Source organism: Chamaea fasciata, unplaced genomic scaffold (genome assembly GCF_029207755.1).
Source record: "Chamaea fasciata isolate MVZ Bird 193981 ecotype frontalis unplaced genomic scaffold, bChaFas1.0.hap1 SCAF_3, whole genome shotgun sequence".
Taxonomy (NCBI): domain Eukaryota; kingdom Metazoa; phylum Chordata; class Aves; order Passeriformes; family Sylviidae; genus Chamaea; species Chamaea fasciata.
Window position 1 is genome coordinate 58,989,750 of NW_027094088.1, and position 127,489 is coordinate 59,117,238.

The 127,489-nt window shown below is 40.6% G+C and overlaps 2 protein-coding genes and 1 long non-coding RNA gene across 3 annotated transcripts; 1 reads left to right on the top strand and 2 right to left on the bottom strand.

The window, feature by feature from the left end:
- Window positions 1-37,976: 37,976 nt before the first annotated feature.
- On the bottom strand, window positions 37,977-41,354 carry LOC136286977 (uncharacterized). Its single transcript, XR_010720042.1, has 2 exons — window positions 41,306-41,354; window positions 37,977-40,519 (listed from the first exon to the last, which is right to left on the bottom strand). It is a non-coding gene; the product is annotated as an uncharacterized lncRNA (long non-coding RNA).
- A 16-nt stretch (window positions 41,355-41,370) lies between these two features.
- Window positions 41,371-44,263, top strand: CCN2 (cellular communication network factor 2). Its single transcript, XM_066179165.1, has 5 exons — window positions 41,371-41,453; window positions 41,560-41,782; window positions 41,911-42,162; window positions 42,379-42,590; window positions 42,915-44,263. Exons 1-5 carry the CDS (start codon window positions 41,394-41,396, stop codon window positions 43,209-43,211), a joined length of 1,044 nt encoding a protein of 347 aa, XP_066035262.1. The 5' UTR covers window positions 41,371-41,393; the 3' UTR covers window positions 43,212-44,263.
- Window positions 44,264-57,606: 13,343 nt separating this feature from the next.
- Window positions 57,607-110,951, bottom strand: ENPP1 (ectonucleotide pyrophosphatase/phosphodiesterase 1). The gene is made up of 25 exons (XM_066179166.1): window positions 110,763-110,951; window positions 94,693-94,765; window positions 93,122-93,238; window positions 90,113-90,238; window positions 89,881-89,941; window positions 84,868-84,965; window positions 81,409-81,488; window positions 79,980-80,099; window positions 78,762-78,871; window positions 77,514-77,579; window positions 77,136-77,208; window positions 75,349-75,457; window positions 74,062-74,193; window positions 72,418-72,449; window positions 71,037-71,164; window positions 69,947-70,016; window positions 67,909-67,996; window positions 66,909-67,084; window positions 66,365-66,416; window positions 63,805-63,959; window positions 62,384-62,519; window positions 61,511-61,591; window positions 60,927-61,059; window positions 60,115-60,271; window positions 57,607-59,274 (listed from the first exon to the last, which is right to left on the bottom strand). The coding sequence occupies exons 1-25, from the start codon at window positions 110,946-110,948 to the stop codon at window positions 59,107-59,109; spliced, it is 2,727 nt and encodes a 908-aa protein (XP_066035263.1). The 5' UTR covers window positions 110,949-110,951; the 3' UTR covers window positions 57,607-59,106.
- Between the last annotated feature and the right edge of the window lie 16,538 nt (window positions 110,952-127,489).

Below are 127,489 nucleotides of genomic sequence, written 5' to 3' on the forward strand. Positions count from 1 at the left end.
GCGGTCAAATTTCCTGTTCCATTTATATTCCCTACAGTCATACCAAGCGGTGGCAGTGGGGAAGCGAGGAAAGCGAGAAAGCTCGACAGGATATTCTTGTTTCTGTAATTCCAAAATGGAAGACCACTCTGTCTGTACTCAGAATAAACCTGCTGGACAGTTTCAGAGGAATAGGAGGACTCCAGCAGTCTCCCTCCCTGGCAGTAGGGCAGATAGAGGCACAAGGAAAGCGGAGGTTGCCGGGGCTGGGCTATGGCACTAGATCCCCTCTGCTACCAGGAATTTTTTATGGTCTAGCTGGGCAAACACTACAGGCAACATTCTCAACATGTTTACCTGCATAAAGGCCTTGTGCTGCAAAAACAAGAGATGTGTTGTATTCTTCCTGTAAATGAGCCTGTTGAGTGTGGAGGAATTAAGTTCTAAACTTAATTCTCCCCTCCCTCCCCGCTCCACGGTCTCCATTTTGTAAACTGATTTTTTAAAAAAACACCAAGATTTTCATTCCGTTATTAATTCAATTCACTTTCTCAGATCTGATAGTACTTCTAAAAAAAAATATGGCCCATCTGGATTTTTATATTGTAATGTGGCCTATATAGGAGAACAATCTCTTGGGAAAAGGGATCCACTACAAGATATGTCTCTACATGACTGTCAGAGGTGAGCCAGAAAGAAACTCATGGCTCATGTGGACTGAAAAACTCAGACTGGAGCAAGGGGACTATGGTCTTGAACTGCCATAGAAGAGAAACTTTGTACAATGAGATTGGGGTAAAATCCTATAGGATGTTTGTTGGGCCAGGAGAAAACTTCCCTTGCCCTGAGAAAATCCATGTGGTAATGGTGCGTCACACTTCCCATGTAACCCTCCCTGAGTGGGCTGGCTTTGTATACACCATACCAAGACACCCGGCAGTCAAATAAGCTCTTGAAACTGAGCCAAAGGCAAGGGCAGTGTTGCAGACCTTCAGCTGACGGCCATATAGCTGCACCCAGTTAGCCAGGTGTGCACACAGACAGACAGATGGCTGCCTCTGAAACATTTACATGCACCCAGGAGATGACAGTGGAACACCAACTCTTATATATCACGTGATAAAGTATATTCAAGGTCCAAACCCCTGCGGAACCCCACTAAAGCCAGAAGAATGACCAAGCAATCCGTGTGGCCCCTATTTGCACAAAGAGGAAGCGCTCATTGCTACAAAAAAGAAAAAAAAAATTCAGCATGGCCAGCAGGTCAAGAGAGGTGACTCTGCCCCTCTGCTCCATTCTGGTGAGACTCCAATTGGAATACTGCATCCAGCGCTGAAGCCTTCAGTGCAGGAAAGACATTGAGCCAAACCCAGGGGGAGACCATAAAGATGATCAGAGGGCTGGAGTACCTCTCCTTATGAAGAGAGTTGAGGCTGTTCAACCTGGAGAAGAGAAGGCTCTGGGGAGACCTTGTTGCAGCCTTCCAGTACCTAAAGGGGGTCTACAAGAAATGTAGACAGACTTTTTAGTGGGTCTGTAGTGATAGGACAATAGATAATGATTTTAAATTAAGAGAGAGTGGAATCAGAGTAGATATAGGGAAGAAATTCTCTTATGATGTGGGTGGTAAAACATTGAAATCCACAGATTTCCCAGCAAGGTGGTGGTTGCCCCATCCCTGGAAACATTCAAGGTCAGGCTGGATGGGGCTCTGAGCAACATCGTCTAGCTGAAATTGTCTCTGCTTATGGCAGAGGGTTTGGAACCAGACGACCTTTAAAGGTCCCTTCCAACCCAAACTATTTGACAATTCTATAAAAACAAGCAGAACATTTCAGCCGGCATTAGCAAGGGCCACACACCAGGCAAGCACACAGAGGGACAGCTGTGATCAGAAGAACCTGGCCTGTTGGCCATGCTCTGCCCTTCCTGGCTCCCAGCAGGGCAGCTGGAGACCAAGCAGAGAGAACATGCAGAACAGGAGACCCAAGCCTGACCTGGAAACCCGAGTGGCCTTTTCTCTTACTCCTGAAACCTGTGTGTTTGACTTTTCTCTCTCATAAGAAGAAATGTTATACTGACAGGAAAAATATTTACAGATGTCACTTTTCAAGACACCTCTTTCTTTCCCCTCTCGAGCTCCAGTCCAGTGATCCTCAATCTTTGCTAGTAAAGCAGTTACATTTTCTTTTCCCTTTGCCCTCATGTTGCAGCACTGTCAGAAGGTGAAGAATGTGGTAGAGGCCCTGTGAGGCTGACCAGCCATTCCTGAAGATCAGGGTTCCTGTCTCAGCTCCTCCTCTTGCTCTCCAACTTTCCTTTTTCCCCTCATGAGGTTTTACAGCTGCAATTGAGCTGTGGGTGCTCTCAGCATTCAACAACTCAGTATCCTCACCCATCTCTGCTGTGGCACAAGCTTCATGCCTGCTGACCAGCCAGTGCTGTCACTTTGGGCTTGTGCTGGTGCCATTGGGGGAGCAACTTTGTGCTTCTTTCTGTTAATGACACTGCTGATCACACCGTCACCACACCATCACACCTACACTGCATTGTAGGAATGGGGTCTTTACAGATTTATATCTTGTTCTTCTGTTCTGAACACACCTTTGTTGACATTTCCACACCCAGTGCAACATCAAGAGAATGAGGAACCTTCTGGTTTGTTGCAATGAGCAGTGCCTATGGGCTTCACAACCTTAGGAGTGTGGTGGAGGTTTAAATACCTCACTGTTAAAGATTTCCTCTGGAAAGGAAACAAAAAATCTTGCAGAGTAGAACTCACTCCTGCTACACTCCAAATTTTATGAAAGATTACCAGCTTCTTGTCTCTATGTGTGTAAAAATACAACCAAACAAAAAGCAAGGTAAGTCCACGAGGAAAAAATAAGCATTAAAAAGGACAAAAAAATGTGCACACTTTTGGTGCCCAAAAGAGTGAATGTTCTTTTCAGGAGCACTAAATCCAAAAATAATGACAAAAAATGAGATCTGTCCTTGGTTTCTTGATCAAAACAACCTTCTGTCATTAAACAAATAGTATTACTTTCCAGGTGTTTGTCAAGCAATAGACAATGGTAATTATGGGACATTTCTATAATCCATAAGTAAGAAAAATTCAAAAGATATTTGATACATGAAGCAATTGTAAAGCAATGCATCTGTGAAATCCGTTATGGCAAACATCTTACAAGGAATGTTAAAATGCTGGGAACATGCAGAGGAAGTTCAGCAAGGTTCTAAGCTTTATAAACTTAGAATATTTGCTGTGCAGACTTATGGTGCATTGCAAAAAGCCAAAAAATATTTCTTCACGATATTTTTTTCCTTGCTTTTCCTCATCATCTAAGTACACCAAAATGTTCCAAGAAGCAGGATATTTGCTCTGCTCAGTTCAAAGTAGCAGAATATACATGCAAATTGAAGAGATTAAGTAAATCAAGTAATAAACAATTCTGAACTCAATGTGCACTTCACAAAAATATGCTGTTTTACAGTACTGTGTTCAAAAACTGTTGCTTGAGTCAGTTTCTGAAGTTCTTACTGTATTGAGGTAACATAAGTTCTGGCATCCCCTTCAAGAAAAATGAAAAAAAAGGAAGGAAAATGACCAGGAGGGCTGGAAGATCTGTAAACATCCACCATCTGTTGGCTGGTAACAAGCAGACTTTAAGATTTAGAGGCAATTAAATTAGAATTCTGTTTCCTTTTAAAGTATGGATGGTTCAGACTTGGAGTCCCTTCCTTCCTCTACCCCAAAGGAACCCTAACCTCCCTCCCTCGACTGACTCTGTTATGGCAGTGCAGGCCAATGGCTGCCACCGCTTCTTTCCTGTCGTGGACGAACAATAACCATTTACATCAATGAAACATAAATCTGGGAGCATAATGGCATCACATATCAATTAAAACAAGCCAGACACTAAACAATCCTGAAGACTGATAGGGGAATAAAGACAGTATCAAAGGCTACACTTCTCACCTCAATGAGAGCTCTTCCACTGTTTCCCACCTGTGCTATTTCCTTTTCTTCCCACAAAAGCTCTCCTCCTTCTCAAAGACTTTGGTGTGGCTTGGTCATCAAGTTTTGTCACTTCAGGTTATGGAGGGTGGCTTTCCCCAGGTCCACCCTGACCTCAGTCCCAGTGCAGCCAGCCAGCAGGTGGGCCTGGAATGAAGCACAGCCCCAGCCTTGACCCAAGAACATCTACATTATCACTGGGTACCCCTCCCAGTGACATACAGAGTATGTCCAGGGTGAAATCAAATAAACTGGTAATTTCAGGGGAAGCAAGTAGCAGTGGTTTTGGTTCACTGTGCTGAATGTGTTAAAGGCCAAGAGCTGCAAGGAAAAGGACAACGCAAATTAAGGGATATTTTTTTCTGTAACATGGGGGAATCAAAGAAAAGCTAAAATTAGTGTTCTAATACTAGCTTCACAGGTCCCAATTCTGCCATTACTGAATAAATGTGCTGAAATGTAAGGAGGAAAATTATTTACTTCTGTCAGGGAGCTCTGAAATGCTCTGAATAAGATGGAGTAGTGGAACGTTCCCTGGAATTATCTAGTGCACATGTATCAGGCTGTTTCAATTCATACCTGAAATCATACCTACTGTGAGCATACCAAGAGAGGAGACCTCATCTCTCCTTCTCCGGATTTTGCCTGTGGGTTGGACAGTGCTGATAATTCTCTTCCTCTGCTTACAGTAAATATGCTCAAGTTCACCCACCAATGTAACTTCTGTTGTAAAACACTGGTCACATTTTGAAGGTACCAGTACACATGGCCCACAGTGACCCTTTTGTGTTGCTGTACCAAAGTCACTACCAAATAGTCCTCGTTTCAAAGCAACCGCAGCTAATTATGTTGCTGTGTTGATTATTGTCATAAGTTATTGTACTACCTAGTCATGGTTAAAAACACTTTCATCTGGAAGATCTGGACTAACAAATATTTTGGATGGTAAGTTCCATGAGAATATGCTCCTAATTTTATTTATCTGGTGGCTTACTTCAATCACTGCCTTTATAGTGAAGTCACTGCTGGGATGGAGGACAGCAAATATTTAACAGTAGTCGATAATGCTATGCAAAAGTGTAGGGAGCAAACTAAGCAGGAGCACCATATCCAATTGAAGTGGCAGAGGAATGCAGTACACAGAATGTAATTACTTGTGTGAGAATTTGCCTAGGAAACAGAAGCAAATGCCTCCGCTCCTTTGAAAAATGTATTTTTTAGCATATAATGATCTAAGTCTCTTTACTAGGTGAACATGACATTGTTAGAGTGCTGGGGAAAAAAAAGTGAAAAAGTACAAGAGACAATGGTGTTTGAATGTTCATTAATTTTAATCTGATATAAGAAAAAGAATGCCATAACTGCTCAAGAAAAGCAGAATGGAAATCAAGGGTAAGTATGGCTAGTTTTAAGCTTCACACATCTAGAAGCCAGGGCCAGAGGGAGAAAGAGTCAGGGGTATTTCAAACTCAGGAAATGCTAAACTTCATATAAATGCCTTTTATTCCCCCCCTTTGGATTTATGACCTGGAGCTACACTTACATTTGGAAACTTTTGAAAATGGTTTGGCAATTTGTTATGGTTTTGATGACAGTTCTGAAATCTTTTAAAAAATGGCCTGGGATCTTTTGAATGTTTTTGAATTTTGCAAGGAAGATCTGAAGGCTATACTCATTATTAGTAAAAGCAGAAGTCTACATCCAGAAAGTGATCCAAAGGTGGGATGCAGGAATGTGTTTGGACAAACATTACCCAGCCTGGTGATGCTGAGCGTCTTCCGGGCAATGTGCAGGAGATGGCTACAGGGAATCCACTCTGTGCACTGCTGAGAATGACTCTGAGCAGAGAGCTCTGCAGCAGCAAACAGGGAAACCCTGAGGACAGGCACAGATTTTTAACTCCACCCTCAAGGCACTATATATTGTACTCAGAGTTATCAGACGGTGCCTGCCCTTCTTTAAATCAAAGTCTCAGTCTGTAGGGAAACTGCCTAAATTACTACACGAAGCTGAGGTGTCCAGCCATGCTTTGGAAAAATTACCTCAGGACAGTCAACAGTGACCTAGTTGACATCTGTGATTCCATGGGAAGTGGCTGACTGCTCCTCACTCTGGTCCTTCAAAACTGGGAGAAATCCTACTTCTTTGGAAAGCTCCCAAACCAGCCAGTAACAGCCATGGGCCCTCCTGCCTGCTCAGACATCCTGTGCAACAGGACTGAAGATGTTCTCAGACAAAGTGAGTGCAAAGTGGCAACTTACACACTATGCACAAAGGAAGAAAAGGGGTAGCTATTCACATTACTCTTAATCCCCTGGGCCCTGCCCTGCAACCAGCACAGGTGGAAAATCTGATTAGTTGAAGCATAGCACCATGCAGAGGAAGCAATTTCCCTTTCATCCAAAAGCTAACTTGGGTGAACAGGGTCTACATATGTGCTGTGTAGTCAAAGAGAGAGGTGATAGGGATACTTATCACTGCTTCAGTCACTACTCTAGTCATCAGTTTGTTACGATGTCTCATTTTCCACGGGCGATAAAAATGAGATATTTTGGTATCTCTGCAGGTTGAAGACAAACATAACACATTGAAACAGCTGCAGCAGGAAAGAACAAAAGATACTGGGGAGAAAAACCTCAAATATAAAATTCAATTTAGTAGCATGTCATGTTTTAGGCCAGCATCCCTTCCCCATGTTCCACAAAACCAGTCATAATAGAGACATTTACAAGCATGGAGTATAGATTTGGAAGAAGTCAAGACTCCTTTTATTCCAGGAAATTGAGAGAAACTTTCCATGCAAACATACACACCCGTGCAATCACAAAATCTCCTCGAGTGTAACTTTAAGAGACGTAGCAGCTTTGCTAGTCAGATCAGCCAGAACCACTTCAGTTTGATTGAAGAGAGGAAAAACAACAACAGTAAAACCACTGGATTCAACAATTTGGGCCAAGTCCTAAAAATAGAACTGCTTTCTTATTGGAAAGGAATAAAAAAATAGAAAAAAAATCCTAAACAAAACAAAAAAACACTCTCCAGAAGATCTGAAATGTTCTCAAAATTGTCTGAATTTGGTGCCAAGCACACAGGGGTAGCTTAATACTTAAAAGGCTGCCTGTGCCAACTCTGAATCCCTCCAGTAACTAGAGACTGTATATCCAAGACTGGGAAGTGACTATGGAAAAAAAACCCCTGTTTTCTAATGGGCAAGCTGTCCATCTTTTTTAACCCTTGCTTAAACACTTGCCTTGAGGCCTCATGATGCAGTGTTTCCTCAGCAGGCTGCTCCAGCTTCCAGTGCTTGCAGCCTGCATGACACTGCAGTGGGACCAGTCTTGCTCACCCACACTCCAGCAGCACCTGGGGTGAAACAGCAGCTTAGTTTCTTTTGAAGACAGAGTTCAGTCCTGCTGGAGACAATGGCTGCTCCAGCCTTCCCCACTCCCCAGACCAGGTGCTTTTGGTATTGTGTGTCTGCAAGAAGGGTTCAGCCCCAGGTTTCCACCAGGCTGTTACTGCACAGGCTCACCCCCTCCATGACCACTAGGCAAAGAAGAACTCTACAGCTGCCTCTCAGCAGGGAACAGGGCATCATTGGCAGAGAATGGATCTGTTTTGCACAAAAAATCACTACTGTGAATGAGTTGCCTGAAATTATCACCTTGGAGCAAGTCCTTGCTGTGCTGTACAAACTCAGAAGTATCTGTGTGGTACTGGAAAGGCACAGGAGAATGTGCTGTTCCTTTCATGCAAAATAAATGAAGAGGAAAGGCAGTTTTCTGTTTGCCGGCCTGCACATTTCAGAATGGGCAAAACACAAAAAATAATGTTAAGAAAATAAGTATCAAAGCTGCTTACATTTATCCCCTGTGAGACTCCCTATTATCTTACTAAGAACCAGGCAAAAATACAGCTCCTCATGATTTTGCTTTCATGCTTTGCCCAATCTCAAAATGTACGGTACTAAGACGATGTATCCCCTTCAGGGACAGAATAAAGGAATAAACACTTTCTGCTGATTATACTGGCAAGGAATACAGGTCTTTTTTATTCACAAAGAAAGGCAGGATTCTCGATTTTCACAAATCAGCTGAGAGGTTCATGCTAAAATACCTGAAATGTCATTATTGACATCTGCAAAAGAATTGTCAAGGGTTATCAAGACTTTCTGTCCAGACCAATGGCCTATCAGGTGTTTGTGCAGAACACCTGAAGATGCTGCTTGGAAAGACTCCACCACCTCCCTCTGAAATGCTCCTCAGACCCTGCATTCTGTGGGGAATTTCACTGGTATTCCAAGGCAATCTCTGTATTACTGATTTTTACTTTTGCCTTTGGTATAAAAAGTTATTTTTAAAAAGTGTGTTAAAGATTTTTAGTAGTAGAATTTAGCTAATCTTCATCAGTTTAATTGTTGCTAAACAGGTTCCACCGTAGCTCCATCAGGTTTCACATAAACTCCAGATCCCATCCTTGCTTCAGTTTCCTGAAAACTTTAGCTAAAGTGGCAAGATAAGCTAGTTTCTTTATTTCCACATGGCTGAATTTGGCATAAGGATGAAGAGAGGCCTGGACATTTAAGGAAGAAAGGTCACTTTTCATGCAAAAAGGGTTTTTAAGAACCCAGGATCACAGCTGAATTTTCATATGCCAACTTCAAGAAATACAATATGAGAGAAACAGAAGTGCTATTTTGGGTCACATAAGTATCATATTCTGAATAATCCTTTTATTAGCAGGCTGCCCTTTCCTACCTTATCTTTCTTGCCAGCAGTTACAGACCTCAGGCTCATACATTTCCATCACTGCTATGAGCAGGGCATTTATCAACTTCCTGTCGCTCAAAAAATATAACTAAATCTGAAATTGAACTTAGTAAGAAGCACATCACAAAGCACAGAGCAGCAGCTCTCAAAGTTGTTTAAAATGTGTTTTCAAGGAGAAGGTCAATATTTTTTATATGATATTTATCTTCTTTCTAAATGTCTGACCCAAATAAGTAATCAAAGAGAATGAAAGCCTAAAGTAACCAGTTTAAATTTCATCATGTGATTCTGGCCTGGTGTGTAAGAAAACACTCTTTGAACTTAACAAGAAAAGTGTGCATAGGAAATATTATTCTAAGCATTTAATGGAGTTGCACAACTCTTGTGTGTTTGCTAAAGATAGCAAAAATAGTCAAGTAACATTTTTTTTCAATAAAAAATGTTCATTTATTTTTAAAAAAATAAGATGCTTATGCTTTTCACAGACACTTAGTATTAAAGTGCATCTAACAAACATTTATCAAGGCTCTTTGGGTAACATGTTTAAGAAAAATACTCATAGAGAATAGTTTCCTTTTAACATGCTAAAATAAGAATTGAATTTTTTGTGTGCAAGCATTTGCTTTCCAAACAGTTATCATGGTACTTTCACTTCATAGTACAGTGTGGTTAAATTGTTTATCCGAGAGTCTGAATCATTAGTGTATTTTCTCCCACCCTGGTTTTTTGCCTTTTTTTTTTTTAAGTTTAACATTAAGTATAAGTTTTAAATTTTTCATATGATTTGGACAATTACAGAAGCCCCTAGGAATCAAAGCTCTGCCTGTAGTACGCATGGCTCCAATGCTGAGGCCAACCGTGTGAGTCCAGGAGCATTTTTAATTACAGCACCACCCTATGCATTTATGATTACTTAAGTGTACTTGACCCCACCAGTTGTCTAATCCTTCCTTTTAACTTCTCCACGGTCTATTAAACATCCCCATTTACAAGACTCTCTGCTGGAATCAAACCCTTGGTGGTTGCAATGTCTGCCTTTCCTGCTTACAGCGTTCTGACAGCCCTTAACATATTCCAGTCCAGATTTGACCTCTCAAGGGACGTGTCTAAATTGAGTCGATCTCATTGACAAAGATCAAACCACTACTTAAAATGTCTCGTGGCTGGATTTCCTTCCCAGCAGACCCACAACTCCAAGCTGAAGTAAACATGAAAGGCTGCACGCAGCTGCGAGCAGCATTAGGTAGGAGAACAGCGCAAGCCTCACATGATCTGAGCAGCAAGTGTTCCTGTGGCAGCAGTATAGGGAGAAGGGAGGGAAAATGGGCAACAGGCTCCTGACCCTTGAGTAAATCCATGCCTAGAAAGCGTGGCAGGGATACTCATCCATGCACAACAGGGATACTCACTCACTGCACACTACATGTGCACAATGATGATAGAGTCAGCACTGGATAAATGACTTCTCTGAGTAGAAATGAAAGATTTTATGCTATTTCCCTTCTTTGTGGTGGTGCTTGATTCATTTGTACTTATGGCTCAGAACTTTTCACAAATGCCATCTGGAAAACCAGCTTTCCTACAAGTCCAGGCAATCCAGCAGTACAGGTGTAGGTATAGGTACATAGAGAATAGGCATTTTGCATGAAAAAAGAAATGCTGCTCTCAAGTACATAGAGTGATTTATGAATGCTGCCCTTAAGGTGATTACCAGCTGATATCAAGCTAGAATAGAAAATACAATTCCTATTGTTTCCCACTGAGAAATCACAATGTTTTTGCAGGAAGATGAAGAAGCTAAGCAAAGAGCTATAGCATCTTCAGTTTTATCTGTGATTTCATTATTTACTTTCAACCAAGCATTTCATTTTCCTTTTAAGTTATATCCTTTTTTGGACAAGTATTCTAGCAAGGAGTAAGAAGAAAGCTCTTGATTTCAATTTCTTGAAAAGGCTATTTTGCAATTAATATACTGGGAACCAGTGAGGGAAACATCCAGGAAAACAAAACCAGAGTGCTTGATAAGATCTCACTGTGATTGTGAGAGGTTGGGTCAATTAATAAAAACGATTTGTCTTATTGTTCTGGTAATGGAATGGACAAATCAGTTAAATTGGAGGTCTCAGAAAGCAACCCGCACAGATTACTTCAGATTTTTGCACTTATTAAGCTAAAATGAAACAAAGAAATTATTAACATACCAACCATCCTGGGGTAAATAGGTGAATAATTGTTCTGTAGTATATCTTAGCAGTGAGAAAACCACTATTGTATTTCAAAACTATGTATGTAGGGAACAGCAACAGACATAATCTACTTAGACATTTGACACTGTCATGAACAATGTCCTTGCCTCTCAACTGGAGAGACAAGAATTTGACATAGGAACCACTCGGTGTATAAGAAATTATCTGCATAGTTCCTCTTTGAGAGTTGTGGTCAATGGTTCAATGTCCCAGTGGAAACCAGTGAGAAGTGGCCTTCCTCAGGGTCAACATAGGGACCAGCACTGTGTGACATTTTGTCAGTGACACGGGCAGCAGGATCAAGGCACCCTCAGCAAGTTTGCCAACAACACCAAGCTGTGTGGTGCAGTCAACAGGCTGGAGGGAAGGGATACCCTCCAGAGGGGCCTGGGCAAGCTTTAGAGGTGGACTGTACAAAGGCCAGGTGTGTGGTCCTGCAGGAGGGTCATGACAATCCCAAGCATAAATATAGACAGGACAGAGAATTGTTTGAGGGTAGCCCTGCAGAGAAGGACTTGGGGGTGCTGGTAGATGAAGAGTTGGGCACAGGCTATCAATGTGCACTCACAGCCCAGAAGGCCATCTGCATCCTGGGCAGTAATAAAAGCAGCATGCCCAGCAGGGCAAGGGAGGTGAATCTGCCCCTCTACTGTGCCCTTGTGAGATTCCAGCTGGAGTGCTGCATCCAGCTCTGGGGCCCCCAACATAAGAAGGATGTGGACTTCTTGGAGTGAGTCCAGAGGAGGGCCATAAAGATGATCAGAAGGCTGGAGCAAATCTCCTGTGAAGACAGGCTGAGAGATTTGAAGCTGTTTACCCTGAAGGAAAGAAAGATCCAGAGAGATTTTTACAGCAGCCTTCCAGTACAAAGGAGTCCTCCAAGAGAACTTGAGAGAGAGGTTTTAGAAGGGGCATGTAGTGACAGGACAAGGCTAATGGCTTTAAACTGGAAGAAGACAGGTTTAGTTTAGATATGAGGAAGAAACCCTTTACTGTGAGGGTGGTGAGGCACTGTAAATGGTTGCCCAGAGAAGCTGTGATTGCCCTATTCCTAAAAGTGCTCAAGGCCAGGTTGGATAAGCAAGCTGGTCTAGTGCAAGGTGACCTTGCCCACGGCATAAGGGTTGGAATGAAATGACCTTTTGGACCCTTCCAACCCAAACGATCCTACAGTTCTGTGATACGTAGGTATATATAGTAACCACTGGTATTTTTTACTCTCGAAGAAATATTTCCTAGTTTACATATTACCAAACAGACTGAAGAGTTTTAATTATATCCTCCCAATTTTGTTCTTGTTCTCCTCCCTGCCAGGATGAAAAAAATTGTGGCACTTCAATTCCACTCTGCAGTTAAGCATTCTCAGTACACACTGCATATGTATTGTCTTGAGGTAGCAAAACCAATTTGTTGATTTAGTTGCTAATTCAGGTGGAGAGGAGTAGAGCTTCCGGGCTTCTTTGTAATTCTCAGTCTTATCAGTCCCTTATCTATTTCTGGTTTTCTTCCAAATATACTGCGGAGTTTGGAATTTTAGAGAAGATAAGAAATTATTCTAGGATTCGCTTTCCCATTTATAAGGTATTAAAATTAAGGTATCTGGCTAGAAATTATTACTTGGAGAATATCTCCTTGACAAATCCTGTGTTGCATCTGGTGCAATATCCTCAGTCACTGTGCCGAAGGAAAGTGAGAGTATTCCTGAGGATTCCACATTTCGACAATGTCTTTCTAATCTGCTTTAGGATGGCACAGGGTTTAATGAGTTACCACTTCCCATTCCCACATGATTAAAGCTGATGGTATCTCTCTATAACAACACACATAAAGCCCCTGGAATTGCATATTATAAAACATTTGAGGCAAGATGTTGATAACTGTAGTATGGGAATATTATGCTCTAAAAATAAAATACAGAGTAGGATTAAGGGTATCTAAGACACTTATTAGCTCAGAATCTAGGCAGACATGAATGCACATGCACACATATATTTGAACCAAGTATGACTAAGTCTTTGACTAATTTAAGAATTTGATGTGTATCTCATAATTCCAAGAACACAGCAAGCCTTTTGCTGCTTGGATGTTTTAAGTGGTGAATCTTGTATGCCAGGTAAGCATCTGCTTTCATTATGGTTATTCTGGTTCCTAAGAAACAAAGCACTCTGGCTTTTAAAGTTTCCTCTAGTTCCTTTTCAATTCTATTAATAAAAATTGTGGAATTGATTTCATTTGAATAAAAATATCGCATACATTTTTCTGCCACTTATTCCTGGGATCATTATTTTTGCTTTTGTAAAAAGCAAAATATTTCTCAATCACAGTACTAACAGAAACTGTCAACATAACCAGCCAATCTCTGACCTGACTTTCTGCTGTCATAAACAGGACCACAATAATGAATAAATCCACTACTGAGCTGATCTTCAGTTATTTCAATAATTCTTTACTGAGCTCCTGAGAAATAAATAATAATTAACACACTTCACAAGACATGCTTTAATTGCTTTGACAGTTAGACACACTGAGGGTGAAGTCTTCTGACTTGAACTTAGACATCTTATCTGAGCCTCCTTCTCTCATCTGTAGACTGAAGAGTCTTCATGAATCCATGAAGCAAGGCCTTCATTGGTTCAATTTTTTTAAAATTCTTCCCATAGATCCCACCTCTTATAATAAAGTGTTCATGGAAAGCTCTATTCAAAACCTTTCTGTTCTTCTAAATAAATGAGCATTAAGGTAGCTGATTTTCTCTTCAAGAGAATTTTTTTTCTTCAAGATTTTTCCTCCATATCAGAACAACTGAACTATTCTCTTTTTCATGTCACAGACCCCAAGAAGCCCTTTTTCTTCCAAACCCCCTTCTCCTTGTCCCTAAATCCCTTCCTTCTTCTGATACAATATTCTCCTTGAGCCTCCTGCTCATCACTGAGACTGGCAGGCAAATGTTGCATTCTGCTCACCTCTGTGGTGTCTACAGCTCTAGCACAAGTCCTACTCATCTCCAGTAGTGTCTTCCCACCCAAAATGCCCCATGTAACTCTTTGGCCAGAAAAAATCCCTGGTATATTACCAGGCATTTCACCTTCAGAGCTCTGTTCCAGCACAACAGGCATAGAGGAATCACCAGTCCTGCCTGAGGGATGAACCTCCAATAGTCACATTTTTACTGGAACTTTCTTGCATTTTGCAAGTATTCTTTTAAACTTTCCCCTATTTTCATGTCTGTCTAGGTTTCAAGTTTAGGATTACACTGAAATCAAATAGATCAAATTAATGAAGAATTTGCTACCATGTGTCTCACAGTCATTCTCAAAAAACAAAATAAAAAAACCTCTCAAACATTTGTCAGCATGTTCTCTGCAGACATAAGAAAGTAATTTGGATTAGGTGATTCACTGTTTGTTCCTTTCCAGATGTAGTTTCCACTATGAAAAAAATAAAGTTCTTTGTTTTAAATGCCCTGAAAAACAACAGTAGATGTTTTCACAGACTAAATTCTCTACTCCTTAAGAAATACTGATAAAGGAATCAAATTACTGAGACTCTCCTCAACTTCTTGTATCACGTGCACAAAACTTTAATAAGTTCAAAGCTCACCATTTAAATACAGAACATTATTTACACTGAGGCACATGCAAAAGGAGCTCAGCTGATGAAGTTTGCAGTTTAAAAGAAGAACCCTGCTTTAATGGAGACTGCCTCTGTCTTTCCTAATTATTGCTAAGCAATTAATCATTGCAGCTTGTAAGGTAAAAGCAGAACATTAAGTCAAAACATGAACATATTACATTTACAAATCTCAGGTACCACCCTGACTTTCTCATTTCCAGTTTCACAGGACCATGATGCTTTTTGGTAATCCTGATATATCTATACCTGATCTATAGAACTGACCCTGACTGGACGGCTTCTCACAGAAGACTTTGGCAGGAAGAATGCAACACTAAAATATCCAGAAAGGTTTCTCATTTCACGTGGGGTTGTTACATGAAACTTTCTTCTGGGACGGGATACAGATCTAAAGCAGTCTGGTTCTTAATATCCAGGGTAATCATCAAGAACAGTTCAAACCATGGTATTTAAATTAAGTAAACAGCAAATTTGAGTCATGCTGTTGCTCCCTTCTAACATGTTGTATGCTGTGGCTGAACCATCCAACATCTGGACTGTGAATATAATTCTTCCAAAGCTGTACTCTGTGGTTGCCAAATTGTTGAGCCCACGTGTGGCTTCACAGCTTGATATCCAGGGAGCCCAACTATGATTCAAATTCTGAAAAATCACCAGGTCTATGGTTGAAATATGATTCAGCAGTTTGGAGGCGAGCCTTCTTAAGTTAAAAAAAAAAACCAAAAAAACAGCAGCAAAAAAAAAAAAGCCACAGCTGACTATATATGGCATACAGCTCCTAGCAAAGAAGCAAACTCCTTGAACACCTTCACTTCACAATAGAGCTGGATAACTTCACTGGATGGTACAAAATATGGCTTATCACAAGCATCAGGCTAAATTCTGCTCCCCTAACAACTGTGTAAACTCCAATGAACTCCACGAATTTCAGCAATACACAGCCTGTTTAAATATGAACAGACAGAAGTTGCTCGACATGCTTCTTTCTGGTGTTCTTAGAGATAAGCTGGAAGTCACTAACCAGGTAGAAAGCAACATCCCTACAGAAGAAAGCCTCTGGTGGTATTCCAGGAATATAGCTACAGAGATAGACTCATTCACTACCACACAGATATGCTTCATTTGTAAATTAATTAAGACTTGTGAATTGACCAGAAATAAAACCCAGGTTCCGCACACATGCAAAATGCACTGGGAACGTCAGTCTTACACTAATTGCTCTGTGTCGTGCAGGATCATTTACACCCACATAAAAGATGACCATATCTTGCCAAAATGAGGTGTCTACTGGCCTGGTGCATGGAACAGCTCAGCTGCTGATTCACACTGCAAAGTCTATTTCTCAGACTTGCCTTCTAGCAGATATAAATAGATAAAACACTACTTTTTTTCTTCATTTATTGATTGTTTGGGTGGACCAGCACTGCACCAAGGCATGACAGTCCTCAACCCTCATCTTTGTGCTGCTCAGCCCTGCCTGGCCAGACAGATGAGACATCGTCCTTCCATGTGTACTGCCCTCATTTCTTCTGGTGATGATGCTTTCTCCTCCTTTGCCAAGCACAGTGGCTTAACTAATATCCTCTACTCCCTGCAAAATACATGCTCAGTCATTCGGGAAATTGAAAAAGAAGGTGAAATAAATGCTGCTCCATTTGAAGTTGAATGATTTGTTCAACACTAGAAAACGTTGCTTTAAGAAAGCTCCCTTATAGTGTAGTAAATGAGACAAATGGAGTCCCATTTTTCTCATTCCCTTCTCTTTAATAGTAATTGAATGAAGTGGAGATTGTGAGGTAAAACCATGCACATCTGGGTCAATTAGCATGGAAAGTCAATTCTTTAAAACCTGATGGATGCCTCTGGGAATCGCGCACTTCTCAGCACGAATCTCAGCACAGAGCTGCACTCTCAGCAACCCAACTCAATTAAGCCATTACGTGGTTCTTTAAATCTGGGGATCTGGGGGAATTGCTTAATTGTCTGCTTGTCATAGTTCCTCCTCAGGGAGCATGTAAACGTCTTCTGTTTCTCCTATAGATGTGTGGTGAACGTAAGAACAATCCATTTTAGCTGACTTATTCAAAGCTTATTTCTCCCGTGGGAAAATTAATCTTCCACCTCAAACACAGAACAAAGCTCTCCAGCAGAAACAAACCATGCCATCAATGTGGAATAGGTTTTCAATGACTACAGTCAAGTTTATATTTCCTTTTCCTTACAAGACTCAACTATTTCTCCCTGCTTTCACTTGTTCCTAACTTTCACAACCAAACTCCTCAGGCCTGTAATAGGGTTTCACCGTTCTCTGCAGATATGGGCAGTTCTGACACACCCAATGCACCATAAGTCACCCACTGACTTTAGAGTAAACAGAGTCCAAGCAAGTTATATAAACGTTTATGAAGTGCTTAACTCCATGGACAGGGCTGAGCACCTCCAGAGGATAACTCATCCCACGTCCAGAGAGGTTGGAAGGATGGCACATCAGGGAATGCTCATCTGTCCTGATTGAGAGCTGTTCTGGATTCACTGAACTAAGGGATCTACTAAAGAGACCTTGAACAGCCAGCAGGCTGTTTCAAGGCAGACATTCCTCTTTCAGACAACAAACTTCGTGAGCTTAATCCCACCTACACCTCCCCACTGCTGTGACTGTGACAACCACTCAGGAAAGACAGACTACTGTCCCTGTTTCACCACACCACATCAGTGAGTTCCTCTTCATGCGCACACAAGCAGCTGCTTTCACTCTTCTTTTGCTCCATGTTTCAGACTGCTGAACACCCAGAATCTCTAGCTGGTCTCAGCAGGAGACAGTTGCTGGGTACTCAGGATTATGGAAACAAGTCATCCCATTTAGCCCCTAAATATGGATTTAGAAGGCTAACTTTAGCTTCAGATTTTTTTAAACTTGGCATGGTATTAAAATCCATCCGTGGGGTGAGTTAATTTTTTACCATCAAAGAGCAGTAAAACGACTTCTCCAAGGTCATACAGCAGGATGACTAGGATTAGAATGCCACAAATTCTATGTGCTATAACCAGAAAATTATTCTGTTTCCTAAATGTAACATAATTGGGACACAGTCTGATAAATGGAGACTGAGCAAGCCACACTAAATCTACTGATGTGTTCTGCAACGTCTGGATGCATCCCCAACCCTAGCTATGAAAGGAAATGTAATTATGGTAATGAGAAAGCACAGTCCACCCATCATTTGGGTTACCACACACATACGTAACCGACTCCAAATATAGAATTGCAGTAACGTCTCCTACACTCTTATCTCCCATTGGATCCCTTTTCCTTAAGTTATACGCTTGCCATCTTTTCCTCTGACAGGAGAAACAATCTATTTTGGTGCATGCAGAGCAGCTAAAGGGCTATCATGTCCATCAGGTCATGGGAAATAGCTGCTGGACGTTCACCAGAGAGCTGATACTGGGGGCAGACACCTTCCCTTGCCCACATAGATGCAACCAGTTTGTTTGCTCAGGCACAGTTCTGGGGATGAAGGAGGGAAGCTAAGTCTGAGGAAGAATGTTCAAGGAGGAGAGGAAGATCAAGAAGCCAGAAAGTTTTATAAAGCCCCCTTGTGTGTTGGAATAAATGCCAATATAAAAAATGAGGTATATGTCTCTTAGTGCAGTCTTAAGCCATGAATGCAAGGCAGTGTAGAGATTCAGAAGCCTTATTTAAACACCCTAGTTTGGCTCCGGAGAAGCAGAACAGCGTAGCACACAGCCCAGGCTAACTTACACAGCTCTGCCGTGGCAGTTTAGACCAGTCAGTGCCTTGGGTGTATAAAGGTCTCTGTACAGCGGTGTCCTCAGCATGCATCACTCAGCATGGTTTACATCATCTGGAGGACATGTCTTCATGGTGGTGTAATGTGTGTGTATGTAACTTAAAAATTTCAGCTGTGGCTCCAGAGTACGTGCAAGGGATCCTGACGACAAACATTCTGTCTCTCCTGCCTGTCTGCAATCCAAAGGCACAATGCCAGACACTTTTCCTCCTGCGGTGGACCGGCATGCAATTATTTTTGTGCACCTCAACTTGTCTTTGTTACGAAAAAAGAAGGAAATATTTTAGTAACTTTCATCTCCTAAACCAGAGTGTGGCAGATAGATGGACTTCTAGTTTCACCAAGTTTCTGCAGGCAAAGGAGAAATGGGTGATTGACAGGTGCTTATAAAGCTATTCAGAGGTATCGAAAGCTGAAAAAGAGTTCTGAGTCTAACCTGAAAATGATAGTACTTTAGGCTATTATGCCTAGATGTTTGCCATGAGTTACAGAAGTATAAGCAAATATAGGAAAGGAAGCAGTATTAGAGAAATGGATTGTGACCTGCACATCCCCACATGAGGCTTCTTGGAAGTGCCTTGGGCTTGTGCTGAGCAACAGCATGTCACAGCAAAGGAATCCCAGATACGGCAGTGTCAGCCAGTCCCAGTGTGCTGGTTACAGTTCCTTCAGCATTCAGTGTTTTTGGACAGACTCACACATCAGGGTTACACATTGAAGGACTCTGTCCACTTTCCACTCACAATGTAAGCAATACCACAGCTCTGTTCTCAGTGAAAATAACAGTAACCGTATTGCATATGGACCAATTGTCAGGGTGTTGTAAATTCAAGAGACTTTAATTTCTGTTTTAGAAAACAAAGGAAGAGAAAAATCAGCAGACACCCTCAGCCTTTCTTATCACCTGGAATTTACAAAGATGATGCCTGATGGAAGGAATGGATGAAAGAAGAAAAACAGAGAAGGGCTAGAGCAATCCTAGTAAATTGAATCCAACCAAGTCAACAGCAACTTGAAGGCTTTCTGGATGCTCCACAACCCACATGCAAGAGTTCCTCTAGTCCACTTCCTGATACTAATATATCTGCATCCCAAAGTTAAGACACAGGCCAGTAGCCGCTGAATTGCTTCCTCACTTAAGGTAGCGTAGCCTCTACAACTGAATACACGCCATACACATGTTGAGGATGGGATTAAATACTAAATGGCAACTGCAGAGTAGCCAGGGCCTGGCTGCCCTGCATGTCCTTTGCTGGAGTCTGCTATCCTGGTTCAGAGATTATTTGAGATGCTGCTACCATGTTTATGTTGGCTTCACTTTGATGCAAGGGACTACATGAAATGTCTCATGCAGACACACACACATGCACACCCCAAAGATAGATCTTCTGCCACAGCTGTCAGCAGCATCTTTGAAAAATTGTAAATTATCTTTAAAAAAAAAATCCATGCTGAAGAACTTATTTTGCTAATCTCTCTTCAGAAACAGCTCTAGCACCCTCCAACACTCAGGCTAGCAGAAAACCTGGTATGTTCATCTTGGTATTTCAAGCATATACACACACATGTACATACATACACAGACTTATGCAGACCCAAAACCCTCTCCCCAGGAACATGGCCTTCCCTTTTCAGGTACATACCAGTAGGAATGCATACACTGAAGAAACAGAGGCAGAAAAAACCTGTTTTTCACACAGCCGTTTTATTCTGCTTGCAGGAGTTCCTTTTCCAGCCACAGGCAAGAGTTGAATCCAGAGAAGTCAAAGGCAGTTGAGGCGGGATGTTAATGAGACCACACCTTCCAGACACACTCCAATCATAAGTGAAGGGCATGGATGTAAATAAAACATCACCTTTGCTGGACTAGCCTTCTTTTCTTACATAAAACAGTTTCCATGTAAATAAGGCCACTCTTTCGGTTGGGCTCCGTCTTTCCATTTGTGATGAGAGGTATGTAGGCAAGGCCAAGCCCTTTCACAAACTCTTAAGTAAAATTTTGAGAGGATTGTAAGTTTTACCCTTCTCTGGCTCTGAGAAGGCTAGTTCCTTCTTTGGAAAGCACTTTATTGCTCTGCGTGGGATCTGATGAGGCAGCACATTTCTTTCCTCAGTCTTCCTGTCAGGCACTGAAAATTGCTTTATGAAAAACTGCTCACAGAACATGGATACACATTTTAACATGCAACTTTTACCTTGCATTGACAAGTCGTTACTGACATTAGAGGGGTGCCTACCTTTCATCGAGGCAGAATTAAAAAATACAACAATGGAAATTTAGATCCTTCTGCATTTTCTCCATTTTCTCTTATATCCTTTTTTCCACATGCACATCCAAATCTGATTTCAAGATTTCCAACCCAGATCAAATGCAAAAGGCTTGTCCCAAAAGGTAAAGAACTAAACTGCAGCCAGGCTTCAGTATAACTTTTTCCAGATGTCAGAGCTCACTATAATCATCATCGATTTTGGTTTGGGTCAACAAGCAACATAAGTATCTGTAAAACCTTACTATCACTGAGAGTCTGTAACTACTTGGAAACACTTCTGATGTCTAGGTTAGGAAGACAAACAACCTGAAGGCATTCTGAGAGAAAAAACACGGTTCTCATCTACACTCCTCACACAAAGAAAGTCCTGGAAGAATAAAAAATGCAGACTCAGTTTCCTAGAACAAGATTCATGAGACAGAGTGAAAGTGCCTATAGTGGCACACACTTTATCCAAAAAGGTGATTTTTAATAAAACTGGGAAAGGGTGTGCTGCATTCCCACAGAAATGGTGTGTTCACAGATGTTATCCAAGTTTAGGAAAACAAAACTGTCCACATTTTTGATGTTTGCACCAAAGGAAAAAATGCTGCTTTGAGCATTTGATGGAAGACAACTAGAGGAAATGAATATTATCATTGCTCCCACCAGTGATACAAGAGGCCAGGAACTGTCAACATTTTCCTTATAAATCTATCTTTCAGGAGAGTCTAAATAGGCTTTAAATTACTATAGTTGCGACAAAAATTTGGATTGTGAGATCCCTGGAAACAAATCTGCCTCTGGCAGCTTACAAAATTCTAGTCTAGAGACCGTGAGAGAGGAAGAGGCATAATTTTTAGTGGTTAAAGGTATCTATCTTGTTTGTGCTGCTAATCAGTGATCAGAAACCAAACAGGATGTTTGGAATCAGTGTTGATGAACACCCAGAAGTCTGCATGCACATTTAGCCGTCTCCTCCAGCATTTTTGTCTTAAACATACGGCTGCCACATAACACAGGCCGTCCTGTGATATATCTGGAGCTCACATTTCCAGAGACATCCTGGACAAAACTCAGCAAGAACCACAGAAGGAAAAGAAAAATTCACAAACAGTCTTGATTTTAAGAAAAGAATTATTTCATGCCCAGGCTTAAAACTAAGCTATATCTAAAACACAACTATTATAATAGTTTAATGAACCAGTTCATTAGGCTTAATGGGTAGCACTCAAACCAAATCATACATGCTGTTTTCTTTTTCTGAGCCAGTCCCCCAAAAGCTCCTACCTACCCCAGAGCTGTACACTTTAATAGGAGACAGAAGGGAAGTAAAATGAGAAATGGAGTCATAAGGCAGGTCCGATTTGGCAGATTTTTCATTTAATGGATTGAGTATACCAGTTTTCATCCATTTCTCCTGCCTCATTGCAGTGTTCAGTGACCCTGGCCTGCTCACACACTTGTAGCACATCCCAGCTATTTACTTCTACAGCTTCATACCACACTTCAACTTACACAGCTGTAAAAATGAAAAAAGTCAATGGTGAAGTTCATTAATGTTCCACTTTACCAGGCGAATTAGGTGTTGGGCAGAAAAGCAAAGGGTCCTGGTGCAAAACCCACCACATTCTATTCTTTCAGTAAGTCATCCATATGTTTTTCTGCTCTACAGTTTGTTGAACTTCCCCCTCATTTTACTTTCTTGGTACTTCTGCTCCAGTTTATGGCATGTACCTCTTCATCCTCAGTCTTCCTTTCAACTGCAACACCCTTAAATAAACCACCATATCTGCACTCTGGGAAAATACCCATCACAGGCTATTGGTTCTCCCCTGTTTTACCAGATTTTACAAGGTCTTTTGCACAAACCTGCTCTTTATCTGTGCAGCACAATTGGCAAAATCTGGACCCAAGAATGGCCTCTTCATACAGAAGCTGTGTTCTACAGTGCATTCCTGCAACACTGCACAAAACTGGTATCCCTTGCAAATTAGTCTACTATTAAAAATGTCATACCCCATCAATTATGTCTCAAACCCAATAGTTCAACAAATTATATAAATCTCTTATATTTTAATTAGCTCATTAGCTAGACCTTTTAGGAAGATGGTCTCTTAAACTCCTAGGCTTACCACAGAATTATTTTGTGAACCAAATCTATATAACAGTATCTGAGAGAAACTTTGAAACAAAATATTACAAGAGAGAAACTGCAATCGGTGAGAGACCAATAAACACACTGTAAATTCTGAGGGTTTTCACAAGAAACACTGAGTCGTGAATGACTATTCCAGAAATGGAAAAATAGAGAGTCTCTTGACATCTGAATAGGGTGAGCAGGCAGTGGTCCAACAAACAAATCAGAAGTGGAAAGAGAAAAAACTGCCTTTTTGGATCCAAATAGTTTCAAAAATGAAAACAGGGATTAAAAAACAAGAATTAAAACATGGGAAGCTGAAGTCTATTCCCATATTTTATTTCACCACTTGAAAGAAGGCTAAACACAGGCTCTGTCCTGATGAGAACCAACATCCTCTGTTTTTCTTCCAATTTTAGATAAGAATCACTGTCAAAAATGGAGTTTAAAACAGGATGGGATTTATATCAGTGCACAGATGGAGAGGTCATGCTACTTCTTCATTCTTTAAATACAGGGGTGACTTTCCTAATCTGTGTGCTGTAGAGGTGGCAGACCAGGTAGATAAGGCTCTCCCCTCAGCTCTTCCCCATGCCAGTCTGCAAAGCAGGTATTCCACAAGGGCAGCTGCTGAATGCTACTGCCCTTGGCTGTGAAAGGCAGGAAAACCCATGAAGGAATAACCAGCACCAGCCCTCTGCCCTGCAGGCATTGGCAAAGCAGTCCATACTTGAGCCCTCTGAAAACATCTCTGGCACATCATCCTTCTGGGACATTCTTGAGGGCTTAGGGCAGAAACCCAACTGCTATTAGTTTGGAGAGCTGTTCAGTGTTTGAACACCTAGATTAAGCTCCAGAAACACAAAATGGTCCTGAAGCAGCTGTGAGGGGACACAAGGTCCTTATGTGTGAGTGCCACCAGAGAAAAGTTTGGTACCCTCAGGTCTCCAAAGAAGATCTCACTGGACTTTATCCCTGCAACTGTGCCTCAGAAACTCCCCCTGCACTTCCAGCAGAGAAAAAGCATGACAAACAGCTACCATTTCTTTACAGGTAGCAAAGCTTCCACCCACAATCCCAACCATACTGCACACTGAAGCACAGGGCTCATGAAAGCACAGAAAATGCAGAATGATGGCTGAAGGTCTCCAAGGCCATCATCAGTGATTGATCTCTACCTGCTGCACTCACTGGCCTGTACCCAGCACTGACCTTCTGAACTACCTAACCCAAGGCTCCATACTGCAGACACTCACAATTGCATGTGGTATAGGAACAACTACAGTGACAGAAAACGGTAAAACTGCATTACCAATTTTGCTTTTACATAACAGGCTTTCATGACTCTAAACAAATCATAGGATATGTTTAAATGTTCCCTGATGTGGGCCAGAAAACATTTTTTCTGCTCTTCGAAGAAGAATGGTTTTCCAAACATGACTTCAGCCCTACTTACAATGATAGACATTTCAAAAAATGTCACTTAAAGTGAAAATTTTAAGAGTGTCTTTGAGGACAATCAAGACCAGTAGGTCATTGACACAAAAAGGATTTGAAATAAACTTCTCCAATATTTGTCCCTTTCCAAATCAAACCAAATTATTGACATGTTTCAGAACAAAAGAATTCCAAGTTTTTTCTCAGCTTCATTTTGCTGAAAATCAACGCAAGCAATACACAGGGTCTATTTCATCAGGATTTCTCTTTCTAATGAAAAAAAACTTCAATCAAAGCTCACAAGTTGTCCTAGAAATTTAGAAAAAAATACTAGAAATGTTCCTGGTGTCTTTGTCTCTCAGCTGAGAAAATGATAGGCTCTATAAACTGCATAAGACAGAAGAACAGATAGGCAAACAGATGCTCACAACTTTGAAGACATATCAAAAAATATTCCTGGAATTCTGAAGGGGATTTTCATAACTTGTCTGTAGTTCTGACTAGTTCTCCAATTGGAAAACAAATATATAACTGCCTTATATACTCTTTAAAAAAAATCTTATCATAATTTTAAAGTGTGTTGATCGCAGTTTATTTTTAGATCTGAAAAACCACAGAAACATCTCCAAAAATATTCTAAAGAAGCAATGACCTTTCCAGCTTGGAAAGCAGAGTTGTTTTGAAGACATCCTCCAAGCTATGGTACAGGCTTAACAAATCTGTAAGACCCTCCAATGGCCTTCCCAAAAGTCTTCCACATTCACCTATACATTGTTTTATAAAAACTTCTCACCTAGGCTAGCAAAGGTAGTCTTAACTATCAGCTCATATCCAGAAGCAGTCATCTCCTGAGGAGAACATTGCTCTGAAGGCAGAAAAGGATGCTTGTGGGAATGTGGGCTGCAGTGGTGAGGACTGACAGCAGCTTCATGTCTGTGCTAGAGAAGGCACAGTTCACTGAAGACACAAGCAAAATGAGGAAAGGTGGTGAAAAACAGTGCTGGGACTCAGTCGGGGAAAATGACGGTCAGGAAAAGGAGAAAGCTTCCAAAATGAAGAGGAATTTGATGCACAAATGATGCAAAAGTAAGTGAATATTTTGCAAGGTACAAAGGACAGAGGCAGGCAAGGAACAGCCTCGTGCTCTGACATGTTACAGCTGGCCAGGCAGAGTGTCACCACTCATTGCCCCATGGTCAATCTGCTGAAGCTGTCTACAGCTGAGTACTGTATGATGGCTAACAATGATGGCTAAAATCCACTACACTTATTTACAAATTCAAAACTTCCTTCCAAGCAAGAGCAGTCATTAGGCAAGAGAATCACCCTGGGTCTATTTTCATCAGAAGTATCCCAGCACAAAAATTCTGGGCACTCTACTGTCTTAATCTTGTAATTTTTTTTTTCTCTCCAGTTAACCTGTTATTCCCATCTTAGTTCTCCCCAAAACTTAAATGCATTTGTTCATTTAGTCTAGGATTATCAAATATGTTTTAAGTCCTGGAACTATGTTACTGCTTAGCTTTCTTGGTAAATATCTGTAGAAGAGAACATCTTGTTACCTTGGTGCTTGTTGTTTGTTTTTGGGTTTGGGGTGTTTTTGTTTGTTTGTTTGTTTTTATGATTAAATAATGAGAATGCACTGTTCTGTGTCGACCTGAAGCAAACACAGGAAAAATGAAGGAATTTTGATTAAAAACATAATTTTGGCAAGATTTGCTATGGTGGCCTTCAAGAAATAAAAATTAGACACCTCATCTTTTCAACTAATTTGACTCAAACAACAGCATGTGTGTTTTTCTTGCCCCATTTATATAATAAAATGTCAAAAGTGCATAAAGAATCAGCTCTGGGCACAATGTAAAACCAAACCTCTGCAGGAACAAACCTGTGACCTCTAGCAACAGAAACACATGTATACCTTTTTCAAGGAGAAGAATGATTCGATTACACTACAGTAACGGCTGTCCATTTATCCTAAACTACAATGAAAGTTAAAACAGAAGGGATGACACATCAAATAAAAGTATTGGACTCTGGACTCAAAAAGGATCGCTGTAATTTCCCTCAGACTTACTTACACTCTTTTTCTTTTCTTTCCTGAAAAGAATAAAGTGATGAAAATGGAAAACACATAGAACCTGGAATTACAAACCACATAATGCTGGTTTTGCTCTTGGTTTTGTCTTTGAACACTGTCCTGGGTTGAAGTATATTCTATCACCATCTTCATGAACTGTTGAAACCAGGTGAGGCAGTGCTCCCTGCCTCCTCCACTCTGGCTTATCTTCTGTTAATGGGCCCATCAGCACCTTTGCTACACAGCTCACAGATAACCCCCTCCTGGACTACCTCCTGTTAATGGGCCCATCAGGCCTTATCACATGACTCACCATCCCACTGTGAGATGCTCTGCCCAGAGGGAGGAACCAAGCATTCCAGCCTGGATATAAGCTGAGACTCTGAACACCAGAGGGGCGCTTACCCACTGGATTCCCAGAGGACCCGAGCTACCAGACCTTTCTACAGGATCACTGTTTCAAGAAGACCACCTCATCTGGACTGCTTCCAGCGCTCCACTCAGGTTGTATTCTGACCCTGTCGGTGGTCTTTTTGTATTATTGCATCTATTATATTTTACTTGCGTTCCTTTTTTTCCTATTAAATTGTATCTCTGACTTAGAGCCTCTCATTTGTTTTGCTTTCAAACCACTACATTTTTTTGGCGCCCAATGTGCGGCACGAGGCACTGAGAAAAGTCAAAATTACAATTTTGTATTGAAGAAGACACCTGTTCACTATGATGCTCAACATGCTTACATGTGTCTTATATCTATCTCTCTATATTTTTCCACAACTGGGGCACTATCTGCCAGTCTTAATGCTCCTGCATAGACCAGGATATAGTACTAAAATTGCTTTATTGGTCTATTATGTCCATTGTTTGATAAACTCCGAGGCAATGAACATCATTCAGAATATACACCCAGTTTTGTTTTCTTGTTCTGGTCTAGGATGCTACATCTGGGGCCTCAACAATCTCACCCAGCCCCTGTGGGGAGGGGTGAAGAATGATTTTTTCCAGCTTTTCAGGCATGACACAGCAGTTTTTGAAAATATGGAGTACCCTCTGGATGCCCAGAACAGCATGATATTGTTGTTAGTCCTGCTTTGTCTTCTCTGCAAGGCCCGCACCATGCTTAGAATCAAAACACTACCTAGTCTGATACAGCATGTTCTGAAGGAAGAGGAAGAGGGAAAAAGAAGCAGAGCAACAAGCATCAGTGTCTACACAGAGTGTCACAGAAGCAAAAAGAACCAAAGGCAAGGCAACAGTGTCCTCATCCACACAGATCGTCACAGAGGAGAAAGAAGCCAAAAGTGAGGCAACGGTGTCCACATCTATGCAGACTGTCACAGAGGAGAAAGGGACCAAAGGTGCCATCAGCATCTCCACACAAACCATCACCGAACTGGAACAGCCTAAACCAGTAGCAGTTGCCCCCGTTTAGAAGAAGAGATCAAGGACCAAATCAGTCCACATAGTGACTGATGAGGGTGCAGCAAGACCTTCACACCCAGCAGAAGAGACAGAGCCAGAAATCATCACTCGCTCTCTGTCTCTGGGTGAGCTGCGTGACCTGCGAAGGGAATTCACCCACCAGACCAACGAGTCCATCCTGACCTGGCTGCTCCGCATCTGGGACGCTGCAGCCAATGACACCATTCTGGATGGAAGTGAAGCCAGGCAACTGGGATCGCTGTCCTGGGATGTGGTCATTGACCAGGGGATTGGGAAAACCCAAGAACCTCTCAGCCTCTGGCAGCGACTGCTAACAAGCATGAAGAATAGATACCTTTGTAAAGAAGACCTCCAAGTACACCAAGGAAAATGAAACACAATAGAACAAGGTATCCGATGCCTGAGGGAATTGGCTGTGTTGGAGATCATTTTTTCAGAAGATAAGAAATTTCCTAAAAACCCAGATGGTGTCCAGTGCACATCACGGATGTGGTTGAGATTTGCACGGCTTGGACCCGAGATGTACTCACGTTACCTGGCAACACTGCAATGGAGGGAAGGTGAGGACAGGGTAGGTGTCTTGGCTAATAAACTAAGAATTTATGAGGACACTGTCACTGCCCCAGTTCGTACCCATGTCTCGTCTGTGGAAACAAGACTGGCTGAGCAAGTCCAAAGCTTGATTGAAGAAGGCCATCAGAAACTGAAAAAAGAACTTAAAGAAGAAATTTACCATATCCCACCAGAGCCGATGAGAGTCTCGGCCATTAGGAGCAGGCGCTCCCCAGCCAGGGAGAGCGGATACACACCACGAGGCAACCTCTGGTCTTTTCTTCGGGAGCATGGAGAAGACATGAGGAAGTGGGATGGAAAACCCACCTCCTCCTTAGCAGCCTGGGTACGTGAACTGAAAAGAGAAACACCTACCACAAAGAGCCCATCTAGAATCAATGTTGCTCCAGTCTCTCATGCACAGAACTCCAGACGGTACAGGAATGATGATATGACTGATCTTCTTGAAAAAACCTCAAAAACATATTTACAAGAAGAGAGCAATGTATGCCATGACCAGGAATAGGGGGGCCCTGCCTCTAGCCAAGTAGAGAAAAAAGACAATCGGATCTACTGGACTGTGTGGATCCGATGGCCTGGAACATCTGACCCACAAAGATATACGACTCTGGTTGATACCAGTGCTCAGTGTACTCTGATGCCATCAAGGTATGTGGGAGTGGAACCCATTTCCATTTCTGGGGTGACAGGAGGATCCCAGGAGCTGACTGTACTGGAAGCTGAAGTAAGTCTAACTGGGAAAGAATGGCAGAAACACCCCATTGTGACTGGTCCAGAGGCCCCATGCATTTTGAGCATAGACTATCTCAGAAATGGGTATTTCAAAGACCCAAAAGGATACCGCTGGGTTTTTGGCATAGCTGCTCTAGAGACAAAAGGCATCAGACAACTGAGTACCTTGCCTGGACTCTCAGACGACCCCTCTGCTGTGGGACTACTGAAAGTTGAAGAACAACAGGTGCCGATCGCCCGAGCAACAGTGCACCATCAGCAATATCGCACCAACAGAGACTCTGTAGTCCCCATCCATAAGATGATTCGTGAGCTAGAGAGCCAAGGGGTGGTCAGCAAGGCTCGTTCACCCTTTAATAGCCCTATATGGCCCGTGTGTAAGTCCAGTGGAGAATGGAGACTGACAGTAGATTACCATGGCCTGAATGAAGTCACACCACCACTGAGCACTGCCGTACCAGACATCTTGGAGCTTCAGTATGAGCTGGAATCCAAGGCAGCAAAATGGTATGCGACCATTGATATTGCAAATGCCTTTTTCTCCATTCCTCTGGCAGCAGAATGCAGGCCTCAGTTTGCCTTCACCTGGAAAGGCGTGCAGTACACCTGGAACCAACTGCCCCAGGGGTGGAAGCACAGTCCCACCATTTGCCATGGACTGATCCAGGCTGCACTGGAAAAGAGTGAGGCTCCAGAACACCTGCAATACACTGATGACATTATCGTGTGGAAAAACACAGCAACAGAAGTCTTTGAGAAAGGAGAGAAGATTGTTCAGATTCTCCTGAAGGCTGGCTTCGCCATCAAGAGGAGCAAAGTCAAGGGACCTGCTCGAGAGATCCAGTTTCTGGGAGTGAAGTGGCAAGATGGACGGCGTCAGATTCCCACCGAAGTCATCAATAAGATCACTGCAAAGTCTCCACCGACCAACAAGAAAGAAACACAAGCTTTCCTAAGTGCCATAGGCTTCTGGAGGATGCACATTCCCGAATATAGCCAAATCGTGAGCCCTCTCTACCTGGTTACCCGCAAGAAGAACGATTTCCACTGGGGCCCAGAACAGCAGCAAGCTTTCACCCAGATCAAACAGGAAACCGCTCATGTGGTAGCCCTTGGCCCAGTCAGGACGAGATCAGAAGTAAAGAATGTGCTTTACTCTGCAGCCAGAAGCCATGGTCTTTCATGGAGCCTTTGGCAGAAGGTGCCGAGTGAGACTCAGAGACGACCACTGGGATTCTGGAGCCAAAGCTACAGAAGATCCGAAGCCAACTACACTCCCACAGAGAAAGAAATCTTAGCCACCTATAAAGGAGTCCAAGCCGCCTCAGAGGTGATTAGTACTGAAGCATAGCTGCTTCTGGCACCTCGACTACCGGTGCTGGGGTAGATGTTCAAGGGAAAGGTTCCTACCACACATCACACCACCGACACCACGTCGAGCAAATGGATTGCCCTGATCATGCAGTGCACCCGTATTAGAAACCTGAATCGCCCTGGGATTCTGGAAATTATAACAAACTGGCCTGAAGGTGAGACCTTTAGACTATCCTCTGAAGAAAAGGAGGAACAAGTGACACGAGCCGAAGAAGCCCCACCATAGAACGAGCTACCAGAGAGTGAGAAACGATATGCCCTTTTCACCGACGGTTCCTGCCGAATTGTAAGTACTAACCGGAAATGGAAAGCTGCTGTATAGAGCCCCACATGACGAGTTGCACAAGCTACCGAAGGAGAAAGTGGATCAAGGCAGGTCGCAGAGCTTAAAGCTGTCCAGCTGGCTTTAGATATTGCTGAACGAGAGAAGTGGCCGAAGCTCTATCTCTACACTGACTCGTGAATGGTAGCTAATGCTCTGTGAAGATGGCTGGACCACTGGAGAAAGGCCAACTAGCAGCGCAGAGAGAAACCCATCTGAGCTGCTGAGATTTGGCAGGACATCACCACCCGAGTAGAAAGACTGACCGTGAAGGTTCGACACGTGGATGCGCACGTACCCAAGAGTCGGGCTAATGAAGAACATCACAACAACGAGCAGGTGGATCGAGCTGCCAAGGTGAAAGTATCACAGGTTGATCTAGACTGGCAGCACAAAAGAGAATTATTCCTAGCTCGTTGAGCTCATGATGCCTCTGGTCATCAAGAGAAAGATGCAACATATCGATGGGCTCGTAACCGAAGGGTGGACATTACTATAGACAGCATCTCCCAAACTATCCATGACTGCGAGACCTGTGCTGCAATCAAACAGGCCAAGCGAGTGAAGCCTCTGTGGTATGGTGGACGATGGTCAAAGTATAGGTATGGGGAAGTCTGGCAAATTGACTACATCACCCTTCCCCAAACCCGCCAAGGCAAGCGCTACGTGCTCACCATAGTGGAAGCAACCACTGGATAGCTGGAGACCTACCCTGTGCCTCATGCTACTGCCCAAAACACCATCTTGGGCCTGAAAAAGCAAGTCCTGTGGAGACATGGCACCCCTGAAAGAATTGAGTCAGACAATGGGACTCATTTCAAGTATGGCCTCATAAGCACTTGGGCCAGAGAACACGGAATCGAATGGATATACCATATCCCATATCATGCACCAGCTGCCGAGAAGGTGGAACGCTGCAATAAACTGCTTAAAACTACCTTTAAGGCACTTTGCGGAAGGACCTTCAAAAATTGGGAACTGAACTTAGCAAAGGCCACCTGGATAGTCAATACCCGAAGGTCCATCAATCAAGCTGGTCCTGTCCAGTCTGAATCCTTGCACACAGTGGATGGAGATAAGGTCCCTGTGGTACACATGAGAAGTATGTTAGGGAAGACTGTTTGGATCAATCCCACCTCGGGCAAGGGCAAACCCATCCGTGGCGTTGTCTTTGCTCAAAGACCTGGTTACACTTAGTGAGTGATGCAAAAAGATGGAGAAACCCACTGTGTACCATAAGGAGACCTTATTTTAAGTGAGAACTGTGTATAAGTTTTCATTATATATATATGTGTGTGTGTGTGTAGTTTAAGAAAAGTATTGATTTGGGATGATGTAGATAGTAATAAAATAAGAGGTGGATAATGTCCTGGGTTGAAGTATATTCTATCACCATCTTCATGAACTGTTGAAACCAGATGAGGCAGTGCTCCCTGCCTCCTCCACTCTGGCTTATCTTCTGTTAATGGGCCCATCAGCACCTTTGCTGCACAGCTCACAGATAACCCCCTCCTGGACTACCTCCTGTTAATGGGCCCATCAGGCCTTATCACATGACTCACCATCCCATTGTGAGATGCTCTGCCCAGAGGGAGGAACCAAGCATTCCAGCCTGGATATAAGCTGAGACTCTGAACACCAGAGGGGTGCTTACCCACTAGATTCCCAGAGGACCCGAGCTACCAGACCTCTCTACAGGATCAGTGCTTCAAGAAGACCACCTCATCTGGACTGCTTCCATGACTCCGCTCAGGTTGTATTCTGACCCTGTCGGTGGTCTTTTTGTATTATTGCATCTATTTTATTTTACTTTCTTTCCTTTTTTTTCCTGTTAAATTGTATCTCTGACTTAGAGCCTCTCATTTGTTTTGCTTTCAAACCACTACAAACACATAATTCATTTGATTCTTCAAATATTACAGAACACACATCATGTCCAGAATTAATATCTTGACACTGTCCTTTGTAAGAGCACTCTAATAGGGTCTAGGTATTCTGACACTCTGACACTGACTCAGGTCAGTGTTCTCCAGGGTTTTATTATTGCAAGAGTCCAGGTGAGTGCAGTAAACTGTGGTACAAGCTTCACTATGCTTCTGACTTTAACCTCTTCTATAATTCATGCAAAAATGGAACTAAGGAAAAAATTAAAAGTTGCTCTATATGTGTTTAATTTTATTGTTTTCTGTTTGTATTTTTAGTTAACTTCCTGAATTTGCAAAAACCACCCTAATTAAAAACACGAAACTTGAGGTTTAGGCACAAGTTTGGAAAATGTATATGTATTTTTTTAATCTCAGATGTTTACTGTTGAGCAAAACCAGCCTTGCATTCCTTGAGAATTTCATTACACTTAACAAAGTTCCACTCAAACTTAGGCATATTACCTCCCAAAAGCATAAACAAATTCCTTATGTCTTATTTGGAAATTGGACCAATAATTCTCTCTTTTTTGTGTCTGTTAAGAAGAAGGTTGTGGAGCAAGCACTGCATTTATCAATGTGCTAAACATAAAGGATGTGGACTTTGCCCAGGCTCCTTTAGATGATAGTTCAAAAGTCCAGGAATCTCAGATATTCAAAATGCACAAAAAAAATGTTAACCAAAGAATGGTTTTCCTTCCCAACCTATTTGCACCATTAAAACCAAAAGCAAAGACTTACCTGCCATATCCTCCTCTGCATTCAAAAACAATACATTTAGCAAGTGTTACTGTTATTTCTCATGATAGGTTACAGAAGCATCAATGTTTTCCTCCTTTAATTCTTCCTTTATTCTCACTTACTCTACCTCGTTGCAAATCTGTGCACTCAGATCTTGAGGACTTAGAAAATGTGTCTGATTCGCTCCTTTCAGTTGTCCTCCTGATCATTAACAAGTTCCTGAAAATTATTTCATTCATTCCCAAAAATTTTTTACTAGATTGTTCAGTGATAAAACTCCCTAACACAGACCCAAGAAGCAAGGAACTTGTGTCTCCACAGTGCACCTCAATGCAGCTTGTTCCTGAGCACAGCAGGGCAAGAGAAAGCAGGGACTGGCTATCAAAGGCGTGGAGAAGAGGAGCACCCAGACTTCGCTGCAGACACCTCTCTCTTCTTCTGGCAAATGAGTTTTCCCATGGTTGAACTGACCTGAGCATGGTTTGTTGCTGTGAAGGCAGTGGGAAGGAAGCTCCCAAGCCCACCTCATCCTTGGCTGGTTCACCTACACCACTCTTGGACCAGTATCTCCACTTCCTCCATTCCACCCCACTCTATTGCAACTCTTCCCACACAAACACATACGTGCACATTTCTCTTCAGCCCTGTTTTGCCTTTCCCACTCAGGGCCTTGGCAGGTTTCCTCTGGGGACATGCTCAAATACGGCACATGAGTGGGAAGCTAACAGGACGGGTAAGTCCCTTTCCACCCTCTTGTTATACTGCACTACTTCAAAATCCGAGCCCACTCCTGCAACTCCTGCTCTCACAACCCCATCTCTGCCCACATGCCTCCTCTGCAGAACTGTACCAAACCCAGTGGCAGGGCAGGATGGCGGCTGACAGCCACACTGCTGTTTCAGACTGTGCCTTGCAAGAGAAGTTGTGGTCACACAGGGGATGAGAGAGTAGCCCTGCAGCCAGGGCCAAGGCATGAGGAATGCATCCTGCCTGCATAGGACCCACAGAGTCCAGTTACTCATCGTGAAGCAGACAGGGTGGATTTCACCAACACTAACAGTCCCACAAAAACAACCCTTTTCTATCAAGTTAGCAAAACTTTTCCTCACTGTGTCCTCTGCTTTGCCTCTGCCTAGCATTTTTTCTTCATTAGCCAATAGCCCTAATGTGGGAAAAACCTTTTGTCAGACAGGCAGGGATTTTGCAAGTACTTTACAACTCCCACATGTCATCTTCCCTCCTGAGGCAGGAAAATGATTCAGTCACATTCTCCTTACATCTGGACAGAAAAGCTGGTAGGAATGAATTAAAAAAACCAGAGTGGTTTTGCAAAGCAGTGAATCATTCAGCTTGTTCCAGCTGTAGAAACCCTCCAGCTCCTTTCTCCAACCAACCTTTTCATTCCTAGAACATTCACTCCTCTTTTGCCCCTGCTTTTCTCCCCGTGAGAGCCTGGCCAGGGTACACACAAACACAGCACTTGCCTCGGTGGCTTTTTGGGCAGCACAGTCCTTTCCAAACTTCTACTCCCCCCTGTGGCAGCTTGATGACAAAAAAGAAATAGAAACCTCACTTCCCAAGTCATGCACTGCACCGTCACTCTTTGCAAGTCATTTATAAAGAGAAATAAAGGTATGTGAAGGCCTAGGTGAGGTATCACTGAATTTAAGAAGGTAAAATGAGAAAACTGTTCCCAGGGAATTTGAAAATCAACCCTCTGTATCTTGAGAGTGACAGAAGGTGAAAGGTTAGTTCATACATGTTTTTAAAACTCACCTGAAATTTTTATTACAAAGTTTGTAACTCACAGAGAAACACTGTTAGGACAGATTTAAGATTTTCAAATACCTTGCTCAGCTTAGGCAATACAAAAAGGCAGTTGATGAACTGTCTTTTCATCCCATGTCATAACTGAATCTTAAATAATCATACAGATCTACCATGTTATTAAGGTTAGACTTTTCCACAAGATACATCACAGATAACTTCCTCACTAGAAATGCACCACAAATAACTTCTTAGGCTCAATCTTCACAAAAACCCCATTGTCCAAAATGGTCAAAACAAACACCATACAGCAAAAACCTAACCTCGATTTCTATTTAAAACCCTTTAATAAAAGGGTTATAAATGGAGTAATATGCTCAGAAACACTTGCTGTTAGTGAGACTCCTCCCACTTTTACAACATGATGCTTATTACTTAAAAGCCACCCATCAATAAGACATCTGTAGCAACACAGTTGTAAACTCTAGACCTGGGACCATTGATGTTTAGAACAACTAGGTCTCCTCAATTAGTTCCTGCAGGAAATCAAAATATTTTAAACATGTCCCCACTTCCTTAACAGTGCACATTTCTTGGAGCATCTGCTTTTCTCGTCTCCATGTGAAAAATGGTCTGACAGAGAATTTCCCACCAACACCAGAGGGATCAGCATTCTAAGATGTTTTTCAGACCTGGCCCAGTAGTTGCTAAATTTCACACACATCTGTGGGTCAATAAGGAAGCCACCTTGGCTGCTGTATGTTACATCCTAGTTTCCCTGTTTGCGTCACTTGTACAGATATATTTACACAGGTCACATACCACACGTCACTTGTTGAAAAAACAGACAGCCAAGCTGGCAGCTGAACCATGGGGAACGTAGTCCAAATTCTATGATTTTTTCCTTAAAAATCATAGAATCTCTAAAATCCGGTGCCAATGTGCTGAGGACATTATGGTCCTTTGCAGGTCAGCCGATGCAGTGTGCTTATGAACTCCTCCAGAGGCATTACAGACCTATACAATAAGCCAACTCCTCCACTTCCTCTGGAAGGACTGTGTAAACAGAAAAGCCCACTACACCAAGGTCAGTGAACTAAGGTTGCGTCAAAAACAAAGGAGACATTTCTCTGCTTTCTTATCCCTCAAAGAAACCACTCTGTCACCCACACATGTAAAAAGTATTGCCCCTCTCCCATCAGACAACACAGAAAATGTATCCCACAGGATCCTCCCCAGGCCTCTACTCCACAGCAGCTACAATATAAATTAAGAGATCCCATAGTTTACTGCAAAGCAAACTGTATTTGTTAAGGGAAGTCCCTAATTTGGTCAAATCTTAATTAAGCATTGATGTCTCAGCTTGGGAGAAAAAAAACCACAAACCCTCAAAACTTACACTGACAGCTCCTGAAAGAAGCAGGTTAAAAAACTGAAAACAAGATCATGTGCATTGTAGACTAAGCAGATCTGATTCTTTCCTGCCCACATAATCCACGACAGAGTGGGAGGAAGTGTTCGTCCAGCTGTTTTCCACGTGGTTCCTCTAAGAATCTCAAAAGGATTTCTGGTGTATGTTCTGAGTCAATCCCTGGCCACATTTCCTCTCCAGCCAGCAACACTAACATTTTATGAATTGTTAACCATTTATGGGACAATTGTCAAAGGAGTGGTTAGTGACTCACTGCAGCCCTTCACTCGTTGACTTACTACAGCAAGAGGTGGCAAACCTCAGTCAAATCTGAGAAATAAACAGCTGAAAGCCTCTCCTTCCTTACTCACCTTTGCAAGCCATGGAAGGGTTCTACACTTCCCCAGAAAAACCCAGGACACAGCCAGACTCCTCAGAGAAGTAGTGAATGCTGCACCTACGGTACTTCTAAGACCAGATCTGTGGCAATTTTTTCAGAATAAAGTAAGACAAACTGAATCTGAGGCTCAATAGGTAAAGGACATTTGGCTTCACAGTACTCATAACCTCACTTTTGAACAAATAGTTTTACATGTGCTTTGAATACCCGTTTAGATGATTCTACTTCCAGTAATCACTTTGCTTGTTTAAGACCACACACATTCACAAAAACTCCAGTTACTTTTTAAGACTAAAGCCAAGTGCTTAAAGCAGAATTCTCAGGGACTCTAGAAGTAACTAAATATTTGCATGTTAACACATAAAGAATGACATTAGGGAAAACAAAGAAACTCAGGTCTGCTAATGGGAATTGCATCTGATGATTTTGCTTTGGCCCAATGGACTTGGACTTTTCAAGTCCCAGTATTTTGATGGCCAACAGTCCATTTAGTGAACTACCCAACTGATGCTAGCAGAGAATCTGAACCAGTATCTTGAGGAATTTGGACTAGGTCCACCATTTCAGCAGCAAACATTTCCATAGGCTCCATGCCATCCTTCTTGCCCCTCCCTGTCTTCTTATTTTGGTTCACTTTGGAGAAGAGCTAGTGGCTCTCATTAGTAAGATCAGCTGACATGAGTTCCCATTGCTCCAAGGTGAAAGGCTCTGTACCACTCAAACGAAGCAGCACAAACTGCACAACGTGGATAAGTTGCTTGACAGGCTTTTTCTTTGCCTTTGTTGATTCATGAGGTCACACATCTCCCCAGAAAAGGATGAGTAAAAGTTCAGCAAGTGGTCTACTTCAGATACTTTTCTATGCCTGCAGATATGTAGAATAAGCTACCAGATGACTTCTAAGAAAGAGAAATACCAGGCAACCACATTCATGATGGAATAAATATTTTTATTCTGTGTCTATTTCTGAGCTAGCAGAGTAAGTCTTTCTTGGAATCTGCATTTTAAGCAAAAGCCTACTAACGTAACTTTAACCAGACCTCTCAGAATTTTGAGATGTACTTATTACAATTTTAAAGAAATATCCTGGTGAGCATTTTGGGAAAGGAACTAATTGGCACACTAAACCTGAGGCAAGCCAGAAACATCTGAAGCCAGCTACAAGCCTATCGTGATGATAAACAGCTCAGGGTCCAGATGTCCATATATGGCAAGACTTCCTATAAGACTGACAGTACTGTATGTGCATTGCGTATGGTTGTTGGATCAGATTCACATTCCTCGGGTATGTTTCTCTGGGAGCTTTTGATTTCCGCTTTGAGGGCTGGCTCAGACCTCCAATTGCTCTTATAAAAAAATATCTGTGACTGAAAGTTGAAAATGTGCAAGATTCTTTCTTTAAGTACACAAACACTACAAGTCTAGCCACTTTCCTGTAGTCTTGCCAGGTTTTCACTATGTCTGATACCTGATCAAGTGACTTTTTGGGGGGAAACAGGAAAAAAAAAAAAGAAGGAAAAACACAAGAGAGGAATGTAGCAATCCACACCTGTACATTTTACAAGACTTCACCAAATGAAGCTGATGTAGACACACACATACTGTATATAGCAGTGTAAACAACTCTTCAAGGCTGGTGTAGTGAATTCCTAGTTTCAGCAGAAAAAATACACTATCTTTAAAGCATGTGCTGTATAAACACCTGCATGGAAGTCAAAATTAGTGCATTTTAACCATTTTATGCATCAATGCCAAGATGTACTTGCCCAACCTGTGACATACTCAAGAGGCACCTGGATGTGGCATCCAGGAATATGGGTTAGGGCTGATAATGGTGGGGTCACATCACCAGCTGGACTAAAGTATCCTGAAGGTCTCTTCCAGCCATGAGGATTCTGTAATTGTCATCAGAAAGGATAAGCTGAAGACTGATTGGAGTCTGCAATAACTGCCTTTGCTTCCAAGCTCCCTCCTGTGCATACACACACACGCAACAGTGAGGTACCCATTGTGACACATCTAACAACACAGAAACCAAGACGACCAAAAGGCATTCTTGTGTGTGATTCTTACCTACCTGCATGTGCTGATACAACTTGTAATTTAGTGGGCTAATGCCTGATCCACTGTGGTGCAAGACCAGAATTAGTTCTGAATACAAATAACTATTCAAGCCATTTTTCTCAGGGCAGCAAGTATATGGGGCTTGGTGTACTTGGCCTGCAGTGGGAGGGCTTAGGACAGATTTATCCTTTAATTTTGGATTTCCTGGCTTTCTGGTAGTTTGTTACTTTTAAACATACTTTTTCTGTCAGTGAGATTCTTAGGTTTTGTTTAATAAAATTGTATCTCTAAAAAAACCTCTGACATGGAAAGTTATAAAACATGTCTAGAGCCTCTCTCTCTCTCTCTCTCTCTCTCTCTCTCTGATGTTCTCCTACCATATTTAGGCATTTAAAAAAGGCATTCTGTTTACCTGGTTACATTTGCATTTTGGTATGCATGTCATACATAGTTTGGTACACATACTATTTACCCAGCACTGAGGCCACTGGAGTCCTTCAAGTAAATAGAGATTTCAGAAGACCTCATGGTTTTGGGAACATATATTATTTACCATAACTGTTCCTCTGGGATTCATTTTTTCTTTCAAAGCCAATCTCATTTCTTTTAATGGAGAATTTCAAGTAGAAGAAATGACATCCAAATGACTTTACCAGACACAGCACAATGCTGGCAAAATATAAGTAGCAGTTTCACAGCACAAAGATCTTACTGGGGCATTACATAGAAGACCTTCTTTTCCCCTCACGAATCCTGTTTTATTGCTGCATCATAGCGTGGAAGTATGCCTAGACATGGAGGGACAGAAAGAAGTGGGGAGCAAGGGTGAATGGCAGCAGGGGAAAGCCTGAATACAAAAGATGAGATCTCTTAAGGTAACTAGCAGATTTTACATTGCTTAATGTGATACAATAAGCCGGTCTCTCCTACTAAGCACTAACGTACTTCCACAGGTCAAAAGCCAAAACGCTGGCATTCCTTGCGTTAAAGCAGAGGTCAAACAACATGACATCACTGAATATTCAAATCATACACAGGCAGCAGGGGAAGAGCCATCCTCCCAGTTAAAAAAAGAAAAAAAAATCAAACCAAAACAATAGTCATAGCAGTTATCTGCAATGACTTAATACAAGCCACAATGCTTAGGTCCTGGGTTCAGTCAAATACAAACCACAGTGTTAAGGTTTTGGCTGAGTGTGGTGGCATGCCATTCTCTTCTTGTTGTAATCCTGGGGCAGACCATCAGCGAGGTTGGAAGCAGGGATGTGCGAGGAACGTGTTGCTCAGAAATGACAGCTGGACACAGGCAGTGGGAAAATAATAGCCACTTCTTCCATGCTTCAGACTCCACTTGCTGTGCCAAGTATTTCAGAGTAAATAGGCACTCTCTCTATTCATAGAGAGCATCTATTAGGGAGGGAACACATTACAAATATTCAGTATGATTCAGGGGTACACAGAGTCAATTTATACCCGGTAGTGTAATTATACCTTTTTTCGGTGGTACCAAAGCGCCGGGACCGTTCGCCGCCGGACACCAGGTACCCCGCGCCACCCCCGATCCACCCGCCCCGCGTCCCCTGTGCCCGGGGGAGGGACGAGGGACGAGCGGGGAGCACAGGGGAAAGGAAACAGCGGATTCCCCCGAACGCCCCTGGCAACCGCCCCGCCGCCCCCCTCGCCCCTTCCCGCCGGACCCGCCACCCGCCTCGAAATAACGCGCTGCCGGGGGCGGGGGCGGCCGGGAGCGCTGGCAGCGACGGGGACTCACATTTAAAATACCTCAGGACGAAAAATAAAAAACAGAGATGGGGGGACGAGAGTGTGCGCTGGGGGGGCGCAGGCGGAGGAATGCGGGAGTCAGGGGTCAGGGCCGCTCCGGGGCGGCGGCGGCGGCGCGGGGCGGGGCGGGCGGCGCGGCGCGGCGCGCAGGAATGCGCGGAATGTCGCTGTTTGTCCGCGGCCCCATTCAGCCCATTGGCGAGGCCGCGCCGCCGCCGCCTATAAAGGGGCGTTCGTCCCGGTACTCGGCAGTCACACAGCCACTCTCCCGCCGACCTCGGACGGAGCGGAGCGGAGGAGAGCGGAGCCGCGCAGCACCCAGCAGCCACCCTCCGGCACAGCGCCCGCCGCTCGCCGCAGCCCCGTCCGCGCCGCCGAGGAGATCCGCCCTGCGGGAAGCTCCCGGCTCACCTCGGCTTCCCTCGCCGCCCGGCAGCCTGACGCCGCTGCCTGCCCGACGCCGCCGCCTCGCCACCCACAAGCCGCTGACCGCTGCAGGATGGTCCCCAGCACCTTCGCCCCGATCGCCGTAGCCCTGCTGCTCGCTCTCCTCAGCCCGGTAAGTGCTGCCGCCCGCGGCTGCGCCTGCCCTGTCCGGGCGGTCCCGGCGGGGGCTCTGACGCCTCCTCTCTCTTCCCTCTCTCTGTCCCCCCCGGCACTTCCAGGAGGCTCAGAGCCAGGAGTGCAGCGGGCAGTGCCAGTGTGGAGCGGGGCCGGGCCCCATCTGCCCCGCCGGCGTCTCCCTGGTGCTCGACGGCTGCGGCTGCTGCCGCGTGTGCGCCAAGCAGCTGGGCGAGCTCTGCACCGAGCGCGACCCCTGCGACCACCACAAGGGGCTCTTCTGCGATTTCGGCTCCCCCGCCAACCGCAGAATCGGCGTCTGCACCGGTGAGTGGGGGCCGGGGCTGCCGACCGCCGCGGGGATGGGAACAGGGTCCCGCCGGGCAGGGAGCAAGGGAAGGGAAGGGGGGACCTCGGAGACTCCCGATTCACGCTCTGCCTCCTGCCCCTCGCAGCTCGGGACGGCGCCCCGTGCGTGTTCAGCGGCATGGTGTACCGGAGCGGAGAGTCCTTCCAGAGCAGCTGCAAGTACCAGTGCACCTGCCTGGACGGCGCGGTGGGCTGCGTGCCCCTCTGCAGCATGGACGTCCGGCTGCCCAGCCCCGACTGCCCCTACCCGCGCCGGGTGAAGCTCCCTGGAAAGTGCTGCGAGGAGTGGGTCTGCGATGAGGCCAAAGAGCAGACTGCCGTGGGACCTGCACTTGCCGGTGAGTGGGGGGCTCTCTGCAGATGACAGCCAGGGGAAGGGGGCAGCCTGCACGGAGGCTGAGGGCAGTGGACACAGGGCAGAGGCTGGAGGGCTGCAGTTAGTGGAACCACCCCACGGATTTAGTGTAGCTGCCTGAATTTCTCAGGAAAAGGAAGGAGCATTTAGAGGGCTGAGGTCAGGCAGTGGTCTCATTTTGGTTTTCTGTCTTCTGCAGCTTACAGACTGGAAGACACTTATGGTCCAGACCCAACAATGATGCGTGCCAACTGCCTGGTGCAGACCACGGAGTGGAGTGCTTGCTCCAAGACCTGTGGCATGGGTATCTCTACCAGGGTCACCAATGATAATGCCTTCTGCAGACTGGAGAAACAGAGTAGACTCTGCATGGTCAGACCTTGTGAAGCAGACCTGGAGGAGAACATCAAGGTAAATACAATTATCTTGGTTTATGCTGCACTAGGTTGCTTCCATCCTCTAGCAGAAGGACAGTGATCAAAAGTGCAGTGCTGACAGGTAGTCAGTTTCAAGCGGTTTTCTTTGAAATTTGAGTTTTACCCTAGTGGTGATCACTATTTACAGTTAAATGTCCTTAGTTTTCTCTCATGCTGTGTTATGGGACTGTATAATACAATCTTGCCTAATGATAATACAGTAAGGATTGTCATGTCTGCTCGCCACTAACTTGCAAGCTTAGTGTGCTTTGTGAAAGCCTACCTTCTGAACATCTTGTATTCACTTCTATCCTAACAGAAAGGCAAAAAGTGCATTCGCACCCCCAAAATCTCCAAGCCCATCAAGTTTGAGCTGTCTGGCTGCACCAGCGTGAAGACCTACAGAGCTAAGTTCTGTGGTGTTTGCACTGATGGGCGCTGCTGCACACCCCACAGAACAGCCACCCTCCCTGTGGAGTTCAAGTGCCCAGATGGAGAGATCATGAAAAGGAAAATGATGTTCATCAAGACCTGCGCGTGCCACTACAACTGCCCTGGAGACAATGACATCTTCGAGTCTCTGTACTACAGAAAGATGTATGGAGACATGGCATAAAGCCAGAAGGAGACGCTAAGTACATTCTCAACTTGAACTGATTTGCATCTCATTTTGTAAACATGATTCAATAGCACAAGGTATTTAAATCAGTTTTTTTTGGTTTTGGTTTTTTTTTTTTATTTCAACAAACTGCTCCATGTGACTTAAGACAATTTTTCTACTGACCCCAAATGGTGGTTTGAAGAAGAACGTAAAACGGACAGTGGGACCACAGCAAGACACAGCTTCAGAACATATTGTTCCTGAGGTGGTGTGATGGGGTTAAGGGAAACAGGCAGGGAAAGCAGAGATTCAAGCAAATGTTCCCTTCATGTGGTACAGTGTGCTTCATCTAGTAGTGCAATTGAGAAGAGACCATTAGCATGTTTGCTGACGCTGGCTTAGAGACAGCAACAGCTGGAATGCAAACAACCCAGCAAAGTGCTAAGCAGAAGGTGTTCTGTTAGTCAGGACAGTAATGTTTCAGCTCTGACACTCTGATTCAGATGGCTTGGCCAGCAAGAATCAGAATCATGTCAATTAGACTGGACAGCTTGTGGCAGTTAATTTACTTGTAACAAGCTACTTTTTATGAATATTGTAAATACTGTGTGTATATATATTTGTACAGTTATCTAAATTAATTTAAAGTTTTGTGCTTTTGTTTAATGCTTTGAAAGTTCAATGATAGCCTTTTTTGGAACAAGATAGGTAAGATTTAAATTGCTTTTAATGCTTGTTTGACAATGCATTCAAAGCATGAAATAGATACTCTAGTGGAAATTGTTCAGATAGAGCCGAATGGTGAGTTGAGGTCAAGATGAAGTTGAGGTGCCGGTAATGTTACAAAGCATTTGTCTGGTAAAATATGTTTACTTACTACTTTTGTAAGACAAGTGGCTTTATGAGAAATGGCTGTTCTGTAGCTCATCAGTCTTTCCACTTGAGCATTTGTTTCTTTCTTTGACTATGGCTCTTTTTGGACAGTTTATTTGTTGAGAAGTGTGACCAAAAGTTACATGTTTGCACCTTTTTAGTTGAAAATAAAGTATTTATATTTTTTATATAAATGACTTGGTATTTCATTTTTACCTTTAGTCTCCACTATTCCTTCTCATGTTTTGAAAGGGGTTGCCTTTGCACTAAACGAAAATCAAGTAATGTGTGGTGAGTTCTTTCTCCAGAAGCAGGTACACTTAGGAATAAGCTAATGAAATTCTGTTACTAGTGAACCAACTCTAGTTTGTTACTCTTCTGAATTTAGAATGTGGGAAGGGCCAGGCTTGCTTTGCCAAGCCCATTAGAAAGTGCAGCAGGTCTCCTCATGTATCCCAAGTAGTTTGAAGGGAGCCAGCTGGTCACCATGGTCTTCAACTGCTGCTGTAATACACCACACAACATGCTTAATTACATTGAGGTGTTCTACTGGTTAAGATTAAGGCAAGGAAAATACTTTTAATTACTAAAAGCATTGAAGTGGTTCTTGACTCTAGGCTCAAATCCAGAAGTCCAAAATTAGGTACAATTCTGAGAGAAGAGCTAATGAGTTGTATCATAAAAATCACAGAACACTACAGGTTGGAAGGGGCCTCTAGAAAACTTCGATTTAACCTTCATGCAGTGTAGGGCTAATTTAGATGGAGCTTTACTTGACTTAACACCTAAGTGTGGTGTGGTAGAACACTGAACTCTGGTGGCAATTACACAGATTATCTTCCTGTGTGCTGACTAGGCCAAATCATTATATGTGACATTTTATGTGTCAAGTGTCCATGGGTTCAAACTCTGGCAGGGCCATGGATGAGAAGTAGTGTAAGAGCTACACATTTTGATAATGGTCCAAACATTCTTCTTAGATAAACAAAAACTACTGTGAGGACAGTTGTGAGTCACTTGCCTCATCCCCCCCAAAGCTAAAAGAAAAGCTTCAGTCCTGTGCTGCGTCCTACATTAATAACAGACTTTTTTGTCCCTTTATTAAGACAAGGAGATTCTTTGAATTCAAATTAACCTTTGCACTAGAAGTATTAGTTCTTGTTTTCAGAAAAAAACATGCTCTCCAACAAGAATCCTTTTCAGGCAAACAAGTTCAATCTGGAATTTCCTGGTGCTGAAAGAGTGTTAGCTTACAAAAATGTCCATCCTTCTTGAGCACCTTCCAATCCCATTGATTTCAGCTAGCATTAGCAGCAAATCAGTGTAACACCAGCTTTGACTAATGATGAACAACAGAGCCCTAAACTAATGGGAAGTCAATGGGAGTCTTGCCAATGGCTTCACCAGTCTTTGCTCAAGGCCATAGAAGCATTTTCCCTTCCTCTGAAAAATAAAAGGGAATTCTCCAGGCATGAGGAAGTGGCTTTCTATGTCCCATATTAAATACTTTTGGGTAGCCTCTGGCTCTTATGCTCCCTGAGACTCTCCAGCATTTTTCTCTATTTTTTTTTCAGGTTATGAATGTTGTGCAGCCATTCAGTTCACCCTGGAAACGCTTCAAACACTCATACAACAGCAAGGACTGGTTGCCTGACCACGACTGTGGCTCCACCCCCAAATAACAAGAAAACTGTCATTTCTAGTTCCAGAAAGGACAGGATGTATGTGGACTTCATTCATAAAAATTGCTGTAGAAGCTCTCAGGATCAGCAGAACAGAAAGAAGCACAATGTACCTGGCAGGTTGGGATTAATTCCAGTGAGACTTGGGGTGCTTATGGCACTGCTTAAGCCTGTTAATGAACAGCTCTGCCCTGCAGTTTTTTACCAGTTAGTATCAGATATTATAATGAATGACATTTCTTAATACCATAATTCTCATGAGCCTCATGACCATGGGCCCATGAGATTCACTCATGTTCTGCTCCCAGCTCTTTGCAGTGTGGGCTGTATCTCCAACGCCTAAGCCACACAATGCTGTGGCCTCCCCTGGCACTGTTGTCCAGCTGTGCCTGGCAAACAAGGCTAGAGGGTCAGAGAGCAACAGCAGGGCTCTGGTTGAGGAAGGGCTGCCTGAAGGTCACCCACAAAGGGGTTCCCCAAAGCAGCCCAGGACCACTGCCTATCCTTTCTCAGATGATGTGATGATGAAACTGCCTTGCCTGCCATCTGAAACATTTTTGCACTGTTTCACAGGGCAGCAGAGCACAGAAGAGGCCTGTCAGAATATTTTGATAGTGGTTTGCGATTGCCACTGTGAATTAAAATAAGGAAGTATGCTACATATGGAAATCTATTAAGCAAGTTGTTACTGTCCTCTGCGCATATCAGGGATCATAAAACTCAGGTGTGTATTATAATGAACTGCACTCTTTTTTCCAGGAATATGTGTAGTCTTCTGACAGAAATACATTTTACAGCATTTCACAGGTTTTAGACCTCTGCAGGTTTTATCTCTGAAGGTAAAAAAATTTAAACATTTTGTTGTAAGCTCTCCTAGAGGTATAGGTAGGCATCATACTGTTTGTAAGGCTTTTTTTCTAAGGTATCCCAGGAAAAAGGAGCTCTTGTGTGGAATTTATGGCATCTTAAATGATTGCTACAATGTGGACCTTTCAACCGTAAAGAAGTTTCCTGATTTCATTCTTTGTGCCTAAGATGCATAGATGGAAGAATAAAAACTTGAGTTCAAAAGTCCAAAGTCACTTACATGGGAGAGAACACTGGTTCACGTTCCTTTCAAAATACCTTGTTTTCTAAGTCTGCTTTTGGTTGTTTGCATCCTCAGAAAATCCTGTTGTGCAGGTTAGCTATTGTACTTTTAAAATATTTTATTCATATGTGAAAGTATATTCATTCTAATTACTAGCTCTTTTAAATAGATCCCCAGCTATATTAATAATACACTCAGTAAAGAATTACTCTAAAGTCAATGCTAATTAAATAAAAAGTATTCAATTAAATATTAAACAGAAATTCAAGGTGGCTGGAGACCAGAGTATCAAATACTTTGAAATAGTTCTAAGCCATCGTATTTCAGATTTTTGTACCATAACACTTTTGCAAGGATTTGCAGCTTAGTTTTCTAACACAATACAGATGTGAACAACAGACACGGATTATAGCCCTTTCATATGAAATAGGCTCTACTGTCCAGATGGAAATTTGTCAGATTCCTCAGAGCTAAGACACATCCAAAAGACACTAGTTTTAAAAGTCTTCAAAAATGAGACACTTTTGATGATCTGCAACCACACAGGAACAAATAAGTCTTTGAACAGTATCCAGTTGTTTGTCTCACAAAGAAGGGGACTCAGCTGAGAAAACCGACTTTTGGACACCACTAGAAATAGCATATTCTTTACTAGATCATTTGTATTTTTTTTCATGCAGTATAGCTTTTTCAAACCTTGCACTTGAAGAAAGCTCTTATTTCATTATACTGAAAAGGATATTAAATGTAAGAAGGAACAATAATATTCTTACCTGAATACATAATAGTTCGACCATTCTGACTTTGTATCCTACCACCAAAAACCCAAGTTCTTTAAAAACAGTTCTTAAATGTGGCTTTAACTGATGTTATACTATGCCTACATATGGAAGTAGTTAGCAAGGAGAAGTTGGGATGAAATACCACTGTAAGGCTTTGCCCAAAACCCAAGAAGAATCTGAGAGAGGAAGTAGTTCAGTTAACTTATTTTTCCTCTCATTTTCCACTTTTTTTCCTCCCTGCAGTTCCTTTGATTCATGTCCATAAATGGACATACCAAAAGCCACTACATTCTCACAGTGTTTTTCAGCCTGCCTGGAACCAGGAAATACCAGGAATTTCTTCAAGGAACCTGTTCCCAAACTGTACTAAAGCCTTCAACACATTTAGCATTTGAACAGAGTTGAGAAGCATGACTAAGGTCCCATCTCCACTGCAGGTTTCAGCATTGCCGCTGCATCAGAGAATAACTGCTTGCACTCCTTAGTACTAGCCCTGGCTTTTTCAGCTCTTCTCTGTGCTAGTCCAAGCCCACATCCCCAGAGTAGCAAATTTGGACCCATTCTGAAATGTCCTACCCTGAAACCTCTGGCTGCATATTGTGGCAGCATTCCTCAACTCCTGTCTGTTATTGGGGCAGGGCCAATTGCAAGATTTTATAGATTTGCCTAATGGTAAGTAAATTCAACCCTGACAGTAGTATAATGGTGTATATGTTGTGAGGAACAAAGCATTTTACAGCCTCCTGAGCAGGACCAAAAGGTTGCTAACACGGTACTGCAGTGCTAATACAATCCAGTGGTGCCTCCATTCATTACTCAGCCCCATTAACTGAGCCACTGAAAAAAATGAGCAATCCAAATAAATGTTTGTTGGTTTAAATTAGACCTATTAAAAGCAGGTATTTAGCAGCTTTCAGCAGCTACGAAATATGTTTTCCTGCTTCTGAGCTGAATGCTAAGAACCAGCTTTTCAGCTGATTTTCAGGACTCTGGTCAGCCTAGCTAACCAACATACCTGCAGCCAGACTGGTTTAGACCACCTGTGATCCAAAATCGTAGAGGCTGTACAATTTTAGGGGAACTGCATGGGACTGTGTACCTTGGAGGGCTCTTGGGAGGACATGGGCTGGCTTCTGTGGTATTTGGTGGGCAATAAGCACTTCCAGGAGCCCAAACTGCACCAGAGAGTATTCTGTAAACAGCTGAAATTACAACCTAGTACAACCTACTAGGGAAGTGATAAGCCAGTTTATCTGGTGAATGAAAGAGAAGGACAGGGGTTCAAAACAGATCTGAAATATTATTCAAACTTTAGACAATGTAATGTGTGGGAAGGTATTAAATATAATCTTAATACACTGTGATATAGTGTTAAGTATGCTTTTTTAATTAACAGAGCAATGGAAATAAGTAAGAAGTCATATTTGGCCTTTTCCATTTATACATGCTCTTCTAATTCTAAGCTTGTCATGGAGTTAAAAAGTCCAAGATCAGTAAACTGATCAAGATTCTGAAATCTAATATGTTAGGAGTTAACGAAGAATGCCAGTTCACCTTATCTTGGGAACTGCCGTAAGTGTTTCTCAGTGGGTTTCCCCATCAGCCTCTTAGCTGTAGTTGCCCATCTGGGGGAATCTGCTCAACTGTGTGACTCAAAGGATTTTCATATGATGGCATAGAAATGAAATATTACTTTCCTTCCATTGATTCTTGCAGCCACATCTCCATAACCAATGAGTAGTCACTTTGGAAAAAACTGCATAGATAAGAGTATGCCCCAGGCAGTGATCTTGAATGGATCCCAGCATGGCTAATGCCTGTGAGAAGTCACCTGGGATAGTATTTCAAGGGAAAGCAACATTTGTTTTTTCTTGCTGTGCTAAAGGTACAGCATTGCTGCTTATCCTTATGATCCACAGGAGTACTAAAGAGCACTCTAGAAGTGCCATTTTCTTTTACAGTCTATTGGTTACAGACACCAGGAACTGCTGTTGGAGAAGAAATGGCAATGCTATCCCACTTCACAAGAGGGTGCCTTAGAGCTAGTGAACATGGAAAACATCTCGGGTAAGGATATTCTGTGAGGTTTAACCTTACACACACACAAGCACCTACACACACAGACATCCCCACTGTAGCTCTCTGTATTATCTAGCTATTCTCATGAAGATGCAGTTATAATATAAATGTGTCACCTTATACAATATCCTAGATGTGAGTATGCTTATGTTACCGTTTGGATAACTGTATACAATGGGGATTTTTAGTTCTGGCTTTTCTGACTTCTGCAGGAATATAATGAGCATGGCAAATCCTAGAAGTACAGCCACCCTTAAGTGTGCAAGGATTATCTGGGTAAAAACTGAGGTTTTGTATGAAGAAATAATGAACTTTTTACGTGTAGAAATAAAGCAAGACTATTCTGTCCTTAAGAGTATTTTCATTTCATACAGTTGAAAGGCAAATTAGAGACTATTTATGTAATGTTTTCTTTGGCTTCTGCCTGGCATTCTCCACAGGCCTTATCATAAAACAATTTAGAAACAATATGTATATTTGTTAACAACCACACGCAGACAAATACAATGGCCCTCTCAACAAAAATCAGAGACAAACAAGCAACTGGCTGATAAAATCTTTGTGCTGTACGGTTACTGACGATTGTGAGAGGCAGCAGCATCTACTTCCAAATAGCTTACAGTCATGCCTAAAACCTCTGCAAGATTATTTATTAGACTTCATTAAACCAGTCTTCAAATATTTTTTTGCTCTGTACATCCACACCAGGACAAGTTGTGGGCTAGTAGGATTGCACAAAAACATCCTGTCCTTTAGATAGAAAATAAAGAAACACTGGCACCTGTATTTTATCTGTCCCTTTTCCAAAACAAGGAGGAGGCAAAAGTTGGTCTGTCATTTTATTTCATGAGTTCATTTAGATAAAAGTGTCTTCATTGATGAGGCAACTTTGAAGCGTATAATTTCTGGTAGATGATGCTCTTTTATAGATAGTGTAGGAAGTACAGCAATATATTCCGTTAAGATAGCACTTAACACCCCATGTGAACCGGTGGGGTATCAACTCCTGAAACACCAAATTACTACAAAGACCCTGTGAGGTCCCAGCTGGCACAGGGCTCTCTGCCAGACTTCACGGCGGACCGCAGGAACGAGACCGAGCTCTTTCTCTGCATCACACTGACACCGTGTGGCAGCTCCGCAGACGCCTTTTGCTCCGGCTAAAAACTTCGCCTCCGCACCGATGGAGCTAAAACAAGCTCGAGCTCTTTTTGGTGGATGGTATTTGATTACTCACTTGAAGCAATTCGTGCTGTTTTGTTACGAGGAATGATTATGTGACATCATGTAAGCCTCGACTTGTTTGAAATATAGTAAATCTTTCTTATTTTCTCAAAGTGAATTAAAGTAGCAGCTACACAATTCTGCCTGAGCACCATGCTTTGCTTAGATATCATTGCATCATTGTTATCTATATTGAAGATATAAAAAATGAAACCCCCAAAGTGAGGGACACCTACCCAGGAGGAGAAAATCACTATAATACATCACAATACATCACAATAGTTTTTACCAGTCAAGTACCTGGAAAAATACACAGAAAGAGTGATTTATTTATTAAAGACAGTATTAAAGGAGAGTATGTTTTAATTGTCTTGCTTTTAATCTTGCATGCTTCTTAAAAACTAATCAACACTCCAAGGTTCAACTTTTAGGATGAGCAGAACTTTCTTCTCCTCCTTAGGCAGATACAGATTCACTTTGTGTAGGCTTTGGGGATCTGTCAGAGATTCATAAAATTATCTTATGTAATTACATCTCCTTTTTTTCCAGATGACTAAATATATTACAATAAGCTTTTGGGTCAAATTGTTGAAAGGGACAAATTCCCTCCTGACTTCTTCAACATGCATAGACAATGCGTCGCATCCATTTTGTGTAGGTTTGGTCTGCTAAATAGGTCTTTGATGCACTGGATCTAACCAAAATTTACTGTAAAAACTTGGGGTTTTGTTGTTGTTGTTGTTGTTTGGGTTTTGTGTTTGGTTGGGTTGGGGTTTTTTGGGTTGTTTTTGTTTGTTTGTTTGTTTGGGTTTTTTGGTTTTTGGTTTTTTTGGGGGTTTTTGTTTTTGTTTTTGTTGGGGTTTTTTTTGGTTTGGTTTTTTTTTTTTTTTTTTTTGAGAGAGAAAGCTGTAGACAACCTGGTTTATAATATGTGATCTCCAAGACGACATCCATTTCTGCAAGACATCACAAGAACAATTGAGATTAAGTAATTAAATGGTGTATACAGAGTCACAATGCACTTCTGCTCTGTTGAAGCCAGCAGTGGGAGATGGCAACGTGCATTTTAAGTGATTTTAGCTACCTCTACAAGAAAGTTCCACTGGCATGTTTCATAAACAGGATATGCAGTAATTCATGTGAAAGTAAAAACTTCCTCAGCGATGGGAAATGATAGCATAACCTTCTTCTGCAGTATTTTGATTCTTCGCACCTCAGTAATTCAGACTTCCCAGTGCTCTCATCTCTAAAAATTCTGTAAGATATGTTAGCTAATTACAAGAATGTAAAGAGCCTCATAAGAAGCCTAGGAAAGCCCATTCTTTTCAGGTGGTCTGCCTGGATTTCTACTGTCTTGGGGCCATGTTTCCTTACAAAATTACACTGAGTGTAACAGATCATTTCCCAGTTATTCCAGATCAGACCAGAAGAGGGCCAGATATCACCAGCAAATGTATCTGTGTTCACTATTCATTCAAGGTATAATGTATCTATACGTCCATAAACAATTCATATTGAACACTAGAACCAAGTGTACATCATTTCCTTCTCCATGTAAAGAGACTAAATACAGCTTTAGACCTAGTTACAGAACCATGACAAAGAGCATAATTAATTTTTTATAGTAGACTGTGCCATCTTCTGCAGCCAGCAGAAGACTTAGAAGCCAAGTTACAAGACTTAAAAATTAATTCATAGCCCTCAAGCAGTGTGCTTTTTGCCACAGAGAAATTCGAGGCTCTGGCACAGATGCAGGATGGCAAAGGTAAGGCCTGCAGCCGAGACATTTGAAGAGACACAAAGAAATTCTCTGTCAAGCTTCAGAATGAGGCTGGTGCTAAAGCGCAGCTTTGCCAGAATGCTACAAATGCAGAGACTCATAACAACTAGGCGGGAAGTTAACAAATGTGACACACATCTACAAGAAGGGCTGGAAGGAGATCTGGGGAGCTACATGCCTATCAGCCTGACCTTGGTTCCAGGGAAGGACATAGAGCAGATCATCTTGAATACAATCACATGACATGAAAAGGACAACCAAGGGATCGTCCCAGCCAGCATGGGCTTAAAAAAGGCATATCGTGCTTGACCAACCTCCTTTTATGAAAGGCTGTGAACATTGTTTACCTAGACTTTAGTAAAGCCTTTGACACCATTTCCCACATCATTCTCCCAGAAAAACTGGCTGTTCATGGCTTGGGTGGGTGCATAATTTGCTGGGTAAAAAGTATGTGGATGGCTGAGTCCAGAGAGTGGTGGAGGCTGGTCATGAACGGTTCCCCAAGACCCTGTACTGGGACCATCCTGTTTAACATCTTCACTGGGAACTTGCATGAGGGGATCATGAGCACTGTAGCAATGTGGAAATGATGATGTTTGCTGCTACCTTCCCCCAATAAGCATCTCTTCTGGGGAAGCCGCTTGGGCAGGCTCACAGGCAAGGCACTCAAGTCCACACACCGCACACACCACGGATAGCTCAGTGAAGAGAGGCAGGAAGGGTCTCCTGTGTAAGTTCCAGCACAGTTTATTTTGCAGACACAGGCTGAAGGGTTCAGGGACAGAAAGACCCAGGTCAAATGAGTGCCCAGGGTTAAGTATGGGGGTCAGGAACCGATGGTCTGTGGGCAAGGGGCAGTACAAGGGCAGGGCAAAGGGCAATAACCTATAGGGGACATGGGGGCAGACCACCAGGGATACCACAACCAATGAGGAAACAGGGAAAGGAGAAACGTCAAGAACTAGGGACATACATGAACAATAGAGGTGGGCAAAGCCCACAGACCAATGGGGAAAGCAAAACTGAGGTAGATTGACATAGTGTTGCAGACCACGATGGTGGAAAATCTTTTCTTTCAGCCTAGGTGGGGAAACTCTCTGGTAAATTCTTCCAGGGCAAAGCCCTGGAGGTTACCCTGAGAGGTTCAAAGGTTTCCACAAAGTGCACCCTCAGTCGGTTCACAGATGACACCAAGTTAGGTGGGAATATCCATCCTGTAGGACAGGAAGCTCTGCAGAGGGATCTGAACAGGCTGGATTGATGGGCCAAGCCAATTACAACAGAGTGAAGTGCTGAGTCTGGCACCTAGGTCACAACAACCTCATGTAATCCTTCAGGTTTAGGGCAAGGTGCCTGGGAAGATGCCTGATGGAAAGGACCTGGGGGTGCTGGTGACAGCAGCTGACCATGAGCCAGCTGTGCCCAGGTGGCCAAGAAGGCCAAGGCATCCTGTCCTGGATCAGCAATAGTGTGGCCAGAAGGACCAGGGTGGGGATCACCTCCCTGTGCTCAGAACTGGTGATGCCATGACTTGAATCCTGTATTCAGTTCTGGGCCATTCACTATGAGAAAGACATTAAGATGCAAGAGTGAGTGTAGAGAGGGGTGAGTGAGAAAGCTGGTGCAGGTTCTGGAACACAAGTCCTGTGAGGAGTGCCTGAGGGAGCTGGGGTTGGTTAACCTGGAGAGAAGGAGACTCAGAAGTGACCTCATTGCTCTCTACAACTTCCTGAAAGGTGGGTGTAGACAGGTGGAGGTCAGCCTTTTCCCCCAGGTAACAAGCTAAAGGATAAGAGGAAAACAGCATTAAGTTGCACCAGGGGAATTTTACTTTGGGTGTTAGAAAATTATTCACACCAGTGATTTGTGAACCATCAGAATAAGCTGCCCACGGAAGTGGTTACTGTCCTTGGAAGAATTTAGGAGATGTGTGAATGTGGCACTTAATGACATGGCTTCATGATGGAACTTGGAAGTGCTGGGTTAATGTCTGGAGTCAATGATCTTAGAGACCTTATCCAACCAGAATGATTCTGATTCTATGACTGTCAGCCATGCCAATGTTCCTTATGGACAAGACCAAAAGGCAATTCTGCTGTCTTCTGATCAGAAGATCAGTCTGGAATTTTGAGGTGACACAAAACTTTTGCATTTCACTGTATTTGTTTTATTTCAGTAAATTAAAAATAGAGATAACTAAACATGCAATAAATGGCAACATAAATTTGACACATGTTGTGGCTGAGGAGGAATACAATAATTTGCAATGGTATCCTCTAAAATCTGTTTGTAGGCTTCCATAATTATTCCTAGTTTGTCCATGGTCTCCATAGCAGCCTTTCCTGAGGCTCAAGCCTGGTGTGGTGACTCACAGTGGTTCAGCAAAGGACTCAAGTCCTTTCCAGCGAGTCTGAGTCACAGGATGCCAAACCTGGACTGGTTTCCTGTAATATGGAGGTTTCTGAGCTATGGTAGATACTCATGGTACACGAGCCACCTCAGCATGATGGCCCAACACCTCCCAGACATTGCCACAAGGTATGCAAGAGTAAGCAGGAGATGTTGCTGCTGCTGGCATACAAACACAAATATTTGGAAACATGCTTTAGTGAGTTCCTGGACTCTTATTGACTCTGCCCCTGAACTCCTCAGAAGAGCAAAAACAGTTTACCACAGCTCAGCAGTAAAAGAGCTGAATATAGAGCTCACCATGAGCCCTGGGCTGGTTTCCCAAGCTCATTAGAGGCGCTGCTGTGGGCACAGAGTGTTACAGCAGCTGCCCTCTGACCCTGCAACACTAGAAGTTCCTCATGGTGCTCTTATTCCTGAGCGTCCACTCTGGAGTGGTACATTGGGCAACTCGTTCTGGCACAGGTACCTCCTCAGCAACAAGCTTGAGCTTTGCAGCAGACTTTGATAGAACGGGGGTCAGAAATGAGATCTTTGCCTCTTAGATTAGCGTCCTAACCACAGAGTCACAGATTGAGGCTTCCTTTTATATTCCTTTCTGACTTCTGGTCCCCACTGAATCTCATTTTTCTGCAAAAGTGGATGCCCTCCCATGCAGCAAATGGGCAGCTCCTCCCAGCTTGCTGAGTATGGTTTATAACCTTGTATTTAAAGGGATAATTTTGTACTTTGAATCGGCTCAGGCTAAGGAAAGGCAGGAGCCCAGGCCACCCACTTGCTGGATGACACAGGGAAGTCTCTGGCAGGTGCTTTTAGCAGACAGCTGTTGTACACTGGGCTGGACACAATGGTTTAGTGTATTCAAGATGTGTTCAGAAGAGATTGATAACAGTCCTGTCTGAAATACAGACAGATATTGCTTTATTTTCTTCAAACATGGTAGATCCTGAGGTAAATAAGAGCAAGAAACCCCAACATATTAGTCAAGCAAATTACCTCTCAGTTACTGACAGTAGCAACCAGTGATATAAATCTGTACCACCTGAAGATCTCTGAAGCCACAACTCTACTTGCCTTGTGACACATTTCACTTCTAGGCACATCCAGACCAATGAGCTGAAGTCTGCTCTTCCTCTGCCTTTTTCGCTTGAAAGGCCACACTACACAGCAAAGAAGCAGTTATATTGAGTAATACTGACACCCATGTCACACATCGCCTTTCAGCTTTACCTACTGAAAATGCTTAGTGGAACGCTGTCATGGTTTAGGAATGGTATCCCCCAATTTAGTGTTCCCACTGAAACACTCCAAACCAAATGCCACTCTTCATTCCCTCATTTTCTCCCCTCATCCCTGCAGCAGGATGGAGAGGAGAATTAGAGGCACAAAAGGCAAAGATCGAAGGTTAGGATAAGAACAATTTACTGGAAACAACGAGATAAGAAAACAAAGAATAACAACAACACTCTTAGTAAGATTGCACAAGATGGGCAAGTGACTGGCATGTGAGTGCTCCCCACCACCAGCCAGCAGGAAGGAGCCCAGCCTCCCTCCTGCCCCCTGTGTGTGGTGTGAGGTGCTATGCAATAACCTCATGGTCCTGGCCATACCTCTCCTGGCTATTGCAAAAATTAAACCTGCCCTGGATGGAACGAGGACAAGCTCTGATACCACACACCACCTGAAACAGAAAACATTTTACATCCAGATGGACAAAGCTGTCGAGTTTTTCTGAAGGGAGTTTGATGGCAACTGTTGGATGCTCCTTGGGTCACATCAGGCTTCAAAAAGAGAACCTAGTATCTGTCATCCTGGGCTATCATCAGCCACTGGACACCAGGACCAGCACCAGCATTTATTCATACGCTCTGACACCACCATTACAAATGTCTTTAAAAATCAAAGAAGAAATTAAATCAGAAGAAATATTTACACTAACATTAAATAACTCCTTTCACTGTCAATTTGACTTGTCAATTTCTGGCAAAGACACATCCCAAACCTCACTTAGCTCCTGCCCTGTCTTGATGACCATAATAGCTTTCACAACTGCTCTCCATTCCAAAATCAAAGGTCAAACCAGAAGTCACAAGCTTGAATACGCTCTGGTTCCATTTTTATCCAGGAGCTAGGCTGGCCCTGCACCTCTTAATGGAAACTGGCATCACCTTAAGATGTCAACATATCTATTTGTATTCAGGAGACAGTACCAGTTGTAAAAAACAACAAACAAACAAACAAACAAACAAAAAACCCAACAAAAAAAACCCCACGAACAAAGAACCCCCCCTCTTAATACCTTTACCATCTTTCTTCCTACCTTCCTCTCCTAATAATAAATGTAACTAATGTTACAGTTGGAGAAATTATCTTCAATTCATGGAGCAAAGACTGAAGCAACTCCCATCCCTCCTCCAAAAAAAGTGAAATTGTGCTCTATAACTGCACCAGTTGGTAGTATTTGGTACAGAAAGGGTCACAAACAGCATAGTACTTCTGATGGGTTTATTGGTCACAGGCAACATTACAAAGCAGTTACACTGAATAATGCTGTCACAGTCCTATCATAATGTGAGATTGCTACAACACATTTAGATTTCACACAGTGAAACTACTTGAGAAAAAAAAATCATGCTCGTAACATAAGATCAAGAAAATACATTTGGTTAAAAGAAAAAATGGTCCCAGAACTTCAGCCCACTCAAACTGAAGTTAATGGAAAAGCTTCCTCTGACTACAGCAGGCTCTGAACCCAGCCTTCAACATGCCCTGGCCAACCTATAAGGTCAAATGCCTCTCTGCCCAGTTACAGGTTCCTCATTCTTCTGACATACTTGTGCGCGATATATTTTCTCCTTTTTAAATGAGAAGACCATAAATGTGAAATTGGCTATGCCAAATTTTATACATAACAGAGCCAATTTTGGGTCATCAGCTTTAGAGAGTGGAAGAATTACAAGGGTGATAATATGTGTACTGGAAAAGGAGGGAGTTCCTAAACTCCTGAGTGCCTGTAGCAGCTGTTTTTGTAGCCTGAAAGCTTCCAAGAAAGGTCATTACACACTTCAGAATTTGCATCTCTGACAGCACCTGCATTTAAAAATGGGATTTCAAAACCACAGCTGCCAAAAACATGTACCAAACAGAGAAACACATCTTTATTTCAATAAAGCAAAATCTTTTCATCAAATCTAAGTTTAGCTTGAAGTAAGATAATTATTTCTGGGAGCTCAGACATATTCCTGACATGCTTTCTTCTCATTTACAGGTGACTTGATGCATCCTACACCCACCTGTTCGGAGGTTGCATGAACAACATACGAACTGTGCATCTAATTCTCCATCGGTGTTGGAGCCATCAGAGGGCAGCAACATGCCAAGGATTCCCAGACCACAGAACAACTGTAGCTGGGCGTCTCTTCCACGTGGGGGAAGGTTTAGTTACCAGTCCTACTGACCCCAGTATAGCTTCTTGCACCATAACACTGAAGGTTTTGACACCCGAAGCTTAAGAGTGCAATTCACACTTCAAGGAAAACTGGAGTAAGAAGAGTGCTGTTGTTTAGATTTCAATGGTCACCAAGAATGTAGCTCATTCCCAGAACTCTATTTGCTAATTGTTTGCATTTTTAAAGTAGAATACTGATCATCAACCATGCTTTATAAAATACTCCCTCTCCAGTGCACATCAAAGATAACATCTGTGTTCGTGTCTCAAACTATGATGACCAAATGATGTTAGCATAATAATGGACATGGTTCTACCACATCCAAGTGGGAATGACAGGCGCTGCCATCCTGTGTCACAAGCATAGTCCATCAGGAGTCCCTGAGATACAAATATGGCACTCACTCTCCTCTCTACTGGCATTTTGGTCAAGAGTTCTCAATAAAAGTTTCAGCTTATTTTTTATAAAAAAGGTTTCGTTAATTAAAAAAAGTCTATTTACAAATCAGTTGTGACATGAATAACAACATTCCATAGGAAAAATCAGACTGTCTCAAAAGTTGGTAAATATGTTTTTAACTGTAAAATGTCAGATACTGGCTGTTTTCTGTCTTGATAAAAGCTGAGTCCAGTAAGTAATTCTATATCTCTGATCCGAGCTGTATGAAACTTCATTCTCTCTTCAACCCACATGGACTCAGACTTGCCATCCTATTGGGACAGAGGAATAAAAAAAGGGGGTTATAAAACTATTTTTTTTCTCTTGAGATGCATTTAATCTACTAAAAAAGACATTTTGATGTTTTATAAAGACAAATCAATAACTGTTGGCAAGCATCTAACAAACGAAGTGTGCAAGATTATACACAGTTAGAAGCTTGTCTGAATTTAGTTCTTGCTAAATTTCTTACCTCCTCAAGTATACAAAACCTGTATCTGCACCAGTTGGTGATAATGGGGAATGTCAAGTTAGGTCCAGCATCTATCATCAGTATGACAAAAATATTTCTGGGAACTGTGTCTGACTCCAATTCCCTGCTGCAGGATTGGTCTACACACTTTCCACACTTTTTTTCTGGTGTATATGGAGCGTAGTTACATGTGTTCTCACCACAATGCCAAGGTACTTGAACCAGAAGGAACCAGTGCTCTTCAGGAACATCTGTGTCTTCTCCTTCTGGGAATGCATTTGGCCTTAGCACTGACCCTTTGTTGTGGGTGACCCCTCTTGGAAGCTTTTCATCCTTCTCAGCTGTTGACTGAATAAGTTGCATTACAGAAGTCTATGTATGTATCACACTGATGGTCTCTGCATACTCTGACTCCACTCCGCTAGCTCTAAGTTTTGCTCTTTGAACAAACCTTTTTTCCCGATTGATCATATTCACAGACTTGGACATAATTCTGTTTGCAAAAATACTGTCTTCTCTTTCAAGATGAGCATGTAGACTGGACCATTTTTACAGGCTTTAACCAGTTAATCACTGATATCCAATAAAACAAGCTCAAGCCTGACTTCAGATATTTATGGGGGCCAAACAGACTACTTACTGCACAGCTTTCACTGTTGTCTTCTCTGTGAGGTACAATGTAAGACAAGACATCTAGAGACCCTTCACACTCCAGAGGAGTTTCAGAAGTATTTTTGCAGCTAGTCAGCACAATGAAGAAGTGAGTTGGAACTGGAACTTCTGAATTACTAGGGTATCTGAAATACAAAAGATCTTTCTGTAAATTCACCAAATCGCACTTGCACAAAGATCAAATGACAACATTCAGCTATATACAATTTTATCAATTCACCTATACTGTCCAAAGAAAGCTTAGTTCTGGAAGGAAAATTCCAGATTACTATTTTTGAAAATCAAGTTTGCCTTGTAGGCTGATTTAAGTAACAAGTTTGATGAGGTGTAACAAGTTGATTTGCCAAAAAAATGTGTAAAACTCCAGAGGAGATGAAGAGTTCAGCCCGAGTCCAAGAACCTCTCTGCCTGCTAGCTTGAACCAATTTTGCTTATTAGTGTAACTCACAACTAGTGGTAGAATATTGCCAGCTCAGGATGTATCAACCATGTCACCAGGGATAAGTCCTTGCCTTGTCCTCTCCTAGAGGCAATGGCAAAGTCCTAAGTTTTCAGGCAGGTAGACACCATTTCACATGCAACAGCTTCTCTTATACTCCACCTTCAGGTTTAGGATGACACATTTTGAAGGTGTATTTTTCTCGTTGTGCTTGTTGCTTCTTTATGAACTTACTTTTCTGCTTAGGACCTTTTGCGTGTCTTTCCGAAGGAGGACAGTAATTACTAACAGACCAGTATTGGAGGAAAGAAGCAAAAGATTAGAATGTGAAAGGTTCTCACCTTCTCAACTTTTCTGGGGTATCATAAAGCCCATCAGAGTCATAATCAAACACAGGACCACTGACTACATTGACACCATTCCTGGCGGCAGCATATTCAGGTAGCAGGTGTTGATGGAAGTAGTTCCATAACACTGAAACATAGTAATGGAATCAGGAAACAGCCTTCACAATAGAAGCTGCTAATACAACTCTGCAATCATTCAGTGGAGTATAGACAGATATGACAAGCTAGGAAAATAACAAATTCTACAGGTGTTTACTGTTGCTAAAGGTTGCATCCAACTGGGCAGCAAAATTCACTGCTCCATGTCCTGACATATCTAATCTATATAGTATTTTAAATTACAAGTAAGAATTAAACAGTATTCCTTTACAAGAACAGGACATCTCTTTGTTTTTCCAGTAGAAGTACCACAGTTATCCTCCTTCTTCACCAGGAATATGCTTATTTTCTGTCAGCCAGCCATCTCATGTTCCCTCTCTCCCAGGAACCAGGAGTTATTTGCATGGTTTGGAAGCAAGTACAATACCAGCAGTCTTCTATTCAGCTATGGACATAAAATAGGCATAGAAATAAAATACCTTTAAATGCAGGATACATTGGCACAATGTTGCTGGTAAGCAAGGCATCATAGTGAAGTTTCTTTGCATCTATCATAAAATCTGAAACAAAAAAAGGGCAACTAATTACATGGATTTGTTACTTTAAACTTGCATTTTCATGCTTTTAGTGATCAGTGTAATAACATTGAAATGGAGCTGACCTAACTTCATTTTCCAAAACCAATGTGGGTGTAAGTGCTGACTTCAGTACCTGCTGGATTCCATCTAAAATACATAATCTTAGTAGCAGCAGCAATTACACTTGTCAGATACACAGTTGGCAAATTTCATGAGATTTAAAAACATCAGAACAGGCTTCTGAATTGTGAGGAAAGAAATAAAATTCACGACTGTCAGGCCAACTTTCCCTGACTGCAGAATCTAGGCCTAAAGACAGGATTCTGTTGAAACTTTGCAAACTACATTTGATGTGGATGTTTAAATAACCTGCTATTCAGTGCAGTAGAGTCAATAAAAATCCTTCTATATCAGGTCAGCAACAGTTCACAAACAATTCACCCATGCAAAACAAAGTGAAATTTGCAATCTACCAGCTTGCTGGACTTTATTCAATGTCCACATGTCCCTCCCAGTTTCTTCTGTGAGATGCCACTTTAGAAACATGGTAAGCATCAAAACTTCTGGGAAGTACTAAGTGACCTTGGACAACCCACCAACTGCTGAAGCATCTAAAATGTTTTTCTTTCCCATATGCTGAAGTGAGCTGCAACAATTCAGCAACTGCTGCTTTGTATTCTGATTAGGTATCAAGAACATCTACAAAAGACTACACCTGCTACATTACAAATCATGTAAATCAGATGTGCTATACAATAAAGATAAAGTACTTACTTGGAGGAGCAAGAAATCCATAAGTTAGGCGAGGATGATTGTTGTAAAACAGACAGGTCTGGTTATGATTCTGCGAAATACGAGCATCTTTATGTAAACAGCTGGAGGCAGCTCCTGTAGAAGAAATCCATTTGTCCTATTGAACAAGAAGAAAGTATCATTGTGAAAGCTGACTTAAAATAATTCTCTCTATATGTGGGACTGCAGAACTCTAAATATTTAGCTGCAGCTGCCTTTAAGAGTGTGAAGGGCTTAAACTAAGATGCAAGACTTGTTCCTCTTGTATCAGTGGAAAACAAGCCCTCCCATCCACTTCATATACCTTGGAAATAAAGTGAACAGAACTGCAGCATTTTAGTCAATTATAACATCTTCTAAAAGAGAATCTAGAGTTGCCACTGAAGATAACCTGATTTACTGACAGATAGACAGACTCACATAATTGACAGATGTGTGGGCCACCTGTTACAGTAACTGGTTGCTTCATGCCACACCCTCAAAATATTTAGGATCAAGTAGATCTTGCTAGAGTTTAGCTAAATTAAATCATAACAGTCATTATTTAAAACCTATGATTTCCAGATAATCAAACTAAAAAGTATTCTCTACTATCCTAATTCCTTTTAAGCATGATCTAGCTTCCAAATTTTCTGTGATGGGAAAGGCCAACTTCAAAAAATTTTCCTTCATCAGATCAGTGCTCTACACTGAACAGGTGTATCTTAAGCATAGGGTTCAGGACTGCAAAGACTTGCTTTATTTTCACTTACCTTTTTCTTCCCCAATCACAATTATATTCTGAGAGAAGGATCATATCCGGGCATGAATAGCTCAAGATAGTCCTGAGATTATTTTTCCAAAAGGATCCTCTCACATTACAAACTGCTTTAAGACTATGAAACCCACATTGACGCCAGTTTTCAAGGACAGCACTGACAGACTGCTGTAGCAGATCTATGCTACCAGTGTAGTCTCCTAGGGGTTCTGTACAAATGGCAATGGACTCCTCACTTCCTGGTGGATCTGCTCTAGAGGCAAAATTGCTTCACTCTGAGAAATGGAAGAATCAAAGCCAATCCTTATTAGCATAGCAACCTCACACAAATTTCCACTTACGTGTATCTTATGTATATCTTACGTGATTCGACTTAGTTTCCTGGGAGATAATATCACAGACCCATTTCAGCTGGAAAAAGGCCTCTAAGAAAATTGAGTCCAGTCTTTGACTGATCATCACCTTGTCAAATAGACTACGGCACTAAGTGCCAAATCCAGTGCTTTCCTGAACATCTCCGCGGATGGTGACTCCACCACCAAGGTGACTCTCAAATCACGAGCAGATACAGGAATCCCTCAGGAATAACTGACACTCTAGATTTTTACCTTTCAAGGTTGCTTCTAATCTTTGTTCTCATACTTACATCTTTGCCCACAGTGTACGCGCTCCAGAGAGACATCCTGTAGTCCCTGCTGTACCCGCTGACATAGTGGTCATGGTAGAGGAGGCAGTAATTATGTTTTTTCTGCAGAACCCTGGGCCGTCCGTAGGGTAAATTAAGTTCTTCTGTCTTCTCAACTGCAACAGAAATAGTATTTTTTGCTTTTCAATTAATACTGGTTGTTAAGCACTCTCCTCTTTTGTATATCAAAGACTATCTTAATTTTCAATTGCCAAGCAAACAGAAGCCACAGAAATGAGACAAAAAATTTTCATTATTATATCAAAGGCATAGTTTCTATACTAAGGAAATAAATTAAGTGATGAAGCCAGTATAAAAAAATCATTTAAACTTATATTGCACAAATTAAGCTTATACTTGAATCAAAACCTTTTGCTGTTAAAAACAGGAGATCAATTAAAGTTGCAAAGTTAAAGTCTTTGTTGCCTTTGTGTTTCAATTTAAAAATGTGGGATCTGCTTTTATCTAACATTTAGATGGGAGAGAAACCAATTCTGGTGATTCGAAATTACTATTTCTGTAGAAACCACATAGCTGTATGCAAATTTGCATTTAAAAGACCAGGAAATACAGAGATCTAAATAAACAATACAGTGAAGTACTGGATTGGATTTTCAACTGTGCAAGGACTCACTACTTTGCCTCTGAAAATTCAAGTACAATCATTACAAGACTAAAATTATAAAGAAGGCATCAAAGTATAGCTTCCATTAAATAGGTCCCTACCATACACAAATTATTATACAACTTTAAAGCAAATTTATTACATGGGGAAAGAAATTGAGCAATGAATGTGCAGTGGTTTTTCCACAGTAATTCCACAGCACAAAAAAAAAAAAAAAAAAAAAAAAAAAAAAAAAAAAAAAAGTGAAGATTATGACAGTTACTTCTCCATCCATGAGGGAAAACAAATTTTTTTTTAATAAAAGTAAAAATGCAGTTATAATTTTTTGTCTTTACAGATTGTCAAGTTATGACAATCAATGAGAGAACATGCAAACTGAAGTAATTAATGAACTCTATATAAGGATAGAGTTAAGGATCTTCTAGCTGGTTACTAGAATTCTTTCATCTGTGAAATGCTTTTTACATCTAATTAGTTCTTAATCAATACAACTCATAATGAAATTATTGCTGTTAAGACAGTGCTATACCAGGTCTCACTGGTAATTCAAGACAAAACCCTACTGCTTCAAAAATGCAGGTTTAGAGCTTTAAGTTCCTATTTCTACAAAAGAGAACTGAAATATGTTATTGTGCCTGGCCTTTTCAAGTTTCTTCAAAGCCCAGTTAAGGAAAGCCCTCAGAGATCCTTAGAGTCTGTTTTAGCAAAACCTCTCACACACTTTGGGGAAAACACATCAAATCACTCTAACTGGATTTGATTTTGTTGCTCTCATGAGCATTACAATACTGAAAGACTTACTTTAAAAAGGTTCTTGGACACGCTTTAAAATGATGACCTGTCATTAGTGGAAAAGATTCAAGAAAGCTCTATCCACTCTTTGTTTTGGGACAAACGACACAAATCAACAGAAGCCTTGAATTAGCTCTGGATAAGCAGTAAATACTGGACCCTGCCAGTAACTGGCATTTATGCCCAGTTCTTAATAATAGTGAGCTATAGAAGGGTGTTGCCAAATATCGTTTATTTGCATAAAATCCCCAAGGTTTCATGAACACACACGTGCACACAAGGCAAGGTCTTTATCAGCCTATTTCTGACAGCCTAATCTTCTTGATATCATCTATTAAGGCATTAGCACCAGGGACTAGGTTCCATTTTGACCTACAGTTTTCATTATTTAATTGCTGTTTTACCTGTTTCATGCTCAAAACAATTTATTTCGTTTTATGACTTATGAGCACATCTACAGCCTTCCAAACTGCAGTTTAAACATGGCATGTGTATGTCCAATGAATGGAAATAAAGTATAAGTAAAAGAAGTAACATCTCAAGACCACATAACAAACATGGAAAACATTCCTTATGCCTCATTAAAAGTATGCTGCCATTATGGATATCATTATTTGCACTGATTTGTTATCAAGTTCCCTATACACTCTTGCTTCCCATTCTGGAATGCTCATTACTTCAGTACTAGGAAAGTCAAAAAGAGCAGATAACACATATGCCATAAAGACACACGCAGAAGGATAAACATTTACCTGAGAACAAAGGGTTCAGGAAGACTGTATTCAAAAACATGAGAATCATAGAATGGTATGGGCTCTAAGAGACCAAAAAGACCATCTAGTTTCAACCACCTTGTCAAGAGCAGGGACATTTTCCACAAGACCAGGTTGTTCAAAGCCCCATCCAACCTGGCCTTTAACACTTCCAGAGGTGAGGCATCCACAAGTTCTCCAGGCAGGAAAACAGTTCCAGCAAGTATTTCAAAGAATTTTCACATCATTTACTTGATGTTTAAGAAGATTAAAATCATAAAATATTTGATCACCAATAATTCTGTTGCTGTTATTAGCTTTTTAATTTTATATTATTATCTGAAATTCTTACCTTCTGCTTCAGTAAGATTTAAACGCTGATGAAAATCCCTTACTGGCAAACCCTATAATTATAAAGGAAAAGCAGTGAGATTCTACAGAGCACATTATGAGTTGGTACCACGCTTACATGTAACTTCTGTCTTGCAAATTATGCATACACACAATTCACTGATATGTACTGGAGAGGAGCTACAGCGAATTTGCAGAAACAAATTGTTTTTGCCACAAGAACAGCTACAGTGTTGAAAGCCAGAGCCCAAATACAATATTCACAGGACAGAAATTTCAACATAATTAAGTGAAACAAGCAAGAACTGAATGCTTTCCCCATCAAGCTTCTGTGGCATTTTTCCAGGCTCTTCAGAGATTTATGTGACTTAACATACGCAATCTGCAAAAAAATAATACACAAATACAGACTAGCACGCACTAACCTCAAGAAAGAGTTTGAAACCAATAGTAAGGGACTGTAGAACAATCTGGAAAATGCAAAGTTTCACTCTGAATACAACACAGACTTCTGCCCCCACAACTTTAACCATTTCAGTGCTTACCCCTGTCCTGCAGGAGCAGCCAAGGCTCACAGAAAAGGCTCTTTCTCCCACCACAGAGCATTCAGAAGGATGACTTGTTTCTTTGGGATGGTGGGGGGTGTAAACAGGGTGTTTTAATAGATGGTTTAGGCGTCCATGAGTTCCATTGTTTTGGGCTGGTTTCAAGCCAAGCAAATCTATGAAAGAATTCAAGTGATATTAACAAGAGGAGAAAGATTGTAATACACAGCTGATTATATAGTGCTTGCAAGTATGGATGAGTCAGAGCTTCACTGCTTGCTGCTTGTAACACCCAAAAAGAAAAGCAATGTAACCTCTTTAAAAGGGACCACACATGTTCCTAGCTAGGGTTCAGTATGGTACTAATCTTCTTGTAAGGTTGGGCAAGTCGCTTGAATACAGCCACCAATCTCAAGCATTTGCTCTTAAGTATTTTCTGGATCAAACTCTTTGGCAATACTTTTCTTCTCACAGAAGCAGTATAGGTTCTAACAAGAGAGGGAAGCAGGCAGGAAATAATGGAAAACAGGTGAGGACCTCGCGGGGAATAAATGAACAGAAAGTGGTAGGTCTAGTGACAAACTTTTGGAGAAACCATGGAACACAGAATGGAGACACAGGAATAAGGAGTCACAGTAACACTGTGTTTGAAAGAGAGGGGAGAGGAGGCTATCCTTCATGATGGTAGAGAGATTGTGAAGTAGCCGTTTTTAGTAGTGGCGAGCCAAAGCACCATCTCTGGAAAACCAGAGCAATACACAGTGTGACCAGTGGAAAAAAGATATATACAAGGTAGCCTGACCAGTAGATCCTAAACTGCTATTAGTCATTTAGAGATGGCCCTTTCTCAGAAAAACAAACAGCTGAATTGTGAAAATCAGTAGCAACTCTTTAGGACGAGTTTCTGAGGACACTTAACAATCTGTTATTAGAAGATTTACAATGCCCAAAAGATATTATATTTTATTGAACAAAACTGACCCCCATCCATTGTACTTACCACACATTAAATTATACACTTCAATGTTTTCAAATGGATCAACTTGAGTACCAAACTTGAATCCTGGTCCAAAACCAATAAAGATAGCCTAGAATTTACAGAGAAAAGTATAGTGGAATTCTGTTTAAGACAAGTTGAAATGAAAATTATCTTCATACTCAGAGGGCATTTTCTTCCAAGAACTCAATCTTTACTTTACCAACACAGTATGTATCAAGTCAAAAGCATGTGGTTTTCTCTTAAAAAGAATAGATGCATAAGAATAATTTTTTAAAAGCAGCAGAAGAGTATTAGGAAACCCATTTCTGTCTCATTGTTGCCTTTAGCCATTTATGACGTGCCTCGCTCTTCTCTGCTCTTGAAGAAATTAAAAGGTATTCTCTTAAATGCTTTAAAAGATTTAATGGAAATGTTGATCCAAAGTAACCATCACATATCACATCCTGTAAACAATTTGGAAGCTTTTAACTTGGGGCTATAAAAACATCTGTTGGTAGCAATTCTTAAAGTGGTTTAAGCAGTGGCAGGATTGTAGGCTTCCATGCCTGGTTTGCAGCTGTTCTTTCTTCTTGCACCATTTCCTGAGCTGTACTGGACCTGATCCAGGAATGCTGCCAGCTCAAAAACCTTTCCTTTTTTTTTTTTTTTTTTTTTCCTGATGGCTCTTTTCCTTCTGGTTCAATTCCCCTACCTACTTGACACTGCAGCCACACCAATCTTACACCAGCATACTGCAGGATTTGCTGCATCAACAAAGAGGCAAGAGCAACATATGCTTAAACTCAAATGCTGCCAAAAACATTGTTTTGAAACCTATCCTCAGTTATTCAGCTGATTTTTAATGAAGAGAAACAGATGGCACACATCTGTGGTATCAGGATACTGAATGAGAGATGGATGTTTTACACTGCATAGCATGTCCCTGGGTAAGATCTCCAAGCTCTTTGTGGACAATGCAATGCAGTTGTCTCAGATTTTGTAGCTGTGTGGCAAAGACAGGCTAAAACTCAACACTGAACTCCTTTTTTTGAGATTAAAGCATAACACAAGGCATTATTTTGCAACTGTTGATACTAGAATCTGCAGGCTAATAATGCACTCAACCAGCCTAATTTGAACCAGATGAGACAGGGACACACTATCTCCTTTCTGTTGTTTTCGGTAATTATAGAGTATGAAATGTTGTTATGCTGCTATAATGTTAGCCACAAAAAGGATAAATTATACCTGTTTTAACACTTGTTAGGGGTGCCATGAATTGACAATCCCAAGTGTGACAAAAAAGTTTAAATAGAGTCAATTTACTGAAAAAAAATTACACAGTCAAACTCCAGCAGAGAGATGGAATACATTTGGCATCATGTGGCTTGCTGATTGCAACCCATTACTAGAAACACTATTAACAGGTTTTCCATCATCAAATCAGGGAAGATGTATAAGCCTGGAAGGGTAAATTGATGCAAGATTAAGACTGTTTTTAAAAAACAGTTTGATGCCAACACTATATAATTTTACAACACACAGAAATAAAAGACTTTTAAGAGAGAAAATTATTGAAAACAAGTTTCATGAGAAGACCTACAAAGTCCACATAACGCACAGATTTCTCTTTATAAATGTGTTTACACATATTCACTGTAATAGTTCCAAGTACCTCACAATGGTTTGTGGATTTTAATCCTGAAAACAGCTTTTTGAATTCAAGAATATTTGCTTTCATTTTACTGATAGCAGAAACTAAGGCAGAGGATAGTTTAAGTGACTTCCCCAAATTAGACAAAACTAAGGATCTGATTTCATGTTTCCCTATCATCTCTTCCCATTTCTCATTAAAGAGAAGGAGTTCAAGACTCTCCTTATTTGTGTGGGCTATCCAGTACATCACAATATCAGACCTATAAATGTTTGATTTCTTTAACTGCAGATGGAATAACACCACAGATCTTAAAAAAAAAAAAAAAAAAACAAACCGTCCTCAACACCCAGCAAACACAGCATTTGAAAATAAAGGAGGCAAAAATAAGAGCTAACATATTACCTGCATACTGGGGAAGCGATTGTCTGAGCCATGAAATCCACCTTTGCAGCTTTTAATCTCAGATGGTTTTCTATTAAAAATACACAGTTTATTTAACTCACATTTTTCAAATCATATTGACATAAAGTAGATTCAGTGGCGATTTCTTTAATTCTCTGTTTAAAGATACTTAGAGGATTGTCGATAGGGAATGAGAAGTCTTTAGTTCTCGAGAAAATAATGCCTTTAAAATCAGAATGGTAATTTTCTCTGCAAATGTTATCCCTTTGGAATTTTCATGTGTCCATCAGAGCAATTTAAAGTCAAAGCACATGAAAAAAAATTTCATTTCAGGATAACTGATTTGTAGTTCACTGTCACTTGGGTAACAACTTTACAGTACCTTATGTAAGTATATTCTCAATATTTATTAATAAAAATGCTAATCTAATTTAGGCCGTTTAGACAGGAATCTTACAGTCTAGTAAACATCCAACCTGTGCTAGGTCCATAACACACAGTTCTATTAACCCAAACCTGATTTGCACAACTTGCAAATGTCTACAGTGTTACACAACAGGATTTACTGAAGAAGTGCACTGAAAAACTCTTCCATGATGAAAGCCCTGAACTACCACAGAGGTGCTCAAAATTAATACCATTACAACAGATACCACCGTTCTGGGACTTGCAAATTCTTTCATCAAAACACATGAGGTAATTAACTACCATGGACTCACCAAGTTTAATGATTTACAAGACTGATTTAACCTAGAAATTATTTACATGCTCTGCTTTCACGAACTCACTTTGGAAATTCCTACAGCATGGCAAGATGTACTCAAGTATCTGAGAGTGAGGACCTGAGTTTCTAACCTGCCACTACCACCATACCCAGCAGGAAGAATATCAACAGCTGCCAGTTTAGAATTAAGCCTCCCCAGGCGAGCAAAACCTGCAGAAAAAAAGCATGCATTGTTCCTTTGGAATGTCCCTTTGCTATGACAAACAAGAATATCACACTCAGCAGCTATCACTGAACTCTAAGCACTTGGAAGAGAAAACAAGAAATTATTTGTTGTACAGTCGGGTACTGAGAACTGTAACTTACCGAGCAAGCTGCCATTGGGAGTCTAAATAAAAGTGCAGTGGTTCGATCCGGTCATTATAGGAATAATGGAAACGCTTGGGTAGCAGCTGCTTCATGTAAGCTTTGAAAGGCTGGTTTGGTTTGATGCACTGAAATGTTTAAAATAAAATATAAGGAAATTTTTGTGAAATGCGTATTTTGTGTCATGCACAGTTCTTACAAAGCACATCAATTAGAAATGGTCTGCAATAACTTCCACTAAGAACAACGTAACTCCACCAGGTTTGGAATCATAAGATCTGAGACATATGAATGAATACTTAAATCACAAGTACTGACTGATTTTGGATTCAATAGTTATCAAAATATATTTAATATTGGACATTATGGACAAAACTTGGGGGATTTTTTCTTCCAGCCTACAATTGTACAGAACCAAATGATACTGCAGAGAATTAATAAAGAGTTACACTAAAACATGAACATCGTGATACTTTCATAAATGATAGGAGACTCCCCAGTGCAAAAAGTCTACAGCTCCGTAATAGAGAAGGTAACAGACATTTAGGGGTTTTAGACTGATCACTCAGGGAAAAATAAACTTTTTTTATACAAAGGCCCACTAATGATTTTAAAAAGGAAAAAACAAAAACAAAAAAAACCCAAAATCTCTACTGTAATATTGGAATTTTTGAATACTGAAGTCATCTATACAAACAGCATTGTTCTCACCAACAGCAGCGTCTGCACAAATAAGAGGCAAACAGATTACAGTGCAGGGATGAGAACAGAAGCCACGGACAGAACAAAAAAGCAAATTCATTAAATTGCAACTGACCCCCCCCCCAAAAAAAAAAATCAATAATCTCTCTCAAAGCTGTTTATCAAAAAGGTGTGAGCAAGAAGATTCTATGTGTGTCCTGGCAATAGAGGTGAGCTTTACACTGACATGGCCCTCAGTTAGTACGGTCCAGATACACAAGTTCGCCAGTTGGAAGAGCAACACAGTGCAGTGAAATGAATACAAACCCTTAGTTCATGCACAACCTGATAGCTGTATGTCACCTTATTCAATTTTCACCTTTCCCTGTGTAGAACTACTTTTGTTGTTGCTGTTCACACAGGGGAAGGTGACACAAAGGTCACACACAGAATAAATTAGGTTGGAAAAGACTTCTGAGACCATCAAGTATGACTGTGACTGAACATCACCTTGTCAACTAGAAAAAATTCTTCCAAACATCCAACCTAAACCTCCCCATGTGCAGTGTAAGATTATGTCCCCTCACCCTGTCACTGACCCAAAGCACAGATAGTACCTAAGTTGCCCACCAAACAGCTGATGCTATGAAATACCTGTAAATGTCAGCAGAAATTAAGATAGAGATAAGACAACACATACCGTGAGGTTTCTGACAATGCCTTCATAATTAACTGGAAGAATCATATGCAAGTATTAGTCACCTAAGTTAAAAAAGATCAGATGTAAAACGAAAGCATTCCCATTACATAATACAAATGATAAGTTTCAATAAATTTCTGGGCATAAGAAATTATTTTTCCAGACTGAAAACCACATTGAGCAAGATAATCCCTAAATTGTCAAGCTATTGCTTTCATAAAATTTTAGCTCAGCCTCTCTTCCCCTTTATTTATTTACAGCTTTAAATTTAAACTAGATTAGTTAAACTTTAGTTAATTTTATTAGTTAAAAATTAACAATACTTACATGTTAAAGTGTATTAGCCACAGTTAGAAAAATGATCCAAGAAGTTTTCAGAAAAGAAGCAACTAATGCTGTGTTAATCAAGGTAAATTTTTCTTTGCTATTAAGCTTGTAAACAAAAAGACACAAATGCAACTACCAGGACGGCAGTTATGTCTATCAAATATCCTTAGAAAGAAAGCCAAGCACCTGCTGGCTAAGTTTCAGATGCCTATGCTCAAGCCAAAGGGGCTACTACATCATGTAGTTTGACATTTTGTGTAACACAGGCCCACTACATTTCACAGTTATGCTGTCCTGACTATGATATCCAATACTTGACTCAAGCACCTAAAGGATTACCCTGGCAAGAGGACCATTCATAATTCCTGCACAGATACATGTACTGCTACAAAGATTGCTATGCTACTTCGTTAGAACAAGGCACACATCCAAAGGAGGAGATGCGCTTCTTCTCCCTGAACTTCTCCAGGGAGAACCTGAAACTGCATTTGACTCCCATGTTCTCCAAGTAAACATTTAAAACAGTTTAGAATAGCATCAAGCAGTGAAGTAAACAGGACTTAAATTCACTGGGGTTGAGGTCTACAAGTTTCAAAGGGCACAGAGAACAATAATCTTGACAGGAAAAAAACCAACCCACCCAAAAATACTATGAAACATGAAAAAAGCTCCTGCATTCAACATTAAAAAGTTCCAAAAATTGCAGGGATTAAATGTTTGCCTGAAATAAGACTGCTTACCAAATCAGAGTTTAAAATTTGTAAGTATTCATTATTTTTTACTCAGTTTTATTATTTATGTTTACTTGCAGTTTACTTAATTACTGTCAGGCCATTAGGCCAATTTTTTATAACTAGGAAACATAATATTCAAAATAATATATAAATGATATTAACAATTTAACATTTCTCTAAGGCAGAAATATTGCAAATTTATACAAAACTTAATAAATTAGGAAATGAGGTGAGACATGAAGGGAGGATTATTGGGCTGTCTTGTGCATGTGTGATCTTATTCAAAGAAATGCCATTCACAAGGCAAGAGGCATTTGCAGTCGGTAACTCTGAGGCAGCCCATAAAATGTTTTTGTGTATCTGAATGTGGGATTCAAACATACTTTCAGACTTGAAAAGTCAAATGGTCTTTAAAAACACATGTGGAAACACTACTCAGTATTTCCTCTTCATCATTGCCCAGGTTGTCCCTAGTTGGCATTCACTCAAGTTTACTAATGGAATATCTGGATCCTACGTTTGTATTTATAAAGCACAAAAAACACATAACCAAATAACAAAAGTTAGTTTAGCAACTACATACAAGAGAAATACTCATCTGGAACATTATTAGGTCTTAGGCGAGCTGCAGGACCGGGAACAACTATGAAATCTTGAACATTATCCAGATAGCTGTTCAGATATGCTGTTTTTCTGCAGGTCCCTACTTCCATCCCTATAAAAGGAAACACATTTTCTTTTAAAATGGGAATATCAGTATAGAGTCACCTTTCTAAGGAGACATGTAACTTTAGTCGTACAAGTCAGAAATGTAATTTTTCTGGTCTTTTTATAAGCAATCCCAAGGTATATGACCCAAGAATACCACAAAACTCATGTAAAGAAGATAAAAAACCAAGCACAGATAAACACTATCAGCCATTTCCTCAGCCAAGAAAGACTCTCAAATTTAGTAAATAGACAAACTTTCTTCTCTAAAGGAAAAAGAACTCTTATGAGCCTAAGAACAGTAGTAACGGTCAGACCAAACATTGATTTAGCCCAGTATCTGACTTAATAATGTTCAGTACCTATCTAAAGAAACACCCAATAAGCACAGAATTATTGACTGGTCTTTCTCCCAGTGCTCTTTATCAGTTTTCAGAAGTCAAAGGGTTTACTGCTTATAAGTTGCTTATTGCATTTGAACTCTTACTTTAAATAATTCCTGGCAGGTTTACCCTCCATTAATGCCATATTTTTTTTAAGCCTGTACAGATATTTGGCTTGCATCATTCCCAGTGGCAATGAGTTTTGCAAATCAATTTTGTGCTGCATGAAAGTGTGCTTATTTGTTAAAAAAAGAAGTAGAAAAAAAATAGTAAAATACATAACTTATAGAAATAATTCCAGATATATAGAAAAGCTAGAAAAATAAATCAAAGTTTCATATTCAGAGCCTTCTAATAACATTTAAGGGAACTGATACTGGAAAGGAAGATAATGACTTGTATTTTCAGTTCCTCAGCAGTTCGTAATCTGTTGCTGTGCAGCATAGTTAAAAGACAGAAGAAAATGAAATCTATTTTTTTACAGTTCACATTTTTTATTCTATTTCTTTTATCATCTGGTAATGGTCACAAAAGGAACTAGAAATAAAATATAAAAATTACTTAATTTCTCTCTATGTTCTTCACTTCTTTACCCCCTCATAAAATAGTCTCACTCTCACACTGATTATCTTTCATATCATCTTAATAATATAAAATATATTTAATAGGTATCATTTGCTTCATTAACCTTCCCAGAAACATACAGGTATAAATTCCGAATAATATTTTATAAAGACAGTTCTTCAAAGTTCTGACATATGTTATAAAATCAAATTTACCATGATCTGATACAAAAATAATGTTCAGGCATTTATGCAAGTTCATTTGCTTTAGACCATCCATCAGCATCCCTACTATTTTGTCCACTCTCTGTAATGCCATAATGACCTGCAGGACAAAAATAGGAATGTAAAGTGTTAAAAATACTGTTAAATATGTCTAAGTTAAAATGAGAGCCTGCAGACTGCATATCACCTGCACTGTTCAGAGTAACCTCCACCTACAGAAGACTGGCTGTATCTACACTATACAACCCTTAGCCCAATTTTTTTTCTGTCCCATACTGCACCATGACACGTTTATGTGTTATTTTGTTGTAGATGCTTGAAAAGGAGAAAAAAACCCCAAAACAAAAGCATCAAACAAAAAAACAGCTCACAGATTATATAACCAGTGAGGGTGCTTTTAAAGTATGAAATTGAGGATGCTTGCTGCATTGTGCTTGGGCACAACCAAGGGAATGACTAAGGAATGCAGATACTGATGTGTTGGATAGAACAGAGGAAGCCAAGCCTGCAATACACTTCCTCAAAATGCCTGCTGGGAATTGGAGCAAACTGCCCTTTGAAACTGTGCTCTAAGACTAATACTCAGTCAAACTGCTTTAAAGAAACTGGAAAAGCCAAACAATGAACTACCTGCACTGCTTGTGATCAGGGGTCTGGTCCCAAGCTCATTTGCAGAGGTACAGCAGTGGAGCTACTTTTGAATACTTGCTAGGTTTAAAAAAAAAAAAAAAGTATTTTCCAATGAAGTAATTCTGCCACCTCACTGAACTACTAGCACAAGCTGTCTTGCTTTGTATCAGCAAGGAAGAGATGCTCCTGCAGAGACTATATACAAATACTCAGGGTCTTTCTCTCCAAAGCATTCCTGACAGACAGAACTTTAGATCCACTTATTATGCAAAGAGAAAGATAGATAGCCATGGTCCTTATACTGAAGTTCCAGTTATGCCTGCTACTTCCTTACACAAATAGCAACTACTCACAGCTCAAGAGGAATTGGCAAGAGCTTTTTTTACTCTTGTCATCACTGAAGCTAAATACCTACTTATGATGCCTAACCTCCCTGACTGTTCAAGATGGGAGAATTTTACAAAGGTCCTGAATTTCCAATAACTTTTTCCTTTGCATTTTTCCCTTTGGTTTTTTAAAATGTAAAGCTATTCAGTACTTTTTAAGACAGTAGGAGTCCCAAAGGCCTCTTACTAAAGTAAGAAATCACAGACTGATATAATAAATCACAGACTGTGGTGGGGCCAATATCCCTTTTATCTGTCTCTTTCTGCGAAGGCATAAATTTTAACTGCAGGGAGATAAAGCCAAAATCCATCTAAACTTACACAGAGACTGGGGTGAAATGAATGACAATTGTAACATGAATACTTAACCACCCAAACTTGGACATTGTTATGCAAACCCCTGTTCTTGCTAAATTGAAATTATACAAATTTTCTGTCTCCATTACCCTTCCCCTGCCAAAAATCAACATGAACCATTATCAGGAGCAGATAAAAGAACATACAAGACATACCCAAACATGCATTGGTAATTTGAAAGTTATTGAAATAAAGAAAATAAAAATTAGTCTTACTAAATAGGCTCTCTATTATAAGCTTTATAACAGTGTTAATCATGGATGCACTGTCTATTCAATTTTTTTCCTAAAAAACAAACTTCACACAATCTCAGTTATCTAATATGAATTTTGGAAGCTGTAGAGTCAGAGCAAAGTTTCAAATTTAAAAAAAAGAAAAAAATTAAGAAACTACAAAACTACTTACTCCACTGCTTACTGGTCCAAACTTATGGCCCGAGGAATCTGGTTCTTCTAAATACAGAGTGTAAAAGTGTGGTCTATATCAAACAGTACCAAAAATGTAATATTTTACATACATGTTGAGACAGTTTGAAGAGATTATATTTCAACAATGGAGATCAAATATTGGAAACAACACTGTCATTCAGAAGAAAAATACATTAAATGGAGAGACGCAACTTAATTTAAAAAGTTTTCAGTCATAGAAACAGGTTTGCACTACATAATATTTTAACCTTGTTAGCATAAAGCATAAGATGTTGTTTAAAACAGGAATAGTGTTTACAAGGTAATTCATTGCAATACCATTTAAACAGGAACTCACTCAAAAGCGTACACCTACCTTTCATCTTCCGGTAGCTGCAACCAGCGAAGGACAGTCACCACTCTTTCTTCAAACGGGATTGAGCTGCATCAAAATAACACAGTATCAACCAAACATGTATTTCCATGAGCTGAATCTCTTAGCCATACATTACAAAAAAATCACTGTACTTTAGCAGAAAAAAAAAATTATTACAGGCTTTTTAGCAGGATACAAATTTGTCTATGCTAATTGCCTGTGACTCTACAGGAGTTTATAGCCTGATCTAAATCTGCCTTGAAAATTGTTCCCAATATGATTAGAATAATGCTCCCAGTAGTGCTTTTGCTTATTATATAAAGCAAATAATTTGCCTTAAGGTGCAAAGTCATATATAGGCTTTTATTGCTATATTATGTTTTGAAAAAGTCATGGTTTAGGAGTGGGGTTGGGTATTTAAAATTTAAATAGGTTGAATAAGAGTTTCTCATACTATGTTACAAATCAGATGTTTGCATCAATTATTGAAGTAGACCAACAATAAGCACGTTGACCTTTAACAACATGAGGCACCCACAAAAGTAAGTATTCAGTGTTTAACACAAGTTCAAGTAACAGTGCATCATCATTTCCTAGGAAAGAAAATATAGGTAGCAAATCAAGAATCAAAAGTTGCAGCCTGTATGAAGGATGTAAGAAGAGAAAATGATCCTAAGATAGAAATGAGAAGCCTGATTTTTTGGGCAAGTTTTGAGATTATTAAATAAATGGTGATAAACATTATCATTAAGCAGAAAATGTTTAATTGCAGTAAGAGCAATCACTGACTAAAATATGAGTGCCTTAATATTTTCAAAATCTGCAATGAAAATAATTTTTAATTGGAACAGCTTACCACAGTCAACAATAAAACTTTAGTTTTCATGGATAGTATCACATCAAAGCCTGATCCATTCATTACATGAGAAGTTTGGGTTGAAATATTCTATACCAGCCACAAAAGGTTTTTATAAATAGAAAGAGCAAAGCACAAGAACTTCAAAGCTGGTTATGCTTAAAGCTGATTTTTACACATCTTACCATTAAAACATTTCTTGAGGAATGAAAAGAAAATTTAAAAAAGGCTCTACACTATACTGAAACAAAGTTAATTGCATCCTAGCCTTTTTTTCCCATTGTACAAAATCATTTAGAAAAGCAGGGGAAAAAAATTACGCTTTGTCTGGCATCTGTCCCACTGTAATCGTTAAAGTTAAATGCTCCTCAGAGACACAGGTGTTTACATACCTATTGTACACTTCATACAGGTTTGGAAAGGTTCCATTCACTGCTACGTCAGACCCAGGCCAGAAGAACGTCGCTGCTTTCAGCCCTTGGTACCTGGCTGTGAGCCAAATCTGCCAGAGAGCATTTGCCATTGTTAGTGCCCATCACTGAATCAGCTGAGACTGCCAGGCCCACGGCCACCCTCACCAACCCTGAACCCTTCAGCAAGACCAGAAACTAATAGTTTCATGGAGCACTCCAGTCAATCTTGTCTGTCATTACTATCTGCAGCCCAGTTACATCTTGTAAACTGATTCCTTGTGGCAAACCCTCCCACCCCTGCTGCTGCAATGCCACAGAGAGACAGAACAGAGGTAGGAACCATTAGTAGAAATGCAATGGTAGAACCATGGCTGAACACCAGGAAGGGGAAATATCTCAAAAACGGTGACACAAGAAGAGGTGGGAATATTCCAAGAACCTATGTCCCACACACTTGTGACATTTGGAAACAGCATTTGGTCAATTCTTTTGATTTTACTGCTGCTCTCATGGTTTACAGATTTATTACGCCTTCTCTATGTTTCCTGCCTAACTCATACATCACTATTCTCAGTGGCCTGCAAGTTCTACACCTGTGTGTTCCTTCCTCAGGGGAAAAAAACCAACCAAACAAACATAAAAAACTAAATCCTCAGTCTTCCCCACATCCTAAACAGTTACATCTGGTCCTTTGCTATTCTTCAGGCTAGTGCTTACTAAAACTTTTCCATGCCACTTCACTTTCACGGCAAACTCATCAGCTTTGCCATAGGTGTATGACTGAGCTGAGACAATTTCTTAAAAAACACATCTTTAGACTTACAAGTAATTTAAGCAGAGCATAAACCTTTATTAGTGCTTCTTATTACTCAAACTTACTGGTCTGTTGATTTCCTCACAGAAGTTAACTGCAAACCCACTCATGTTAAAAACAGAGCAAAATCTGGTAGCTATATTACATATTTTAAGCCAGCATTCTCCTTAGGGAACATTCCATTTAGGTTCAACAAAACCTGTTACATTTTGTTTCATTTGTTATTTTGCAACTCTAGAATGGCAATTCCTAGTGGCGCTGAGTAACATTTCTTGGCTGACTTAGAATTACCCTCTGTACTCTTTCAACATCACTATGCATCCAAGTGATATTAAGTAACACAACAGGATGATGTACATTCTCAGAAGGGTATTAATACTTACAGGCTGGCCTTGGTACCACTGCGGATTAAACTTCTCCTCACTTTTAAGGGTGAAGGATGCATTTCTTTTGGGGTCATACATCTTGTTATCAATTATACCATGAGATTCAGGATACAGCCCCTGTAATTGAGAGTATGCCTTGTTGCAATGCTCTAAAGAAAAAGAATCTTCCAGCTACTTAAATGTGCCCTTTAGATAAATATATCCATTGAATAGTCACTCTACTGGTGACTTCTACTCCACCAGTATCTCAAGACCCAAATTCAGCATTATCACCTCTCATTGCTTCTAAGCCCTACCTGCCAACCCTTACTTGCTTCTCAGCGAGATTTAAAAAAAATTAGGCACTGTCCTCTGGGATCAAACTGAAAGACACTGTTTGCGTTCACACATTTGTTGTATCTTTAGTACCAAAGATAAAGCAATTACCTATGCTGGACCTCCATTACACGATCAAAAGCTCTAGTTCTAGAAAACAATTATATGAGCAGTCAAAGAAGTGCAGGCATCAGGTCTTGGGTAGTTTTAGCAGACTGTGTGCTCTGTCTTTAAGCAAACTAGTTCCTTTTTACATTTACAAGGGATAAAACAGCACCACCACTAGGACCTTGCTACTTTTTCACAAGAATGAGGAGTGGAGATAAAGCCCTGTACTATACACCTCACATGGGTGCTGGGCCTGATTAATGCCTCTTATTTGCATATTGAGTCATGGAGATTTGTGAGAATTACACAATTAAACATTTCATTCCTGAACTTGTCCTCCCACCAAGGGTCTTGACAAACTGGAAGATAAGAAAGTACAGATCCTAGTATTTGATTGAATTTTAGTTGTGGCACGATGAAACTAAAAAGGTTGTCCTGGATTCCAGCCCTGCATTTGTGTTGGAATACCTCTATTTTTCTTTTTCCTCCTATATGCAAGAGGTGGCAAATTTACAAGATCAGCTTTGTGACATTTCTGTGCAGGCTTGGGTACAGCACATCACAGAGAGCCAATATCAGCATGATGCTCAAATCTTTTCTCTCATTTCATACCATTCTTTTCATCATGCCAGGCTACCTTAATGACATGGAATAAGGTTGGCAATTTAAAGTAGTCAAGCTGCTCCCACTCCAAGAGAGGGAACTACAATTTAATGGAAATATTTACACAAATAAGGAGTTGTAAAGTGATGTGAACTTTTTGCTATATGGGATTTTTCACAGCTACTCTTGCAAGGACTGAGTTTACTTACATTAGATCTGGCCACTTAGCTGTAGTGTCACATAATAGCTGTTAGCCTAAATTACATAAATATAATACATACTTTTTCCTATTCTGATGGGAAATCAAATTATTTTAATAATGCACCAAAACACACTATTCCCTTAGGAAAAAAACTTGATAATGAACTGTAGTGGAAACATAATATACAAGAATTCTTACTGTGACAATGGAGTAATGGTTGGGAAAGGTTTTTGAAGGATACACTGGTCTCATACTTGAAGTGTATGTTCCACATTTCTCTAGAGGAAGTAACAAAGAAAGTCAGCAAAATTACTGAACTAAAAATCTTGCAAGTTTCTGTCATGAAGATGTATAGTTATTAAAAAAAAAAAGCAGGCCAGAATATATTTCCAGAAAGTTTTCACTCTTCAAAATTGTGGACTTAATACTTAAGTTTTCTTCCCATATTCATTTACAAGCTGACTAAATGCCTATTAACACAAATTTCATATATGCCTAAGGGCTGACTGCAATGGTCACATTGCTCATGGTCACATGAGCAAAACCTACAGAAAAGAATGCATAGATAAGACAGAAAAATGAAAGAAATCACACCCTCTAAGTAGCTCTGGTATGCAATAAAACTGCTTACTTTGCAGTTTTCCTTTCTTGTTTGTGGGGCTTTCAAAACACAAAAATAAGCTCTTATTCTAGGATGAATGTCAAAGTTTATGTCAATATACAAATCACATGGCTTTAGGGAGATTAGCGTACTGTATTTGCTAGTATGAAGAGGCATTAGCAAGGCCAAAACAACTGGGCAAACCTTATTAAAGGGGTCTAAATTTCCACCAGCAAATGTGTGGGTCCCAATTTTCATAAAGAAAAAAAATGCCCTCATGACAACTTAAAAAATACTAAAACTGCTTTCAACAGATGCTAAAGAATGAAAACTAATGACCTGATAGGAAGAACCTCACTGGGTCATCTTCACTATGACTCTGAGTAATTATATATAATATAAATAGAATAGAAATTAAAGACTTCATAACATAGGAATGTTTTGCATCAAGGTACCTTGAACTGATTGGATTGGGGCTTCAATTAGATTTCAGTTGAAATAATCAATTTGAGCTAATCAAGATAAAAGAAGTCAGGCCAGAAAAATAAATCCTCTCAAGTCACACAGGCATCCCCTCCCACACTTGTGTTCTATACTAACAAATAATCACTTGTATCTTTTTTTATTACTGCAAAACACCTAGCACATTTCAACTACTTCCAAACCTGTTGTTGAGACTGTTTTCCAAAATCTTGGGTTTTTTGTGTGGGTAGGTGGGGAGGTTTCGTTTTGTTTTGCTTTGCTTTTAAAGTAATGGAAAAACACACTTTAAAAGTTTTGCCAAAAATCTGGTGGGGGGTTTGCTAGGACTTTCCATAAGAGTTATCTTTATTCTTTTTGGCTCATTGCCTTACCTAAAGATGATTTAAGACAAAAGGATAATTTATCTAAAACTTAAAATATCACAGCATAATTGTATATGAAAATGTCTTCTCTGAACACCACGTGAGCATAGCAAGATTATGCCTGGGTTCACTAAAATCCCTCAGCTCCATGCTGAATAGTTCATCCTTCAAATAGGAGGGAGAGAAAATATATGAAAAAAAACATGGTAGAAGTGAAATTATGATAGTCTTACAGGCATCTACTCTGAGACATTCCTCCAAGGAGACACCAGAATATCACTGTAAGCATGGCTGAATTAACAGGACCAAATAATGGCAATATTTTATCTATTGGAATTCTGCACTTGTCGTCAAATGCTTTAAAGATGAAAACCCAGGCACTTAGCATGGTCCTAATTTAACACATAACCAGGCAGTCCAAAGAGTCACTGAATGTGAGCAACTGTTCACTGCTTTGTAAAAGCTGTCATTCTTAAACTGTCTCTTTTTGAAAATTTAATAGTCTTATAAATGGATGGCTATGAACTCTGAAATGATTTAATACAACTTTTTCGCAACAGTCAAGCAATTTATCCACTATTGTTACCTGTTTGCACAGAGGAATAGATTTCATTACCCTTTTCTGAACAGTAAAATCCTGCAGGAGTATTTACTCAGTCATATAGAAGTTTACTTTTTACAATATGACTGCTTCCACCATTTTTAGACACATTGAACATAAAGCACATAGAGATTTGAAGCCACAGGCGCTCAGAGTGTTATGGGATATACACCTCTGTGACACTAACGTTCATTAATGAGAATATTTTTCTCTTACTAAGGAAAATTTACTTTATCTGAGCATTTCACCAATTTTTCACTCTGAAGGAAAAAAAGAAGAAAGCTGAAGATCCTGCAGCACATTGTATAGCAAAAGCCATCTGGCATATTACCAAAAAATAATCCAGAGTACTCCAGAACTGTAAACATAATGCAGAATTAATACATGCCCCCAGACTGGGGCAAGTATTTTGTTGGATATAAAACACGTATTATTAGGCATTTTGGTATTAGAATCTTTTAAAAATATACATTTTGACCATCAAAAACCTCATACCTGTGGAGAAGTGAAATTACTTTGATGAAGATAGAAAGATATTTGTATTTCTTAGTGGTCCGAATTCATCATGGGTTCAATGCAAAGAGAAGTACAAGTTAATTAAAGAAGTCAATGGGAGAAGCCCCACTATAGTCTATCCAGACCAAAAATGAAGAAACTTTACATGTGTAAGTGGATATCGCAGACTGGAAGCCCTACAGATGCTTTGTGACACTTCTGTCTTGTATCTCAGGCCAGCGTCTCCTGGAAATCTCCTCCAGTTTAAATTTTTTATAACTGCATCTAATGAAAAGTTTGCAAATGTCTCATTTTATTCTAGCATGGAACAAAACTAAAAAGAACCCAAAACCTCAAATACATCTGCGAATTGTTATCTTCTGGAACACTTCAAGTTGTAACAACCACTGTGTAAAAAAGAAAGTATTTTTACTGACTTATTTTTAGTCAAACTGAAACCAGGCACCCCAGGTAGTAATTTATGAACGTCAAGAAGATTGGCATATTTTTCAGACAAGAAATACCATTACTTCTCTACAGACCACAGCCAAAACAGAAACAGGAAAAGTAACTAAAATTATTTAGACACTACCAAATCAAGTAAGACACTAAAAAAGTTGGGGAATATTTCTTCCAGAAATGTTTGTTAAATTAAGGTTTTCTTGGACTCATTACATTTCCACCAACCCTTCTATAACATCTCTTCTTAGTCTCTTCCTTCTCTGTCTTCTTTTTCCAAATATAATCAAATGCTTTCTATCTTGCTTTTCATTTTCCAAAGCCATGCCACCTAAATATGAGATGACATAGAGTAAAAGGGATCTACTTCTATTTTGAAGAAATAAAATAATGTCACAGCAAAAAAAAAAATCCACCTCCTAAATATAGCAGGGGCTATAACTCACAAGATTTCACTGAAAATCAAAAGGGCCCCTTCCTCAAGCCCTCTCTTTCTTGCCCTTCCACTCTCCAACACCTCAAGTTCTTTGTGCATGGGTGTTCTTTAGTTCCATATTTATGGCAGAAGAGTGAGGATTTTGAAGAGTGGGCAAAGCTGCATCTGTGGTTTTTTCACTAAGACGTCATAATATTTCTTAGACAAAGAAACTACTCACGTAATTTGCTAATAACAGGTAGAAGTCCACCCCAAGTCTGCAAATATTCTGCTCTGAAGCCATCCAATGAAAATAGTAACACTGGAGACTTGGTAAATCTGAACAAACAGAAATTGAATATTAAAAGACAGACTCTGAGAAACAGTTTCCTAGCACTAATTTCAAGAAAGTTTCCCCCAGACAGTGGGAATGTCCATCATGGGGCTATAAGTCAGGCCAAGGAAGTCCTCCTCAGCAGGAAGTTTTGCTGGCACAGTGGTGAGCAAACAAGCTGCCCAAAGAGGCTGAGGTTTGCAGTAGGGCATGCACAGAAAAGCCACGACAAGGTCTGATTTCAAACACACCTATACGATGCAGAACAAGCTAAGATGCTCAGGTGATCCACCTGGTGGGTTTGGTACTCCTTATCTTGAAATCAGTCCCATTGAAGCAACACTCAGCCCCTCCAACCCCATTCTCCCACCCCAAGCTAAGAGCAGGGAAAGAAATAAGGCAATGCAAAGTCAAACTTTCCTTTATTCACTTTGCTCCTGAACAACCTGTAACCTAGATGAAAAAAAGGATATTTTTATATGTATATATATGGTGCACAGAGCTGTAAGCAAGTCTAGTGTACAAGGTATGTGTTTTAGTTGCATAAAACACATACTTTTCCTTTCATCTTACAAAGATTATCCAACCAAAAAGAACTTGCTACAGAAGTACTACCAATCTCCAAACTCAAAAATGTGGCCCTACAACTGGAAACACTGTAACAGCATTCCTGCCTGGAACTTCACAGATAAATTCAGAAATTGATTTCACCGGAATCAAAACAAATAAAATCTCCCTTTCCAGTCTCCACAGGATCTATGTTTTCCAGTCTTGACTTGTTCCCAGATTCAGCCCTGTTCAAACAATTTCTCTCCAACTGTAAGTACTTACAGCATTGCATCACAGACAGGAATAGTAACTTATGTAACATCAGTAACTTCTTCTTTGAAGAAAACATACACTGTGTTTGACCTATAGACATGAGGGCACTTGAGACTGAGAAAAAATAACTGCTGTGCAGCAATAACTACTGAAAATATGGAATTTCATAAAACAATTTAATATTTATAATATTATAATATTAAAATATTGTTTTATTGCAAGCTCATTTTCCCTTTTTATATGTACATTTTTTTAAACTTTGTTGTCCCTTAATTTCCAAAAACAAAACAGTGAGGATAGAAGACATTATTTATAAAGTGTTGACAATTTCTTTAGTGATGTACCCCACAAAAAAATGGGAAGAGTCATTTACAAAGGAAACATTTACAAGCTGTGTGTCAGTCAAACAAATGTGACTATATTAAACTAAGGAATAGTCAGGCAACCAAAACATGCCAATCCTAATAAATTTTAATCAACAATTTGGACAACAGTTCAGCCAAAAGTATTTCACTAGTGAGAATTATTATATAGCCTACCCTATACCCCAGATAGAATAAAAACTTTTAGATGCATTTCTAAGATGTATGTTTGTAGCCTGCTTTTTAAATTTATATGGCACAGGTGGGAACAAGAAATGAATGATTTTCAGGTCAAAATTAAAGCCATATAGCAGAACAGAGTAAGGAAACTTTATGCACTGCCTTTGCCCATATTACAAGGGTTTTTTTTGCAGCACAGATTCTGACATCTACAGGTTTTGCAAATACCTTGTCCATGCCCCTACTCAATAAATTGATTCGCTTCAATGCAGAGGTCTAAAAATCTTCACTGCAAAGTTCTGTGTGATAAAACATGAACTTTGAGGCTGTTCAATATTACTTACCAACAAATCTAACTTCAAAAAAAAAAAAAAGAAAAAAAGAACCAAACCAAAACCAGAAAACCCCACCAAACTTAAAACAACCACTCAGAAAGGGACTTTACGCAACCGTTTCTGGTTTGGCATTTACAAGTAAACCAACTGTTAAGTACATGTTTTGGTTGTCTGCAAATCTAGCTACTGACCCCTTCACACATGTAAAATTAAACTTGGCAAAATAGGCCATTGCCACAACGAGGGCAATTGCCCATTTCACTTCTTGTATACTCTACGCATGCCAGAACTCATATATTTAGTAATCTGCCCTGGTGCTCAGGGAAGCAAAGCATGACAGACCATAATAAAATGCACTCTCTTTGGAAAAGCTCCAGTAAAATGCCCAGACAAACTGACTCAAGCTCCATTCTGAGGTATATCAGCCACTTCTACACATTTTTCCAGTCAGTAGTCAAGACTGCACTTGCTACTTCATGAAGGGGCTGTCATAAGCAAGCAAGCCTGGGAGGCTCAAGTTTTGGTCCTGTTGGTGATTCACGCTGGCTGTGTCCAAACAGTGAGACAAGCGTGCTTCACAGCTCTTGTATAAATAGGTATGCCACAGTCACATCCTGACTCCAAACTGAAGGAAATGCAGTAGCAATTATCCCATCCTATAAACTGGCTTCTATGGAGACATTATGCAGGCAACACAGGCGTGCTGTGGTCTAGGAGGTTCACCAGTCTAGATGATCAAGAGGCCAGAACCATGGAACACACTGCCAAGTTGACCTCCCTCACTGCAGGCAGGCTAGACCATAATTTGAAGAGAATGAAAACAAAAGAGGAAGGAAAAGAAAGTTCCCTTCAACAGCTTAATGTAATACACAGAAAGCTTCCTATCCCACACACACTCATATACTACTGCCTACACACAGCCATAAAGCACAGGAAGAAAAGCTTTCTTTTCCACTAAACGTACAGAAAGCCTGAACAGAAGGCATAAGAGCAATCTCCAGATATAAAGAGAGATCAGCAAAGAGGAAAGTCATCAGATGCTCTTACAGCTCAATGAAAATAGAACAAATAGTAATAGGCCTGAAGTACAGAAAAAGACGAGGACAAAAAGACAGCAAAAAGTCATCAGTAAAGCCATCTACATAAGTACTGGGATAAACTGCTTGAGTAGGTTTGAATTGCCTGAGTATTATTTCACTCCTAGAATAGTGGGAAGGACTAGATTACTCCTGAGATTTTACAGCCTATTAACTTTATACGCCTATTAAACAACATAGAACCCAGTTTTGGAAAGACTTACTCGTGTGCTTAATTTTAAGCTGTTGATCAGTCTCACTGAAATCAGTGGCACTTCTCAGATTAAGCACCTCATTGAACGTTGTGTTGTGTTTCGTCTACTCTGCACCACAGGAACAGCTAAAACCCAGCTAAAACTAAAATAGAATAAAACCAGCAAACTGGACCCACAACATATGCTGTATTAATATGCACGGAATCAGAACTGATATCCTGAAGCCTCAAAATGAGTGCTGCAACTAAATTCACCTGCACTCCTGCCTACCACACAGCATAGGAAGAAGTGTATTGTTTACACAGTTGTTACTTTTGGGAGAGGCTTGTGTGTTAATAGTCCAAGATGAGCCTTCAGTCAACACTGTTTGATTCAACTTTGACCACACATCATTCTTTCCTGGGCTGGGTTTTATTGCAACATTTTGGGGTTTACCAGGATTAAAACAATTTTAGAGGAGTAACTACGTATCCCTTTCATGAGCTGAACAGAAGAAAAACAAACAAAAAACCCTACAAACAAGTTAACCAACAGGAGTTGCCCTATGACATTTGCATCAGTAACTTTGACTGTGGATCTGCACAAGACTCTTGTTTGTTTACCAAACTCTTGGGGGCAACACTTCCTAATCTTGCATTAGAGAAATCAGCACCCTAGACTCAGTTCCTAGCATGAAATCCCAAATGGCTCCTGAACTCAGAAAAAAAGTTAAGGACAAAAACCTCAAGAACCACCTGGCTACCACCTTCCTACATAGGGGACTACTGGGGACTTGGACTACAAGCCGGACAGAGGCTACAGTTTCTGTCCTGATGAAGGTTCTGACATGTCAGCATCTGTCAGTGCTCTGAATCAGAATGAAGGGTACTCAACTGGTAGAAAATATTTCAAAAGGAAATGGATTTTGTTTGAAAGTATTGTAACTCCAGTGAATAAATATAGCATGATTTAAATACATCAAGTCAAAAAGTAACAACATAAGAACAAAATAAAATGGTTTTACTTTACTAGAAATATCCCTTCACACTATAATTTCAAAATCCAAATAAAATAGGCCTGTATTTTTTGATACTCGTCAGACAAGAATATAGTTATCCTAAAACATGTCCTATAACATGTCTAGCAAGTATTAACTACTGGAACATAAATCATGAATTTAAGTCACTTGTATTGATAGCTTAGACATACAATCATAGTTTACAGTCAACTTTAACTATAAATTTAGTTAGAAGATCCCACAGCAAAAACAGTTAAAGTAATACAAGCTTTTTTTTTCCTGGCTGGGAGCTTTACTGTACTATTCAAGCCTGAGTGCTGATGCCATAAACCACATGAGTCATTCCTCACACAGTGTATACATAACTTGCAGGAGCAGGCCCAATGTGGAGCTGAGCCAGAGAACACAAGGATCCCATGGCACTTTACACCTTTTAAAGAAAGTACTTCAGACAGCTTGGTTGTCCCACTGCTGGTGAAGCTGGAACAGAGATCTGCCCACAATTTGCAGTCCTGAGGCTAGAAAATGCAAGCTATTGGAAAGATCTTTTAAAGAGTCAGGGGAGGGAGACAGTCTTAGGAGTCTAAGATTGCTGGATGGGTCCCAAAACATTTGGAATGGTGGGTATTGTAGCACACATAGGTCAATAATATGGCTGGCAACCAGGCAGAGCTTCCCAGGGCACGCACATCTATGAGACACAACAGGGTTGAGGAACAGGCGTATCTTGCAAGTCAAGCAAGTGCTGAGATAGAACAACCTGATCTGTTAGTAAGCACCACCAAATGCTGACTGAACAGGTGTTCATCTCTGGCAGCTGCTTTCACTGTGTGTGTAAAAGGCAAGCAGGTCCCAGGAAGACACAGCAGGGAAAACAATCTCAAAAATGAAACACAAGCAAAGAGCAGAGCTATGCAAACATGATTTCCTCACCCTTTCGGACACTGAGGTTCAGTAATGTCCTCACATTCTTCTTCAACCCAGCTTGCCTCTCCTTAAAACAAATGAGTGCAATTTATTTTTTAAGACAGTACATTCTTACTGATAGGTGCAAGTTTTTTTCTTCATTTTACTGAATGCTTTTAAAGTCATATTATGTTCTTACTCCTCTTATACAAATATGGGTACATATGAAAGATGGAAGTAATTTGTTGATGATATTTACCTTTACAAACAGCTTGATAATTGACACAGCAATCTTTGTTTTCCACACAATCATCTGAACAGGAGCAACGATATTCTGGTCGCCTCTTTTCTCCACACCTGAATTTATTGCAGGTCCATATGTGGGCTAAAAAACAGGTGAGAGAGAAGGACAGCACAATGATTAATACTGCTGTAAGTCCAGTAGTAATAAAGCAAGTGATAGGTTCAGTCTCAAATCTCTACTAGCTGAGAAATAGTCCTCAGGTGTAATAGAGATAATGAGTTATCTCATACACACATAGTATCACAAACTTTGGCACTTCAGGAAATAGAAACACCCATGACTAAATATCCAAGAGCCCAGTCATCTGAATACAATCATGCAGCATATGGGTATAAATATCACAGATCAGAAAGAATCCATTTTACAGATCTCCTGAAATACGTTAATTTTTGTCAGTTTAATCTGATAAACTCATACTATAAAAAGTTCCCCAAAAACTCCCCCAGAAAAAAAAAACTGAGTCTGAATTTGGAGTGCCTAGAAAACACTGAGCAGCATTAATTTATTCTGACTTGCATTTGAGGTCACAGTGGATTTTACCAGTCATCGTCAGGCACTCCAGCCTCTTTCAGCACCTCTTAGGCATAGGCATCACTGCCACTATTTAAGACATAAGCTCACAGGAAGACCTACTGACTTCAGCTCCACTGCTGATCTTGTTAGACAGCAATGCTGATTTGCCTGAATGGCATATTCCAGTACATTGTATCATTTGAAGACCTGGATGTCCTGGTTGAATATAAGCCTGCAGTGCCCTAGCAGACAGGAGGGCCACCCATGTCCTGAGGAGAATCAGGCACAGCATCACAGCCAGGCAAGGGAGGGGATTTTCCTGCTCTGCTTTGAGCTGGGACAGCCTCACCTCGAGTGCTGGGGGCAGTTTTGGGTGCCATAATACAAGAAAGGCATTAAAATATTAAAGAGTGCCCAAAGGAAGGCCATGAGGATGGTGAAGGGTCTGGAGGGGAAACTTTATGAGGAGCAGCTGAGGTCACTTGGTCTGTTCAGCGAGGAGATGGAGGAAAAGTCCCATAAAAATCTTCAATATTCTCATGAGGGGAAACAGAGGGGCAGGCACCAATCTCTTCACTCTCCTGGCCAGTGACAGGGCTCAAGGAAAAAGCGTGAAGCTGAGCCAGGTGAGCTTTAGGTTAAGTATCAGGAAAACATTTTTCCCCCAGAAGACAGCTGGGCACTGGAAAAGGCTCCTCAGGGAAGTGGTGACAGCACCAAGCCTGACAGAGTTCAAAAAGCATTTGGACAACGCTCTCTGGCACATGGTGTGACTCCTGGCATGTCTTGTGCAGGGCCAGGAGTTAGACTTCATGATCCTGATGGGTCACTTCCAACTCAACATATTCTGTGATTCTATGATTTGTTATCAGTCATAAAACACAAATAGATCATTTACATTCAGTGAGGATAAACACCAGTGAATTTACCAGCTGAGTGAATACTTAAGTGAAGATCTTAACAGAGACATGGAAGCCAAATCTAAATGTTTGAGGAAAGGACACTCGATTTTCATACATGATTAGCAATTAGAAATCCCTAAAAGCATTGTCAGGAGGTTAATCTCACTTTCAGGTTACTGTACTTCAGTAATTCCACTAATATCAAATAGATCTTTACTTTCATGAGAGAGAGAAGAATCTATTATGGTTCTAGTTAAATGATACTATTGGGAAATTAGAATTTGATTCTCCACTGATGTTAGGGCTGATTTAAAAAAAAAAAAATCACCACCAATTAATTAATTCACATTCCTAGTGCTAAGACCGAGTCTCTGGTTTGTTTTTAAAGAACCTTTGTCACTCAGGGGGAGTGATGTAATAAAACAGACAGAGTAAAACCTATGTGACTATGTACCTGGATATATCAACTATATATCTGCAACTTGTCCTTTCAAAAGCAGTCAATTGAAGCAGGGATCTGAGGTCAGTTTAATTATTTGTTTTTCAAAGTCCACATTGGAATTTTAAATGTATCAGCGTGGTCTCACCCAGAAATTAATCAAATTTATGTAAAGAAGAGTAAGAAGAAAAAAGTTATCTGAAAGGAATGCTGCTTATGAAGCATAAAGGCAAAACCAAAGAAGAGGAAATAGTCAAGTGCTGTCCTTGGTGTTCTACACACTCTAACATCTTTCCCTGTAAAATTTCTCCAAGGTATTTTTCATGTTTGTCTATTTGACCTTTGCCTTCTGGCAAATCACGGCAGCTGCTTCTCATTTCGCAATCCTTCCCCAGTGCAATCTATTTTGTCATCCTGCCTGGATTCATGATCATGACCCTTGCTTCACACTCAGGCTGGGGAGTAGCAAGGCTGAGGGCCTGAGCAGCTGGGTAAGGAGAGAGGGCAGCTCTCACAGAGTTGCTCTGTCCTTCCCCTTTTTCACTCAGGCAATGACAGACAAACGCAATATGCAGAATGCACTTCTATTCCAGGCTTGCCCAAGAACGTAGGAGTCATCCCTGATGCCAGGAACAATGCGGGCCGCTGTTGTCTCACCACCAGCAAACAAAAAGCTGGCTAAGATCTCAAGATGCCATTGTTCATCCTCCTTCAAAGGGGGAGGGCAGCAGCACAGTCTGTTGCAGCCTCTCTCCTCACAGAAGAGCTATGGGAAAGCCAGCCTACCAGCTCTGTCAGCTCCTAAGTCGTCCAGCTGGGTAAAACACAAGCTTTTTTTTGTGTGAAACACCAGCTGTACCAGAGCCCTGGTGTTTCCACAGGGGTTCCCAGTACCACCATCACCACTGCAACTGCATCCAGGAATGTGACACAGAGAGCATAAAAAAGGGGAGATGAGGGGCATCAGAACCACTCTGCTGTTCAGTAGCCCTGCTTTGCACTCACCATCCATGTGAAATAAGTCCTGACCACAGCAGTACTCACATACACTGAGCTGTTCCTTGTCAAAGAACAGGAGAGATTGCTCCCTCAGCTTTTTTCCATCCTTACCTGGTTGTATACATGTTTCCTGGTAATCTAAGCAGCAGTTTCCAAGCTTGACACAATCTTTATCACAACGGCAGCTTCCAAAGGTCCTTTCAAAGCAACGACCTTTGCAGGTTTTCACTGTAATATTGGATAGTGTTAGATGTCAGTGGCTGAGCCCAAATCAGTCAGCGTGCCAAAGAAACCAATACAGTCAGCATGTGAAATGACACAGTTGGCCATTTCACAGCTTACCGGATGGCTGCAAAACCAGTGACAGCCAGAAGAAAGTCTTGATCCAACCAAATGCTTATTTCCCCTTACTGAACAAAATTATTTTTTCATTTATTAAACAAAGGGTTCTGTTCACTTTTAGCAGGAACATGGTGTTTCAGTATTGGCAGAAACCAGTGAAATAAAAGCTAGTTGTGACTGTCCTTGTCCTTCTGTGTCACAGGAAGATGTGAGTACAATCACTCAGAATACCAAAGATCCCAAGATGTAAGGAAGGCTGTTCCAAGGCACACACAAGAGACACAACTTAGGTATACTGCTCACCGGTTTATTTTTTGTTCAATTTAAATATGAAAAAAGACATAGCATTCTTCCACTAAGTTGGGGTTGCTGAGGGCAGGGAAATAACCATTAAAAAAAAACCCAAAAACACACACATTAAAAAAAAAAAAAAAAAGCAAACAACACACACCAGAAACTGGCGATGTGAAGGATTAACAAAACTTAAGAATTTGGTCACACTGTCTAATCCTGAGCAATCACCAGAATGGAGTGAGGGGAAGTCCTCCATCATTTGGCTCCCCTTCTGAAGAATCTTGAGGTGCGTGGTATTAGGAAAATGAGATATTAATCAACCAATACTGCAGAGCTATAATAAAATTAGAAGAAACCTACATATATTATAGGTATATTAAACCTATATATACTATAACAGAAATTTTATAAACAGATCTTCTGTTAAAAATCATTTTATGTTCAGCTTTGAAATTATTCTTCATAGTTGTTCCCAAAGTGAAGACTAATTTCTTTAAAAAAGAAAGTATTTCGTAACCTTCTACCTGAAGAAACTTCATCCTTGAAAAAACCACATATTTTTCAGGACAGAAAACAGACAGAGGAATTCCACCAGGAATGTTTTCAGGCTACAATTCTAACCAGTAAAAAAAATATCTTTTTTTTTTCCCTCCATAACTGAGTGGAAAAGATGAAAAAACAAATGTTCCAGGACAACATGAAATAGAAGTTGTTGTGTTCTGTTGTTTCAATTTTTTTAATGGTAAACTGAAAAAAGCCAGCCATGTGACATCACCACAGTGACAGCTGGGAAACATGGAAGCTGCCAGATTAGACACTGAGTACCAGGATCAATTTACTTCTCAAGTGAGTACACACAATTATTGAGTACACCTGAGGTTTATTTCCTGGTATTTTTATTCCCCTCTTTCTGATACTGCTTCAAGCAATGCATGTAATCCTCCTCCTGCAGCAAGAAGGGGGCATTCTGATAATACGAAAATTAATTCACAAAAAGAAAAAGGAATTGTTTAGCAATATTACGAAATAAAAGACATGTTATTTACCATCTTTTGAACAGCTAGGCTTCAGGCCAAATATGCATCCTAGGATTGTCGTTAACATGCAGACACAGAGTACCTGTGGGACAGGAAGGAAAAGAAAGTAATATTAAATTACCACCAAATAGTTTTGAAAGCACTCATTTTCTCTGTAATGTTATACATCTGTACGGAAATTCATAAACATGTTGATTTGGAGGCTGATTTCACTGTTTCCACCAACAGTTTTCCCTTCCACAAGTAGTTATGTTGTTTGCAATCAATTAGCAGTGTATGAACACCTTTGTCACAACTAGGCCTATGCATATCATTTCTTTTCAAGTCCTTTAGCATAGACATGTATCATCATGTCTTTCTTGATTTCTTTTATAACATTCTTTCATGATGATATATTTCTATTCTTTACACATTTTATAGATTTTTTTTTTTACTCCATTCCTTCCTTCCTCGTATGTTGTTCTAAGAAGGAGAAGTTTTGCCATTAACCACAGACTATAAACACAAGACATAGCCCTTAAGTGATACCTATAATTTTCTTAGGCAGGAAAACCTTCTCCCACTTCCTAGTATCCAGTTCATACTAGATCTGGGTCCACACCATGGTAAGCAACTGTGGGATGTCACATCAAGACTGAACCACAGTGTCTTGCACTGACCAGAAACTATGGATGTGCTCATTTTGGATTCTGGAAGCACTGAAGTTACTGAACAAGCACTGTATTATCCTTGTCCAGCATGTTACAGAGGGATTTAATGACTACTCAAATGCAGAGACAGATTTCTTTTAACCTCATTAAGTATGGGACTTATCCCAAAAACTTTTTAGAAAAAGTATACATATTATCAGTGCTTCGACAGTAATTAAAGAGAAGCCAACAATGCAGCTACAACAACTACTCTATTTAAGTGTAGAAGGTAATAAAGTACTTTGCCAGAAGTCCTAAAACAGAAGATAGTCTACATTATTGCACTTTCTCGTAAAAAAGAATTTGGGGAGTTCTGGGTAGGGAAAATGGATACATACCACCTTTCCAGTCACTGTTTTCTGCGGAAAAATCGCATTGAAGCAAAACTTCAATAACTTCACATACGTAGCTACACAATTCTGTCCCTTTTTTTCCCCCTTTCCCATCAACAAAATCTGCTGAGTCAGCCTTGAGTAGGATGCCTGAATCATATTGTGTTATGGAAAAAATTCCTTCCATTTTAAAATGCACCTAATTATTTCTCAAGTTTATTCTTTTTAAATACCATAACTAAACTTCAATAACTAAAAACTATTTGTGTTGTTTTTAACAACTCTACAGTTTACTATGCAATTTTGTTCACTAAGCATTTAGTAAAGACAGTACCAAAGCAATTTCTAGAATATGTAGCATTGGAATTCAGATATTACTCTGAATTTAACCAAAAATTATCAAAAACTAAATTAATAAATATAAAAAATATTACAAACATACCATTCATTTAAAAATTTAACAATAGACTGGACGTGATGAAGCTGTGGCTTAGAATTTTGAACCAGGCAAGTCAAAAGAATTTCATTCAACACCATGTATAGCAAAGAAATAAGCACTTTCTCAGTTCAATTTCAGTCTTTGAATTGACAGGGAAAGAAGGAAAATAATACAAGACTGAAGGGGAAAATATCTAGCATCATCTATTCACCTGGATATGAAAAAACTCACAGAAAGATGCAAGTATCTATTAAAACCACCTCTCAAGAATTAACATAAGTACAGAGCTTTGCTCTTTTCTTCTTTTTTTTCTGTTTTTCTTTTTTTTTTTTAATCAGAATGCTAACATGCACAGCACCAACACTTTCTGTTTCACCAGTATCAACAATGTCATCTTCAATGTAAATTGTTCTGGACCTTTGAAATCCCTCATATAAAATATCACCTAGATAAGAGCAGGTGCACAGGGAGGTAGGTCACACTTCAAGATGTCAAAGCCCAGCAAAATCAGTGGAGAGAGCAAGACTTGTTATTTTCCTTTTAACATTATTATTACTGTTATTGCTCCTATTTTCATTAAAATTTTATAAAATTTTATTTCAGGGTGAAGATTTATTGCTTCTCTGCTCCCACCCATCCCTGCTACTAAGATCAAGGAGTAGAATGTCCCATTAGATGTAAATGCAAACATGCTTTAAAACAAGCAAAACCCACAACTACTCTGTTTGTAACAGCTTTATTCCCGTATCTTCAAGTAGCTACCTAGACCTATGGGACTTATGCCACCTAAGGCATCCCTGTAAAGAAAACACATTCCAGTGCCACTAAATGGACTGTTAATATTCCCTTATGGAGCTTCAGTGTAGGTAATGCAGGAATTTAATCATTACACCAAATTAATGCAAAAAAAAATCTACATAAAACCCACTGCAAAACGACAGCATTATAATACTTCTCAACAAAAAACTGATAATACTTTGCTTAAATTCTCACAAACCATTTCTGTGATTTTGGCACCAAATGTAACAAAATCAGAGTTTTGTATTGAATTCCAGGTTCTCAATTTTACGCTTCTATGAACATAATTCCAATAAGCAAAAACAAAAGGATTATGTTCACTGAGGCACATTAGTACTTTTTGGGTACAAAATATTATAAAATGCAATACTAAATGCAACTATAAATTAAGATCTTGAAACTCTCGACTCACTACATTAAATCCTTTTTTTTTCTTCACCTTAGTCCCACTAGCTTAAATTTGTCTTAAAAATATTTTGCTGCAAAACACTAAAGCTTCCACCTCCTTTTTGTTTTCTTTTCTTCTTTAATATTTAATAAAGAAGTTTTACAAAAACAGCAAGTTTACACATTAAGCATTTGACAACGTTCTGGGACAGCCAAATCTAATCCAGTGGAACACCACGCAATTGCAGCTTAGTGTTTAAGGCTTTGAATTGAAGCTTTATCTTGAGCCTGAATGACTTCAGTCACATGGATATTATCCACACAAATGGCAAAATGTTCTGCTGGAACAACAAGGAGCAGCTAATACTGGCCAGCAGAAGCAGTCCTGACTAGGCACAGAAAGAGGTGTTATACCAGTAGCTGGCCTATTGTCAGTGGAAAGCCTGAGATTATCAACTCTGTAGATGATGAAGAATATCCAAACTATTTTTAAAGACCTCACTGCAGCACCCTAAAGATGAACTAGTTTACTTTGCTTCTTTTTATATTGCAACATATCTCTGTTGCAATCCACAGAGAAGCTGTGGATTCCCCATCCTTGGAAGTGTTCCAGACCAAGTTGGACAGAGCTGTGAGCAACCCCAGTGGAAGGTGTCCCCGTCCATGGCAGGGGGGTAAGAACTAGATGATGTTTAAGGTCCTTTCCAACCCAAACAATTCTGTGATTTTATAAGAAACCTCCCCATAGCAAGTAGGTTACTAATATTACCTGTTTTACATACAGGTAGGGCAGGTTGGGGATGCTGCAGCCTGCTACATAAAGATGATATATTTTTTTAATCCATAGAAAGACAAGCAGCTGCATGCATTCTTGTTTACTAACAAGGACCTTGTTTAGCATCCTGCAGCAAGCAGCAAATTCAAATCTCTAGCTATTACCACACTGTCAACACAACGCCTGCCTTGAAGGCTTCATCTGCCTTTTTAAACAATAGGAAGAAATTTCACCTATTCTCTCTCACCCATATTCTTCCACTCAAAAGAGAAAGCAAGAATTGAGAAAAAGGTGCCATTAAGAAAGAATATGAGAACCCAGCATTTAGTAGAAAGACAAGTAAAATTAAAGAACCTGGCCTTGTAATACACAAAAGTAGAAAATTAACTTTTTATTATCTGTATCTTATGAGGCTGCTAGCACAAACTGTCAGATTCAGTTCTAATATAGCATCTGAGAAAAGGTTTTAAAAACAACACAGTAACAACTGCAGAGAAGAAACTGCATCCTTTTCTGGTTTAAAAATAATTTTTAGAAAGTTTGTTTTGGAATCACAAAAACATTGTCATCTAGGGATGAATCTCTGTCCCATCATTGCTTCCTTTACGTGGGAGGAAGCAATAAAAGCTTTGCTTTGCAAACAATTATAATGGTTGGGAATAGGTGGTTGAAAATCTGGAAAACTGCAATCCCGAGAACATTTCAAAAGCCTTTTATTTCAAAAGCCTTTTATTTTGAGCTGGGTAAATGGAAATATGATAGCATGGTTAGAGAAGAGAGTCATTTCCCTCACTCATCTCTAGAGCTGCAGCTGAAGAGAATTTCTCAGCAGTGATTTTGGGGAGCTGCTGGAAGGGCTGGAGTCAGCAAGTGCACAGGCTGCACACACCTCATCCCAGAAAGACTCCTCAGCTGTACAGGTCTTACTGACACACAAAGAAATCTCTCATTGGCCTTAGCTACTGCCACCTTTCCTATCATATTTTAGTCCTCCTTTACACAGTTAATACTACAGTCCCTTTCTCTTCAGTCTTCCCTAGCTCTGTCCACCTCTCCCTCTTCCCCTCCTCTATTCTGTATTTTCTTTGGCAAAGAACACACTGATACTTCTTTAAGGAATTATCATTCTGAATTACATTCATTTCTGTGTTGATCTTCCTCGCTCTTTGCCTGCCATGTACCCAGCTGCTTTCCATCTCCCTTCATTCATCCCTGGCATTCCATGGCCAACAAAACTTGTCACTTCAAGGTTTAAGACACATCCATTAAGAACTATGCAATTATCAAGGAAACCATGCAAAATAATGTTTTTCCATTCTCATCTCCACGATTGGTTCTCACAGTTGTGTCATATGTATCCATGAAGGGAGGATGTCTAGACAGGGTCTGTAATGCCAGTATTAAGCAAACCCATGGAATTTTCCAAAACCACTGGGATCTGTGAAAGGCATGCTGTTTTCACTGTTTCATGCACCTAGAATAGATGATTACTGACCTGAACCTTAACACTAAAATATCTTTGAGAAAGAATTTCACCTGCAAAAGTGTAAAGAACACAATAATAAATAATGAATTTCAAGAAAGAACAGTGTCACCTTCTGACTCTAAAAGGGCACTGTTAAAGCGCTGACAGCATACTGTATAAAGAAAAAAAAAAGCTACATTTATCTATACTTGCCAGAGGTAGTGGAACACTTACTCATGCTTTTAAAAACTATTTTTAAACCAGCATAATCCCCTTGCCAACAGCTCCGTTTTATTCAAAAGCAGGGGTTATTTAATAAGTTTAATAAACTGAAAGGAAGTAGATACTCCACTCACACCAGCACAGCTACTTAAGTAACACTTTAGCAAATCACCTAAAAAAAAAGAGTAAATCAGCACTGAATCAAGTGCACCACCTCCTTCTTGCACCAGTCATCTCTTCTTTTCACATTTGTAAATATTTTTATGGTCTTCAGAGACTTGCTTCTGTTGATCTACATTCCACTCATAGAGGCCAGCAGGAGGGGAGTCGCTGAGGTTCTCAGGTCCTGGCTGTTCTAAACACTGGAGGTGACTAAATAATTCTGAAGTCAGTGGATGAAAATGCTGGAGATAACACCCAAAACTTTTCCAGAGCTAAAAAGATTTACTATGAAAAAGCATAGGCATTATTGCTTCTCTTCTCAAAGAGGCACAGAGGAGGTCTACTCTCATTCTTTCTATTGAATGTTCTCAAGACTGTTATTATGTACTATTGCAATCAAAGGTCATTCAAAGGACAAGAATGTTTTAAAGGTAAATTGAGCCACTGTAAGGTATTATAAAAGCCTTCATAGAGCTCACCAAAGAGTGATAACTCTTCACTCAACAGAGAATTATCAGCAGAAGGCATCATCATCATACTATATCTCTCTAAATACCTCCCAAAACTATTCAAGCATCTGGTTTTTAAGAACAATATACCAAAAGACAGAACAGTTAGCATCTGTCAGCTAGTCAGTTGGAATCTAAAATATTTTTCTTATTTGTTGTTTGCCCAACCATGTAGGTTCATACTCTCCTGGAAGTCATTAGCACTTGAGCTGTTATCAAAGCTTTACCCCAGCTGTTACCTTTTTCACTGCACTTAACATCATGGAAAAATTTAGAGAGAAATTAAAGTGCAACAATATGCTAGCCAAAAAGAAGGGGAAATAAAACTTCTAGTCCAATTTACAAAAAGCAGATAGCAGCTGACTCTGCTATTTAATCAGCAAGTAGATTTTTGTGAAAACCTAAGGAAAACAGGACTGAAAACTGATGTTATGAGAAAAAAGTAAACACTGTACTTTCAAATACAATTCTTTTATTCAACACAGCAGACTAAGAACACAGAACAAAGCCCACCTTGTGTCATCCACTTTAGTGGCAACCACATATGAATGCAAGACTGCATAGAAAGGAAAGAAACTACCAGTAATTATGCCAACTAAAAATTGTTTTCCAAAGAAGTTGCACTTGACTCATAAATAAAAGCAAAACTGAATCTGAAAATATGGCCTTGAACCATCTTCATGCCCTTCCTATTCCAGAAGTCCCTTATCAAAAATAAAGACGAAGTTCCAGTTTCAATTACTGTCATGAGAATTGTGACAAGAACAGGGTACAGAGAGGGTGGCTTCAACAGAGTACTGATTATACCACCAAACATACCAAGTAAACCTATATTCACATCCATTTTTCTTTGGCAGATACTGTTATTAGTGCCACCGTGAAAGCAATATTAACTTCCAAAGAAAGACAAAATGACCTTAAAGAATAAGTGAAGAAATCCTGTAAAACACCAAGACTATAAGGAGTGTCAAAAAATTGCAGAACCACAAGCAGTATGAGAAGAAGGTAGGACAAATCAGGTTCCACAGAATCATTTAGACTGGAAAAATACCTTTAAGATCAAGTCAAACAATTTCAGTTATTCCTTATAGGTCTTTACTAAGTACACCGATAGGGATCACAGACTCATCTTCAGCCCTGAATCCTTTGGTCATTTTCCCAAAACAAAGACCAGGGCTGATAGAGAGGCCATTATTTACCTCAGCACCTTTTGAATAAAGCCCCTCAAAAAACAAAAGGCAGACTATCAAATTTTGATACCTCACAACATGGAAACATATTTGAGCCAGAAGGTTCAAGAACTGGCCCATTTACCAGAGTTAAACAGCAAAATGAAATATACATAGCCAGGTTGGATTATTGATTTTCTTGAAGTAGCTATAAAACCATTATACTTTTTGTTATTCTAGGAACAAAAGCAACCAGAGTTTAACACAAACTTGAATCCACATACTACCACATTAGAAAGCATTTATATAGGTTGATTTGCCTATATGTCATTACACAGCAGGACTGGGACAAGCCTATGCTCACTGAGTTTCTTCAGAAATCCAAATACTTAATTTTTTTCTTATTACTTCCTTTTCTCCTTAATTAACTTATTGTGTCAAACAATTAAACATTATTTCATTTGTGAAAAGTCCTTACTTATACTACTTTTCTTTGTCCTCCATCACAACCCATTCACAATAAAATTCACTGCAGCCTTATAAACACACTTACAGCAAACTTTTTATACAGGTGATTTGTGCAACATCTGTGAAGAAAAGTACTTTTTGCTCTTCAATGTAGAAAGTGATTTTTGAAAAGAGGTCAGGAAATATACCAAAACAATGTAAAAAATCATTTCAATATGGAACATTATAAAATAGCTTCCCTTAAAATCACATCTACTACTGTTTCATTCAAATGGGACCCTGTCATGATGCAGCACATTGACAAATTATACCATAGCATATAGTCATGGTCATACTTGTCAATATATACATTTCTAATATCAGCTCCAAGGAGAGAAACTCTTCATACCTTTCATTGTTTTCAAAGCCTTTATTTACTCTGCTCCTCCTTTCAGCCGGAAGCAACAGTAACAAAGCTTCCACTGCAAGTCAAATCAGAACAATTCACTCTGTGTATTGTGATTCTATTGTGAATTCCCGTGCCACTAGTAAAAAAATGCAAAGGAAAGTTTTTGAAGAGCAGGGGTTGGAAGAAAGCCTTGTGCAGTTTTCACATCTTTGGCCTTGCCTGAAATCCAAGTTTTAGTGCAGTAACCAAGAATTCAAGATAAAATTATTACTACAGAAAGCCTATCCATCTAAACTATTAATGTGTTCTTTATTATTTTAGCATCTGAGTTTTGCAGAACTATATGAAGGTGTTCAGAACAAAAGCACCCACTCTCCTCCCAGGAGTTTGGCCGCCTGTGCTTGGGGCTAGTTCTCTGGTATTGGTTCAGCAATTGATAGCACTATTTGGGAGATCTCGACCAGTCTTGAAGATAGCTTCTCAACAAAAAGCTAGAGAAAGCCTCAGAAGAGCCCCTCTCCTCGTTTTAGCCAGCCTTGCCTCTGTTCCCTGTCTGGAATGTGGTACAGCCACATAGCAGCCAAGCCCATCCTGGCCATTTATTCTGTTGACCCAAACTCACAGGCCTGCCTTCCCTTACCATTATACACTCATCTGGCAATTTAGACTATTGGCTGACCCTGGTTGGTGTCCCCAAATCCACTGTGGTCACCTTGCTCACATACAGTGAGACTGTCCCTTTCCAATGAGGGCACTGCCCATGTCTGCCTTGTAGCTACAACTGTATACGGTTTTACCTTCTCTTTCAGCATGACCTGCCTTCACCTGGTGCCTCAGAGGTAGACAAAGATTTACTGCAAACATTACTCCAAAATTAAAGGAACGTAATGGAAACCCTAAGGCACAGATTGAGTCTGAATGCTGGAGCATCAATTCTGAGCACGCAATAGCATTCACAACCCCATTAGCTCGTTTTGCCTGAACAGACCAAAGGTGCAGCACAGTGCAGCCTAATCCACCAGCAGGTATTCTACATTCCCATTCCTAGGCCAACATGGATCCTGTTTTTAGGCAGGCAACAAGCCAGCAGGATTGACAGATGCACCAGTCACACAGCTAGGTGTGCTTCACCCTGTCCCAAGATCTGCACTCCACCTGGGGTCCAGGCAGCCAGAAGCATCCATCCACACTGCACTCCAAGAGGGGGCTGAAACCTCCTGGATGGCTTAAATCCTCCAAATCAGCTGCAGAAGAGAGTATTTGGTAATCTAAAATCCATGCAGTTTTATTGATGCTAAAAGCCATACCTAAACTACCCAGCTGAAATTGACCTGAAGTTTGCTTAGCCAATTCACAATCATCCCTTTGACTGTGTATCCAAATTCAACCTAGCTGAGCAATAAAATTTGAACTGAGTTCTGAGTACAGTTTTTAATGAAAATGGTCTCTACTCTCCCCTTGTGAAGATTTTTATAGAAGTGGAATTTGGGAAGCTGTTTTTCTCTGTTCTTGTTTTGGTTTTGCTATTGTTCAGTTGGTGCTTGCTTGTCTGTGTTCACTGTTGCTTGACTGGTTTTTTTTATACATAAAAATCCCCAACCAAATGGAAAGACTCAATTCCTGCAAGCATTTCTTTGGACAGTATATTTTACTTCATATCAGCTTCTGCCTTTAGGCTAGGATACGCCAACTAGCTCTATGAAGTGTAAATAAAGCAAGAATACAAACTAACTCTTTAAACCCTTCAGAGTTAAAATATCTTTTTTTATTATTACTGTATAGGAGTAAGATTATTATTTTTATCTTCAATATCCAGCATGAAAATCCCCACTTGAGGGATGATAAAGAAATTTTGGGTTTACATTTCCCTGCATATAATGAGAATTATTTGCAAAGTCTTCCCTAAAAAATGAGTAGACTGAAGACAAACATTTAGCGATAATGATTTCTAAATTCATCAAATCCCAAACTTTCTTTTGATGGCTTAAACTGGGTAACAATGTCTTTATTTTTTGTATGTATAGTTACAATTTTATTCTAATTAATGCTTTCAAGCAATATCAACAGCAAGCACAATAAAAAAATGTTTTGCCAAACACCATGTGTTCATAATTAAAACCAAGTCACCATGGAAACTGGAGAGCTGTAACATTGGCAGAAGACAGCTGTAAAACACCCTTGTTTCCCAACATTGGAGGAGACTTTCCTACAAATTATTAAGATATTGGAGATTGGCCAAGAACTCATTTAATATTTCTAAACTGAAAGCACTTCAAAGTCTATTGAAAATGTGGCAATCCTGTCACGATCATTCTTTACTTCATGTTTCACCAAAGGATGTTTAATGCCAAAAAAAATTAAATCACCCAACAACCACTCTAATATTACTGTTAAGCTGTGTGGTGCTTCTTGGATGTCAGAAGTCCCATCTAAGCTCAGTCCAGCACTGTCACAGGAGCAAGTAATTTCAGCAAGAAACACTTTTCTCTACTGAAAAATAAAGAAAAAATTACAAGGTGCATAAAGAAAAATAATACAAAAAAAAGGCTCAAATGGAATGGTTTGCTGAGGGCCAAAAAAAGATTAAAGACTGAACATGGCACTCAGGCCCCAGATTTAGATAACAGCATCCTTCAATCCAGTGCTTGAGAACTGACTGATACCCATAAAACTACGCACACTGAAGTCAATAACCATGGTCCAAATCACAAGCTTTGGGTAATTAAATGCATATTCTGCCATTTTCATGGGAAAATAATATAGATATGAATTATAATTTTTTTAAGTACTAATCTATAAAAATGTTTGGTCACTTTCAAATGTCTTCAGGAGGAAAACCATGAGCATGTAAACAACCAAACAGGAATACAATCTTCCAGACAACTTTCTAAGAGAAATTTGTTCCCACATCTTCATCAATGTGGAGGAAAAAAAAGAAACCAAGGAACAAAACCAGACAAATCTACAGTTGTTTCCAAAATCCTGACACAGCACACCAATCTCTCCCTGCCTGAGCACAAAGTCAGCAGCTATGGGTTATTCAAATGAAGTGCTGAAAACTTTTCAGGACTCATATAGAATATCTTGACATCAAATAGATCTTTTTTCTATAGTTAGACTCTCTGCTGACTGCAGCAATGGCAGATATGAACTGGCAACAGAAACTCCCCCTTGGGCAGAGATTGTCTCATTTATTTATGATAATGGGAGGTTATGATTCATAAAAGCTTAACATAGCAACCAATGGATGACTGAAATTAGATTTATAGAATCATGGAGCAGATGTTCCTTAAAGGAACTATGCTAAGGCACATGGAAAATAAGGAGGTGATAGGTGATAGTAATGTGGCTCCACTAAGGGCTAACTGGGTCTGACAAATTTGGTGGCCTTCTAAAATGGGATTACAGCAGTGGTGGAGGAAGGAAATCATCTACCTGTACTTGTGCAAAGCATTTGGCAAGCTCTGCATGACACCCTGGTCTCTACACTGCAGAGACATGGATTTGATAGAGGGACCATTCAGTGGACATGGAATTGGCTGGATGGTCACATTCATGAACTATGCTCAGGGGTGTCCTGGGTTGTAGTATAGGATGTGCACAAAGTTTTCTGTCACCATCTTCATGAACTGTTGAATCCAGGTGGGGCAGTGTTTTCCCAGACTCCCTCCCTCTGGGCCATTATCTTCTGTTACTGGCCCATCAGATGCCTTGCCCATGACTCACAGATAACTCCTTCCAGGAGCTATCTCTGTTTAATGGGCCATCAAGGACCCCCAGCATGACCCATCATCCCATTGTGAGATGCACCGCCCAGGAGGAAGAACCAAGCATTCTCACCTGGATATAATCTGGGGTTTGGAACAGTAAAGGGGGCCCTTACCCACTGGATTCCCAGAGGAACAGAGCCACCAGACCTTTCTACAGAATCACTGCTTCAAGAAGACCACCTCATCTGGAATGCTTCCATCACTCTGCTCACGTTGTATTCTGACTCTGTCAGTGGTCTTTTCTATTATTGCATCTATTTTATTTTACTTTCTTTCCTTTCTTCCTATTAAATTGTATCTCTGACTTAGAGCCTCTTATTTGTTTTGCTTTCAAATCACTACAAGGGGCTTGATGTGCCAGTGGAGAGCAGTGAGCCCTCCTCAGGGTCAGCATAGGGACCAGCACTGTGTGACATTTTGTCAATGACACAGGCAGCAGGATCAAGGCAACCTCAGCAAGTTTGCCAATGACACCAAGCTGTGTGGTGCAGTCAACAGGCTGGAAAGAAGGGATACCCTCCAGAGGGGCCTGGGCAAGTTTAGAGGCAGGACAGCGCCAAGGCCAGGTGCGGGATCCTGCATGACAATCCCAGTACCAGCACAGGCAGGGCAGAGAATGGTTTGAGAGCAGCCCTGAGGAGAAAGACTTGGGGCTGTCAGTGGATGAAAAGCTCAGAGTGACCCAGCACTCCCAGGTGGTCTGCAGATGACACAAAGCTGAGCAGCGCCATTGATGTAACAGATGAATGGGATGCCATCCAGAGGGATCTGAACAAGCTTGAGAAGTCAGACCACGAGAACCTCATGAAGTTCAACAAGTTCAAGGTGCTACACCTGGGTAAAGGCAATCCCTGAGGTGAGCGCAGACTGGGAGAAGGACTCACTAAGGACAGCCCTGCAGAGAAGGACCTGGGGGTGCTGGTAGATGAAAAGCTGGGCACAGGCTATAAATGTGCACTCACAGCCCAGAAGGCCAACTGCATCCTGGGCTGTATTAAAAGCAGCATGACCAGCAGGGCAAGGGAGGGGATTCTGCCCCTGTACTCTACCCTTGTGAGATTCCAGCTGGAGTGGTGCATCCAGCTCTGGGGCCCTCAGCATAAGAAGAATTCTTAAGACTTCTTGAAGCAGGTCCAGAGGAGGGCCACAAAGATAAGCAGAGAGGTAGACCACCTCTTCAGTGAAGACAGGTAGATAGAGTTGGGGCTACTCAACCTGAAGAAGAGAAAGCCCTGCAAAGACCTTACAGCCCTTTCCACTACCTGAAGAGGCCTATGAAAAAACTGGAAAGGGACTTGTTACAAGAGCATGTAGTGATAGGACAAGGGGAAATGGCTTTAAACTGGAAGAAGGTATGTATATATTAGATATTAAGAAGAAATTATTTATCGTAAGGGTGGCAAGACACTTGAAAAGATTGTTCAGAGAATCTGTGCATCCCTGCAAGTGTCCAAGACCAGATTAGATGGGCTTTGTGCAACCTGGTCTAGTGAAGGTGTCCCTGCCCATGACAGAGGAGTCGAAACTGGCTGATCTAAAAGGATCTCTTCAAACCCAAACCATTCTATGATACGATAAGTCTAGAAGAAACCTAAAGAGGTTTTCAGCTCAATCTCTTGCCCAAAGTTGGCAGTTGTTTAGTTTTTGGGACGTGCCTTAAAAAAAAAAGAAAACAACAAACAAACAAAAAAGACTGGACAGCCTTAAAGAAAAAAAAAAGGGGGGGGGGGAACCCTACAGAGTATAAAAAAATTAAGTTTATTTCACAGCATTTTTTTACAACTTCACAATGTATTCTCTTTATGCACTTTAAAATGCTTGAGTTACTCTTTAGATGAGACTAACACACTTCCAACAGTCAGTCAGGACCTTACCTGGAATTTTTTTGGTAATTTTTTTATACTTAGGAATTCTCAAGTTGCAAAAACGCCTTAAGAATTTTTCTAACAAAAGTGTCAGTTTAAATGAGTTTTCCAGCTCTGACAAAGAGTCTGAAGCTGTTGAAAAGAAACATTCTCTTATGCTATTACTTTTATTTCTCTCAACATTTCAGCTGTTAGACTGGCATGGAAATTTTTTTTTAATGGAATGAATGAATCAGACCAAAATGCAATCCCTGAGTTCCTGGCCAGTGGGGATAAAAAAACCTCAAACATAAGCAAAGGCTATGCTGCTCTTGGGCAGCAGCATATGCTCACTCACACAACAGCCTGGAGAGACTACAGACAGACAGACAGTTCACTGGGCTTTGAGGGACAGAAGTTTGAGCTCAGAAAACTGGCAAGACAGTAAATGTGTGCTTTAGGTGCTTAGGGAAGCACTACAGGTTAGTAAATACCTGTGGGCCTGTCCCACCATTTGCAGAATCTTCCCTGTGCAGCAGCAACAGCTGCTCTGTAATAGGGTAAGACTGACTCATGAACAAAGCTGGGAACGTTGAGATTGTGTTCACAAACTGCACAGGCATCTGCAGGTGGCAGGCACTTGTGAAGGAAGAGGAGAATGCAGGCCAGTCGGAGCTTTCCAGAAAGCAATAAGAGTGATTCAAGTACTCCCTAATCAGCAGAAATGCATTCATGAGTTTTTAGAAAATTTCAACCTAAACTCACTTGAAAGCATTTATGTTTTTTTTATCTACATAAATAAAGGAAGCAATAGCATAAACAGCTAGGATAAATACAGGCATTTGAGGTTTACCTACATCTGGACACCTTAATAGTTTCACATTACTATAAAACTACAAACACCAAGCACATAAGTCCACTCATTTATTACATTTGGATATCATCAATGCTTTATAAATACGTTGGCTCTTGAGAAAGAACAAACTTGCATTTCCAACTCCAGCTTCCATTTTCTAACATGTTTAGGTTAAATATATTTTTCTTTTGCTCACTCCAGTATCACCTGCAATATTTAGAAAGTTTTCCAAGTTCTTATTGTATATCCTACATTAGCCCAGTGTTTGCAATTGTCCAAAATAAAAGCACATGACCATATTTAGAATTTTTTAATTATTTCTGTACAGATGACATATTTCACTCTGATACTTTAATCAGCACAGGAGGAAACTTTTGCCAATTCTCAGCAAATGACATTTGGAAAATAAGAACTTAATTCAGAAGAATAAGTAACTGCAAACACTAACTTGTGCACAACTCCAGTCTCTAAGTAGCTGTGTATCTCTAATAATTGTGTAGTATTAGAGCCTAAAAAGTCAGGACAACAACATTAGGTTTTGAATAGGGTAGCACTATTTCCCACTACTAGTATCTAATTTCTAAGCCTGAAAAGAGCTGAGCTGTTTTCACCATGCAGCTGCAGTGGCTTTTATGGCACAGCTTTAACATCTCCAGAAGATAAAGTAATGAAACAAGCTACTAACCACAACCTTTATTTAAGGGGACATTTCATTAGAAAAGTTGCCAAAAAGCTTCTGCATGGAAACTGCCATAGACCTTTGCATGGTTTTTCATATTTTTCTTATAGCATTCTGACAAACTTAGAATTATAATTTACCACCTGCTATGTCAGAAAGTATGACCAACCTATAGTCACAATGATATGGGTGGATGATTCATTTGAAACAGTAATCAGATTACAAAGATATCAGTAAATTTGGATAGGCACCTTGACCCTTATGCTTCAATGTATTGAAAGAGAGCTACTTATGCATACATACGTAGTGAAGCCTGCTGCAGTTCCAGTAAAGCTTTCTTCCAAGAACACCACAACTCCTTCACCTTGATAATGATTTTAGCCTCATAATGATTACTCCAGGCAGTTTGGAAGATCTTATTTTCTCATCTCTATGGGGAGGATAATTATAATACAGCAGAGTGGCTAAAACTGGAAAGTGACCTACCTGCTAACAATGGCTTTGGCTGCTGGGGCTTCTGAACAAGGGCCAAAAATGCCTCCCAGCAGTACTTGGAGACAAACTTTCAACCCACGGTAGCTCAAATTCAGAGAAAGGCAAGTTTTTACACTTTCTCTGTCCTTTTTGGCTCTTGAACTCTTTTTAGTTTTTCCAGCCATATTTTCTTATTTTAACCTGGTTTTGTCTTCCGTGGTGTCTCCCCTACAGCAAACAGCTAAAACCACACGATGGAAGAAGACATGACAACCAGTGACACCACAAAAACATTTCGAAAGATTAAACGCCGAGGACCGTCAAAAGAGTAAAATAAATCAAGAGTTACGAATCCCTCCCTAAGGTAGGTCGCTGTCTATGTGCAAGTGCCAATCTCCTGCCCGAGGCTGACTTCCGAAGCGGAGCCGTCCCGTAGCACTGCTGCCCCAGACATTCCGAGGAGCCCGTGCTGTCGTATTGCCTCTTCCAACACCGGCGAGGGGTTTCTAAGGTCCTTCCCCGGGTTCGTCTCCCATCTCCCGAAGCTTGGAGAAGGGCGAAACACCTGCGCCAGCCGCACTGCTCCCCACGCTCCCGCCGGCAAGGTAATACGCAGGTCCGCCCGCCCAGCCCCGCGGCACCTCGGCCCTTACCAGGGAGAGCACTTTGTAGGTGTTGGGATCCTTGCTCTTGCCGCCCGGAGGCTTTTCCGGCTCCTCGGCCACCTCCATAGCCGGCAGCATAGGCACAGCCGCAGCCTGCAGCCCGCCATCAGCCGCCCCTACCCCGTCCAGGTGCTCCTCGTGGCCCTTCCCCGCTTGCCGCCCGTTCCCCTGCATGGTCCCCTCGGCTCTGCCCTGCGCCCGCTCGGACACGGCTATTAATAGCCCGGCGGCCCGGTCCCGCCCCGCCCCGCCCGGAGCGCGGACACCGGCACCCCCGCTCCCGCGCGGCAGCGGCGAGGAGGAGGGAGCGGGATGTTCCCGTCCTTCCCTGCCCGCCCGCCCCGCGCTGTCAGCCCGGCTCGGCCGCCCCCCGCTTCCCGATCCTCCCTGCAGGTGAGGGCGGGCCGCGGCCGCCCCTCCGTGCGGGCAGGGCAGGGCAGGGAGGCGGTGCGGGGCCGGAGGACACCGCGCTGCTCCGAAATAGCCTGCTGGTCGTGTTTACGAGGGACCGCGGAGAAAGTTTCCGCTGCCCGATCCCGAGGCGGAGGCGGTGGCGCGGCTTTCCCCGAAGCCGTCCGGCGGCGGTGGCACAGGTGTGCGCGGAGGCGGGGGTCCCGCTCCCGGTCCCGGCAGGGGCACGCAGCCAGCCCCCGGTGCGCTTTGCACCCAGAGCGCTGCCGGCTGCTGGTTTCCTTCGGAAGGTGCTTCCCTCCGCCCCTGCCTGCAGTTCTTCGCCCCTTCCCGAGGAGGTTTTCCCCTATCGTCCACAAGTGCCTGAGGGATGCCCACGGAAACCCCCCACGCGGGACATCAGGCCAGCCGAGTGCCCGCACAACCAGGGCGCGGCGCGGCGCAGCAGGCGGCTTCATCGCCCGCCCAGGGGACACTGCGACTCCTTTAGGGTGTTCTGATCTGTTCAGCCAGGAGAAGAGGGGACTGAGGGGGAGCCTCATCCCAGTTTACAGTTTCCTCGCAGGGGTCGAGGAGAGGCAGGCGCTGATCTCTTCTCTGTGGTGACCAGTGACAGGACTCAAGGAAATGGCCTGAAGTTGTTTTGGGGAGGTTTCGGTATCTTTCCCGGATATCAGGAAAAGATTCTTCACAGGAAAGTGGTCACAGCACCAAAGCTGACAGAGCTCAAGAAGCACTTGGGCAATGCTCTCAGGCACAGACTGTTGGGGATGGTCCTGTGCCGGGTCAGGAGTTGGACTTGATAACCCTTGTGGGTCCCTTCCAATTCAGCATATTCTCTGATTCTGTGACTTTGTGGTCACTGCCCCCAAGCCAGGCCCTGTTCAGAGGGTTGGTGTTGTTGGGGTGAAATCCATGTTTGGTGCCCTTCAGGGCCTTTTATTGGAACTGGCACCATCTGGCTCCAAGGTGTCACTTCCCACTCATTTCCACTGCCTTGCTTGTTTGGCAGAAGTGTTTGTACACACCCTGTATGTACACTGTCCATGGGGAAAGGCAGTTCACCCCATGTGTGTAGGTACAGTCCTGACTGCAGAGCTGGCTCCAGATGTGGGTCATTCCTCCTTTCTGTAATAGATCTGTGAGTGTTGAGTAGCATCAAGACTTGCAAAGTATGCCTAAGTTTAAATTACTAAAAGTATCTCATTCTCCACAATTTCTTTAGTTTTCATACACATACACTGTTTCATACACAGTTATGTATGTTGAAGTTAGGTTTTGTCTTTTAGTTCTAATGGGATGATGGGTTTGATTTCCTAGGGCTTCAGGAGTCTATGTCAGATTTATTTTAGCTGTCAATATACCCAGAAAGGAGTGGCCCTTGCATAACTGCTGACAAAACCCCATATTTTCTAAAAAATAGCTATAGTGAAATGAAAACTTCCTTTGGAAGTGATCTTGATCGTTCTTGAAATGTAGTTGCTTGGCTTGCTTTTTCAGCTGAGTTACAAGAACAAGCTGTCAGTACAACTTCCCATTAAAAATAATTGCAAAAATGCAGCATGTACATTACTGCTGGTCTGTAGTGCTGCAGCAGCTCACAGCATGCTGAGGGTCACTGCAGAGCTGCTTCCACCAGCCTGTTATCATCTAGTGAGGTTCCACAGGCGCAGTCTTGGAAATTTCTACACTAATGTTTCACTTGGTTGCAAACACAAGAGAAAGGCAACAGAAATTGTGAGAACTAAGCCCTTGAACCTACATTAAAAATCTCCTTTATTTCATCAGTGTGGCATTTCAAACAGCTGTCCAGCTGAGCAGATTACTTATTATACATTCAAGAATTTTGGCACGTGAAAGCTGCAAATTCAAAGCTAGTTGCTCAATAATTTAAAAACTCTCATAAAAGCTGACAGAGTCAAATTGTTTTGATTTTGCTTTTTTTTTCAGTGAATGTGGCTTTAATAATTACCACAAGTGGCAGTAGGACCCTCACTTTTTTTTTTCATAAAAATGAAAAGATACTTCAATCATGTGTTTAAGTTCAAATCTTTTCTTTTTCCATTTCCAGTCACACTAGCAAGAAAGTAAATGCTTTCTCTCTACAAACAAACAATAACAAAAAAAGGAAGTAAAAGTTTACAAGGTTTTTTTTGCAAATAAAATTTCATTTTTCATTTCCTTGGTTTTGTGTGTAGAAAGATATTTTTCATTAATTTTAAGTATTACTCAAATAGAAATCTTTCTTGTCCTAAGTGTCACCCACTCAAAAATTTGAATAACATATATTGTATAATGAGGATTTAATGGCAATTATATATAGCTACATTGCAGACAAAAAGGTATCTTTTTTTTTTTTCTCCATAGAAAGAAAGGATATTCTGCAGCTGGATCTAACTTCTGAGTTGTTTGTTCATTAACTATTCATTAACACTCTTCTGTGTACAAATAGTCATGAAACAGCATCAATTTTATAATTTCTGTGATAATACAAATAGTTAAGGTACTTCAGGCTAGGCATGGAAAATAATTAACCAGCATAGAAAATAATTAACCTAACAGTGAGAAGTAAACTCATTTCAGATGACAGGGTGTCGAAGTGCTCTAGACAAGAGAGTCTGGAAAACCAAAAAGGACTAAATTTTGATGCTGAAAATGTATCTGAAATCAAATATATCTGAATAAGTCTGTTGAATAATGGGCGAAGAGGCAAACATTCCCAATATTAAACCTTCAAAAATCCACATCTGCTTTGTCTCTTTGGGGTGAAGTTATTAAATAGCAGTTAATACCATTTCAAAAAATCTGTGACAAAAGACATCATTCTGCAACAAATTAATTGCAGAGATTACTGAGGTAGCGAATCCGAATTCCAAAAATTGGCTGCAGGCATTTCAACAGATGCCAAGGAAGCTTTTGAGGAAGCAAGGGCTGCTGCCAGTACAGCTGCCAGCTCCAGCAGTAACTGAGTCAAGCTACCCAACCAAATTTTAAGGGGGAATAGCAGTTATATCAGCTTCATGTTTGCAGGCCTTGTCTGTGAAAGGAGTCATCAGAGATTATCAATTTTAATTTGCTGTTCAGCTTTTAGTGGCTGCAGAAAAAATAAACAAACAAATTATGTCATAGTAGAAAATGGTAAACACAGGAATTTTTCCATGCTGCTGCATGTCACAGCTTGTAATGTTTTCTCCTTGCACTTTTTCACCTCAACAAAATCTCCACCAAACTTCTGTTTCTGGAAAGATCTGAGCAAGCACCAAGTGCTCTCATCTGGCCCCTGTGTGTGAGGTGGCTGTGGACCCCTTCAGAGCTGTGGCTAGTGACAGGGTCTGTTAATGGCACCCTGTTGCATGATTGGACTATCCACTTGCACCAGCCAGAGCTGGGAGGCCCTTGCTGCTCTCACAGCAAGTCTGAGCTTGCAGGCAGACGAGCATCATCTTGTGAGGTTGCCAGCAATAATCAGCTCCAGGCTGGCTGAGTCTTGACCCTTACATTGCAATAGAAACCGGTGGTTGGTGGTTGTGGCAAGGATTTCCTGTTGCATTGCCTCTGATCCGCAGCAAAATTCCTGTAACCATGAAAAAGACCAGGAGCCCTAGGAAAGTCTGAAGCTGCTTGTTAAAGACCACTGCTGCTCAGTGTGACACTGAGCTCTACTTTTACAGGAGCTAACCGAAGCTGTTTCTCAGCTCCTGCTATAAGGACTGCTCTGGCATTGTTGTATGAGTGTTGCGTTGTAGACTAGTCTAGAAATCATTGAAAAATTAGCAGTTATGGTAGTTTCTGAAATATCCTTATGGGTAGTTTTATTTAGCATTCAAAATACATCTAAAACTTTACAAAAATCCAAGAATTCCTTAATGAAAGGAACAAATGAAACTGGAGGTGTATCTCAGAACTGTTTTATTATGTCTGGGTGTAATGCCTAAGATGAAGTCAGAAATCCCATGGCATTTATGGGCATATCAAACTGTGTGGACTGAACAATTTGCATCAAGGCATGGTACATAACTGAGCAAAGATCCAAGACACAAGGACAAGGTAGAGTTTCAAGGCACACCTTGCAAGTCTCAGGTTCTGAGCTTAGCATCAAGATGCCTCTTTGTCAGGAAAAATTAGCCCTTTATAACTACTTGCTTCAAAATCTGTTCATTTTACTCCCTAACATACCCCCTTTAATAAGTCATGAAAGAGAGTTGTTTTTGCAAATGATTACCCATTTTTTTGGTAGTTTTGCTGGTCTCCAAAAAAAAAATTTTTTTTAGATAATAAATTGATAAGCTAATAATTCCTGTATAATTGAAAAATGGCTTAATTGTTCCTCCTTCCAATCTTAGTTTGGCATATATTATTGGAAATTTAATAACTGTTAACAGTTGTTAGATTGCTGGCAACACTAGAAGAAAAATATGAAAACTTCTTTAGCAATAGGAAATAATTGCTTGTCAGTGATTTCCTGTCTCTCTAAGCTGTATAAAGATGCCTCTATTTGATTTTAGAAAAAAATGCCTATACTCCTTTAAACTATAAAATCCTGATGCGATGACAACATATTGGCAGGATTTGTTGGGAAGCAGACTATAAGATGTTTGAATACTTTAATGCTACCTAAGGAGACATTCATTATGCTCTTCTCAGCATAATCCCTCTAGCAAACACCATTTCAATACCTAATCTGCCAACCATATCTAAGTGGTCTGCACAATCAAGCCTATTCTCAGGAAGAATTCTTTGGTACCTATGGTGAAAAAATTGTAGGATGTTCACCAAAAAAAAAAAAAACAAGAGGGGGGAAGGGGAATATGGTATTAGAGTAAACACCCTAGCGGTTTCTTGAAGACCTGAAAGGTTAACGCAGTGGTGCTTGTAGTAATACTAGAAACAGTGCTTATCAATCTGGGAGGAGTCCAGAGCAAAGCAATAGTGTAGGTTCTGCAACATCCACTGCAGCTAGAGGGTGATTTAAAGAAGATAAAGTGTTCTTTCACAAGTTAAATGTTGTCTTATGATTTAAGCTAGAGATCCCCTTACCTCTCATTGATTTTTGACATCTAGAAGCGAACAAGATTCAACACAAACCAGCATGGGAAGAAAAAAGGCATTTAAAATAGATGGTCAGTTGGGGGCAGAGTTTTGAAAAATATGCATAGAGAATTCAGCAGTGGGCATCCAGCAGCCCCATACAAATTTATATTCTAAACGATATAAACAGTTTTGAAATCCACTTTTACTTCAGCCCTAGAAGTACAACAACTGCTCTATTAAATTAGGATAGACAGTGGTCAAATATCTGCAGCTGAGAAGATTTTTGAGCCAGAGGGAAGGTCTCCTGCTAAAATACTGTTTGAGATAATTTTTCATCATATCTAACCACTTTTTGAACACATATATATTTTAGGATCTACCCCATCCTGTAGTACAAAATTTTACATTCTAACTTGGTGAAGAAATACCTCCTTAAATATTAGTGTATTGTTGTCACCAGGTAAAATATGTAGGTCGATGTAATTTCAGGAAGTTCTATGTCCTGTGTAGTAGCTTTACCATTCAGATGCTGCATGACGTTTTTTCCAACAGCTTACAAGCACTGGCATTCACTACCTTTTTACTGGAAACAAGTGCATGGAATGCCAAGTTTGTATTTCACTGCTGGAACAAAACCTATTTCATATGAACCTACTAAAATATCATCAAAACAAGATTCTGGAAAGAAATCATTACTTCTAAAAAATACCTGGAATTATGATTTTAAGTCAGGCTGCCCTGAAGTAGCATTGAAAACAAATTTGTGATCTCCACAATGCAAGTTTTTTCTTCCGGTGTTTCAACAAACCACAAATGATCCAGGAACTTGTTGCACATTTAAGGAAACATCTGGTATTTTAAAATACAATATTACTCAATACACAAAATTAAAATACCACATGCAGGGATAATAAGAGAAAAAATGTGTTCTTAAAAAGAAAAGGTAGTATAAGATGGGAATTTAACATTATTAACATTAATGTTACACTTGGCAAGTATAATGTTAAGGCCAACTGGAAAACTCAAGAGATAAAACTCAAAGATCTCAAATTCAGAGGGAAGAGCGGACGCTCAGAGGGGAGAACCTGGATGGAAAGAAAGGGGGAAATTTTGTCTTGGTTTTTTAGTGGTTTACATGCTATTTCTCACCCATCTGAATTTTAGTGCCTTGCGTGCAAGCATTTTAAGTTTAACAGATGATCCAATTCAATAGAACAAAACATCTAATGAAAAAATTTTGTTATTTTGGTCAAATTTCCTCTCCATAAAAAGGACATCCATAAAGCTTCCATGTAATTTGAATAGTTGTGGTATTTCTGTTCTTCAGAACTGTGACAGCAATAAATACTCCATGTTTCTGAAGATTTGACTATCACAGCCTTTACTGGACAGCTGGTTTTGCAATCATGAGAGGTCTCTACACAAACACTTTTGAAAGCTTAAGCACTGTTTAAGAATACCATCTGTACTTAAATTTTAAATAAAACATGAATTTTAGAGCTAATAATCTCTGAGAAAGCTGACTGGAATAATTTTTTTTGGGAGACTAACTTTCCCAATGGATTTATCTAACATTCAAGTCTTACACGTTAACTGTCAGAAACAAATGCTTGTCCTTGGACTTCTGAGTCAGTCTGTGCCTGAGGTGCTTGCTGGCACACACCTCTTGCTCAGCCATTCTGCTTCTGTGCTTCTTCTGACTTGATGCACATGCAGAAAAATACACCAAGTAGATGAACATGGTCTTGTGATAGGAAATGTTCATATTCCCACCTCCAAACAGTGTGAGTGGGTGTGACCAGCACCTGAGCTCACAGTACTCCCTCAAACCTGGACTCTTCAACTCTGCTTTGTCACCCAGATAACCTGTGCTGCTTCCTCTTGGGATCTCATAACAAAAAAAATACGCAAGGAAATTCTGGGAGAATATTTTAGTATTATTCTTTTGGGCTCCATTATTTGCCCCTTCTATGTTTACAAAAGCAGGTTATAGAAATGTTTATAAAAGTACAAAAGGATGAAAAATTGTTTCTGGCAAAGTTGCTCCAGAGTCATAAAATGAAACCATTTTCTGGGACATGTCCCAGGCAAGAAGCCCACCAAGGGAAACAAGCATGCTTAAGTAAATATTTTTGGAGAATCTGCATGAATTCTCTAGCAGGGTGCTTATGGCTGAATCCCTGCTACTCTATGGTCTGGGCCTATTAGGCCTGATCCAGGCATCATTACAGACTGTCTAGAGATTCACTGGAGCTAGGTGTCAGAAAGTACAGCTATTTCCAACTGTGGAGAATACCAGGAAGTGAATTCTTCCAACTTCAATACAAGGTCTAAGCAATGTATCCCAGACACAATCTCCAGAAGTCAAGAAACTCACAAGGGGTAACCAATTCCCTAATGTGAAGCAAAAATGTGCTTTAACTGAGAATCAGAGGTCATTGCCCATATTCTTCTTGCCATTGAAACTCAACCCATTGCTCTGCTTTCAGAGCAGAATTTGAGTGTGTTTTTAAGAGTCACAATATTGCTGGTAGACAAAGATGTCTTGGTTTGGAAAAGACATGTCTGCCAGGGAAAGCTGGAGCTTCCCTTAGAATGGAGAATGTAAACCCCCTCCCTTCAACTTAGCATAATTTTGCAATGAAGGGCCAACAGGCAAAGATTTGGGAATAGGCATAAGAGTTCTTTACTAGGAATATTGAAACATAAAAATTTAGTAAAGCAAACAAACAAGCAAAAAATCCTAGAAACAACGAGTCAGAAATACAACCTGACACCATGTTGGTCTGGGAGTTGGAAGCAGTCCAAGTAAGTCCTCCTAGAGTAACACATGTGGTTCTGTTGGAGTAGAGATGATCCTGTAAGAGGGTCCAGTGGTGGCAAGATGGATATAGTCTTTCCTCTAGGAATCAAGTAGAAAACAGACTCTCCTGCTGTTCTGAATTTCAGCTTTTATCTAGGTAGGAATGTTTGGCTTCTCCCACTGGGTGAAGCATCTCACAATGTGGTGATGTAATGTTATCAGCCATGTGGTGAGCCTTAATGGAACCAATGGTGAGCTATTAATAGAAGAAGATATCCCCTAGAGGGAGGATGGGTCATGGAAGAGATAAGGAACATGGCTCCACCTGGTTTTAACAGCTGGTCCATTAACAGAAGGCACCTGCCCCCTCCCCCCCTGGAGCTAAAAGAAAAAAACACCTCTTCAACTGGTTTCAACAGATTGGGAGTAGAATATATGCTTTTAGTCATATATTGCAAGATGAAAGAGAACTAAAGTCTTCAGGTGAGGCTGACAGACCCCATCTAGGGAACCTGTGCTAAATGAGTTGTGAAGGGACACATAGTCAATACCGACACCACAATGAGTATAAAGGAATACTAAAAACATAAACCTTCCAGTCTCTGCTCTTCTCCTTTCATACCTTCCTGTAAGAAGCGAAGTGGAAGGCAATACTCTTGCATCTATTCCAGAAACAGAATAACAAAAACCAGGTCATTAATAAAGACAGCAACCAATCCTCTGCTGATCTGAAGACAGCACTAGCTATTTCAGGCAGCAGGCTCTTGAGCCTATTCACTACTCAATTCATTCACTCTTTGTTTCTGCTTAATTTGCAAATGAATCTTCTGTGGACTAGAGTAAAGCATCCTTTACAAAACTCCAAGATCATTTATGTCAAGTGTGTTAACAAACTTTTTTTTGCAGATGTCTGCATTGAACTAGATCAGTAACTCCCCTGTGTGGACGTGTGTTTTGGTTTGGGAAGACAGGTATCTGCTAGGTAAAATTACAATTAGAGGCTTTTTGGCAAAGATTTGGGAAATAGGAATAGCAGTTTTTTACTAGTATGTAATACAAAGCAAACAAACACAAAAAAACTCCCCCACCACCAAACAACTACAGCATTAATGACAAACGACAACAGTACTAAGAACTTTGAGGGCTTTGTTTCACAAAACCCAGGGCAGTTTGGTTTCGGTGTCCCTGCAGGATCCTCAGAGCACCAAGCTGAAACAGTGGAAAAGTCTTGGGTTGGTAGCTGGGATGGCAGAGTGTCCCGGCAGGCAGGGGCAGGATGTCCCGGCAGCGCAGGGGGTGCAGGGTCACACTGTAGCAAGAGGAGCAGCGCCGAAGAAGCCGAAGGTGAGGCAGGGCCAGCCCAGCTCCCGCGGGTGGCAGGGAAAACTCAGGATTCAGGCCGAACCGGTGATAGTAGATTTCTCAGGACTGGATTTCTTTGGCTACACAGTGAAACTTTTCCAGCCAGCAAACAGCTGTTCTCTCCCTCCCCGAACGTTGGAAAAAAGAAAAGCCCGCAGCTGCCTCAAGCTTTGTCTTTTACCTGTGTTATCTCCCCCTTCCACCTTCGTCTACCTCTTTGTTTCGGTTAAGTACTCTCAAGTATCCAACACTTGGTCTCCTTGGTAACTTGTGGGGAAAAAATTCTTTAGAGAAAGAAGGAACAAACCTAACCCCCAACAACGTGCCACAGCCAGATTATCTTGAGATGTCAGAGAAAGGTTTGCTCGTTCCATATTTGCTTCCCTTGGTGAAACTTGTTCATCCCCAGTTTCTCAGTAGTCTGTCTCTTATAAGAGAGAGCAAATCTTGGATAAGCATATCCTACTCACTGTACGATATGCACAGTAGGTAATGCAGACATAGTGTTGCCTTCTCATATGAGTTCTTCCTGCTAGGACTTATAAGCTGGGAAAAAGGAAGAATATCTCAAAAGGCAGATGTATGAAATTTACCTGACAAACAAATCCTCCAGAGCAAAATTTAAAAGCCAATTTTTACATTAAGTTTTCTCTTCATGTTTTTGTTAGAAGAGATGAAGAAAAGACAAACTGATTTTATCATCAGATTTGTACGATTTCTTAAGACTGTCAGTGTTTAAAAACTGATATGTTCTACTAAAAAAACCCTATGTATTTGCTTTTAGGGAGGTTGAATTGACTCAGCTAGAATGTTAGTGGTCTCTAAAAGTCATTTTATCCTCACCCCAGAAAAACATGGGGTGTTTTTAGTGAATTTTTTTTTCCAGGGTACCTTTTCCATGGTAAGTTCCAAAATCTCCACATACCAGATATGTTAAAAACATAGTTTACAAGTTGTTGGTAAATCAGTTTGTCTCTGAAAAATTGCTTGTCTTTGGAAGATATCTTTCTGTAACTCTTTCAGGACGTTAACTAACCATGGGCCTGTTGAACTTAGTTACCCTGAAAGTTACTCTTCTCTTCTGAACTGCAGAATAATTTGCAGAGGAAGCACACAAACAGTGGTGACTGCTGGCATTTTGAACATGGCACAGCATTTGTGCTAGGGCATTTCTCTGTTAGTTACTCCGTTAGAAATGTTTAGTGTTGATAATCACAGTAGCGTTCACTGACAGCAAGTTGGTTCATAGTGATGCCTGTAACACACAGTTAGAACTGCTCAACAAAGAGCTAGATGAGAATTTATATTTTGAACTTCAAAATCTGGTTTTAATTTAGCCTATTTAGAGAGAGTATATTTTTCATTTCTCTCCATGGAGAAGAGGGATAGGGCAACCAGTTCCTTAAGATGAAGTAACCATGTGCTTTAATTGAGAGAAGACATTGCCCAAATTCTTCTGGTTTAGCAATCCACCAGCCCCATGGGCTTTCAGATCATGTACAAAGAATTATGAAAGAAGAAAAACTGCGGGCATAGCTCCATGTTCTTCCTGGCATTCTTAGAGAGCAATGGAAGTGTCTAAGAGGATTCAGGAATCGCAGATTAACTTTTCCATGGAAACAGCACAGACAATTGCTCCATGTAGACAATAAGTCATAGTTTTTTTGCCTGATACCTCACAGAGACATTTCCTCTGGCTTTTCTTACAGGCCTCTTTACTAGCAAAATATATGATACAGAAGCCCCACACCTCTCCCTTTCCATGTCTCTCAGGAGGAAATCCAACTCAAAAACCTGGGATCAATCAGGAAGACCAACCTGATAAGGAGGCTGACTCACACAGGACCAACACCTGGGGCTCCCACTGTGACCTGGTCTCTTATCACAACCACCAGTTTCAAAAAAGAACTGTTCAGGTGGCACCAGGTAATAAGGTGGGATAAATCCCAAACAGTGATGGTCAGCCCCAGCAGTGCTGTTGGCCTTGTACCCCATCCAACCTGTACTTTGTTTACAAAAGCCTGCATGTTAACAAGTATTTTTATTTTTCAGATTCTCCACTAATTATTGGAAGATAGATATTAATGGAATGAATTTTGAGGAAGAAAGGAAGACATTATTGTATTTTCCTTTGTATGTCAGCTTAAAGCCTCAAAGTACATGACATACACCAATCTTTTTACAAGTTTTATATGAGAAACAGAGACAAGTAAGCATTCATTGTGGCCTGTGAACTACATAAATACTGAATCCTTGCATGGTTGACATGAAAATAATTTGGAGCAACATTTTTAATGTTAAAAGCTACAAGGCAGTAAATCTGCCCATTCTTTCCCTTTATGGTATAAAAATCCAAAGCCCCTAGCAGTTTACCTCATGCATTTAGCCCAAGCATATTAAAAATTTTCCCGCTGATCTTTTTTCTGAGGTTGTATATCAGCAATTGGTGTTTATCTTATGCATTGTGTATCCCCTAGATAAATGAAAGGTGGACAGAAAGGTAGAACATTTTTTTCAGCTCTGGGACTCTGCAAATGATAAAACAGACAGATCAAGCATCCTAGGATAAGAGTTAGGTAGTTTTCTGACACTAATGAAATAATGATACTGATGAACAGTGACAAACTGCTGCATCCTGCATAACAGAACGTGTAGGGACCAAGCTATTATGATAGTCACCTTACAGTCACCCAGTCATCATATCTCACATCTAGGAAATTTAATGAGTATAATTGCCTTTGGGGTTTTGCTGTTCTTCTTTATCTTCTGTCTGCTCTCAGTAGATTTAAATAGAAATGACCTGCAAGGCAGCTTCTCTGACATGAAAGTTTCTGAGCAGACCACATCTTCCATCATGTGCCTGTTCCCCTTTTGGCCAGGCTGCCTTGCCCAGTCTCTGTAGATGTTCCAACAAAAATTCATATATCTTTTTCTTATGAGAAGTTGGAATAGGATTTTGGCAAAGCAAGCAAGGACAACAGCATGAGTTTTGGATGTGCTGAAGAGGAGAGTCATGGCAGAAATGTTGCACTGGAAAAAGTTTCCTGCCCTCAGGGAATTTTTAGGACTTCAAAACCTCACATTCAGCACTAGGTCAGAGCCATCTTTCAGGCGTGGGGACTCATCAGACAGAGAAACAACAAAACAAGTAGGAGATTGGTTATTAAGACACCCACTCAAGTTGTTCAAAATCTGGCATCAAACTCATGCCTGCAAGCTGCTCCGGCTCTGGATTTTGACACCTCAGCAGGCCGTGAACTAATATGCCTGTCAGTCAGGATTCAGTGAGTTCAGGTTGTTTGTCAGCTTGGGAGAAGCCTGAAAGAAAAAAATCATGGAGATGATGTGTTGGCATCTAACCTTGTTCTGAAAATTGTCTGCCTGACATGGCTCTATTGGGATACCACTGAAGGCAAATTCAGACTCTGAAAAATCATTTAATTTCATGGATCTGACAAATTCATCAAAAAAAAGAAAAAAGCCAGCCTCCCCCAAAAAACCACAAAATCCCCCACTAAACCCAAATAACTTTTATTAAGCTTTTTCTGACCAACTGTATCCATGCCCTTTTGCTCATAGCTAGTGAAAAGCCCTTTGTACAGACTTTTTCTGGCGCAGCATGATATCTGTCATTCTTCCCAACCTGGAACAAACACAGCAAACACAGCTGGAAGTAAAGCAAGTAGGGAATAGGGTTTTCCTATCCACATGTTCAGGAATATGTTTCACAAGAAACCAAAGCAGAGCATGAGCTAGGACTGATGAAATAGCAGCACCAGCAGTGCTCATACAAATCCTGGCCACACGGATGCTTTTTATTTAAATTGCAGTAAACCCAGGCAAGTTTCTCAAGTTATTGGTTAGCATGGGCTTGAGGTGTTAATTTCTGTTAAACATTGTTAATCACTGCCTCAATCAAACCGGTCTTGCATTACCTTCCTAAAGTAAAAACGTCTTTTCTTCTTTCACTTAATCATTATTCACTGAGGCAAAGAACACAGGCCCAAGTGAGTCATGAAGGCAGTTGCCTGCTATGGTGGGTAACAAGCTGATTCAGAGGTTGACCAAGCTCTTTACTTCAGAGAATTTTTGTTCATCCCTTGCAATTTTCATAGAATAGCTGTTCAAGAAACCTACTGGTGAGAATCTGTCTTCTCAGCTGGAATAGATTTCCAGCTGGAATCGACTGTTAGCAAATTTATGTATCATTATTATTATTATTGGGTGCTAACATTTTTCTATATTATAAACAACTCTTTTTCTTTCTCTGCTCTTTGTCCCTACTATCACTCCTAGCAATACAGCTAGAAAAACTATCTCCTCTCATCTTCTGGGTTTGCTCTGCTAAACAAGAAAAGATTTTAAAATCTCTTGTTGTTTGTGAAGAGGTTAAAGTAGGTAAGCATATAGGGATTTAATTTTCCATATATCAGAGCCTTCCTTTGGTTTTGCTCCAAAATGAAATCACATCAAGCCTATATGGAATTACAGTGTTTCCTTATATTTTGGAGTCTCTTTCTTGTATTATAAAACAACAAAAATGTATCGTCTGTGTGTCTTTGCCAGCCTTGCACGAGCTCTACTCTGTTTCTACCTCCAAAAACCACCTCTGAAACCCATGTGGATCACTATTTGTCAAGCCGTTAAGCTACTGGAAATCCAGGACAGGAGATGTCACCAATCACTGACACCCTTTTACACTTTGAAGCAAATTTTCTATTACATAAGAGTTTTCTGAAGCCCTCTGTACAGGCTTCAGGATGACTAAGACCACGTTCCTGGAAGTTTCACTGCCACTGATGGTCACCCCAGGTCTACACACCACCTTTGTGCCCACTGGTCTGAGCTGGCCAAACCTATAAGTAGCCGTATGTGACACAATTCAGAATTAATATCTGAAGAAGCAATTATGCCATTCTTTATTGTCTCTCCTCTTCTTGGCCATTAGGGCCTCCCCACACTTCCTCAGTGCAGCCAAGCCCCCATGGCCATATAAACACCAATGCATGTGGAACACCTCATTTGCATTCAAAGTAAGGAGCACAAATTTACAGTAGTTCAAAAAGGACACTGAGCAGTTAAAAAGCAAATGGATTATCAGAGATGAGGAGGAAATCACAGTTTTCTTCAGTTTAACCTCAAACCTCAGTAAACAAACCAAGATGTCACACAGGAAAAACCTTGAGCAAAAACAGGACACTGATGTGTCATGTCCCATATGTCATTATCCCATGCTATAGCAGTCCAGAATAGCTATGCAGTTTGGTTGGACAAGAATTAGACTGTGGATTCGGTGATTCATAAAGCAGAAGCTTCAGCCAGAACAAACTTTGTTCAGTGCTATTTTACATGAAGTTATTTTGCATTAATCACAGTAGAGAAACATGTAATAGAAAATAGAAAATCAAATCCTATGAAAAAATATAATCTTTCTTAGAGTGGGTTTCATAAAGCTCCTGAATTATTCAGATTTCCTTTTGATTTTATGTCGTGTATCAATTGTGTTTCAAAAGGTGCCATTTTTTACAGCAATCAATAAGTAAATTTGTCAAGTAATATTGCAGCATTATGCCCATGGTTATATTAGGTTATTCATAGTTGGGAAAGAGGGAACTTTCAATAACTTCACTAACAGCAGATAGCAATTTTTCCCTGCTGCTTTGAAATATATGCTGCTTATTATGCAAGATACAAAAGTATTTAATTCTATTTTTTATTTCTATATAAAGATTTCAAATGTCTTTTATGCACTTTTTTGGTAATATTTGGTAGCTTTTAATAACAGAACAGTTGGCAGTACAACATTTTTGCTGGATTACTTCTCTCAAGCATTTTGCTTGTGAAGAAGACATTAAAAGAAAAACTCTATAAACTTCTGTAACCCATATAATGGTTTTGCAGCATTTCTCATACAATGGTTTTTACTTAGAAGTTCTCAAACACAAGTCATTCAGACCAACAGAAATTTTCTAAGGGTCTTTATACAAGTACATTAAATTAAATCTGTACCGCAGCAAACAGTTATGATGTCATGCAAGTTATTAAATGTTAAAGATCTTTGTGATGGAAAAATGCTTATTTCTGGGTTTCCCATAGCTCATTCTATTCCTTTGTCAGAAACAGTGTGATTTTAATGACTAAATTCATCACTTCTACCCTAAATATTCTGTTAATCCTGAATTGCGGAAACAGTATGATTTCTGGTCTGAGAAAGCATGGACCTGATCACAGTCCCAAAGACAGGGCATGAAATTAGTTCACATACTGGCTTTATTCCAGATTAATGGTTTAGGAAGCGTGGTTGGCACATGAGCAATGGGGCCATATGCTAAGGGCCAAGTTGGAGAAAGGAGCTAAGACTTCTTTCCTTACAAGTTCCAACAGCTGGAGAAGACAAAGATCACATTGAGACACAGATGATGGGGAGAAACACAACCAGGGCTGGGGAGAGACAAAGACGCACATTGGAGCAAGAGAAATGATGAGCAGGAACCATGGTCAGGATGTTAAACAGCAGACACAGCCAGTAACACGCCACACAAAAAACCCCAGGAACTCAAGTGGTTTCTTCTTCTACCCAATACTGTAGGTCAACTACAAAGAGAAGTCACTGACCAGTCCTTGTGCCCTCCACAGACCATAATTTTCCTAAGGAAACATTACCAGTCAGTCCTTTTAGAAAGAGGCCTCCCTGCCCTCTCCCTTCCCATCAGACAGCATCCTGTTTCCACTCTGTCTGGCACTACCTTTAGGAATCAAGATTACATGGAATTATTTGCTGCCAAACCACCAAAAGCAAATTTTATACACCAAAAGCACCTGAAAAATTGTTGAAAATGTTCACGAATTAAAATTCTCTGATACAAAATTAAAATTTACTGAAGCAAATATGAGCTCATATCATGTGTTTCCTCAGCCTGTGCAGCTAAACTGTTTCCAAAACTTTGTACTACTCATAAGATTGAGTTGCATACCACATAAAATGCGATCTAACTCATAACTGAGTAAAGGAAATGAGGCAAGATTTCTCATTCTGTGGAAAGAATTAGAGTAAGCAACAGCTTGAACTCACCTTTCCCATGGGTTTGCAGTGAAGCTTTTTAAAAAC

Excerpts from the sequence above, each read along its gene's own strand:
- ENPP1 (XM_066179166.1), bottom strand. The coding sequence starts at position 110,948 with ATGCAGGGGAACGGGCGGCAAGCGGGGAAGGGCCACGAGGAGCACCTG. Across the intron at positions 63,960-66,364 it reads AAATCTTACTGAAGCAGAAG|TTGAGAAGACAGAAGAACTT; the intron begins GTAAGAATTTCA and ends TTTCTGTTGCAG. Across the intron at positions 62,520-63,804 it reads CGTACACTGTGGGCAAAGAT|GACAAATGGATTTCTTCTAC; the intron begins GTAAGTATGAGA and ends CTTGTTCAATAG.
- CCN2 (XM_066179165.1), top strand. The coding sequence starts at position 41,394 with ATGGTCCCCAGCACCTTCGCCCCGATCGCCGTAGCCCTGCTGCTCGCT. Across the intron at positions 41,454-41,559 it reads TGCTCGCTCTCCTCAGCCCG|GAGGCTCAGAGCCAGGAGTG; the intron begins GTAAGTGCTGCC and ends CGGCACTTCCAG. Across the intron at positions 41,783-41,910 it reads CAGAATCGGCGTCTGCACCG|CTCGGGACGGCGCCCCGTGC; the intron begins GTGAGTGGGGGC and ends TGCCCCTCGCAG.